The sequence below is a fragment of the Cetorhinus maximus genome, chromosome 2, assembly GCF_964194155.1.
Source record: "Cetorhinus maximus chromosome 2, sCetMax3.hap1.1, whole genome shotgun sequence".
NCBI classification, from domain to species: Eukaryota; Metazoa; Chordata; class Chondrichthyes; order Lamniformes; family Cetorhinidae; genus Cetorhinus; species Cetorhinus maximus.
The window spans coordinates 157,396,421-157,540,599 of NC_135880.1; the positions used below are offsets into that span (position 1 = coordinate 157,396,421).

Below are 144,179 nucleotides of genomic sequence, written 5' to 3' on the forward strand. Positions count from 1 at the left end.
TAATGTAAATTATGCAATATATGAGGTAAAACATTCTTGATATTAGAGTGCAGAACTCCAGCGCGCTTCTTGGGAGGGGGCCCAATTTGGGACAGAACCCAAATCTGCCAGGTCTCCTCCTCAATTAAATTGTCCCCACCTACTCTGGCCCAACCACCAATGGGCACTTCTTAAGCAGGCTACTGTAATGTCAAAGAGTGACTTGGAGTTCTACCCAGTGCTCACGATGAATTCCACCCAGCAATAACCTGATAAGCCCTGCAAATCACAAATGCTCAGTAGTGGGCCTAGCAAAGTACACATCAAAAACCAGACTGGAGGTAATTGGTAAAGTTAGCCCCCCACCCCCATTTCTTAAGGGGATTCACTATAATTGGCTAAGCCCATTGAAGCCTCAGCTGCCCCTTGTTGGGGCAGCAGCATTACTTTTAATTTTGTCTCCTCAGCAGGGCAGGTCAGATACATTGACTCTTCTATCACAGGCAGCCAGTCTGAATATATTAATGACCTTTCAAGAACATTTGGGATAGAGTAAGCGACACAGTGAAATGGTGGGTGGAAGTCTTGCTTCACCACCTTCATGCCCCCTACTTCTCATTGTAGTTTCTCCTGCTCTGAATAACCAATGGCACTATCATTTATTTTGGGGCATTTCATCACACCAGGTCACGTAGTTAAACCACTGCTCACTGAAGTAAATCATTTCTTAGCAATTTGTGTGTAATATTGGTATCGTGGTTTGGGTTTCAAAAAGGGAAAACATCACAAAATGTCACAGCTAACAGTTAATAAAAATGAGTTGGATATATTTGATGCATTTCACCTCTTGTTTTTAATTTTTTTCTCTCCTTTTCTCTTGAAGGTGCTAATAATCCACAGACAATAAGTGCTGATCATCTTCCACCTTTTCAAATCATCAATGACTGAAACAATGCATACATTTTAAAGAAGGAAGGCCTAAGTTTACTTTAGTTACTTGGAACATCAGGTAATTAATGAGTTTTTACTGTTTCCTTGATTAATAAAAAATGTGCTGACCTCCAAATGTGGAAAGAGTCAAACACTTGATCAAATGCAAAATTTAGTATATTTCAGCATCTTCATGCCTTTCTCAATTACAATTTAGGATGAAATAAAATATATAGTCTGCTGATCTAATTACAAAGACTGTTTTACAATTAATGAATAAAAGATTCACAAACTTGCAAAATCAGCACCAATTCCTAAGCAAAAAATATTTACATTTTCAGTTCTCTGGTTGCAAGGTTGCATATTGTCAAGACACTAAACAATGTATTATTTCCTAAACAGTAGTGAATCTGTATGTATTGGTATATTTCCAACTTATATTTTTATACTTTGCAAGTAGGCAAATATGAAGAACACAGAATCCCTTCCTTGGACCATGGAAGATGACATGCTTATCTCCTGCATATACTCTTGGCCCAATATACAATACAATGGATTGCAAAAAGCAAACATCAGGTTCATTAAAGGCCTGTTATTGTGTAAAAAAACAGTGGCAATATAGGTCCCCGGTGATAATAGATTTAGTAGCTGTTGGTAAACCCAACCATCATAATTACCATTCCATTCTTTGGTGATAATAGATGGCACGCTAGAGATTTTCAGTGCAACACCATATAATAATTTATTTTAGAATTAGTAAATGCGTTTTCAAACTATCGCTTTGTACAACATTAAGCACTGAAAAGGGAGTCAATAGGATATTCAGTGAAAACGTTCATCCTGCATTTAACTTGACATTTGCAGTAAATGTGTATTATCTGCAGGTGACATGGAAATGTTCATATTTCAGACATGGGACAGTAGCGGACTTCACTTTCTAGTGAACTTCCATGATGTAATACATGATCACCAGTGAAGACAAAAATTGATGAATAATTGTAACTTTGAATGATAGGTGACTGCCACTTGTGTTGCAGTTATTGTGTCCATTAAAGGCATATCATAACTTTAAAACATTAACTATACTCAGTGTGGAATCATCTGAAATTTACTTTTCTTTTTAAAACAGACGCTGACCGGCTGCACAGATGGCCACTAAGAGTCATTGGATTTGGTCTGTGAACTAAAAAAACTGACACACTGTCTCAAAAAGACACATTCCAGGTGAGAGCTGTCAATGTCCTCCTCCTGAAGTCGTCCAAAATGGTATTTCTGACTTGAATGGGTCGTTCTGAAACTAAGGGCAGGATTTTTAGGATGGTGGAGTTTCCCTTCCTGCTATGCAAAGAGCTGGCAGTGAATACATCCCTGCCAATACTGGCTGCCTCACAACCAGTTAACATCAGGCAATCTCATTGGCCAGCAGCTTTCTAGTCTAGCAGCATCAAAATTTGCAGTGGACAGTACTGGGACAGCAAACAGTCTCCAGAGTCTAATCCCCGAGAGTCCAGGACCAGTTAAGTGTGGAGATCTTAGCGTGGGAAGGAGATGTAAAGCCTGGGCTGCGGAGGAAGTGGGAAGAGGGCATTTGCTAGGGTGTTGCTGGAGAGGCCAGGAGGGAGGGAGCACGTGCAAAGGCCAGATCTTGTTGGGGGAGGTGGCGGGGGAGCACCCGATGTTGAAAGGAGACTGTTGATGGAGGCACCCCTTCCTCCCTGATGCCTGAGCAAAGTCATTTTTCGGGCCCTCCCTACGCCCCTGAACTCCTCTTACCAGCCTGAAAATTGAAGCTGGGCCGGAAACATCATTTATGTGGTCATTAATTGGCCACTTGAGAGCCTCAACTGCAGCAAAGGCAGGCTGGCTGGTCTCAGCCTTGCCCTACCCACCATAAAATTGCAGAGAGGTTGGGACAGGCATGTGACTGGGTGGGAAGGCCACAAGGAATTTATGGAACCCCCCCTGCCTGCAAACCCACTGGTGGGGCAACATAACATTCTGCCCAAAGAATGTGATTGTCCCAAACCCCCAGTGTAAATGGCTGTAAATAATAAATCAGGTTGTGGCTAATCAACGTAAGCCTAACACCTATCATCATATTTGGAAAGGAGCTGTGAGAAACCACATGGTAAGGCAGTAATGTTAAGCACTGTTTGCAAAAAGACACAACAACACAACTGTAGAAACAGTAGCAGCAGATAGGGCAGCAACAGTTATGCTTTAAGAACTGAGACTGTAACATTGTAAAGTTTCCAAGCCTGTTCCTTTTCAAGTCCACCAATGTGGCAAACTGACCTCCTGGCAACAAGACTACAAGTAACTAACTTCGTGACCTGCAGAAGGCCCATTTCTTCAAAAGATTCCTGCAACAACTCTGGTATTCGACTTCAACTATTGAATACATCTAACTACACTTCAGGAGTGAAAAACCTCTTCTTCATCCAGCCTGCTCTGAGTGTTTACCAAGACGAGCCAATCACGTGAATTACAAATTATTCTTTTGCTCATAACTTGTAAAACTGCACTATTCTCTTCAACTGTATTTTCCTCAAGTACGTGTATGTTGTGTGAGTGGCGCGTAAGTGACGTAGTGCTAGATTTTGGAAGTGAACGCGTAAATAAAGAATCATCTTTATTTAAACTCACAAACAGCTTGCTGATGGTTATTCAGATTGTCCACACACTAAAGGTTGAGAAGCACACACATTTTCCTTTTCATAAACATACTCTGATTATGGACTGTAAGGGAATGGAGGAAGGGTTTTAGTTCTCTCTCATCTTTCTCCGCAACATAGTTCAGAGCTAAAGGAAGAAGACCTGCATTTATTCAGCATCATTCATGACCCCATGATGTCACAAAGTTATTTGCAGCTCATAAATTAGTTTTCAAATGCAATGACTATTGTAATGTAGTGAACATGGAAGCCAATCGATGCACAACAAGGCCCCACAAACAGTGATGAGAGAATGATTTAATCTTCAGCTGTAAGTTTTTTGGTGGCATAAATATTGATTAGCACGCCATCAATAACTTTGCAGCTCTTCTTTGAATAATACCAGGGGATCTTTTACATCTGCCTGACAGGATTAAAGTTTCATCTAAAAGGTGGCAGCTGCAGTACTTCTCCAGCACTGCACTGAAGCCCCAGCCCAGATTATGTGCTCAAGGTGCTGGGATAGGCCGTGAAAGCATGATCAACCGACTCAAATGTAAAGGTGACATCTGCTAAATTTGAACACCATTGTGCTGAATGTGCTAACTTAGCTGAGGTAACAGTTGGGATTCTGCAGTTGTCTCAACATGCATCAAAAACAAGGAGGAAGCTTTGTAGTGTCAAGAATTTCAGAACATCTGTGATAACTTTTGCAAATACCAATGCTCGCTCAATGAGTGGTGGATCTGTCTGTTCTGAGATTGGATCCTTCTGTCTTGGACTCTAGGGGCAGAAATTTTCGCTTGGTGGATGTGCTCGACCCACTCAGCCAAGCGTGCCGACGTCAACATGCAGTCACGGGATAGTTCAGTTGGCAGGCACGGGCCGGAGTCAGCAGCGCGGCTCCTGACAATTAAAAGGTCTGTTAAGGCCATTAAGTAATCAATTAAGCTAAATTTTTCGCTGCCCGTCCAACCTAACGGTTGGTGGGCAAGCGAAAAGGCCAAGTGGCCATTGCAATTTTTGGAAACCTCATCCATGGGCAGGATGAGGTTTCTAAAAGCAAATAAAAATAAAATAAAAATTTTACAATTGAATTAATAACATATCCCTGTTCATGTGACAGACCATAAGGGGACATGTTTGATACATTTTTATTTTCTTTATTATTAGTTGTTATAGCTCTTCATTTCCCTGAGGCAGCTCTGTGCCTCAGGGAGATTATGAAGCACTCACTCGTGTGCATGGGTGAAGTCCACACTCGGCCCACTCGCCCTCCTCCCCCACACAAGTAGTGCTCAGTGCTACCGCTCGTGTTTCATACTGGGCAGGCCTTAATTGGCCTGCCAGCGTGCAATCGCGGTGCGGTGCCAATCACGAGCGGTGGGTGGCTTCCTGACCGGTCCCGCCAAGCCTGCCCACCAAGGGCAAAATTCTGACCTAGGTGTGGGACTTGGTTATTAGACAGTCAACATGCTCTGGAATCTGCTTAATGCTTGTTTAATAGTACTACTTCTAAACAGGTTACAGTGTAGACACGTAACTCTTAGGCATGATTCCAGTCTCTCTTTTGAGAGTCTAACATGACTGAGTAGTGTCAGAAGCACATCATTATCTACAGCATACATTAGCATATCCCATCTGTTAACCCTTTATACTACACCTCCCCAGAAGTTTGCTGTCCTACTTTTTAACAATAACATGAAACAATCTCTTAACTATTTACATTGCATTTCTGCAATTCCAGTTTTTACAACTACTGATTCTACAGAATTCCAACTCCTACTCTTCCCCTGCCCAATGCAGAGTGCAGGAGGGTCCAACCTCTCTCGGTACTCTCAGCCTGGAGGGAAACTGGCTTGGAGACATGAGAGCTTTCTTCTGCATCTGGTAGGACATCAGCATCTGCAGAATACGACAACACTTTAGCATTATTGCTGTCAGCATTGCTGGGAAACTGAGTGTAGGTTTCAGGATGACTGATTGCAAGGCCAACAAAGACTTTTCAATGAAGGGCTGATGGAAAAGAGAAGACTGAAGAGAATCGCCCTTTGGACACTTTGGGACTAGATGAGAAAAACTTAGGTTATTCTGAGGACCTTGTTGCTCCCTCGAAGGACTCTGGGAAGAAGTTTCAGAAGAGGAATGATCTTCACCTCCCAAGAAGACTGTCACAGCTCTATCATCCACTGCAGCATCAAAGGCTAAAAAGGCACTGAAGATCTGAGATTTCCATGAACCTAGACGATGAACGAAAAAGCAGCCAACTTCCTGTAAGGCTGTCAAGAAAAGAAAAGATGATTTCCCAATTATTTTTGGGACGACTATGTACTTTCTGTAGGCAGTGGTAAGGGAGACACACTTCGCTCTGTATGAGGTTGCTCCACTATGAGCAATGGGAAGAATTGATGACAATATGGAGACAAGACATCCTCATCTTTTGTAATGAGACAAATTTCTTGTAGACAATCAACTCAGGGACAAGATTGCTGTACAGGATCTGCAACTTCAGATGTGGTAAAGATTCTGTCACAGCTTCTGTGCTGACCTCCAGCTCTGAAGAGAAGACATCCAGCGGAGAGTGAAGTATGGATGTTAGTTGACATTCACCCAGGGCAGGTATCAGCTCTTGAGAAGTGTAATCTTCTATGGACTCTAACTTGGCAAAGCATCCTCTGTAGAAGACTTTTCATGGACTATAGGAGATAATGTAGGCAATACATCAGTGGATTCATTGGAATTAAGATTTGAATGCTGCTCAGCCATTAGAAGCAAAGCTGATTCCTCTAAAATGACAACAGAGAGATCATAAGGTGCATCTAACAATGGGAAAGACACATCATCCTCTAAAACATCAAACTCCAAGAGATCACTCAGTACTGCAAGGGATCATTCCTCATCACTGTCTAGGAAGAGCCAGCTCAGGTCCAGCAGGTCGTCATGGGGACAGTCACCATCTGCTGCAGTGCCTTCTGTTTCCTCCACCTCTAGTCTTGCTTTGTGAAGAACTGAGAGATTCATAACTTCCTTCTCAGCCCTGGGTCTAGTGGATGGTGTGTCTATGAAAGAAAGGAGCTTGCTGCTGAGTGTATAAACTTCCTTAGCTTCTGAGGGCTGAATTTCCACTGCTTCTAAATAAAAGGTTGAAGATTGTTGCATGAAAGGCAGTGCCCAGAATTTTCTGGCCTCGTTGGCGTCGGGTGTCATGGCGGGCAGAGGGAGGCAATATGGTGAGAAGGCCAAAAATCAGTTTCACACCGTGAAACCAGTTTGCGATCGTCCGCTCCACCTGTCAATGGCGGGCCGCGTTTCCTGCCGCTGCACGTCATTAACCTAATTTCAATACTTTAGCATTTCATTATAAGCCCTGCTCACCGGAATCATCCCCCCCACGCTGGATCATCCAGGCACATTAACGTGCAATCACGCTGACGTGTTTCACAACCATACATAGCAATGTGCACCTGGCGAGCTGCACTTTGCTCTGGACTTCGAGGAATAAGCATTATTTGCTTTTTCCAGCATTCCTAGGAGTATGCTTACCTTGTTTCAGGCAGCACTAGCAGTCATCAGCACCAGGCTTCACTGGCAGCACCACATCACTTTTAAGGGGACTCACGGGCAAGACTCTACCTGCCAGACCAGCTGTAAGGCTTTTCAATGGCTGCAGGGCTGGGGCTTGCATGGGGAACAGGAAGAAGTGGTGTCAGGCAGGGGAAGAAGCTGCAGGACGAAGGCTGTACTGGGGAAGAGGGGTATCCCAGGGTGTGTGTATGAGGGTGGTGGGGGTGTGGGGGGGTGGGCACATGTTGATCTGTGCAAGTGGCTTCAAGGTGGTGAGAGCTGAGGAGGCAGTCTCCAGAGGAGATGAGGCCAGATGGAGATGTGAGGGTGTGTGTGAGAGAGTGAGTGGTGATGTCCCTTGAGCTGGCAGTGAGTGAGATGCCAGTGAATGTGAGTGTGAGTTTAGAGTGATAAGATGGCTGCCTTACCCTGGCGGCACAGATGAGATCATTCATCCGTTTTCTGCATTTGATGGCCAACCTCTTGTGTGCAGCATTGGCACTGACCACCTTTGCCACCACCTCCCAAGCCGGAGTGGTGGGTCTGACGGGCCTTCTGCAGCCAGAGCGGGAGTAGAGGACATTGCGGGGGGGCCCTCCACTGTGTCCAGAAGGCGTCCCAGGGATGTGTCACTGAATCAGAGGGCTGCAGTCTTCTTGGCTTTTGGGGACGTCTTTACCGTAGCAATCTTGGGCTGTAAGCAGTTTAAATGTGGCGCCCTGCATGAGGAAATGGCAAGGTAACAGCATGGTGGGCAAATCAGAAGCTACCTGTCAGTGCGTATTTCCTGTGCCTGCATAATTAATGAGGTGGGAATGGGACGATATGGCTCGAAAACCAGCTATTGCGGCCAGCAGGTAAAACAACTTTTTTCCCGCCCGCTACCGCACTTTGTGCAAATCTGGGACAATTCTGCCAAATGTGTCATTCAAATGATAAGCATTATTTGTTTTTTCTAGGATCCCTAGGAGAATGCTAACATCGTCAATCAATAAGGACGGACATTGATTGTAAAGGACATAGAGAGAATCATGGACCTGTCACCCCGCGTCGTTAAGAGGAGCAATAATCCTGCCTTTGATTGGAAAGCCTATGCCACCTGGACCTTATAACTTGATGCCTGATGGATAAAGGGTCAGTCACGGTCACATCTGCTAAAATGTTAAAAGCCGCTTCAGTATTAACTTTAATAGAAGAATTGAAGCCTTGAACTTGAGCTGGAACTGACCGGTAGACTGGATTAATATTATCGACTTCCCCAAGGAACTCTGTAGGGTCATTCTTTAACTGGACTTCCATTTCTTGGGAGATATGTGTTTGGTAAGTACTTGCTGGTCTATGGCTTTGATTAAAATTGCTGGATTTGTAGAAATGTTTGAAATGACCAGTTTTTCCATACTACAAGCATCCCGCGCCTCCTGCTGGGCAGTCTTGGCATCTATTCTGGGTTTTTGCACCACAATGCAAGCATTTCAAAATGGCTGCCGGCTTGGAATTTCCCACACTATCAGTTTGTTTGGCGGGTTTCTGTATGGGTGGGGCAGCTGCCCATGGGCCTAACCAATATATGGAGTCATGTGAAGCCTCAGATTCGCCACAAATTTTATCTCAGTTCATCGCTCAGGGTTGAGGCCGCATCCCGTGCTGAACTGCCTGCTCAATAACGGGGTTCTGTGGCAGATTTAAAAAGGTATCAATGGCTTTAATAATGGAGTCAAAATGCCTCAGAAGAATATTTCTGGTATTACACTTGCTGCATAAAGAAAGGAACTAACTTGGAACTTTGTCTCTTTTTCATGAACTGCTCAGTAATGGAGAAAATGGCGTTTCCATAACTCGCACTGCTGGCCTCTCTGCAGGCCCTCAAAGCAGTGAAATGGGTAGGATAAGGGCAGGGACTGCACACTAGGCTTGGTCATTGTTACCTCTCTCCAGAGTGCCCCATTTTACCACCAAAATTTCTTGAGCTGCTTTCAAAGGTTTCTTCACTCGGTGGTTCCTTTGATACCACTTAGTAAAATAGTACTTAAGACTTGAGCTCCAGAACTTACCGCACTCCTAGCCAAGCTGTTCCAGTACAGCTACAACACAGACATCTACCTGGAAATGTGGAAAATTGTCCGGGTATGTCCTGTATACAAAAAGCAGGACAAATCCAATCCATCAAGGCAGCATTTGACCGAGTGCGGCATCAAGGAGCACCAGCAAAACTGGAGTCAATGGGAAGCAGGGGGAAACCATTCCCCCGGTTTGAGTCATACCCAGCACAAAGGAAGATAGCTGTGGTTGTTGGAAGTCAATCATCTCAGTTCCAGTACATCACTGCAGGAGTTCCTCAGGGTAATGTCCTAAGCCTAACCATCTTCAGTTGCTTCATCAATGACCTTCCTTCCATCATAAGGTCAGAAGTGGGGATGTTCGCTGATGATTGCACAATGTTCAGCACCATTCGTGATTCCTCAGATACTGAAGCAGTCCATGTCCAACTGCAGCAAGACCTGGACAATATCCAGGCTTGGTCTGACAAGTGGCAAGCAACATTCACAAGTGCCAGATAATGAGCATCTCCAACAAGGGAGAATCTAGCTATTGTCCCCTGACATTCAATGGCATTACTGTGGCCAAATTCTCCACTATCAACATCTTGGGGGTTACCATTGACCAGAAACTGAACTGGACTAGCCATATAAATACTGTGGCTACAAGAGCAGGTCAGAGGCTAGGAATTCTGTAGCGAGTAATTCACCTCCTGTCTCCCCAAAGCCTGTCCACCATCTACAAGGCACAAGTTAGGAGTGTGATGGAATACACTCCACTTGCCTGGAAGAGTGCAGCTCCCACAACACTCAAGAAACTTGGACAAAGCAGCCTGCTTGATTGGCACTCCATCCACAAACATTCACTCCCTGCACCACTGATGCACAGTAGCAGCAGTGTGTACTATCTATAAGATGCACTGCAGGAGCTCACCAAGGCACCTTAGACAGCACCTTCCAAACCCACAGCCGCTATCATCTAGAAGAACAAGGGCAGCAGACACATGGGAACACCACTGCCTGGAAGTTCCCCTCCAAGCCACTCACCACCCTGACTTGAAAATATATCGTCGTTCCTTCACTGTCACTTGGTCAAAATCCTGGAACTCCCTCCCTAACAGCACTGTGGGTGTACCTAAACCACAGGGACTGCAGCGGTTCAAGAAGGCAGGCTCACCACCACCTTCTCAAGGACAATTAGGGATGGGCAATAAATACTGGCCTAGCCAGCGATGTCCACATCTCGTAAATGAATAATGGAACAATAATAAATAAAGAGCAGCGGCAGATCTGGCCCAAGGTCTGAAGTGAGAGCAAAAGTGGAGAAAGACCTGTGGGAGGATAAAGAGTGGTGGCAGATCATATCTAAGAGCAGCAGGGAGAGCGAGAGCTGAGTTAGACTGACGAGGGGAGAACGAGCTGGGGGTTTTGGAATGGATCAGACACATTCAAAAAGAAAAGAAAAAATCCCAGTGTGACATCACATGAAAACGGATGAGTTGATCGGTCGGTGAGTATTTCATTTTTTATCTCTTCTTTTCTTTCTCTAAACCAGGGCATTCGTTTAAACTAGGGGCAGGAAATTGAAAATTTCAATTGGGGTAAATAAGATAGTAAGTGAATTAAGAATACAGTCTAAGCACAGAGGAGGTCTAAAGGTGTTAATTAGAATTAACAGTTTGAAGAAGGTGTTAACTCAGTTATAAAAGAGGAAATAGAGATTTTTAGATAATGAATGGGCAACTATTGCTTGCAATTCCTGCTCCATGCAGGAACTTCAGGACTCTTCATGTGTCCCCAGCTGCTTAACATTGAGCTCAGACTTTCCAAGCTTGAGGGGCAGTTGCAGTCGCTGTAGAGCATCTGGGAGTTACCTGGATTGTATGTTCCAGGAGGACAGGCAGAGAGAGTTGATTTTTTTATGAAGTAACAGAGAAGGTTGATGAAGGGAATGTGGTAGATGTTGTCTTTATGGCTTTGAAGAAAACATTTGACAAGGTACTACATAAAAGGCTGGTTAACAAAATTAAGGCTCATGAAATAGGAGAACCAATGCCAGCTTAGATGAAATTTGACTTGACAGAAAACAGTGAGTTGTGGTAAGTGGTGATTGTTAATCAGTCTGAAAGGTGATAGCCAGTGGTGTTCCCCAAGGTTTAGTGATAGGACCACAAATTTTTTGACAGGTCAGGCGGCATCTGTGGAGAGGGAAACAGAGTTAACATTTTAGGTCAAGATGACCTTTCAGCAGAACTAGGGGAGCCAGCATGGGTTTGTATAAGGCGGGTCATGTCTAGCAATCCTCAACTGATTTTTTGAAGAGGCAGCTAATGTAGTGCAGAAGGGAATTTTTATGGGTGTTATTTAAATAGAATTCCAGAAGGCTAAGCCCCCCATAAAGGACTGTTAGCTAAAGTTGAAGTCCATGGATTATTGACCTGCTTAGCAAATTGGCTGAGTGGCAGGTGCAGAGAGTGGGAAAAATGGGCAGATACAGTAATTGGCAGGATATCCTGCCAGTGGTGTTCTGCAAGGACCTGTGATGGGCCTCAAATATTCACCCCATTTATTAACAACTGAGGTGATGGCACAGAAAGCCACATATCCAAATTTGCTGATATCATAAATATAGGTAGCATTGTAAACACTGTAGATGGAAGCATAAAATTACAAAGAGATATTGGTAGGATAAGTGAGTGGGGGAAACTGGCAAATGGATTTCAATGTAGGCAAATATGAAGTCATCCACTTAGGATAAAAACAATAGAATAGGGTACTTCCTACATAAGTAAAAGCTAGAAATGGAGGTCCAAAAGGACTTGGAGATCAAGATAATAGGTCACCTGGAATTTGATGCCACCCCCGCAAACCAACCCCCGCCCCCCCCCCACACCCCCCCGCCTCCCCCCACCAACCCCATGGGAGTAGACAGTCAGGTGGAAGGGCCCTCTGGTGACGTCTAGAGGGGTCATCAGGGGGTGAGGTGCCAGTCATCTACCCATTTTCACAAGGTGGGTGTTGGGAAACAAGAAACTTAAGTGGTCAATTAATGGCTACCTAAGGGCCTTTTCCCTTCTCCTTCCACCGCTGGTATTTTACCAGTGGCGGGAGGTCCTGTGCCATGTGGGGAGGTCACCAGGTAAACCCTGGTGGTCTGGGTGTGGGCTGGGTTGGAGGCCCTTATATTTCAACCCTTGTGCCCAACAGAGGACCCCCAATAGTGATCACCGCCCACACTTGTTCCTCCCCTGCTGCCCTTTCACTCGTGGCCCCCACAGTCCTCTTGATGGGGTTTGGCTGGCTGGCCCTGGTGAAGCCGCCTCTCTTACTTTGCAGTCCAGCCTCCATGCTGCTCCTCATGAGGGACTAACTGCAGTCCCAACAGTGGCCAATGCTACAGGTGGTGCTGCTGAAACTGGGGAACTGCTGACCATCTGATTGGCTGGTAACTCTCAGAGGCGGGGCATCCTCTCAGATGGGGATGGAAGCCATGACCTGAGCCAATTAAAGCCAACAGCCGTAAAATCGGGGTGTGACTTCCCGGCCCCGTGGAGGTGGGCTCACTCCCTACATTTAAGCAGGGGCGGGTGGGACCGCAGTTTCCAAAAAAATTTTTGGCCTTCATTAAAATACAAGTACAGAACATAATCAAAAAGGCCAATGGAATGCTGGCCTTTATATCTAATGAACCATAATAGAAAGGGGCCGAAATCAGCCTTTAGCTCTACAAAGTCCAGGTAAGAGCACACCTGGAGTATTGTGAGCATTTCTGGGCACCGGACCTTGGGAGGATGCATTAGCTTTGGAAAAAGTGCAGCGTACATTTATTAGAACGATACCTGGATTGCAAGGGTTAAATTATGAATATGACTAGGGTTGTCTTCCCCATAATTTAGAAGAATAAGGGGTGACTTGATCAACATTTTCCAGATATTAAGGGGAACAGGTGGAATGGATTGAGAGAAACTATTCCTTTTGGTTGGAGAGTGTAAGACTAGAGGGCATAGTCAAAAAAAGCACAGCCAAATCATTCAGGAGTGAATTCAGAAAACATTTCTACATACACAGGGCGTTAGAAGGTTGAAAATCTCTTCCACAAACAGCTAGACAATGCTAGAGGAATTGATATTTTTAAATCTGAGATTGGGAGATTTTTGTTAATCAAAGATAATAAGGGACATGGGGCAAACAGAGTTAGGTTGCAGATCTCTTTGAATGGGAACAGTGGAACAGACTTGAAGGACTAAAGGCCCTACTCGTATTAGTACAGGCTGGATTTTACAGTTCCCTGACAGGCGTGGTTTTGGCGGTGGGCACATGAAATATAAAGGGTGGCTCGCCCACCGCCTTCCCATTCCTCATAAAACAGGCAGCCCGCTCGCCATTTAAAAAACAAAGCAGTACACTCCAAACCCAGTAAAATTTAGCCCTTTGTTCCTAGTATGGAGATCCTACATATCACCAGAAATCCTATGTGCATGAGAAAATGCCACTTAATTTTTTTTTCTGAATAGGTAAAATGTCTCCTTTCTCATGTTGGTTAACATAGGAAACATAGGAACTTGGAAGCATCAGTAGGCCATTCAGCCCTTGAGTCTGTTCCACCATTCAACTAGATCATGGCTGATCATCTAGCTCAATGCTATTTTCCCGCACTATCCTTATATCCCTTGATGTCCTTAGTATCTAGAAATGTATCAATCTCTTATACATACTCAATGACTGAGATTGCACAGCCTCAGGGGTAGAGAATTCCAAAGGTTCATCATCCTCTGATTGAAGAAATTCCTGCTTATCTCAGTCTAAGTAGCTTGGCCCTTATTATGAGACTGTGTCCTGTGGTTCTAGATTCCCCAGCCTTGGAGAAACACCCTTACTGCTTCCACCCTGTCATGCCCTGCAAGAATTTTGTAAGCTTCAATGAGATCACCTCTTATTCTTCTAAACTCTAGAGAATACAGACCTAGTCTCCTCAATCTCCCCTCATAAGACAGTCCTGTCATCCCAGGAATGAGTCTGGTGAGCCATAGCTGCACACTCTCTATGGCAAGTATATCCTTTCTTAAGTAAGGAGACCAAAACTGTATTCCAGGTGTGGTCTCACCAAGATTCTATACAATTGAAGCAAGACATCTTTACTCCTGTACTCAAATCCTCTTGTGATGAAGGCCAACATACCATTTGCCTTCCTAATTGCTTGCTGCACCTACATGTTAGCTTTCAGTGACTTCTGAACAAGGACGTCCAGGTCCCTTTGGACATCGACACTTCCAATCCCTCACCTTTTACGAAGTACTCTGCACCTCCATTCCTTCTACAAAAGTGGACATCCTCACATTATATTCCCTCTGCCATGTTCTTGCCTGCTCACTAAGCCTGTCCAAATCTCCTTAAAGCCTCTTTCATCTAGTTTTGTGTCATCCACAAACTTGGAAATATTACATTTAGTCCACATATCCAAGTTATTGATATAGATTGTGAACCGCTGGGGTCCAAGTATTGATTCTTGTGGTATACCACTTGTCACAGTCTGCCAACCTGAGAATGACCTATTTATTCCTACTCCCTGTTTTCTGTCCATTAAGCAATCGTCAATCCATGCCAGAATATTACCCCCATGCCATGTGCTCTAATCTTGTTTACTAACCTCACATGTGGGACCTTATCAAAAGCCTTTTACCCAAATACACCACATCCACTAGTCCTCCCTTATCTATACTGCTAGTAACACCCTCAAAAAACTCCAACAGGTTTGTTAAACATGATTTCCCTTTCATAAATCCATGTTGACCCTGCTCAATCAGATTTATTTTCTAATTGTTCAGTTACCGCATCATTTATAGTAAATTCTAGCATTTTCCCTACTACTGACATCAGGCTACCAGGTCTGTAGTTGCTCATTTTCTCTCTCCCTTCCTTCTTAAACAGTGGGGTTACGTTTGCTACCTCCCAATCTGGAGGTACCTTTCGCGAATCTATAGAATCTTGCAAAATGACCACCAGTGCATCCACTATCTCTATAGCAACCCCTTTCAACACTCCAGGATGTAGATCATGGGGTCCCAGGGATTTATCAACTGTCAGTCCCTTTAATTTCTCCAATGCTACTTTTTTACGAATGCCAATTTCCTTCAGTTCCTCATTCTCACCAGTTCCTTGGTTCATTATTATTTCTGGGGGATTTCTTGTATCTTCCTCCGTGAAGACAGACACAAAGTAATTACTTAGCTTCTTGCCATTTCCCTATTCCTCACTATAAATTCTTCTTTCTCTGCCTTCAATGGACCCACATTTGTCTTTGCTAATCTTTTCCTCTTTGCATACCTTTTACAGTTGGTTTTTATGTTTCTCGCTAGATTACATTCAAATTCTATCCTCCATTTTTTAAATCAGTTTCTTGGTCCTCCTTTGCTGAATTCGAAAATGCTCCCAATCCTCAGTCTTGGCAACTTTATAAGCCTCTGGTTTGGATCAATCTTCTGTCAGCACAAGCAAGCTCTTAAATTCAGAAGTACAGTCCAGAAGGAAAGTATAGTTTCTCTTAGGCCAAATTAAGAGAGCAAGGATTATCTGCATAGATATCATTTGTTTGTTTACTGATACACCGATACAGTTGTGATGTTTCAAATCTTTCTAGCCCACCTTTAAATCTTCAGAATACCCTGGAAAATAGTGATGGCTACACAAGGACAAACAGGAATGTTTGGCCAAGGGATGGATCAGGATCCAAGGAATTCTGGTGATGAAATGAGAGTATCATGCATTCTGGATGTTGTAAAGGGAGGAGATAGAGCACTTTATGGAACAACAACAGTCCTTGCGATGAGCCCTCAAGTTGTGTTGCATCCAGCTTTAGACGACCCAGAATTATTTTATTCTTACGGCTGGCAGAAAGAAGAACCCTTTTAGTCCTTTTACTGAATTGGAATTTAAAATTAAAACTCTTTTGAACCTCTCCTTTTTATAAAAATGATACTTGATTTGCTTCATTAGTCATTTAGCGCCGTTGCAGCTGGAGTATTTTTGTACTAAACTGTGTGCAAAGTTAAAATGAATGTAACTACCTCCTTAATAATAAAACCGCGTTCAAATTCAGCTTCTGCTCGTGTGGCAGTAACCAGTTTCTTAGCCAATTCCACCATCTAGTGGCAAACCTGCCCACTTGTTTTCTAGTATTCACTTGAACTTAAGCCATTTTAATGGCCCTGGGAAGCCTGTGGGGACATGATACTGGTAGTTACACCAAGGGCTTTCTTGCCATGAAACTGCTGTGGACGTTTGTGGGGTGTGGGGAGGAGTCTCCAGGGAGTAAGCCATCCGTCATGTGCACCCTTTTCTGAGGCACCCCACCCAACTGAAAGTCCTGGAGAGCACAGCACGTTCCACTGCTGCAGTAGTAATTGGGATGGTTGGTGCTGAATATAAAAAAAGTTATCATCCAAAACATAATCCTAAATCGAATAAGCAGTAAGGTATTAGTGATGATTTATGCTCTCAGAAAGCTTTGGCTAGCTAATCATTAATATTGGCCTTAAAGTAAAATCATTGGATTCTAGGGAAACCAGTAGCGCTGGATAGAAAATTGGAAATGAAGGGTGAACATTTCAGGCAACAAAAGATTATGATCAATGTAGGCTCATTGGAAAAAGAAAACACAAAATAAAGAGTTGATCAAAAGCCCTTTGGAATACAGAATATAGTAAAATCATTGTAACTAGGTAATTTCCCTTGAAAAGGTAAAGACTTGAGCTGAGGTGATTTGATGCATTAGGCATTTAAACTAAGGGCAGGATTTTCCCCTCCATCCACTAAGGGTGGCAATGAGTGTGAAAAACAGTGTTTTACACACAGGCCACAATGGGTGGGTTTTCACACCATATCGTCCACTTCCTGCCTCGTTAATTATGTGTGCATGGGAAATATGCCAGATCACGGACGGGCAGCCTCTGATTCGCCTGCCCCGCCATCATCGACCCCTCACTCCGGGCACCATATTTAAACAGCACCCGTGTACAGCTTTTTCAATGCCTGCAGCCCAGGACTGCCGCAGGAGAGAGAGAGAGATGGCCTCAAAGGGGGACAAGACAGCTGTGCTTTAATTCAGTAATGCTTCCCTGGAACACCTGCTGGACACCGTCGAGGCCCCCTGGGATAACCTCTACCCCCGTGATGGTTGGAGGAGGTCCACCAATCTCACCACTCTGTCTTGGGAGGCGGTGTCAGTGGTGGTCAGTGCCAACACAGCACAGAAGAGGTCAGCCACCCAATACAGAAAGGGGGTGAATGGTTTCATCCATGATGCCAGGGTAAGTCAATCAGTTCATCACTCTTGACTCACACACTCACCCAGCTCATCAGGCATTCACTGGTATCTCACATGCTGCCAGATCAAGGTACATCACCACTCCCTCTCACACACACCTTCACATAGCCATCTGACCTCATACCCTCTGCAGTTCACGTTGGCATCCCATGTATGGTTGCACTCACCACCCACACATGCCAGGCATCCTTATCACCGCCCTGGCATATGTCCTGCTCACACCATCCATCTGTCTTTATGGAGGACAAGCTCACACACAATGAAAGGAGGTGGAGTGGCCAAAATCAAGGCCCTCACTCCCTACGAGAATCGAGCCATCAAGCTGGCTAGAGAGGGCGTGGGCTGTGCAATGGTGAGGTTGGCGGCACACACCCAAGTGAGAGCCATGCATCAGCTCAACCCTCAGAGAATCATAATATGAGTGCATTGTCCGGTTTTAGAGTCACCTTCCCTGCATTAATTACCTCTTCTTTCTTTCATAGGCACCTCTGGAAAGCGCCAAAGGGCCTCCACAAGCCAGGCCCTCTGCTTCAGCTCCAACAATACCTCCAGAGGGAAATCACAATAGAAGACCCATTACAGCGCTCACCCACACCCTCCAGCATCACAGAGACACATGCCTCAGTGGGACCGAGTTCTAAAGCAGCCTTGGGGGTCACAATCTGGTGAACACAGCACACAATCTGACAGGCAGAGGCAGGGACATCCGAGGTCACCGGCACTCGGAGGATTGTTGGAGGCCAGGAATCTGTGGAGTCCTAGTCAGTTGACGAGTCTCCGGACTTGGCCCTAAATCAGTTGCCAGAGATGCAGTGACAATCACGGAAATATCGGGAAGGGATGTCAGCTGCACTCCTCAGATTGCAACAGGTGATGGAGGAGCCCATTCGCGTTCAGTCTCAGGCGATAGCGCCGACATGCTAATTCTCCAAGGTCACACTGGCAGGATGGCAGACGCCATGGAGACCTTGGTCCAGCACATCGGCCCTGCACTGCTGCAGGGGCAGTGCTCCATCATCATAGCCATTGGTGGCTTCGATCAGTGGCCATGCGAGGGTGGGGTGGGGGGCACCTAGATCTCACTCCAGCTGCCCCTTCTCCTCAAGGAGTCAGCCAGGGGCCCTTGGGCGCCCATAGGGAGGAGGACCAGCAACAGAGGCCATTCACCCAGGTGACTCTGGGACTGTCCAGCTGATCCCAATCCACTCTTCCTGTGACCCCATCACCTCCAGCTCCACAGGCCGAGGAGGGTGCACTTGCCCCACAGCAGGACCCCTAAAGCTGGCCAGGGCCCCCCCAGATTTTCACCCTGCAGAGGGTGCCCACCAAGGTCATCACAGACAACATGGCACAGCAGTCAGCAGGCTGCCTCCACCTCCACTGTGGATGTCGGGGAAGTACCCAGGCATAGCGGTAAGGTTAGGAAAGTTAATAAGATTTAGGAGCACAGCAGTGGCTCGGGTGTTCACAACATGTATATAATGTACACAAATGTAAATAGAATCGTACCCTTTTCACATCTCCTCTTGTATATGCCTCCATTTTACGATGAACTGTGTTGCTGTCAATCAGGTGTGATACCATGGTCCCTCCCTCCCTCCCACTTATCGCAGATGGCGCTATCATGGGTCTCACGTCTATATGGTGTGCTGTGTAGTGCCCCTTTTGCACATCATTCCCGATATCAGTGTGTTTGTGGAAGGAACCTCGTTCACATATTTTGCAGGGCCATGTCATGTTTATTCTTGGCTGTGTAAGATTGAGGCAGAGATATTCTCCTTACTTGCCTGCATCCTTCAAAGGTAAAGGTGTAGTGTGCAAGGTGACATAGAGAAGGGTCATGTATCGCATAACTCCATGTGCTCCCTGTTTCTCGGCAGGGTTTTCATGCTATGAGCCCATACTCAGAGCCCCTGCCTACCAACCGCATTTCCAACTTTCCGAGTGTACATCTGCCAGACTCACCAATAAGTGGGAGCACCTTGCTACCTCGAGGTGCTGAAGCTCTGCCCCTCTCAGCCACATTATTGCCCTGGCGCTGGAACCTACAACCTTGAACATTTCTCAACCTGTAATTGTCTGGATTGCAGGCACTGGGCTGTTGACACAAGGTTGGGGATACAGCGCTGTGCATCCCATCACCTGAGCACTTGCCGAGACCTGTGATGCTAATTGTAAACAGTGATATTTAGCAGTCAACAGAGCCTTTGAGCATGCTCTGGAAGCGCACACTGTAGCTTTAGATAATGTTGAAGGGAGCGATGGGATAGGGTCAAGGATGCACTGAAGATGAAGTCTGCTCTTTATTAGCAATGACTCATGACCTTGAGGGCCTCATGGTGTCTGGGCATTTTGGAGTTCACGAGGGCCAGGGCTGGCTATGAGGGCACAATGTGTGGCTTAAAGAGGAAGCATTTTAATTTCTGACACGTAAGCGGTTGAATGTCGTCACCCTCAGCTGGTCCACATGGATAGTAAGGTGAGGATAAAAACAGGCCAGCATCCCTAACTGAGAGTTCTGGATGTTAATGTGATAGAGAAGAAGCTGACACTGGGGATTGAATCGTCTCTGAATAGATGCACACTTGCAGAACATCCTTGGCTGACTTGCCCAAGTGTCACCTAACGGTTTCACCATCGAGGATACACAGAATGTGTCGTGCCATTGCTGAAGATAGATCTCCTTGAAGAGCTTTGTCACATTGAAGACATACAGCTACAAGCCCACTGAGGATAGTGAAATAGCTTCTGACTCTTGTAGGCTGCCGTTGCAACTGGGATGCTGGAGAGACGTTTGCAGAGGCAGCACCTACTGATGTCTGATGCCGGGACTCCCTCCTCCAATTAGCACCTCATCTCAGCAAGGACACATGCTCCTGAGGTTTCATCATCATTCAAAGGATCAGGACAATGTGAGCCTGATATGTAACTATTCAATCTCAGATTGAAGTGCATGGTTGAAATGAGGGAATTAGCAATACTGGTGTTAATGTTGGTCCATGATGGAGGACACTTGTCCATGTGGGTACTCACTGCAACTCATCATCCTCCTCGTGGAATCTGGCAGCTATGAGGGCTTCAAGTGCATGCCTGCCTCATCCGGCCTGTGCCACAGCATCTTCCCCCGCGGTCTTGGCTTCCTCAACTCAACACCCTGAGCCCCTTTGATATCCTCCTCATTGGAAGAGACATGCAATTCCTCCATGTTGGTATCTGGCACACCCTCCCCGCTTTGTAGTGCCAGGTTGTACGGCGCACAGCAAGTTAAGATGATCCATGAGACCCTCTGGGGAGTGTGTAACTGGAGTGGTCCACCAGATCTGTCCAGGCATCGGAATCACATCTTTAAGATTTATATGGTGTGCTCTACCAATATTCGGGTAGTGGCATGAGCTTTGTTGTACCTTCTCTCTGAAGATTTCTATGGCCACTGCAAGGACACCATCAGCGACATCCTTTGCAGGTACTCTTTGTCACCGAGGAGCCAGCCCTGGGTTCTGTGTGGTCCCTCGAAGATATCCAAGATTTGCAACCTACTCAAAATGTATGAGCCATGGACACTTCCTGGGTATCTGGCGCAAACCTGCATGTTAAGTTTCTTGTGGTCACAGACCAATTATACATTGAGCGAGCGGTAGCCTTTCTGTTTTATGCATTGCAGTGCCTATTGCCAGGGAGCTTTTATAGCCACATGAGTGCAGTCGATGGCACCCTGCTCCTGTGGGAATCCGGAAATCTCAGCAAAGCCCAGTGCTCTGGCATCCCAGCTTGCTTGATCTCTGTCAAAGTTGATGTAATTGTGGGCCTTGGCAAAATGGGCGTCTATTGCCTCATGTATATATTCGTGCATGGACGCCTGAGAGATCCCACAGAGGTCCCCATTGGAGTCCTTGAAGGAGCCGCTGGTGTAGACATTCAGAGCGGCCGTTACTTTCCAAGCCACTGGCAATGGATGCCCTCCCTGTCCCTGTGGCGCCAATTCCTGGGGAAAGTGGCAAATGTGAGTCACCAGATCCCTGGACATGCGGAAGAGTTGGCGACACTGTCTCTCACTCATCTGCAGATAAGACATGCGAGTTCTGTACGCCCTTAATCTTGTGAGTCACTTACACACAATGTTTCTGTGAGCCTCATCCTCTACATCGGAGGAGGCCCTGCTGCACCTTGGTCTTCAGGGTTTTGTTCCTCCCTTTATGAGCCAGGTGCCTCCATTACAATCGTCTCCTTCCCTGCCTATATGCGATGATGCAGCAGCAATAAATCCAGGCTCCATCTTCCTGATGGTCTCCTCTCTGCAGTATCAATGAGAAACAGACATGAGTCAGCATCAGCCTGCAAAGGCCCTATATATTAATGACTTGTCAGTGAATGTGGGTTCAATGGTTTTGTCCCAGTATCAGCAACTATTCACCCTGAATTCCTGGACAGTGCAGGGTGTGTTTCAAGGTGCTCCTTCCCCACCACCCCACCCTTTACATGACTGACTGCTATGAGATTGCTTTGGCCAGGCACTGGTTTGCTTTCAGTCCAGATGCCGGAGTCCTCATTCACTGCACTCGAGCACTACGCTCTTTGGACTAAGCATGAGGGAAAATGTTCGGTTTGAACATTAAATTATTTGAGGGGGTCCTGAGGCTGCTGTTTTGTGAACCTGCCAGTGCCTTGCTTTTAACATGTCTCTGAAGCTTGTCGAGTCACCCAATTGCTCTGGAGTTCATTATCGCTCCAGGAAATTTCTTTGCTGTGCTGGGTTAATACAAGGAGATTAATTAATGCCACTTTGCGGGATTAGTCTCACATGAATGCGCATCGTTGCTTCACTTTCCTGATTCCCTGCATTGTCATTGAAAGGCTCCGAACATATCTCAGCTGTGCCTCTCTCCTCATTTCAGAATGCACAGTTCAGTTGGATGCCCCTTTAATCGGCTCCCCAGTGCATGTACCTGCCCTCCAATCCATCCGCAGAGCCCTCACGAGCACCTCTTCATTTTAATTCTGTAGTGCCATCACTGCAGGATTGAAGATGGTGGTGCTGAGTTTTCACTGCCAGACCAGCTTGGACCCTGCCTGTGAGAGTATGGAAACCCCTTCCATTATCCCGGAGGAGCTTAATGTTCAGGTTTCCCTTCCTCCAAGACCCCTCAATCATCCCTCTGTATCCCTTGATCCCATTTTGATTGTCATGTATATCTATTTGTTAGCCCCTGAACATTTTGAGGTGAATGTGCCTATGCCTTGTGTGGACCTCTCCCTTCTCCATCTTGAGGCCATTTGCACAGTTAAACATATATCCCACCAACATCTTTGGATACCCCTAAATCTTTTCCCCATCTGTCGCTTGACGATGCCCCCCCCTGACCGAGTGTGCCATCTATGGCCCAGTATAATGCCAGAGACCTACGGACTGAGGTGCATGATGTTACGACAATGCCCTGTGCACAACATGTTGGACATGACTGAGACTGGACTGACATGCCCACCGCCTCCCTGCACTGGGACAAGGATAGTCTTTACAAGCTCAACATGTAAACTGAAGTATTTCTTCACTCAGCGATCCTCCCATCCTGGACCCAAGTGGCTTATGTCATTCTGTAACATACTCTCTCCCCATCCTGACACTGAGGACACTAACCTCCCTGCCCCCTCCCCGGTCATGTGTCTTAGTGCAACCTTCCCAACTCTTACCCCCCACCCCCTGTGGAGACCTTACCCTGCAGCCCTTTCCTATGCCTCAGACCAGTTTCCCTCCTTCCCCAATGGATCCCTAACCTTGCAGCCCATTAAAAGACACCCCTACCTTACTCTGATTGCCTGGTAGGTAGAGACTTGCCTGTAACAACCCCCCTGAAAGTAATGTGGTGCTGCCTGCAAAGCCTGGTGCAAGTGCTGCTCGATGCAAGGTAGGCGAACGAACCTCAAGCCATGAGCGAAGTGCAGATCGCTTATATACTGTTGTGAAATGCGTCATTCTAATGCCCTGATGATCCAACTTGGGGGTATGATTCCTGCGAGCTGTCCTTATAATGTGATGCAAATATATTGAAATGACATGCTGACGTGCCACATTGGGCAATGCAGCCCGCTATTGTAGGCTACAGCACACAATTGCAAACTAGTTTTATGACAACGTAAAACCGATTTTTTGGCTTTTGGTGATATTTTCCACTTCGACCTCCCATGATGCCTGTCACAGGAGGGAGCAGAAAATCCTGGCCAAAACAAAAAATGCTAAGAAAACTGGGCTGATTTAGAAAAAAAAAATGGTTGTCTTTTAGGTTACCTGAAACTTACGTTCTGAAATTCAGTTATAAAGGTAAAGCTGATGAAAAGCAGAACTAAGAAGGGAGTCACATGGAGCATTCATACCTAAAAGGGAATTATGTTGTGGAAGAGGTTACTGTACAATGATAGGGAAGCAGACAATTTATCTGGATTTCTGGACGGAAGGGAAGGGAATCAATGCTTATAGTGAGAAGGCAATGAGGTGTGACTATCTCTGAAGGAGTTAAAGACTTGTTTGACCTAGTAACTTGCCCTGTTTCCAAGTGTTGTTTTGCATGATGATTACACAACAGCACTGGTCACCATGAGATTATTAATACAAGTTTATTGAAGTTACAATTTTTTGAAGATACAGTTTAGCAGAACAGTTAACTTTGTGGTCTACAAAATATCACCAATACGTCTAAATTTTAAACCCCACTGAAAGCCCTAACTACCATTAATAAGCCATAAGCAACCATTTTCATTGTAGGTGGCTTAGTTCATCTATTGCTACAGCAGGCCTGGAGTTTAGAAGTTCTACAGTTTACTTCACATTGATCTTTGAACTGAACACAGTTACAGGATGTCAGTCTTTTTTCTTGAAACAGATCGGTACGGTATGAAAGCACAAAAAACGTCAGATAGCAGAAGGTGGGGCTCTTTGGGGTACTGTTGATCCATCATAATCTGAGTACTGTTGATATGGAGTCTGTAAGAGAGGTTGATTCAGCTCACTTGCAGCGAGTCGTCTTCTTTTGTTGCGTAATGCTAATGCAGAGACAGTGAAAACAATAGCAACCAACACTAGAGCAGCCACAATCCCCACCGCTATTATCTCCAACAACGAGAGTGGCTGATCTGTAGAGGATAGGTAAAGGTAAAGTTAAAAATATTTCATCCAGTCCAAATTGAACAGATATTCAGCAGGATGTATACATATCCATGATGATGCACAATCTCTCTCCTCCTCTCTCTCCCGGTATTGTAATTTGACATGCTAAAATATATACTAAAAGTTACATCAGCTGGTAGTTTTGATCATTTAACAAGCTCTGATGGGTGTCTCACAGAAAAGTAATGCTTAGTCTGGAATTCAAAAGCTTTTTACTGAGAATAGAAACTGTTTAATACAGGTCTGTTCAACACTGGTCATCAACCTTGAAGATAAAAATCTTACAAAATTGACACTGGGGAGTAAAAAAGTAGTCGTTTTCCAAACAAACAAACAAAACAAGAATGTTTAGTAGTCAGAATCAATGTTGAACATTTGCACAATTAGTTGGGGATGGGAACAAGTTGCCTGGTCATTAGAAATGATATGCAGTACAGCTGATGTGAATAAAAGGCTGATGACTAACTGAAAGCAACTACATACAGAAAATGGATTAGAAAAGTAATTCTGGACATGTACTGTAAATACGCTTTGTCTTTGAATAAGGAGCATGGTTCCTCATTATCCCCATTTTCTGTGCACTGATCTGGTGGTCATCTTAAAACAGTGGTACCAATTATGGAATTCCATGAACCTATATTAGTTGTATTGTGGCTTTGGTACATTTTTTGTTTCTACAGCAAACTAATATAGAGGCATTAAACTGTTAAGTGTTGGAACTGTGAAGTGAATAGTGGCTTTTAAGAGACAAAATCTTCAAGTGTGCTTATCCAGGCAAAGGCAACGTACCTTCAGTTCCTTTTTTTAAAATTAGCTTAGGCCTGGATAAAAGCTGCACAAATTAGACATTTAAAAAAAAAACATGCTCAAGATTGTTTATCCTTAGTAAGTAGATCCTTTGATAGTTGCATAGTGAACTTACTTGGCCATTGAACATCATAAGTGTAGCCAAGATTTTCAGCTGCTGTCACAAACATTTCTGCATTGGTAACAGGAGGCCAAAAAGGTACCATACTGTACTCTCGATTATGTCCTATGGGAGCATTTTCAAACGGAAAGACAGATAAATCTGGAAAAAAAACGAGGAGGAATAGAAGCGATTTTTATCAACAGGGTGGCATAAACTAGGTAGAGTGGACAGCACAATTTTATTATATTACCAAAAAATAACTAAATAGTACAGATGCTGGAATTCAAACAAAAAGTTTTTGCAAACACCCAAAAAGTGAAGAAAGGAACAAGATGTTTTGGGGTGTGAACTCTTCCTCATTAATGGAAGATTTGAATATTGCTGAAAAAAAAGAGACATGCTGTCAAAGCTTTTCCTCTTGCAGTCACCAGGACAGAGTCACAAGAATACCAATTGTAAAGGGAACAACAATTTATGCTGCATGAGCAGAGAATGCTGATTGGTCGGCAAGCAGATTCTGATTGGTAGAGGTGTTGCCATGGAGAATGCACCAGGGAGCAGTTAACTGTCAAGCTTTTGTTTCAATTCAAACCAGACAGATCGACTGATTGTTCAAGACATTGCCCAAGGGAATGAACCCAGTTTGGCTCACTTACAAGTGTTAGAAGCTGCATATATTCACACACAGAGCCCTGTCCTTTTCAGAGAGGAGTATGTCCATGCATTGCGCTAAACAACACTAAACAAAAGCTTGGGGGGGCGGGGGGGGGGGGGGCAGTGGTCATTCCCCAGGGCAATGATTAAATGGAAGATTATTATAGAGGAACAACATTTAAAAAGGAACTGGACAAAGAGAAGGAAAACACAATGTAACCAGAGGAAAATAAATAAAATGACATGCAGAATGCTTGAGCGGAGGAAAACAGGGCATGACTGAAGGAAAGGCTGTTGTTTTCTGGTTAAGCAAGGCATGAAAATGAACCAGTCTGCATACTGAGGACACCCTCCATCATATTGTGTGGCACTATCACCATGGGACAGAATTGCAGATGGGCAATCTCACAGGGTATCCATGAGATGCTGTAACCATCAGCAGCAGCAGAATTGTATTCAATCACAATGTAAAATGTCATGGTCCGGCATATCCCTCACTCTACCATTACCAGCAAGTTAGGGGAGCAACTTTGGTTCAATGAGGAGTGTAGGAGAGCATGCCAGGAACAGCACTAAGGGCACCTATAACAAATGATGCCAACCCAGTGAAGCAACACAGGACTACATGCTTGATAAACAGAGGGAACAGCATGCTATAGACAGATCTAAGTGATCCCACAACCAATGGATCACATCAAAGCTCTGCAGTCCTGACACATTTATGAATGGTGGTAGACAATTATAAATCTCTAGTTAGGCTACAAGTAGAGTGTTGCATACAGTTCTGGTCATCACACTTTAAGGTCCTTGAGGGTGAGGATGAGGTTTACTAGAATGGATCAAAGGATGAGGAAACTTAACACAAGGTTACATTGGAAAAGCTGGAATTATTCTCCTTGGGGCAAAGGAGGTTGAGGGGAAATTTTATAGAGATGTACAAGAGTATGACAAGTTTGGATAAAGAAAACCCTTTCCCATTAGCTGACATTACAAGGGCTAGGAGTCAACAATTTATGGTTTTGGGAAAGAGATATGGGGGGGATGTGAGGAAGAACACAGCAAGTGGTAATGACCTAGAAATTGCTGCACAGGATTGGTGGAAGCAGAGCTGAAAAATGATTTCAAAAGGAAATTGGATGGGCAATTGAAGGAAATAAACTTGTTGGGCTACAGGGATAGAGCGGGGCAATGGGACTGACTGCATTGCTCTAGAGAGACCTGGCATAGACGTGATGGTCCAAATGGCTTCCTGCTGTGCTGTAATGCCCCTATGACTGTAACCAACTTAAGGAAGAGGTTTCAAAAATATTCCCATCCTCAGTGATGGTGGAGTCCAAAACCTCAATGAAAAGACAAGGTTGAAGCTTTTGCAACCATCTTCAGCAAGAAGGGCTGAGTTGATGACACATCTTAGCCTCTTCCTGGGGTCCTTAGCATCACAGATGCCAGTCTTCAGCTAATTCTATCCATTTGATGTGACAACAAGAAACAGCTCAAGGCACTGGATATAGCAAAGGCTACGAGCCCTTACAACGTATAGGAAATAGAAGGATAGAACAGATGAATCCAAGGCTGGAGGGATAGCACAGGAAGGAGGGCTTTAGATTTCTGGGACACTAGGTTGGGTTTTGGGGGAGATGGAACCTGTACAGGTTAGATGGATTCCATCTTAACAGAGTTGGGACCAATGTCCTTGCTCGTGCTAGTGGAGAAGGTTTAAACATCTGGCAGGTGGATGAGAATAAGGAGGAAACACTAGAGAGGAAAATCAAGGTGCACAAAAAAATTAGGAGAGACAGAGAGCAAGAGTAACTAATAATAAGGAACAAGGTGGGGTCAGTGAAAGGAAATGCAATGAGACCTCAACTTGGTTTATTATACATGAATGCAAACGCACAGTGTGTTTAATAAGGTTGGTAAGTTTCAGGTGCAGGTAGCCACATGGGAATATGATGTGAAACTGAGAACTGGCTCCAAAAAGGACAAGACTGGGTAGTAAATATTTCTGGCCACAAGGTGTTCATGAAAGATAGGGAAAGGAAGAAAGTAATGTGGGTGGCAGTGTTGATTAAGGATATCATTACAGTGCTAGAGAAACAGAATGTCCCAGAGGGTCAAGGACAAAATCTATTTGCTTAAAGCTAAGAAACAATAGAGGTGTCATTACACTACCAGGTGTATTCTATAGGATATCAACTATTAGGAAAGACATAGAGGGACAAATTTGCAAGAAAATTACAGAGAGGTGCAAAAACTAGAGTAGTTATAATGGAGGTTTCAATTATCCTAATATAGATTGGAATAGTAATAGTGTAACGGGTAGAGACAGAAAAGAGTTTCTGGGATGTGTTTGGGAGAATTCTCTACAGTAATATGCTTCAAGTCCAATGAGGAAGGATGCATTGTTGGACCTAATTCTGATGAATGAGGTGGGGCAAGTGGGTCAAGTGTTGTTGCGGGGGGAGGGTGGTGGTGAATTTAGGGGACAGTGATCATAGTACGGTTTACTATGAAAAAGAACAGAGAGCAATCCAGAGTAAAAGTAATTAACCAGCAGGGGGTGGGGGAGGGATACAATTTAAATGGGGTGAGAACACATCTGGCTCTGGTAATGGAATAAAAGATTGGCAGGCAAAACTGCAACTGTAACTTAGAGAGGAGATAGCTCAGGTAAATTGAGGTAGATTTGCACGAGGGGGAAAGCTGGGACAAATAAAGCCAGAACTCTCTGGATGAAGTAAGATGAATCAGAAAAATTGTGCATATAACAGATGTCATATTGATAACGTAAATGAGAACTAGGCTGAATATAGAAAGTACAGAAGAGAAGTCAAAAAAAGTAATAAGTGCAGCAAAGAGAAAGTATGAGGAGAGAGTGGCAGCTAACATAATATGGAAATCCAAGTCTTCTGTAGGCATGGAAGCAACAAAAGGGTGGTAAAAGGAGGAGCAGGGCCATTTAGGGACCAAAAAGGGGATTTACACATAGAGGCAGAGGGTATGGATGAGGTGCTAAAGGAGTACTTTGCATCTGTCTTTACCAAGGAAGAAGCTACCTTGTAGTGAAAGAGGAGGTAGTTGAGATGCTGCATGGGCTAAAAATTGATAAGAAAGGAGATACTAGAAAGGCTGGCTGTACGTAAAGTTCATAAGTCAGCAGGACTGGACCTGATGTATCCAGGGATACTGAGGGATGTGAAGACATTGGAGAGGGCGCACAAAAGATTTACGAGAATGGTTCCAGGGATGAGAAACTTCAGTCACAAGGATAGATTATATGGATAGATCAACCTGACCTGGAACTGTATCATCATTCTGTCGCTGTTGCTGAGTCAAAATCCTGGAACACCCTCCTTAACAGTACTATAGGTGTGCTTACACCATGTGGGCTGCATCAGTTCAAGAAGGCGGCTCACCACCACTTTCTCAAAGGTAATTAGGGATGGGCAATAAATGCTGACCTTGCCAGTGTTGCTCACATCTTATAAATGAATGTAAAAAAACTGCTGACCAGCATACAAACTATCACAAAATGTTAACATTGCAATTCCATGGATATCAGGTATATGTTGAAATATATGCTCATAATTAGATCTAAGACCTACTTGAAATTTGCACAGAAAGATTTAATAAAGTACAGCAACAGTAATTGAAATTAGATTGTGTTACATTACCTGCCTTACTCCTCTTCAACCACTCATCAAATATCGCATCAGTAAATGTGTGCAATAAAACAAAGATAGGGTCATTTGGGGACAAGTGGGTTTGTCCGCCAGTGCCGTTCAGAAATAAATGTGCCAGATTATGCAAACTGCGAACTGTTGGATCATACCTTCCTGAAGGATCATTATAACCTAAAAGACAGACCACAAACAATTCATAGCACAAGAGACCTGGTATTTGAGTATGCTATTTAATCTCTTGAGCCTATTCCCCTATTCATTGACAGCATGGCTGAACAGTGACCTAACTCTATTTACGCACCTTCACCCCATATCCTTTCATACCTTGAAGGAACCAAAATCTATCGATCTCAGATTTACAATTTACCATTTATCTGCAGCATTTTTTAGTTGTGGAAGAGAGTTACAAACATCTACCAGCCTTTACGTGTAGAACTGCTTCTTAATTTCACTCATGAAAGACCTGGCTCTAACTTTTAGACTATGGCTGGAATATTCTGGCCTTGTTGGCATTGGGCTTTATGCTGGGCGATATGGTGAGAAGGCCAAAAATCGGTTTTACACCGTTGTGAAACCAGTTTGCGATTGTCCGCTCTACCCATCAATGGCGGGCCATGATTCCCACCACTGCATATCGGGAATGTAATTTCAATACCTTAGCATCTAATTATAAGCAATACTCGCTGGAATCATCCCCCCATATCAACTTTACTGCCCACAGACTTCAGAATGATATGCTTCACGACTGCCTTCAGAAGGCATGCCCCTGGCGAGCTGAGCTCGAAGGTGAGTAGTGAACACAACCTTGTACAACACTTGTGAGCATCGCCCATAGAACATCAAGGAAGAGGCACTGCCCATTTGTGGGGGAGGAGGGCGCACAGGCAGTTCGCTTTTGCCTGGCTGGCTTACAGTGTGGTGCCAGGCAAGGTCTCCAGTGTGGGTCAGGCTGGGGGTTGGGGGGCAAGGCCGCACAGACTGAAAGAAATACACAAGCACATGCCAGGGGGTTGGGGGAGGGGGGGGGGGGGGATGTTGCTGGGAGGTGAGGGAAAGTGACTTGAGAGAAGTGGCCACCACTTGGAAAGGCTTGTCAGAAGTGAGCATTCTTCCACAGCTGAGGCCGTTCAGCTACAGTTCCATTGACATGCTTGGAATCGGGCCTCTGAAGATTTTATGGCCATTCAAGCAACACAAAAATAGAAGTCCCACCAAATGCTCCAGAACCTCACTCCCCTTCGGGCGCAGACTGCAAATTACTGTGCTTTTTTGGGCGCAGCCGAGTAATTGGCCAACAGGGCAAGATGTGCTAAAGTTGGCCATGGTACAGTCACTGGTGGAGGTGCTCAGAGCCCCTTGCAATGTCTTTATTAAGGTTTGGACCAGTATCCCACATGGTTCAAGCTAACAGTGCAGCCTTGCAGTGCGGCTTAGGGGAATGCCTGTGTCTGAGCTGAGAGCACAGCATGCAGTCCAGTGGCCAAAACTGCCACCAATCAGTCAGGTGGAGTAGGGTGGAGGTGGGGTGGGCGGGGTGGGTTTCGGTCAGCCAATGAGCACACTACACACTGGCCATCCAAGTGGTATCTGGCACTCTCCTGTATGCGTGAAGGGACTTATAGACTTAACCAAGAGAGACTCTTAGGTCACATTTGCCAACCCATGTGTCCCTCTCTTTGGTCCTGCAGGAGCAGAACATCATGGAGCCTGGTGATTTAGTGGTATGCACCGTAGGAGGAGGAGGAAGAAGAAGGAGAAGAAGGAGTAGGAGTAGGAGAAGGAGAAGGAGAATAATAATAATGTGGAGGTGACGCTCGGCAGAGGGAGGAGCATCTCCCTCAGATGAAAGGGCGGCAGGGCCTGCTGCGCACGGGGCCGAAGATCCAGGGAGCTGTTGCTCTTAGGTGCCTAGCTAGAACCAGGGTCTACAGATAGTGCTTGTCATTCCTACAGATGACTAAGAATCAGTGTTGCTGAAGACTGTGCATGTCTAGGGCACTGGTCAGACACATATGCCACTTGCTGAAGGATTTGGCATCACTGGGACACGGAGGGCATCCACTGCCAGTGGCTGGGTAAGTGACTGCAGCGCTCCATTTTTATGCTAGTGGCTCCTTTCAAGGCTCCAGAGGTGACCTGTGCAGGATCTCACAAGCCTCCACACACAAGTGCATCCAGGAAATCACAGACACCATCTTCGCAAAGGTACAGAACAGGATGCAAGAGCGCTGGGATTTGCGCAGATCTCAGGTTTTCCACAGGTGCAGGGTGTGATCAGCTGCACTCATGTGGCACTTAGATCTCCGTGGCAACAAGAAATCAACCACGTCAACTGTAAGGATTTCCACTCGCTGAATGTTCAGCTGGTGTGTGACCACCACAGACGCATCCTGCAGGTCTGCGTATGATTCTCAGGGAGTATCCATGACTCCTACACCCTTAGCAGGTCTCAGACCCTGACATCTTCCAAGGTTCAGAGAGGCTGCAGGGTTGGACCCTCAGGGACAAGGGCTACCCACAGAGGACGTGGCTGTTGACGCCCGTGCAGCGGCCTCAGACTGCAGCAGAGCGATGGTGTAACGAGGCTCATGCCGCGACCCAGACTTTGGTGGAGCAAATGATAGGCATTTTGAAAATGAGGTTCCAGTGCCTTTGCAGGTGTGGTGGAGCACTGAAATACGTTCCACTGAGGGTGCTGCACATCATCACTTGCTGCATGCCAATGGGGGCGGGGCAAAACCTAGTTGAGGAGGAGATGGAAGAGCTGCACGTCACCTTCGATGAGGAGGATGCCGAAGGGGATGACGGTGATCAGGTCCTCGAAAGTGAGGGTGCTGGTAATGAGGCTATCGCACAGACCAGGTGAGGCAGGAGCACTCTGGAGGCCCTCATAGCCACAAGATTCATGGAGGATGATAATAAGATGCAGTGAGGACAGTCCTGACATCCTCACCTTACATCTGTGACCATTCTGTGTGGATGATGGCAAGGCACGTACTCTGAGTGCTCAGCCTCATGTCATGGAGACTCAGCGACGGCCGTAATAGTTGCTAGATTCTAGGATGATGATGACAACATGCAGTGAGGACACTCCATAGATGTCCTCTGTGAATGTCTGACTCCCGTCTGGCTGAGGGCAGCTCGTTTGCACTTTATGATCAGGGACACAGCCCTGAGCACACAGAGAGAATGACGGAACTCTGTGATGCCTCCCCACGACATTCTGGTAGCAATGACAAGCACCATCGAGGTGAGGGATCATTAATGTGTCCAGGGTATATGAAGCCAGACCATCTCTTTGGTCTGAAGGTTACACACTGCACAGGGAAGGGGCCCTGGACTGAGAAACCTGCCCTTATCTTGTGCAGGAACCAAGGTTTCACATCTGAGTGACATGAACACTGCTCATCATAACAAGGAGCCATAGGCAAGGAGACACTCTTGGGAGTTTATTTACAATAGTGAACATTATGTACAAGTGATTAATACCCAGATCCAGGCTGGGCCCCGGCCTGCTTTCGGGGTCCTGCTATGTGGCACTGGCACCCTCCTCGGCCTGTGGAGCTAGAGGTGACGGGGTCATGGGAAGAGGGCCTTTGGTTGGGCCGGACACACCCGGAGTCACCTGGGTGGATAGCCCCAGCATATGTGCCTGCTGATTCTCTTCCATATGGTGCCCGAGGGCCCCTGGGTGACTGCTTGAGGAGAAGGGGAAGCTGGAGTGGGATCGAGCTGTTACGCTCCTCCTGCATTGACACCGTTGGAGACCAACTATGGCGTCAGTGATGGGGTTCAGCCCATGCAGCAGTGCAGTACTGATGTCCTGGACCAAGATCTCCAAGGAAGCTGCCATCCTACCAGTGTTGACCTCGGTGCTTTGGCATGCTCCTCAGACTGAAGATGGACAGACTCCTCCTTTGTGCCTTGCAATCTGAGGAGAGCAGTGATCATCCTTTCCTGATGTTCCCAAGCTTGCCTTTGCAGCTCCAGCAACTGAGGTATGACCGAGTCCAGAGGCTCCTCATCTGATTTGAACTCAGCAGGTTTCTGACCTCCAGCAGTCCTCTGAGTGTCGGATACCTGGGAAGTCCATGCCTGCTTTGGATCAGACAGTGCGATATGCTCAACAGATTGTGACCCCATGGCTACTCTAGAACTAGGTCCCACCGAGGTGTGTATCTCTGTGTAGGTGAGTGCTGGGACGGGACTTCGATTATGGTGTCATCAGATTCTTCTTCTGAGGTGTCTTCGGGGCTCAAGTCGAGGACCTGGCTTGTGGACCTTCTCGGCTGCTTCCCAGATGTGGCTGTGAAAGCAAGGAGAGATAATTAGTGCACGGCAGAGGACTGCGGAATAGGTGAACTCACTCACAGCATGGTTGTCTGGTGGATGTTGCACTGCTGGATCCTCACTTGGTTGAGCACCGCCCACCTCGCCATCAGCACAGGAGTGGTCCAGATTGTCACCGGCCAGCTGGATGGCTCTATTTTCAAAGTCTGTGAGGACCTTGTTATCAGGCATTTCTCCACCGGTCTGCAACCTCTCCTTTTCATTGTGTGCTAGCTTGTCCTGCATGAATACAGATGGAGAGAATGTGGGCAGGGTGCCTGCCAGGCCTGGTGAGAAGGATACCTGGCACGTGTGGGTGGTGAGTGGTGCCATGGACTGGATGAGGATATGATCTGCAGGGCAGATGAAGGTGTGTGCAAAGAGTGAATTGTGATGTCTCTTGAACTGGTAGTGAGAGAGGTTCCTGTGTATGTATGATGGGTTTGAGAGTGTGTGAGTTGAGAGTGATGAGAAGAGTGATTTACCTTGCCAGAGCAGAGGAGATCATTCATCCTCTTTCGATACTGGGTGGCTGTCCTCTTTTGCAGAGCTTTAGTGCTGGATTGGTGACCTTGCTTGCTGGTCTTTGCCCAGAGCGGGGGTGGAGGACTTCACGGCAGCTCTCCACAGCGTCCAGTAGGGATGCTCGAGGGAGGCGTCCCTAACTTTGGGAGCAGCATGTTTTGTCCCTTGAGCAACCATGATTTTCCAGCAGCTTCCAATCCCTTCGAGAGAGCCAGCCCTCTGCAGGGGCACCATTTAAATATGGCGCTCCAATTACTGAAGGCCTGAAGTGACCATGGGGCGAGAAAATCAGAGGCCGCCCCACCAGAAATCCGGTGTGTTTCCCGAGAATGTATTATTAATGAGGTGGACGTACCGGGAAAGGGATGATATGGCGCGAAAACCCACCACTGCGGACGGCAGGTAAAGCATCTTTTTTCACAAATCTGGGATGATTCTGCCCTTTGGCCCAGATCCTACACTGCCCAATCAACAGAAATAGCTTCTCTATCTGTCCTATCTGTTCCTCCTAATACCCTGAAAATTTAAATTACCCATTAAGCTTTCATCCCTTTGCCACAGTTTGGGCCATTCACTTAATCAATCAATATTCCATTGTAATTTGCATCTTTTCATCTACGCTGCTTTCAGTGCTTTGTTATCTTCCAAATTTGGATATGTGTCTTTCCATCTCAATTTCTCATTATTAATAGAGTGAATAGTTTAGGCCCCAAAACAGGTCCTTACAGAACACCATTAGTCGCATTCTGCTAATTAGAGTGACAACCATTATCCCTATTGTCTGTCTCTTTTTGATCAGCCGATTTCCTAACAAGGCAAATAAGTTGCCTTCAATTCCATGGGCTTCAGCTTTAGCTAACAGTCTCTCAGGAAAGACTTTAGCAAATGTTTTCAGCAAGTCCATTAAATAACATCCATATACATTTCCCTGTACACTACTTTAGTCACATCTTCAAAAACTTCAATCATGCTCCATAATGTCCTGGTGTCTCTCCATTAGCTTTCTTAAATAGTGGAAGGGCATGCCAATGTTTCATTCTAAGGTACAGTTTCCGAATTAAGAGAATTTAGGAAAATTATAATTTGGGTATCTGTAATATTTTCACCTAGTTTCTTTAAAACCCTGAAATGGAAACCATCTGGCCCTGAGGAGTTGTCACTCTTTAGTGCCAATATTGTCTTCACGACCATTATTTTCATTGAATTAATTTTGGTGAGTCCCTGTGCCTGATTCATTATTAGATTCCTTGGGATCTTTGCATGCTGAGTTCTTCCTCTAAGTAAAGTGATGCAAAATAATTATTCAACATATCCACCATTTCCATATTTTCGTTCACAATATCACAATTATCAGTTTAAGGGGCCCACATTGTCCCTGATCACCATTCTTTCCCTAATATAATTGCAAAATATTTATGTATTGATTTTGATATTCCTTGCAAGTTTTTTTTTTCAATATACTCCCCTTTTTTAGCTCTTATTATCTGTATTGCCATCTGTTGTTGTTTTCTGCATCTTTCCCATTTGCTATCTGTGCTATTTTTTGCATTTTTGTATGTTCTGTTTTATGTTGTTTCTTACCTCTTTAGTTGTCCATGGCCTTTATTTTTGGAAAATAGAGCTTTTGCATCTTTGCGGTATAAACTGGTTCACCTTATATTCTTTTTTAAACACCTCTCTCTGGCCCTCTGTCAGTTTGCCCAATAACAGACTTGCTCAGTTTACTGTGGACAGCCTCTACCTCATCACACTGTCAAGTGAACTTTACCTAAACCTAGAGTCTTAGTAGCTATTTTGCGTTTCTCCCTTTCAAACACTACACTGATCTCACACTGTCAGGCTGTTAACTAAATTACCAAATAGGAAGATAAAGGCAAAATACTGTGGATTCTGGAAATCTGAAACAAAAACAAAAACTCAGCAGGTCTGACAGCATCTGTGGAGAGAAAGACAGAGTTAACGTTTCGAGTCCATATGACTCTTCTTCAGAACTAAAGAGAAATAAAAATGTGGTGAAATTTATACTGTTTAAGGGTGGGGGGCAGTGGTGGAGCAGGTGAAGCTGGATAGGAGGCCAGCGATAGGTGGAGGCAAAGGAGAGATTGCCAAAGATGTCATAAACAAAAGATCAAAGGGATGTTAATGGTAGTGGAACTGGCTAAAGGAGGTGCTGATGGTGACATTAACGGTAGAAAGCAGAATGTGATAATAGGTGGACAAGGGTAAGCACTCTGGAAAGAACAACATGAACAAGTGACAGATGGCCCTTGTGGGAGTGAGCAAGGGGGTGGGGATGGTGGTGAGAAAAAAGGTCGAAAATTGGCTAAAAGGGGGGATAAAACAATGAATAAAAATGAAAATAAAAAAATTAAAAAATAAAAATGAATATTGAAATAAGGGGATAAAAAAAAGGGGTGAGGATGGAGGAGAGAGTCCCACCCACGGTGTTTGACAGGGCCCTCAACCATGTCCAACCCATCCACCGCGCCTCTGCCCTTACACCTTTCTCTCCCCCTCTTCACCATGGATGTCCAATCTGTCTACACCTCTATCCTCCACCAGGATGGTCTGAGGACTCTCTGCTTCTTCCTTGAAGAGAGGCCCGAACAATCCCCATCTGCCAACACTCTCCTCCATCTGGCTGAACTTGTTCTCTCACTGAACAATTTCTCCTTAAACTTGTCTCACTTCATCCAAATAAAAGGTGTGGCTATGGGTACCCGCATGGGCCCCAGTTATGTCTGTTTCTTTATGGGGTATGTTGACATTCCTTGTTCCAGTCCTACTCAGGCCCCCTCCCACAACCCTTTTTTACAGTACATCAACGGCTGTTTTGGTGCCGCTTCATGCTCTCATCTGGACCTGGAAAAATTGATCAATTTTGCTTCCAATTTCCACCCCTCCATCACCTTCACATAGTCCATCTCTGACGCCCCCCTTCCCTTCCATGACCTCTCTGTCTGAATTTCTGGTCCACTAATATTCATTACGAGCCCACCGACTCCCAAAGCTACCTCGACGACAGCTCCTCACACCCTGCTTTCTGTAAGGACTCCATCCTATTCTCTTAGTTCCTTTGCCTCTGTCATATCTGTTCCGAGGACGCCACATTCCAAAACGGTGCTTGTGACATGTCTTCCTTCTTCCTTAACTGAGGTTTCCCACCCACAGCGGTTGACAGTGCCCTCAATTGTGTCCGACCCATCTCCCGCTGCCTCTTTTTATAATTATTGTTAGTACTTTTTTTTGTGATTGATGCCAAACTAATTAATAGTGTACTCATTGTTTATCGTTAGAAGATGTTAGTTAGTTTATAAATCTGATCATATCCTATTCATTTATGGTATTTGGCCCATCACTGTATTGTAAGCTGGAACTTGTGACAGATAAAAGGATATGACCCAATTGTTCCAATGTATTATCCACTGAGTTGCTGAACAATATGGATAGGTCAGGCCATTGACACTATCCCAGATCATTGCTAAAAACTCTTTGCCCTCACACCTTCCTCTCCCTCCCAGCACCATGATTGGGTCCCCTTTGTCCTCACTTTTCACCCCACCAGCCTCCGCATTCAAAGGATCATCCTGAGCCATTTCCGCCAACTCCAGTATGATGCCACTACCAAACACCTCCCCCCCCGACTGTCGGCATTCCGTAGAGGCTGTTCCCTCCGGCACACCCTGGTCTACTTCTCCATCACCCCCAACACCCCAATTCCCTCCAACGGCACCTTCCCATGCAATTGCAGAAGGTGAAACACCTGCTCCTTTACCTCCTCCCTCACCACCGTCCAAGGGCCCAAACACTCCTTTCAAGACTTGCACTTCCCTCAATTTAGTCGACTGCATCCGCTGCTTCCAACGCGGTCTTCTCTACATCGGAGAGACCAAACGCAGACTGGGTGACCGCTTTGCGGTGCATCTTCTGTCTGTCCACAAGCATGACCCAGACCTTCCTGTCACCTGCCATTTCAACACACCACCCTGCTCTCATGCCCTCATGTCGGTCCTTGGCCTGCTGTAATGTTTCAGTGAAGTTCAACGCAAACTGGAGAAACAGCACCTCATCTTCCGATTAGGCACTTTACAGCCTTCCAGGCTTAATATGGAGTTCAACAACTTCAGACCATGAACTCTCTCCTCCATCCTCACCCCTTTTTTATAACCTTTTTTCAATTTTTATTTTTTAATTTTTTCCACTTATTTTTATTATTGGTTTTATTTATTTTCAATTTTATTCATTGTTTTATTCCCACCTTTTACCCTATTTTCGATCTTTTTTACCCACCACTGTCCTCTCCCCCTACCCCATCGCACTAGGGCCATATGTCGCTTGCTCATGTTGTTCTTTGCAGAGTGCTTACCCTTGTCTGGCTATTATCACATTCTGCTTTCTATCCTTAATGTCATCATCGGCACCCCCTTTAGCCAGTACCACCACCATCAACAACCCTTTGACCTTTTGTTTATGACATCTTTGGAAATCTCTCCTTTGCCTCCATCCATCACTGGCATTCTATCCAGCTTCACCTGCTTCACCCTCCTTAAACAGTATAAATTTCACCACATTTTTACTTCTCTTTAGCTCCGAAAAGTCATAAGGACTCGAAACATTAACCCGTTCTTTCTCTGTACAGATGCTGTGAGTTTTTCCAACATTTTTTGTTTTTGTTACCTAATAGGAACAAAGGACTTAGAAGCAGGAGTAGGCCATTCAGCCCTTTGAGCCTGCTCCATCATTCAATAAGGCCATGGCTGACCTGGTTGTGGTCTCAACTCCACTTTGCTGTCTGTCCCCTATAACCTTGACTCCCTTGTATCAAGAATCGGTCTAACTCTGCCTTGACTATGATCCAGCTTCTATTGCTTTCTAAGGAAAATAATTCCACATACTAACGACAAGTTGAGAGAAAAAAAATCTCCTCATCTTAGTCTTAAATGGTAGACCTCTCCTCTTATTCTTAAACCGTGTCCCCTGGTCTTTCCCACAAGTGGAAACATCGTCCCATGTATAACCTATCAAATCAACTCAGGATCTTATATGTTTCAATAGGAACACTTCTCATTCTTCTAAACTCCAATGGGTATAGGCCCAACCTCTTCAATGTTTGCTCATAAAATAAGCCCCTTATGCCAGGAATGAGTCAAGAGAACCTTCTCTGAACTGCTTAGAATGCAATTATATATTTTTTCAAATAAGACCAAAACTGTACACAGTATTCCAGATGTAGTCTCACCAAGGCCCTGTATAGCTGCAGTAAAACTTCCCTATTTTTATATTCCATTCCCCTTGCAATAAATGCAACATTCCATTTGCCTATTAAATCTAAAATGGCACGACCATTTGTTGGTTCAAAGACATATTGCTGCAAGAATATATCCTGGGTGCACTCAAGAAATTCTTGACATTGGGATATGATTATCCCAATCAATATGAAGATTAAATCCCCTGTTAAAACCATTCTCCATTGCTACATACTTGTCCAATCTCCATATTTATACATTCTGTCACTTCACAGCTGCCACACAATGCCCACTACTCTTAAATCCTATTCTATTTCTTAACTCTACCAATACTCCACTGCCTGCTTACCTCTTGTTATATATTCTCTTAAATGAGGTCTATTGAAACATATAAAGATTCTTAGTGAGCTTGACAGGGTAGATACTGAGAGGCTATTTCCCCTTGTGGGAAAGTCTAGAGCCAGAGGACATGATCTCAGGGTGACAGATTGCCCATTTAAGACAGAGATGAAGAGGAATTTCTTCTCTCAGAGGGGTGTTAATCTGTGGAATTCTTTACGGCAGAGGGCTGTAGAGGCTGGGTCATTAAGTATATTCAAGGCTGAGATAGACAGGTTTTTAATCAGCAAGAGAAACAAGGGTTATGGGGAAAAGGCTGGAAAGTGGAGTTGAGGATTAGCAGATCAGCCATGATCTCATTGAATGGCAAAGCAGACTCGATGGGCTGAATGGCCTACTTCTGCTCCCACGTCTTATGGTCTTATACCTTGTCATATTTTCTCTTATCTTTGAAGTAATTTCATCCTTAATCACTGCGGTTACCCATCCCCCACCATCACCATTTTCCCCATTTTTCCTGTAGACCTTATTCTTTTTCTCGAGTTCTCTGCCCAAAGGGACAGCACCATGACCTCCACCACGGGAAGGGCAAGGAGGCAGGTCCCATATCCACCCCAGCCGAAATAGGGATCAAACCCTGTGCTGTTGGCACCAATCTGCTTCACACCGGCCATCCAGCCAACTCAGCCAACGGCTCCCCATGGAGTCTGGAGTTTCTGTGGCAGCGTACACTTTTCTATCAATTCTATGGGAGAGGCTCCAAATTTTTTCTTTCACATGGCTGACCAAGGAATCTCACTCTTGTAAATCCCTCCAACGTACACCAATGACAAGTTGATACTCAACCTGTTTGGTCAAGTTATGAAAGCACTTTGCTTGGTCGTCAAGTCCTGGAGTGGGACTTGAACCCAAAGTTCCTGGCCCAGAGGAAGGGACATTATCCATTGTGCCACGAGACCTCTAGTAGACCTTATAACCCTAGGATGTCGAGTTCCCAGTTCTGACCATGTTGAAGCAAGTCTCAGTAATGGTTACCATGTCATACCCGCCAAGCTGAATTTGCTAAAGCAGGCTTGTGGTGGGGTTGGGGTTGGGGTTGGGAGGGGGCACATCCCAATTTTTTTCTCATTCAAGGGACCAATGTGTAAATTTCAGAGAGGTAAGGTTTGGCACAACATTAAACATGAATTTCATAAAAAGAAAGCTGACGTATGCAAAGGAACAACTTTCTGAGCAAAAAAAATGTCAAAACAATAGATAATATTTTTTTTAAAAAAGAGCAATAATAAAGATGACCATTAGAGTGTGAAAGTGTGAGTGTCCAGTGAGTGAGAGTGGGTGAGAGTGTGTGATGTTGTGAGGGAGTGAGGGTGAATGAAAATCCTGAGACTGGGAGTAAGCCAGGCACACGCTCTCCCCTCCCTCTCAGCCCTCACACACACACCCCTCACACAATCGCTCACCCCTCTCTCACACACACTTAGAATTAACATTATAAGAATGGCCAGTCCTGTACTTAGATGGGAAATAACAGTAAACATTAGGTCAGTCAGGTATCTAGATTGGACGTTTACAGTAAATGGGATGTCAGTAATCCATATGATTCGGTATTCAATGCTTCAGTTTTGCTAAGGCAAACTGGATTGTGCTGTAACAGAATCTTAGTTAAGAATACATCTGTTGTATGGTTCAGTGACATCGTATGTAAAGCACCAACCCATCCACTCAGCCACACCCACTCATCCTCACTCACTAAATCAGTGGGGGAAGGGGTGCGATGAGAAGGGAAAAGAGACCTGGAGTGGGGTGGAAGCTGAAGGAAAGTGGGGCGGGAGCCAGGGGAAAGTGGGGTGAGAGTGGTGAGAAAGCGTGCCCCACAGTCACTTTCTCCATCTCTACATATTCGCAGCTGCCAGTGTTCACTGCTTCTCCAACATAGCCTGTTTCTCTCCTGTTTGGTGCTGATAGGCTCATCAGTGATTGGAGGAGCAGCCCCTTGCATAAATCAACAATTTCACTGACCGGTCTGACTGGCATTTTGATCAGTGGCTCCAGGGGCCACAGAGGGATTTTGTGTGCCACAGTGCGGGTGGGCAAGCCTGTGCTGAAGCAATTAATTTCATTTGTTCCTTCTGTCCATGTGTTTGTACAAACGACACTTATTTGGATACCTATCCTAACCTGTCCTTCGGCTCTAATGTTTCACTCAAGTTTCTTAGTTCTCTCTCTTGGTTTAATCAATTCAGGTCTTTTACTTTTCCCTTTATCTGCATTACTTAAGGTACTATTTCTGACTGTTACACTACTCACTTGCATTTTCTTTCTTTTAAAGCTATTATTTTCCATATATATTCTTTTCCACCTGAGCCCAGTTCAGGTGGAGCCGGCCCCAATAGTACAGTTCCTTTTTGTCCGAATACTGGTGCCAAAGTCAAATGAAATAGAGCCCCTCTTTCCACACAACTCTTTCAGCCACATGTTTACCTTCCTAATCTTATTCCTACACTAATGTACATGTTGTTCAGATAATAATCTGGAGATTATAATCCTCGAGATCCTGTTCAGGAGGTAGGATCGCAACATAGCAAATCTCCAAATTCCAGATTCCTGATTCCCACTGCTAAGATGAAAATCCAGCCCTGTTCTTTAGTCATCCAGAGTGCTCTAGCTTCAAATGCCTTTCCGTTTCGTGGGAATATATCTAATTGGCAGCCAAACTATTTCCTCCTTGAAGACCCTGCATCACTCATTTACACTTTTACCTGTCAATCTTCAACGCCAATTCATCTCACTGAAAGTAGCCTTCCTCAAGTTGAGCATTTTCATGTCTATTGTGCATTTCCATAACCACTCTGAATCTAATGATATAATGATCACTTTTTCCCAATTTCTTCACCACTAAAACACGCTATATTTCATGTCCCAGAATCAGATCTAGCACTGTTTCCTTTTTCATTGAGCTGGGAACATACTGATCAAGAACATTATCTTATACTCATTTCAGGAATTCTTCCCCTGCTTTGCATTCTTACTTTTCAGGTTTATTTTTATGATGGCTCAAGTTCCCCATTATCACTTGCCTATAGTTCTAGCATTTTGCGAGAATTTCCTAGCAAATGTGCTCCTCTATCTTATTCCTACTATCTAATGGTCTCTATTACACATCCTGCAGCAGTGTAACTGCTCTAATGTTCCATATTTCTAAACAAGTAGTTCCAGTCTTTTAACTTCCAAGCGCATCATCTCATTCTAGTGCTGTAACAGTTTGCACAATACCGCCACCCCTCCTTTTTTACTTCCCTATCTTTCCTAAATATTTTATAGCCTGGAATCCTTACTTCCCAATCATCTCCTTGTTTCAGCCAGATTTCTGTTCTTGCCAATATACCATAGTCCCATTTGGCATATTGTACCTGCAGTTCATCAACCTTATTTACCATGCTCTGTGCATTTATGTGCAAACACTCTGAACCTACCTTAGTCTAGCTCACATTCCCCCCATCCTAGCCCTCCTGTTTCTGATCTATTCTTTAAATCCTGTTTGTTCCTCCCAGTCCATTTTGTTCCTAGCTTCACCTCTCTTTTGATTCATCCTGATGTCCCTCCCTCTTCTAATTCATTTTCAACCCTTCTGCATAGCACTAGTTAACCTCCCCATGAGTACTTTGAACTCAGCCCTGTTGAGGGACAATCTGACCTATCCTTGAACTGATCCCAATGTCCCAGGAATCTTACCCATTCACCCTGCACCATTTCTCCAGACACACATTAATCTGCTTTAGCTTACTGTTCCTACACTAATTAGCATGTGAAACTACAGGTGATCCGGAGATTGTGGGCCAGAAATTTTTTCAATGGTGGGTGGGAGTCCTGCCCCCAATCCCAGTAGATCCTATCTTCGCCAGCAGGAGGAAGGGGGAGAAGCATGAATCACACACGCATGAAACATAAATCTGCTGGGCCATTTGATATTAGTGTCGACTTTTATCAGACCCCATTTTTTGTTGTTCCAAGGGCCTTAACCTGCTGTGTGGGAACACCAATTTTGCAAAGGAGGCTAAAAAGCTCGTGAAGTGCTGGTTTCATGGTCTGTTTAAGTGTCATGATCTGAAGGAATTTAAATTTTCAGCCCTTCAAAATTGAAGAAATGTCAGCAGTTTTCACTTAAGAGTTAAAAAAAAGACGCCAACTGCTTGATCGATGTTGTATTGATCAACAGGCCATCTGCTGTAGCATAGAAAAAACCCCATCAGCAATCTGTTTTTGCAACTTCAATAGACTCATTGGCTGGGATTTTCCGTGCCCACCGGCATTGGGCATGTTCAGTGCCGTGAGTGGACAATATGGCGCGATTGGTTTCACAAAGGCGTGAACCCAGTTTGCGATCATCCGCTCAGCCCGCCGATGGCGGGCCCTGTTTCCTGCCATTGGAAGTTAGGAACCTCATTGTACTACATCAGTATATCATTATAAGGCCAGCCCACCGGACTCATCTCCACCCCCCCCGCCGTCAGCTGGAACATTCGCCCAAGTTGGCGGGAAGACACACCAATGTGTTTCACAACAGCACATAAGTGACGTGCACCTGACGGGCTGCATTTCGCTCGGGACTTCAAGATTTGTTTGCCTACCTTGCTTTGGGCAGCACTTGCAGTCATCAGTGCCAGGCTTCACAGACAGCGCCACATCACTTTTAGAGGGGCTCACGGGTAGGTCTCTACCTACCAAGCCAGATAGCTGCAGGGCAAGATTATGCTTGGGGAAGGGGGAGAAGTGGCTTCAGGCTAGAGAGAGGCTGCAGGACTAGAGCTGTGCTGAGGAAGGAGGGTATCCCAGGGTGTGTGTGGGGGAACATGTGATCTGTGCAAGTGGCTTCAAGATAGTGAGGGCTGAGGAGGCAGTCTCAAGAGGGGTTGAAACCAAATGGACATGTGAGGGTATGTGTGTGAGAATGGATGGTGATGTCCCTTGAGCTGGCAGTGAGATGCCAGTGAATGCCAGCTCTGAAGAATCATACGGACTCGAAACATTAACTCTGTTTCTCTCTCCACAGATGCTGCTAGATCTGCTTAGTTGTTCCAGCATTTTCTGTTTTTGTGCCAGTGAATGTGTGAAGGGCTTGAATGTAAGAGTTTAGAGTGATGAGATGGCTCCTGGATGAGATCATTCATCCTCTATCTGCACTGGATGGCCAACCTCTTCTGTGCAGCATTGGCATTGATATGCTGGATTGGTGATGCTGCTGCCTGTACTATGGCCAGTGTGGGGGTGGAGGACATAACGGCAGGCCTCCACAGTGTCGAAAAGGCATTCCAGTGAAGGGTCATTAAACCTGGGGGCTGCAGTCTTTTTGCCTTTTGTCGATGTCTTCCCTGCAGTGGGCTGGAAGCACTGAGATGTGTACGCGTGGCTGGATTTTAAATATGGTGCCTGGCATGATGAAGCGGCAAGGTGATGGCATGGTGGGCAAATGAGAGCCTGCCCGCCGTGGAAATGGCATGTTTCCTGGGAATGCATAAGTAATGTGGCAGCTTTGGGATTTTATGGCTAAAAAAACCTGCCATCACAGCCAATGGGTAAAACATCATTTTACCCACGCACTACCGCACTTAGTGCAAATCTGGGATGATTCTGCCCATTGTTGTTTACATTTCCCAAGGTTTGTTATGATAGCTGAGCCTATTCTGAATGTGTGCATGAGTTGCAAAAGGCCCAGACCACTTATTTCAGCAGGGGGCTGTATAAATATTTTGACCGACAGTTTAAAGGGGTTATTAAAGGATTAGCTGTCTTTAATGTGGTTAGTGAAAGAGATGTTTGTTTATTTTTACAACAGATTGACCAACTTGAAGGGATTTATATTTTTGAATGGTTTCATGAATGAATTTTTTTTTTCACTGCCAGATGTGTGTATGTGCAAGTCAGATCTCTGTTAGAATTTTCTTTTTATCCCCACTTGGATCCTGAGGTCTTCCCATAGTGAATACTGGCTGAATGGCCAAGGAGGAAAAAAGGGGCATGGAGGGGGCATGGGGAATATGAAGGGACACAGTGAAGGCATGGGGGTAGGGAGGTGAGATGGGATAGGGGGTCTTACAGCCTTTAACAGAACTGGGCCAAAATACCATAGAACTGAGGTAGACCTTCTAACCAGTTCGCCTCTGCACTCATCCACCTCCATAGTTGCCTCTGAATTGCTTCCAGGGTTAGCAGGTCCGACTCTATCTCACCCCCACCTCCCCAGAACAAAAATAAGGTGGGTGGGGCTTTTTAAAGCAGACAGGTCTGCCAGGTTGGGAAATTTCCTGACTCAACCTTTCTGCCTCGTTAGCGAAAAATAACTTCCTCCCTAATTCCTGAAGCTCTGACTGCAGGACCTCAATCCATTTCATTTCTATGTCATTGCTTCCAACATAGGTTTTAACATCTACCTGCTCTCCTTCCCTCTGCAGAATGTTCACATGCAGTGACAGCCTTTACCCTGACACTACAGAGGCAACACACCCTGTGAGCCTCACATCAGTAGTTATAAACCCCCTTGAATCCCCTATGACTACAGCATTAATGCACCTTGGTGTGCCCACTTTTGCAGTCATTTGTCCCTTGGTGCAATGCTCTGGACCGCATGCCCTTGAGGTGTTGTCCTCACTGCAAACCAATTTCTGAGTGCCACATGCCTAGTAAATCCCTACACCTTCTGCCTCTTCCTATTCTGTCAGATGGCCACGCACTTACTCTCCTGTAGTTTCTGTGGCTGCGGGGTGACCACCTCCTGGAATGCATGATCAGTGAAATTTGCAGCCTTCTGAATGCCCTGTAAAGACACCAGCTGTTCATGTTCAGAAACTTTGAGCTTGAGTTCAAGGCACACCTGCACATATGGTTGTCCAGCACACACAAACATACTGAGGTTCTCTCACAGCTCGGTATGTGCAGGGACTGGGCCTCAGCTGTCCCAGCTTCTTACTTAAAATTGGGTTTTATTGTTTGAGATTGCTCCTGTAAAAGCCACAAATTAAGCTTAGAGTACTTCACCTTAAACATTTTACTAACGAATATCCAAACTCTCTTTAAATAAACTTGCCTTCCACTGTGTTGCGGAAACTGTCTGCTGAATTGGAGTAGAAGGGTGGCGTGTCATAAGCAGATACATCTAAACATTTTGCCACATCCTGGGCGTCAGGGAGACGCTGCACCATCGGTCTTGCAACATTCCCACCTGGATTCCGGCGGATAGGACCACCCTCAGTGTCTGGAAACATCAATAGTACGGAGAAGTTAGGGCAGGTTCCCACTCATTGCAGCAGGTAAGTATAATTTCCAAACAAAAGGAGGATTGTAAATCATGGGTTTGGCAGCTTGTCAAGATCTATACCAATACTTGCAGTTTACCCCATCCATTTTGATCAAATATTGCAAAGCATGGAGAGATCATTTAAAATAACAATTTTAATCTATATTTCACCTTTAGTGTAACAACATGTCCCAAGGCACTTAAGAGCAGAATCAACAAAAACATTTTTGACACTGAGCCACAGAAGGAGATAGCAGCACAAAAGGACCAAGAATTTGCTCAAAGAGGTAGATTTTAAGGTACACAATGGAAGAGGAGAAAAAGTGGTAAAGAGGCGTAGGATTTTTGGAAGGGGGAATTCTGGAACTTAAGGCCAAGGCAGCTGAAAGCTTGGCCGACAATGGTGGAATGACTGAATTGGAAACGTGCGTGAGGCCAGAATTAGAGGCCAGCAGAGATCTCAAATGCCTCTAGAGCTGGAGGAGGTTACAGAGATAGGGAGGGACAAGGCAATGGAGAAATTTGAAAACAAGGATGATGATTTTAAAATTGAGGCATTGTCAGACTAGGAGCCAAATCATAAATAAAATAAATTATAGATTAAAATGTGCAACATGTCTGGAAGGATGATGCAGGAGGAAGGCTTTAGGTTCTTGTGACATTAGGACCAGCTCTGCGGGAGATGGAACCTGTACAGACCGGACAGCTTGCATTCGAACAGAGATCCTTGCAGGGTGTTTTGCTAGTGCTGCTGGGCAGTTTAAACTAACTTGGCAGGGGTGTGGGAACCAGGAAATAATATCAGAGAGGAGTATCAAGGTGCACAGAACAGGACCTTTTCTTTTTACATTTTTGATACATCAAGATACTTTCTCCATTCGAAAAGTACCAAGTGCATGTGAAAATTATACAATGGTGGTCAATGCAAGGGTCAACTTGCATTTGTAGAACAGATCCATATGATGAATCACTGCATTAAAACACACTACCTGTTAGTGACGTTTGAAGGTGTCAGTACGTTTTACACTTTGTTCCCAACATCTCAGCAGGATTTCCATTTTCCTCACGAACTGAAACCTGGCATGCTTTTACTGCACATCCAAACCCCAGACCACCAGGTGAAAATGGTACACGGGAGAAAATCCAATTTTCGTCCCTGATTTAAAATGGGGAACCCAACCTCAGCAAGGGCGGGTATGTATTTTGCACACTGAGCATTCCTGACCTGAACAAAGGCTAGAGGAAAACTGCATGAGGTTGGTAATGCAGAGGAAAATCAAATTTCCTCCAAATATAATCAAGTGTGGCCATTTGTGTGCTGATACACGCCTCCGCACCAAAAGAAACATTCAGAACCAGGTGTTCAGGGAAGGAAAGAAAGGAGGAGGGATAGCAATGTTGATAGAATAGAAGATTACAGTGCTAGGGAGAGGGGATATCATAGTGGGGTCAAGGACAGAATCTATCTAGTTAGAGCTAAGAGACAATAGAGATATAATTACAATGCTCGGTGTTTTCTATAGGACACTAATAAATAGGAAAGACCCAGCGGAACAAAGTTGCAAGGAAATTACAGAGAGGTTCAAAAATTATAGTTATAATGAGGACACTAATTATCCTAATATCGACCGAGATAGTAATAGTGTGAAGGGCAGAGAGGGGGCAGAGCTTCCAAAGTGTGTTCAGGAAAATTATTTACATCAGTATGTTTCTGACAGGAGGTATTGCTGGGTCTGGTTCTGGGGAAACAGGTGTGTCAATTGTTAGTACGGGAACATCTACAGGACAGTGATTATAGTATCATAAGGTTTATATTGGCTATGGAAGAGGAAAAGAAGCAATCAAAAGTAAAATTAATATATTGGGAGTACGCCAACTTCCATGGGCTAAGAAAGGATCTGGTCCAGGCAAACTGGAATCAAAGTTTGGCAGGCAAAACTATAATACAAAAATGGGCTGTCTTTAAAGAGGAGATCGTTCAGGCACAGTCGAGGTATATTTCCATGAGGAGGAAAAATAGGACAAACAAAGTAGGATGCCCAAAGGTCCCTGAATGACAAAAGGGATAGAGAGTAAGATAGAGCAGAAATATGACAGATATCAGATGGATAATACAATTGATAACCAGGCTGAATATCGAAGGTTCAGAGGGGAGGTGAAAAAAACAGAAACAAAGGGAGGGTATACAAATAGATTGGCAGCTAACGTAAAAGGGGAACCTCAAAGTCTTCTATAGGCATATAAATAGTAAAAGGGGTGAGTGGGGCCAATTAGCAACCTAAAAGGGGATTTATGCATAGAGACAAATGGCATGGCTGAGATACTAAGTGAGCACTTTGCATCTTGTCTATACCAGGGAAGATGATGCTGCCCAAGTCATAGTGAAAGAGGAGGAAGCCAAGATACTGGATATGATATAAATTGATAAAAAAGTAGTATTAGATAGGTCAGGTCTACTTGAGAAGTCATGAGGACTGGATCTAATGCATCTGAGGATACTTAGGGAAGTGAGAATGGAAATAGCAGAGAGACTGATTCGGCCTCAGCTGGAGTATTATGTTCCATTCTGGGTACTGCACTTTAGGAAGCATGTGAAGTTTTTAAGAGATGGTGCAGAAAAGATTTATGAGAATGGTTCCAGGGATTAGGAATTTCAGTTGCGTGAATATATTCAAGGAGTTGGGGTTTTTCTCCGTAGATAAGGGAAGGTTGAAAGGACAGTTGATAGTGGTGTTCAAAATTGTGAGACGTCATGACAGAGAAGATAGAGAGAAACCGTGCCCATTGGTGGAAGAGTCAAGAACTAGAGGACATCAATTTAAGATTATTGGTATAAGCACCAATGGCCGTATAAAGAAAAGTTATTTTTTTAAAAATGCAGTAAATGGTTAGGATATGGAATGCACTGAGTGTGGTGCTAACAGATTCAATTGTGGCTTTCAAAAGAGAATTGGATAAGCACCTGAAGATTAAAGAAAAGAGCTACAGGAAACAGACAGGGGAGTGGGACTTGTTAAATTGTTCTCGCAGAGAGCTGGCACAGAGTCAATGAGCTGAATGGCCTCCTTTGATGCTGTAACCATTCTGTGATTCTAAGTGAAAGACATGAGGATAGATTTCTGGTCTCCAAAAATTCAAGTTGTAACTTAAATAGGTTGGAAAAGAAAATGGCCATCCAGTTTTTCCAGGTCCAATATTTATTTCATGGGTTCCCCTTAAAGAGGGCAAAGTCATCTAGGTTCTAATCAGACAAAGACATATTAACGTTTACTTTCATACAATTTTGCCTTCATTGTATTTTTAAAGCGGTTACCATTGCAAATAGTTCCCAGGGTATCATAGTCTTCCAAATTTTCACATAGGTTTCGCCACTGGGAAAAGATTGAGTTAGGACTTATGAGGATAGGGTCAAAATTGCTTCTGGCTCCCATCAGATCATCAGTGCAGATGTCACAGGTAATTCTTCCAGTGGCAAAATTCCAGTATGGGAGTGCAAAGGTGGGGTCCTGCAGCATTACCTATATTAAAAGAAAAACTGTTGTTATTTGGTAAACATGATATAGATGTTATTACAATCGCAGACCAGACCCTCAAATGTTATTATGGTCATAGACAAAGCCCCCAATTTCTGTTATGATCCAGTGAGGGACCAATACCTTTTGTTTTAAATTAGACAAAATTAGGAATCCTGGTTACTTACAGGGAGAATAAAGCCACATTTTCCTCCGTTTTAAATAGAAGAAATATTAATCATATGAATTTACAAAGCAGTCAATACTATCTATCTTATACTCTAACATGCAGAATTAACATGAGACAAACGTGGATTAACAGGCAAATTGTGTCAAATACACCACCAACTGCACATTAAATGGCAGACAACTAGAACAGGTTCCTGTTCAGAAATCTTCTCAGCAATCCACTCAGACGTCAATGAGTCACAAATCTTCAAAGTCTGTCTTCCTCACAAGGGATTTCAGCTCCTCTTTCAAGGATCCGGCCTCTGATTTCCCTCAACAGCAGCTCCTATTCAGCCTACAGGCCTTCCTGCATCTCCTTTCCCTGCAAGTAGCTGTCAGGCAACAGGATTCAAACTTAGAATGCACACCTAACTGCTCAATCTCTTCTCCTGAGATGATTGTGTCCCACTGCATTTACAAGGCTCCAGCCAAGCATCCAATCACCAGCACAATCCCAGCTTCCTATCTTTGATAAGAGCCCCATTGCTTTCCTTTGCCCCAACTGCGAGCTTCAAGGAGCTATCATATCGCCCTACCCAGGCTTCTTTAAGTCCCAGCATCTCAGAGCAAATGACCGCACTTCAGCTATATGAACCTAGTAACCTTCTGCTCCAGACTAATCTGGTGTCCTGTTAAATTTTACAATAGAATTTGTCCCTGTTCTGAGGCTGAGTCGAATGTATCAACCTTGGTGCATTCTGTGCCTTAAAGGTTAAAATTTCCAGTCACAAAAAGGTCACCCCCACAGGTGCTAACGTATTAGGGCTTCACACCAAAAAAACCAGACAAAAGGCCCTCACAATGTGTTCACCTAAACTTTGATCAGGTAATACAAGACTCATTTTGAAGTCCTTAAAGTTACCAGCAGGCAGTTTTAGTATAGGTTTGCCAGTGAGTTTACTTGTTCTTGGCTCAGTAAGTCCAATTTCTGCTGGACACCCATACAATTTATAATTGCCTATCTAATTATCTACCCGAGTCAATTAAGCCAAGACAGCACAAACAGTGGTCCAATTTGCACTTTCAATTTTGATTTCCTCCCAGCCCCAACATCTTCTTCCTTCCCAAAATACAGCTAGTCAATTCTGTGACCCGACCTCATTGATACAACATATACTATTTTATTTTTGTAACCATTTATTTGGACACAACTCAAATAGGGAAGGTGCTGTTAATTTTGTCCTGTATTATTGTTTCTAAAAAGTTTTCCTAACCCAGTGCTTTTATCAACCTCATGGGCAGTGAGTTCTAAGTCATTAAAACTCAATGCGTAAAAAGCCTTTCTTCACGTCCCCGCTGTATCTCTTGCCCAAAACCTAAATCCGTGTCCCCAAGTCCTTGTATCATCAACAAATGAGAACAGCTTTTCCTTGTCTACCTTATCTAAAACTGCATTCATCTTATCCACTGGTATCAAATCGCCCCTTTATCTCCTTTGCTTCAAGGAGAACAAGCCCAGATTTTCCAACCTAACCTTGTAGCTAAAATCTGCCATCCATGGGACCATTCTGGTAAATCTCTTTTGCACCCTCTCAAGGGTGAGGGTAGATCATATCCTTGCTAAAGTGTGGTGAAGAGAACTGCATGCAATACTCTAGTTATGGCCTCAAAGAACATTCCAAAGGTTCAGCACGACTTCTCTGCTTTCGTACTGAATATCTCCATTTATGAAGCTCAAGATAACTGCTTCTTCAATGTATCCTGTTACCTTAAGATCTATGTACGTGAATGCCCAGGTCTTTCTGTTCCTGCACACTTTAGAACTGTGCCATTAAGTCTATATTGACTCTCCCTATCCCTTCTGCCAAAATGCATCATCACACCCTTCTCTGTATTAAATTCCATTTACCATTCTTCTGCCCATTCTGCTAGCCTAAGTTTTGTAAGAGTTGATTGGTATCATCTTCACTGTCTGCCACACCTCCAAGTTTGGTATCATCAGTAAATTTTGAAATACTCTGTACTCTAATATCCAAGTGGCCTAAGTACTTAACCATCTGGAACAGTACTGGCTACCATTCTCTAGTCTGAAAAACAACCAGTTGCTGTTTTCTGTCCTTAAGCCATTTTTTAAAATCCAAGCTGATACTGACTTTCCTGTTCCACGATTTTCCTCTATTTTGATAACCAGCCTTTTGTGTGGTATTTTGTCAAATGCTTTTTTAAAATCCATATAGACAACATCTACCACATTCCCTTCAATCTTCTGTTACTTCCTCAAAAAATTCAATTAGATTAGTCAAGCATGATCTGCCTTTTACAAATCATTGCTGGCTTTCCTTAATAAACTAAAACCTCTACAAGTAAGTGCCTGTTAACTTTTACCCTGACTATTGTTTCTAAAACCTTATCCATTACTGATGTTAAACTGACCAGCCTGTAATGTTCTTACACCTTTTTGAATAAGGGTTTCACATTTGCAGCCCTCCAATTCTATGGTTTCTCCCCAGTATAGAGGGAAGATTGGGAGATTGTGGCAAGCCCTTCCACTATCTCCACTCTCACTTCCTTTAGCAACCTGTGGTGCAAGCCATTCAGACCAGGCAATTTATCCACTGTAAACATAGCTAGCCTTTCCCGACCCAAATCTCAGGAAGAGACTCCTCCAATGTTAAACCAATGAAGTTTCCTTCTTTGACGGCCTGTACACCTTTGCAAGATGGTTAAACATGAGTTACACTTTTCCCTTGAGCTGGACATGTTGTTGTGACCCGATGAGCATTTCCACAATTTGGGCAGAGTTTTGAAGGCACCTGACCGTGATGAGGCACATGTTGACGAGGTTTCTTTGTCCGTAACCTTTGCACTTAAGCTGGTTGGGTAAGCTGTGTCTGCAACCATGAGCATAATGATGCATTGCTGTGTAACCTCTTCGAATCTAACATGGCAGATTTGATTTGGACTTCCAAAGTTGTGACTTTTTCCAGGGTTAAATCATCATCCTCCATGAGGAGACATTAGCCAATTTGTGGAATTCAAGTTTTTTTCAATTAATTAGTCACAAATTAGTTAATTGGTTAGTGTGCCAAATTTACACATGGAAGCTAATTGCCACAATGCTGCCATGCATTGTTTAATGGGCTCACTATTTCCCTGGCATCTCTGGTGGAATGCATCTCATTTGATCATTACAATTTTCTTTGGCCCAAATTATTTTTTTTGAGAGTGGTTACCGCAGTATTGAACGTAGATGTATCTTCTGTGAGCTGCTCGAATACTCACTGGCCTTCTGCTCTAAGACAATGTATGAGTATTGCCTTCTTGTGGATCGTTGCCATATCTGAATTGTCCACCCCTGTAGTGAGTAAGTAGGTGTTGAACCCTGAAGACCATTGGTCCCACGGCATGGGAGGATCCTCCAGTGATGAAAGAAATAGTTCTGGAGCTGGTAAAGTTGAACTTTTCTCAACCTTCCTTGTTGCCAATTTTGTTATGTATTCACTAATTTGATGTATATTTTATATATCTGATTTACCTCAGAGCAATGCAGAGCTGACTCTAGTTCTAAATCTACAGCAGATTTATTTTCAGTGCTTCAAAAAAATCTCTTCAATTACAAGATATCTCCACACATGTCCAGAGCTCAGGTCTTTCCCTGGAAGATTCTGATAACTATATCTCTCAAAAGGCTCCACGCAGACTTCAGCAATCAAGCACAGTGAACATGTATCAGTGAACAAACTAACATAATCAAACACAGATCAACTGAACACTATAGCCCAAGGATCTAAGCTTGACCCTCTCCTATTTCCCATCAACATGCTGCTGCTCAGCAACATCATCTGAAGCACAGTTTTAATTTTCACATGTATGCTGATGAAACCCAGCTCTATCTCTCACCACCTCCCTCGACAACACCACTATTGCCAAATTGTCAGACATCTAGCACTGAATGAGCAGAAATTTCCTCCAATTCAATATTGGGAAGGCTGAAGCCTCTGTTTTCAGTTCCTGCTCCTAACTCCATTCCCTAGCTACCAAGACCATTCCTCTCCTTGCCAACGGTCTGAAACTAAACCAGTTTCTGGCAATCTTGGTGTCACACTTGACCCCCCCAGCTCCACCCCACCCCCCAAGTTGAGCTTCCAGCCATATTTTTGCACCATCGCTAAGGCCACCTATTTCCATCTGCATAACAATGCCCAAATTCACCTCTGTCTTAGCTCATTTGCTCCTGAAGCCATCATTCATGTCTTTGTTAGCTCTAGTTTGACTGTGTGAACACACTCCTGGATGGTCTCCCACATTCTACCCCCTGTAAACTTGAAGTCATCCAAAATTCTATGCCCATGTCTTAACTGGCACCAAGTCATGATCACCTATCAATCTTGTGCTCATTGATCTTCACTAGCTCCCAGTCAAGCAATGCTTTAATTTTAAAATTGTCAACCTTGCTTTCAAATCCGTCCATTTCCTCACCCTTCCCTCACTCTATACTCTCTGCCAACCCTACAACCCTCAGATATCTGCACGAATCTATTTTGGCCTCGAGTATCCCTGATGTTAATTGCCCCACCATTGATGCCTACGCTTTTGATTGCTAAGGACCTAAGCTCTGGAATTGCCTCTTACACCACTCTGCCTCTCATTTGTGCTTTCCTCAGTTTAAGACATTCCTTAAACCTTACCCCTTTGACCAAGCCTTTGGCATTTGTCCTAATAGTTCCTCATGTGGTTTGGTGTCAAATTTTGTTTACAATTCTCCCGTGAAACACCTTTGGATACTACAATTTTGTACAATTTGTTATTGTAAAGAAGCCAATAACTATGCCAATTCCATGATGGTTGATGGGGTTAGGGCATTGATCACTTCTCTGTGCCAATGCTTTATTATTTAAATGCACTGATCCCTGATCCAATGACAAAGTGGGCCCCCTCTAGAAGTTAACACACCTTTTAAAAAAGAACATAAAGCAGAACGCTAGTACTGAGAAACACATTTTTGCGTTTAGAAGGATTGAATCACACGCTCTTAACTTGCCACATGTGGAAAGACCAACTCCCCCATGCCATTCTGAAGTGGGTGAAGGGTGATGCCCTTACCTGCATGTCCCGTTCTAGCTGCAACAGGTGGTAGCGGTGCCAGGTGAGGAAAGCGGGCCCCTCATGAGAGAAGTCGATGCCACTGAAGGTCCGCCCTCCTCCCAGGTAGGTCTTACTCACCGAGTAGTAGTGAGTCCAGACGAACAGGTTGTAAATGGAGATGTTTTGGAACTGCGGGCTCTGGCCGTCGGGCCCGGTGATGTTGGAGAAGTGGCGAGTTGCCACCACCAGCTCGGGGTGAGGGGTGAGCTTGGCGAGGTGCAGAGCCTGGACCAGGCGCTGCCTCTCCCGGGGGCTCAGGCTGTGCACGTCCCGCCGCTGCACCAAGACCGGCTGCTGGCAGTCGGCCCCGCTCCAGCCGAAGCGGCAGCTGCCGCAGTTGTGGCCGTGGAAATTGGCGGCGCAGCGGCAGCTGCGGTTGAAGAAGCGGAGGGGCCAGCGCTCCCGGTCATCCAGGCCATCGTGCGGGTACTGCGGACCGTGCCGAGCCGGGTCAGCCCGAAGATCGGCGCAAGTGCCCCGGGCCAGGCTGGAGCCGCAGCGATCGGTGGGGTCGGCGGTGAGGGCAGGGCAGCACTCCCCACTCAGCAATACCTCCAACTGCACACACTCCCTGGGGAACTGGGCATGGATTGTCACTGTGCAGACCACACTGAGCAAATAGGTGAACAGCTCCACAGAAATCATCTTTTAAAAAAAAACCTTCTATTCTAACTTTTTAAACTTCACTAATCCTGGTTAACAAAGAGGATGAATAACGGTTCATTAATCGTCCCACAGAACTGGTAGCGCTTGCAGCTAATCCTTTCCAGAATCCTCTTAAATACCCAATTATCCCTATGGCAGAGTCTGGTGTTCATCTCGTGATAATTCTTTTTTTGAAAGTATATGTTCAGGTTAATGATGAAACAGAAAGTTGCTGAGTGATTTTTAAGCAATGCTGCTGTATAAAGCGTTCCATTGCCCTGCCAAGTAAGAAACAGCTGAAGTATGAATAAAGAAAGACACGAGTTTCATTCCTGTATATAAACTGCCATTGGCTCTCTGGGAACATCCACGAGTACTCTCTTCCTTAACCTTCATCAAACAAAGAGCGCTAAGAAAATAAGAAACAGAAAATGCTGCAAAAACTCAGCAGGTCTGACAACATCTGCAGAGAGAGAGAAACAGAGTTAACGTTTCGAGTCCGTGTGACCCTTTTTCAGAGCGCTAAGAAAATGTCTGAACTGAAATCTTGAAGTAACTATAAGTGAAGGATTGAGTCAATGAACCAGTTGCAGTGGCCAGTGATTGGGTGAAGACTTCGGGCAAACAAGTGGACATAGCTCTAAGATCACCTGGTGGGATATCTACACTTACCAAATGAGAAAGCAGCCAGGTAGTTCGCTCATTATTAAAAAGCCAAGTAGGTTTAGACATTGTGTGGATCCACCTTGCAGAAAAGGAAACCTAACAACCTTCTCTTGACATTCAATGGCATCACCATCGTCAAATGTCCCGCCATCTACATTCTAGGGGTCACCATTGACCAGAGACTCGACATAAATGCGATTGCTATTGGAACTGAACGTTTGATGCCTTGGTTAGTCAAAGTCAAGGTGTATCTGCCAATTTTTGTTCTCCATATTCACTTTCAGTAGGAGTCAGTAGATATTGAGCAGGAGTGGAAATCCTAGTCCTTTTCCTCCTGTGGAGATAAAACATATCAATTTAGCACCTGGGAAGTGTCAGCTGTGGCTCAGCTGGCAGCACTGTTGCCTTCGGGTCAGAAGGATTGTGAGTTTAAATTCCATTCCAGGACATGATCATTAAAAAAATCAAGGCTGACATTCCAATGCAATGCTGAAAGAATATGGTCTTAGAGGTATGGTCTTTTGGACGGGATGTTAATCTGAGGCCCTGTCTGCCCTCTCAGGTGAATGCAAAAGGTCCTAATGTTTTGAAGAAACCAGGGGAGTTATTCCTGGTCAGCTGGCCAATATTTATCCCTCAATCAACAGGTTGGGGTGTCCTGAGGTTGTGAAAGATGCTACATAAATGCAAGCTTCTCTGTTCAGGTATATGCATCACCAAACCTGGGCCCATTTCACACTACATTTTAGCAATCTTGGATGTTGTAATTGGAACTGTATACATCAAAAAAATTCTGACACTTCAGGATATATCTCCTGACATACCCACCCCTACCCAGTGCAACTCAATTTAAAACAACAACTTGGATTTATATAGCACCTCTAATATAGTAAAATGTCTCAAGCATTTCATAGGAGCATTTAACTACCAACACAAAAAAGATTGGGCATTGAAGTAGGTTTTAAGGAGCGTCTTAAAGGTGGGAAGGAGGCAGAAAGGTGTAGGGAGGGAATTCCAGAGCACTTAGGGCTAAGGCAGCTGATGCTACAATCTTCTTGGATCTGGTTCACCACAAATTTTAGGCATACATACTGCCTAACAAGGCTAAATTCTCATTTCTCACACTGAACCATGCATTTTACCTGAAGAAATTCTGAATTAGACTCTGTCTAAAATTGTAAGCTACTTAGCTCATTGTTAAACCATGGGCTGTGAGATTTTTTCTGTGACAGTTTGAAAAAAGTAAAATAAACAGCTTCGCTCAGAACTTACTTGAATGCAGTGAGCAGACCTTGCCCTACAGTGCAAAAACGTTTTATGCCACAAATTGCTGGGAGTGTCAATTAATAACAAGACAGATGAACAATGGGACCAACCTCCCACCTCCTTAACCAATGAAATATAAGGATAGGGAAAGAAACAAAGAACTGAACTGAGAAGGAAATGGAGTGAATGAGACATAATTAGATACAGAAAAAGAAATAGAGAAGGAAAAAGAAAGATTGGATTAAGAGAGGAAAAGGGGGTCAGAAAGGAAAAGAAGGCAAATATATTTCAATTTAAAACAAGCTCTCATTTTTTGTGAGCTAATGATGGATTGGTTGCCTGGTTGGAAAAAGATTTGCAAGAATGTGATTCTACCCTCACTTTAGAGATAACTCAGCGCTTAGCTGTAGCTGAGTGTTTGAAGCCACGATATGGGGAGCTGTGTACTTGTACATAAACACATACACTGCACTCAGTCACCCAACTTGTTGGTTCCTCAATATGTTGCATCATTTTCTTGTGCGAGCGAAAGATTATTTAGTCATTTGGTAGTACAGAACTTGAGTATTGCCGTCGAGGCTTTTTGTCTCACACTCATCAGGACACTTTGCAAGAAAAGCAATATAAAGGGAAAACAACAATTTATACTGTATGAGAAGAGGGCCCTGTGTATTAATGTATGCAGTTTCCAGTACAGGCAAATGTGCCACACTGCAAGCCTGACTGATAATCTTAAATTGGTTGTTAATGTAATTCTTAGAACATTGAGGATTATTTAGCAAGTGTTGTCCAATCATCCAATTGTTGTTTTCCCCTTATATTGGCATTCTTGCAAAGTCCCCTGATGAGTACAAGATGAAAAGCTTTGACATGTCTCTTTTTTCAGGAAGATTATTTGTTAAATGTAAAGATGGAATACACTTACCACTCAGCCAGACTTTTTACTTTCTTCTATCTATCAAGCGAGATCTGTACTACTGTAACTTCTAAATTCCATTCCATTGATATTAGCATTTTCACTATCATCATGAGGCTATGCCCCTTTATTTTTCAAAATATGGTTTTTCACCTTTCAACTAACAGGAAATTTTGCAATTTCAACTGAGACAGAGCAAGCTGATTTCAAAAAAAATGCAAGGCCACATTCCAAGGTGAAGGTGAAAAACAAACAAATCACCCCCTGGGGAGTGTGAAGAGAGAGACATTTCCTATAACCCTGAGACCCATCAAAACTCATAATTATCTTGGAGGAGACATTAAAAATGCAAAGTACTGGATGTTGAAACAATGACTACCACAGACATATACACACCAAACCTCTTCGAAATACACAATGGGTAAAGTATGTTAAGGCAAGGCTGCCCAGCCGCTAGAGAGAGTTTTTAAGTGACACAGGCAATGTCAAGAAAGTCTTCAGCAGAGAAAACAGGCTGAAGGCTGCTCTCCCTCCCTCTCTCTCTTTTGGAATAAGTGTGTCACCTAGTTTGAGAAGCCAACTCTACCAGAAACCTACAGCGAACCAAGATATTGTAATATTTGCAATATCATCTACATCCAAGAAGCCAGCTAACCTTATCGGCCACAATGTTTAAAATCTATGCCTCAAGGACAATGAAAGGACATTTAACCATATATTCTTTTACCTTTGTTTGGACTCTAACTCCCCTTATTTCTGATATGTGTGTGTGTGTGTGTGTGTGTGTGTGCCCGAATGGCTGCATGAGGACCGAATGCTTGACATCACATTTTTATTATGTTTCTCTGGTTTAGTGATAAATAAATTTGCTCTTTCTTTGACTCAAGAAAACCTTGTTTGATTGGCTCCTTGTTGCTCACATCTTAAATTGTTAAATACATTTAGATTCGGAAAAGGCATATCCTCATGTAAAAGAAACTTAAACCTTTGTTGTGACCAAATGAGGAGGTTGAATAGAGGGGAGCCAGTTCACCCCTTCTCACCTGGTCGTAACAGTATGTACATTGGCTGTTACAACTAGCAAACAAAAATTAAGAATTTAAATTGTCCACAGAAACCGCTGCTGTCAGAGTGTTGCTGAAAAAAGACATTTTGTCGAAGCTTTTCGTTTTGCACTCATCAGGATAATCGCAATGTCCCTTTATCTGTGACCGGTTCTGCACAACATGAATTGGCCAAATGCTTGGGCGCATTGTTACCACCGCTTTTGAACAAGTTTTTTCAGATACAAGCTGAAGGATTCTTTCACACTTGTGAAGACCATACAGAACTTGCATATCAATAGCAATGCTGTGTCCATGTGCTCATTTGACATTGTTAGCTTATTCACCAATGTTCCACCAAAGGAAGCCATAGATATTTGTGCTGCAGCACTATATCATGGCAATTTAGACCCGTCATCATAGCATGAATAAGTATTCATTGAGCTTATGAACACAGCAACTCACACAGTTGAGTTCAGCTTCAATGGCACCATGTATGCTCAAATAGATGGTGTTGCCATAGGATCCCCTCTAGGTCCAACTCTTGCAAACATCTTTGTTGGGTTCCATGAGAAATGTGTCTTCGATGGAATGACACCTAACCTCCTACCACTTGCATATTTCCAATATGCGGATGATATGCTTGCCATATTTAAATCCGTAGCAGCATGTAATAATTTCCTTGCATGTCTTAATGGACACCATCCTGCACTCAAATTCTCCTTTGAAATGGAGCAGTCAAATGAACTCCCTTTCCTTGATGTACTAGTTGAGAAATCTGCAAGGGGGTTCTCTATGGCTGCCTACAGCAAGCCTACTTTCACTGGCCAATACACATGTTGGGATTCTTGTAATCCCTTGCGCTATAAGATTGGTCTTATCCGCAACCTTGTAAATGGGGCTCGAGCCATTTGCTCACCATGCTGAAATAGGGTGCATCAAAGACATCCTGCGAGATAATGGCTACCATGATCAGTTGATTTCATGCTCTATATTGTGCAAACTTATGAATGGGCCTAAGGCCATCAACCTTCAGCCCCGAAAAGTGCCCAGTCTACCACAGGTTACCCTGGAAGGGCAGGGTATCTCAAAAGTTTGAGCAACAGGTGAAGCCAGCAGTTTCATGCTACTACTATGCAGTGGTATTTGCCACGAGCAGGATGCTACCATCAAGCCAAAAAGACGTTATGCCTATCTCACTAATGAGTAATGTGGTATATGAATATTAGTGCCAGTGTGATGTTAGGTATTTAGGCCATATATCCCAAAGAATATCATTTCAAACAGCATGTCTCTTCTGCTGTTTGCAATGGGCAGGGTACAGACCGTACCCAACCAGCCCATGCTTGCAAAACTCAAAACACAGTGTCCAGCATTAGATGTGATTCCGTAATTGGAAAACATTTGCTAAAAAATCCTCATTATGCTAAAAATTATGCTGACAACCAACTTAAAATTGTCAGTTGGGCTCACAGTGTGGCGCATTTGTGTGTACTGGAAGCTATGTATATTAATACACAGGGCCCTGTTCTTTGCAGACTGAAAGAACATGTACACACATTGCACCTGTTTCAGCTAAACTAAGCTAACTAAAATAAGTGATAGCTATTTGCTGCTTAATTCCTCAGGACAATGCCTTAACCAATCAGAGTCAAGCTACCTGGTTTAAATTACAAACAACGTTTGGCAGTTAACTGTCAGTCACCATTAACTGGTGCGTTCTCCATCGCAAAGCCACTACCAATCAAAGTCCACTTGCCAATTAATCAGCACTCTCTTCTCATACAGTATAAAGTTGTTACTTCCCCTGAAATTGGTATCTTGCGCTTGTCCTGATGAGTGCAAGACAAAAAGCTTCAACAAAACGTCTTTTTTCAGCAATATTCAAGTTCTGTGCTGCCAAATGACTATTTATAAACAATTACAAAATAGGACCAATTAATTTTTCAGCACAGAGAAACCATTTTATCCATCACACATTCCCTGATTGCAGAAAAGAGCTGCCTCATTCCCCTTCCTTTCCCCATACCTTCCACTTTTTTTTTTCAAGTTATTATCCACTTTCCTTTCAAAAAATATTATCTCAGATTTTGCTGGAGGAGGGCCCCATTAGTTCGACTTTTTCCCTTATCCTTCAACTGGAAAAATGTTTCACTGCACATTGCTGGAATTATAAGCTGGAAGTACAAGGCATCTGGGACCAACAGTCTAGCTCCTTAAACAATGAGACTTAAGGTTAGAGAAAGAAACAGGAATGATGGAGAAGGAAATAACATGAATGATAGTCAAATCAGGTAGAGGGAAGGAAAGATTGGATTAAGAGAGGAAAGAAGACAAAGTCTTGAATTTTCAACTCGGCGGGCAGGCGCAATCGGCGGGCCTGGGAGCGGTCAGAAAACGCACTGCCAACCGCAATTGGCCCCTGACAGCGATTTCATGCTGGCTTGTCAATTAATGGCCAGCCAGCATGAAATACGCGCTGAAAACCTCAGCTTTGCCAGGATGAGGGTGAGAGGAGGGCCACGATGATGCTTCTGCGGGTGCGGGTGAACGCTGGCTGAATATGCAGGGCTTGGCTATAATCACACTACATTTACCTTCCCCATCCACAACCTGCTGTATATCAGCAACAAATCTGCTTCTCTCATGTTCCTTTTGGGCTGTAACTTAAAACCTGATGATCTTAATCCTGAACTTTATGTTTTTAATTTTTTAAAGAAAATCATGCTTTACTTTCTGATAATTCTAAGTTCTGCATGATCAAGAATGAACATCAAGCTGCCTGTTAGTAAAAAGGGACAACTGATCATTTATGACATACTACTTACTGGAGTGCAAACATGTGAACCTGTGCGTCGGAGAAGAACTGAAAGCCCAAGGTTACGAGGAGGACGAGCAGATCATGACTGAAATAGCTGATGAAATGACGTACTTTCCCGAGAATGAAAAGATCTGTTCAGACAAAGGCTGAAAAACAGTGGCCACCAAGTTGGACTTTTACTTGTAATGCGCGTGTGTGTTTTTTAAATTGGAAAATACTTTGCCTTTCTACACTGGACATATTTTTATATATATAAAAGAGAACTGCCTCAGGGAACTGCAGACCCGAAAACTATGAAATGAAGTTTTGAAAATCAGGAAAAAAATGTCCAAGCATCATAATGAGGCACCTGAACATATAGCTGATAAAAGTGCTGTCCATAGGTTTTTATTTTTACTTTATTTAATAATGGAAACCTCATCCCACCCTTGGATAAGGCTTCATGAAAAATGCAAAATCCACTTGGTCAATTCGCCCGTCCGCCAACCGTAAGGTTGGACGGACCATGAAAGATTTGAGTCAGTTGTGTTGTTAATGGGTTTAATTGTCTTCTTAATTGTCGCGGGTGCACTTCCGATTTTTGTGCGCGCCCGCCGAGCAAAATATCACGTGAACATGGGATGACGTCAGGACACTCGCCCAATGTCTTCTCGCGTGATTTTACACCCAATTGGTTCCGGCTGCGCCCGCCCGTGGGATGTAAAATCCTGCCCAAAATTAAAGTAAGGCGAAGACTAAAAATGTACAGTCTTAGTTTTTAAAAAATCGTTAAAACAATTTGCTACCCGTAGGATTGAGATTCCAAGTTTTCAGTTGTTCCTTTCCTAGACTGGAGAGACTGAATGTCATTGCAGGAACACAAGTCTTGTGATAAAAAATATGGCAAAGTACTAGACCTAACTTCGTGTGATGAGTTTAATTAGAACAATGCAGAGCATCATTAAACACAATGTTATTTTAGTAATACATTGTGGTTCATTGTGTATTCTGCTGGGATCAACTGGAATGCCATACTGTATCCACTGTAGCTACAGCAAGTCATGGTATTGTTTGTGATCTATCACAGAAATGTTTGGCTCATTCCAACACACAGATCTACTGCTTTAAAAGGTACAATTTAACAATCAAATTTTTCATAGCTGCAAAAGTAAAAATAAATTATTTTATTTTTCTACTGGCACAGGAATGTTGAAACATACTCCTAGACTTACAGAAAACTAACATAATGACCCTAACGGGACTTTTTTTTGGGGTCAGATTTGCTGCCATCAGTAAACTTGACTTTTAATATTGTGGAAATCAAACTCATACAATAGGATTAACTTGGTCAAGTTTAGCACAATAGTGGTATTGTATGGTGCCATTTCTAGCTATAGCTTTGCATTCACCAATTTACAGCTGCAGCTGAACTGTCCAGTTTTTAGCTGATTCTGGCATTCAACCTCATGTTATCATAAACATAATATAAACATAATATCCAAATTTGTCCATAACTGATTTTCTTTTCAAAATCCCCATTTACTCTGTGCCAGAGTGTATTTCAACAATAATTACCAGTTCTCACATTAAAGAATTTTTTTAAAAATTCCACCTTTGACTAGATTGAGTCTTTGAGTAAATTATCTGATCAAATTGTTCCACATACTTCTATATCCTATGATGTGGAGACAGTAAAATTAAGGTTTTTCAATTCATGTTCATAATTTGAAAAATAAACTTGAGAACTTAACCCCTAACTTCACCTCTATGACATTCGTTGTCTAGCTTTGTGCTTTCCAAACAGTGGCATCATTACACATTACAGAGTTTGTTTTACTTTCTTTTAAAATATTTCCACCAATGAGTCATGACATTCTTAAAGTTCAGCTTAATTGACCAACATAACTAAAAACAAAAAATACTGGAAAAACTCAGTAGGCCTGGCAGCATCTGTGGAGAGAGAAATAGAGTTAACACTTCAAGTCCATATGACCCTTCTTCAGAGCTAAAGAGAAGTAGAAATGTGATGGATTTTATACTGTTTAAGAGAGGGTGGAGCAGGTGGAGCAAGATAGGTCAGGTGTATGTGGGGACTAAGGAGAGATTGGATATCATGGACACAAGACAAAGGGAGTGTTAAAGATAGTGTTAAAGACTAAAGAAGGAGCTGATAGTGGCATAGAGGTAAGAGCAGAATGTGTTAATAGCAGAACAAGGGTCAGTGCTCAGTGAAAGCCCAACATAGAAACCAGTGACAGATGGCCCTGTAGGGGTGGGGCGCAGTGGTTGTAGGGGGTCTGTTGTGGAAAAAGGATAAAGATAAAGTGACAGGATGGCCTGGGTCATACTTGCAGACTGAGCGAAGGTGTCTTTGACTCGACCACTCATGTGAAGATAATCAAGGCTCATTAACCTGTCCTGATATTCCCTTGTGTGGCACGGTGTCAATTTTGTTGATAATGGTCCTGTGAAGTGCCTTGAGACATTTTACCAAGTTAAAGGTGCTATATACATGTTGTTGTCCATTAAAGGATCTTCCAGAATGCCTAGATGCTCTTTTATAAGTTTGGTATTAATATCAGTGAGCTCTGATCTGAATTACAGAATAGCTTTAAATCAGAAAGCCATATGGCAAGGTTGCATTGTGTCACCATGTTCCTTTTAAACTCTATAGTTAAAGGATCATGCAAGTTACTACTTGGATGGATAAAACAGGAGGATGGGTAAAATTGGAAAATGAAAAAGTTGATCATCAGTACTGAAGCAGAAACCCAGCAACAACACCTCATACTTGTATTGCATTTTTAACATAGTGAAATACCCCAAGGTGCTTCACGGGAACATTATCAAATAAAATTTGACGTTAAGCCTCATAAGGATATGTTAGGGCAGTTTGATCAGATAGTTAGGTTTTAAAGAGCCTTTTTTAAAGGAGGAAGGAGATTTGGAGAGGAGGAGAGATTTAGGGAAGGAATTCAAAAGCTTAGGCCCCAGGTAACTGAGGGCACAGCACTAATTGTGAAATAATTAAAGTCAGCTATGCTGAAGAGGCCCATATTGGACAACCACAGATATCAAGTAGGGCTGCAGAACATGTGGCGATCACAGGGATGGGAAGAAGTGAAACCATGGAGGATTAGTAAACAAGGGTGAGAATTTTAAAGTTGAGGTGTTGTTTAACTGTGAGCCAGTGTAGACCAGTGAGCACAGGGCTGATGTGTGAAGTGGGCTTGGTATAAATTAGGACTCAGGAAACAACGTTCTGGATGATCTCAAGATTATGGAGGGATGGACTTTGGGAGGCAGACCAGGAATGCACTGGAATAGTCAAGTTTAGAGGTAACAATGGGATAGGTGAAACTTTCAGCAGCAGATGAATGGAGACAGGGATGAAGTGGGCAATGTTAGAGAGATGGAAAAAGGTGTTCTTAGTGAAGGTGCAGGTATGTAGTGGGAAGCTCATCTCGGAGTAAGATATGACACTGAGGTTGCAAACAGCCTGGTTCAGACTGAAACAGTTGCCAACGAGAGGGTTGTTGTTGGTAGCTAGGGGACAAAGTTTGTGGCAGTGTCCAAAACAATAGTCTGTCCGATATTAAGTTGGAGAAAAGTTCTTCCCGTCCAATTCTGAATCTCAGGGAAGCAGGTAATTCAGAGACAGTGGAGAAGTTGAGAGAGGTGGTGGTGAGGTAGAGCTGGGTGTTCCCAGCATACATGTGTTTTTGGATGATGTTGCTGAGGAGCAGCATGTAGATGAGAAATAGGAGGGGGCCAAGAATCGATCCTTGAGGGACGCCAATGACAATGGTGCAAGAGAGGGAAGAGAAGCCATTGCAGGTAATTCTCTGCCTACAACTGGAGAGATAAGAATGGAAGCAGGCGAGTGCAGTCCCACTCAGCTGCACATTGTGGGGAGATTTTGGGGGAGGATGGTGTGGTCAATTATGTCAAAGGCTGCAGACAGGTCAGAAAGGACCAGTGATAGTTTACCTTTGCCACAGCCACATAGGATTGTGACTTTGGGGCAGAAACATGATTGGAGAAATTCAAACATGGAGTTCTGGGAAAGATGGGAATGGATTTGGGAGGTGACAACACATTCGGATACTTTGGAGAGGAAAGGGAGGTTGCAGATGAGGTGGGGGTAGTTTGTAAGAATGGTGGGGTCAAGGGTTGGTTTTTGAAGAGATGGTAGATAACAACAGATTCGAACAATAAGGGAACTGTACCTGAGGAGCGAGAACTGTTCACGATATTGGGGTCAGGAAAAGAAGTTAAATGGCCAGCAGTTTAGTGGGAATCAGATTGAGGGAGCTGGAGGCTGGTTTCATGGATAAAATGAGTTCTGAGAGGGCATGAAGGAAGAAGGAGAGAAACTAAAGAATGATGCAAGATCAGGGTTAGGGGAAGGAGAAGCCTTAGAGAAAATTTGGCCAGGGAGGTTCAGGGATGGGAGGAAAATGCCAGTTTCAGCTGAGTCTCAATGTTAGTGACTAAGAAATCTATGAGCTCCTTGCATTTGCTGTTGGAGGTGAGGGTAGAGGATGCAGAACGGAGGGGTTTAAGAAGATTGGGCTGAGATTAATGGTGGCGTTGGTGGGCATAAAGGCAGGTCGGAAAGCTGGGGGCAACACCGCTGCAACCATTTTTGGAAGCCTTGACATAATTATATGGCCAACAGGCAGTTAATCGCCTGCAGTCAGGCATTTTGTCCCTTTAAGGGTGAATATTCTGCCTTCAAGAGTTGCCGGCCAGCAGAAGGGCTAGCATCTCTTCAGACCTAGCAGCACCACTGGGGACTGCTGGTACTGCAGCTTGCCTGCAGTAGCCACTATGCAGGAGGCCTCAGGGCCTAGGTCAGGCTCGCTGGGGACAGTGAGGCAAACCCCAGCAAGGCGGAAGTGGGAGGGGTGCAGTCATTGCTAAGGCAGGTGGGATGTTTCAGTAGGGGTGGCCTTTTCCAATGGGCATGCCCTCCTTGGGCCACAGGGAGATTGATCAGGAATGTCCTCCCTTGAGCCCACAAGGAGGCCACTAGCTTTTACTGGACAGACTCCCCACGTGGCGTAAAGCCCTCCCATTCCTCTGCAAAGGTAGAATACCAGCGGCAATAGGATAAGGCCCTTAAGTGGCCATTAATTGGCTACTTAAGGGCCTCACCTGACCTTGGGGAGGGAAGGTCATCCTCAACCTATCTCGATCCTAACTGAATCGCAGGGAGTCAGGAAGGCGATGGGCACTCCTCCCCCACAACTTCCCTTCCAGTTCTGTGGCCTTCAGGCCACTCCCAAGGATTGGTTTAAATTCCACCCATACTTTGCAGTGGAGAAATGAAGCCAGGATTATCTTTGCATTCCAGGATGATTCTCGGAGAAAATGTTATATTGTAAAGTTTCCCTTCTTAATCAAGGTTACATAAATGTTATGTAATATTAAGGTTTACAGTACCTTCCCATCTTCTCCATTCTCAGTTGCTGGTTGGTGGATCATTCTTTAACTTGCTTAATGATGAAAAGGGAAGCCATTAATTGATTGGGAACCAACAGTTGATGTGCAAGGGATGGTTGGCTGTTTGCAGAACTGTTTTGATTTGGTGGCATTAGGGAGTGGGGAAGAATGATGTTGCATATGATCCTTATATTGGTCCACAGGTACAATCAAAGTGAACCCTGGATTAATAAGGGAATCCCTGGCATAGTGGCTAGCAATGTGAGCAGCTGGTGCTGCATTGTCCTCATTGCCTTCCTCCTCTGCCGCGGAATCATCCACAGACCAACTGTGCTCTGTGTTTATTCATTCTGCTGGTCCAAATCATGCCTCTGTGCAATGTTGCACAGCAAACTATGACCATTCTAGACACTCTAGCTGGTGCTTACTGAAGGATATCTTCAGGTTTGTCATCTCCAGCATGCTTAACAAGGCTTGTTTGATCACACATCTGTTAGTCATTTTAGAACTTTTGGGCTCCATTGTTTAGGTTTCTAATGGATCAGCCAGGTTTTCTCCTGGCAGCCACTTCTTAAGTCTGTTTGTAAGGTCCAAAGAGGTTCAGGAGCTTGGACTGTTGCAATATGAAAGCATCATGGAGCTTCTCTGGAATCTTGCACACACCTGCAGAATTTATTTTTTGGGGTTGTGGAGTGGAAGTCTTTGCAGTTCATGAATAATCCTGACTGATCTGCGGTTGTCTGGATTGCCACTTGTGTATAGTCGATGACTGTGCAAAGCCAGCCTGAGCCACAAATGCTGAACACCCACTTATTTTGACTGGCATCTTCACAGGAAATGTTAAAATTACTGCCAGTCCTGGAAAACAAACCATCAGTCATCTGTCTTAAATATTTGTGCTGCTTTGTGTGCATTAGAGTACTTAAGTTGGAGTTTGGTGAGTGAGTGAGTTCAGTGAAGAGGGAAGGAGGTGATTCTTTCATTTTCAACCTTTCCTCAGCCTCCAGTTACTTTTCTACAGGCGAAGCCCACAATGCAACAAGAATTCAGAGAGATAAAGCCCATAATGCAGAGGAGAGAGAGCTGGGAGTCTACAGATTAAGGGCGGAATCATCTGTGTCCACTTTGGACCTTACAAACAGACTTAAGAAGTGGCTGCCAGGAGAAAACCTGGCTGATTACACCCACCCGAAACCTAAACAATGAAGCCTAAAATGCATGCAGCAAGACTAACAGATGTGTGATCAAACAAGCCTTGTTAAGCATGCTGGAGATGACAAGCCTGAAGATATCCTTCAGTAAGCATTAGCTAGGGAGTCTAGAATGGTCAGGCGTGCTTGGTGACGTGAGCGGACAATATGGCGAGAAGGCCAGAAATCAGTTTCACGATATCTTAATTTACGATTGTCCACTCAGCCCATCAATGGTGGGCCTCATTTCCTGGTATCGGACATTGGGAACATCATTGTAATACATCTGCCTATCATTATTAGGCCAGTTCGCCGGAATCAAGCCCACCCCCCCCACAACTGGATGATTTCAAAATTTTCAATGATATGAAGATTGGAAATGTTATTAACTGTGATAGGGATAGCCTTGAACTTCTAAAGGACATAGACATACTGATGGATTGGACAGACAAGTGGCAGATCAAGTTCAATGCAGAGAAGTGTGAAGTGATTCATCTTAGCAGGAAGAATATGGTGAGACAATATAAAATAAAGAGAGAGCCTCTAAAGGAGGTACAGGAACAGAGGGACCTCGGTGTTTTTGTACATAGGTAATTGAAGATGGCAGGGCATGTTGAGAGAGCAGTTAGTAAAGCATATAGTATCTTAGACTTTATTAATAGGGACATTGAGTACAGGAGTAAGGAGGTCATGTTGAACTTGAATAAGACACTAGTTAGGCCTTACCTGGAGTGCAGCGTCCAGTTCTGGGCACCATACTTGAGGAAGGATGTGAAGGCATTGGAGAGAGTACAGAGGAGATTCATAAGAATGATTCCAGGGTTAAAGAACCATAGTTATGAAGGTAGATTGGAGAGGTTGGGACTGTTTTCCTTGGAGAAAAGAAGGCTAAGAGGAGATTTGATTAAGGTATTCAAGATCTTGAGGGGTATGGGCGAGGTAAATAGTGAGAAACTGTTCCCACTCAAGAGAACATCAAGAACTAGAGGGCACAGATACAAAATAATTGGCAAAAGGAGTAAAAGTGATGTGAGGAAAAGTTTTTTCGCCCTGAGGGTGGCTGGATACTGCAACAAATTTCCTGAGAGGGTGGTGCAGGCAGGTTTGATTGAGGTATTAAAAACAGGAGTTGGATTGCTATCTGAAAGGAAAGAATGAGCAGGGTTACGGGGATAAGGCAGGGGAGTGGGATTAGATAGAATGCTCTTTCAGAGAGCCAGTGCAGACTCAATGGGCCTTATGGCCTCCTTCTGTACTGTAAAGATTCTGTGATTTGTGGGCCACTGACTGCATGATCCTGGATAAGATTTGAGGTCTAGAAGGATCCAGGAAAAAGTATTGAGGGTAGGGATCAATTTGACACCCACTAGTAACGTGTGACCACCAGATCCAGGAGACAGCAGGTTTTCTAGAGGGCTGCAGATCTTTGCTGCCACCTGACATGACAACCTGAGTGTCCTGAAGCGTTGCTGTCCTGGCATGTCAAGGAAACTCAGCCTCTTGTCCTACACTCTGTGTTGCAGGTTGTGCCCCCTGCTGGCTGCCCCTCTCAGCTTCTCACACCTCCCTATTGTCCACTGCTGGTAGTGCTGCTTTGGTCATAATGCTGCATGTCTGAGGTCCAATCTAAGCAAGCCAAGGCACCACCCATTGATTCAGAAAACCTCCGACGTGCAAAATGTACACTCTTAACAAAAGTACTGTGTACAAATACCTTCCCACTAGTAGGTTAGAAAGCACATAGTACTGAGTATGCCTTGCAGTATTTCTATGAGTTTTAATTAGCCTCCTCAGTTGTCATTGTGTGCTCTGCACAAGTGAAACTTCAACTGAGGGGCACCATAGACCTTACAATAGACCTCTTGTGTTCTTAACAATTTACATAATAGACTAATTTTGAAGTTCCAAAAAGAAAAGTTTATTGGATCAATGTAAAGCTCCGTGTTTCATAACAAACACCTGCTGGAGGGTGCACGATCCATAAATTTACAGTTTAAACTAATTCAGGTTTGTAGTGGAGCATACTGCAAGTGAGGAAGGAAGATGATATTCCATAAAGCTGGAGTTTAGGCTGTGAAAGTTTTGCCTTCATAATCTGTGTCCAGATCAGATGGGTCTTGGGATTGCTCAACCATTGCTTCCTTTTCCACTTCAGAAAAGCATTGAGTCTCAGAAGTCTCCAGAGGAATTTTTGCACTAAAATTTAAATAACTAAATTTAGTTGCACAAGAACTGATGAAATGCATATATTGAGTGTTTATTAAATCAAAGCACATATAAAAATAAACCTGAATTTAGCCTTATACGAGAAATGTTGCTGAAAAGTATTGAAATATTAATTTAAAAGCCATTATTTAATTTTTTGAACTAGCTGTTTCTTCCCAGTTAAAGGGAAGCATAGTATCATTATCAGCAGGACAAGCCTGGAATCTTACTTCTGAAGATCCTATCATCAGAAGGACAGACTGGCATCGGATGTAGATGGAGCCAGACATAATAACTGCAATGACTCACAAGTGCGCTGAATGAGGATATTCAACCTTTTGCCCACCCCCTCATGAAGTAGCCTTTCCATCCCCATCCGACCCCAACCATCCTGCACTTCTGCATTACCACAAGAGTGCTTAATTGCAGCAAGATATTTTACATAGGCAGTTTACATTATAAATGTGCACGTGAGAACTTATAATGGGAATATAAAACTAAGGACACATTGTAAGTCTTTAAAATGGAGACTGAGTTTCATCTGTATGACTTGTCCAATAAGTGCCATTCTTTTATCCCTGCCTCACCTGCAAGCCACACTGCCTTGTGTGCAATAGCACAGGAGTGAACGAGTATGTTAAAAATCTCACATCTGAGTGTACTTTCTGTATACAGATCTTTACTTTTTGTTGTCTAATTTTTGCTTTAAATTTTTCCTATTGTAGGTTCCTATGTATACATTTGCGATGAAAACTGCCTATATAAACTGTCACACTGTAACTGCACCTTTCCACCAATGATGGCAGCAATCAATGCTTCATCTCTAATTCTCAGCTTCTATTGCAGAGAAATTCCTATGCTCCCATCAACTCTAGTTCTTTGTTCCCCAACTCAATGTAAGTTATGCTATTAAATTATCAATAAATACTATCATATATAATTTCAGTTTGCAATGTATTATTTTCCAATGGGCAGTGAATTATTTCTTTGCATCCAGGTCCAATTATTTTAGCCCCCCCTCCCCCCGCACAATCGCCTGGCTCCCCACAAGCCATTTTCCCCCTTCCAACCCTGCCATAGTTTAATGTTTTGCTAGGTCTTTACTCCCTGGCCAGAATTTGATGTCTCGCAGGTGGGCGCGCACCCGACCTGAACGGGCGTAAAAACGTGTGGAGATGACATCGGGCGAGTGTCCTGACTTGCGTGATATTTCACTCGGCAGGCATGTGCAAAAGTCAGAAGAGCACCCGCCAACAATTAAGCAGACAATTAAACTCATTAGCCGCCCAGTTGTAAGTGATTTTTCATGGCCCGTCCAACCTTACGGTTGGTGGATGGGACAATTGGCCAGGTGGCCTTTACAATTTTGATCAAACCAAGGGCAGGATGAAATCTCCATTAGGATTTAAAATATAAAGAAATATCTGGGGACATTTTTTTAATGAGGTATGCTTTCAGGTGCTTGATTGTGCTGCATGGACGCTTTTTGCAGCATTTTTGTGCTTTCTTTTATTATTTGGAGGTCTGCAGCTCCCTGAGGCATCTGTCTGCCTTCAGGGAGCTCAGTGGAAGTGCTCACCAGCACCTGCGGTAACCCGCCCTTGTCCCACCACCACTGGCAGTGCTGAGCCTTTCTCAGGGCATGTTTCACGCTGGCTGGCCATTAGTTGGCCAGCCAGCGTGAAATCACAGTTGACGGCTGATCACGGTTGGGGGATTGTTTTCCGTCTGCTCCTGGGCCCACCGATTGTGCACGCCTGCCGAGGGAAATATTCAGGGCCCTGCATGTAGTGCCACAGGAAACTAATCATTTTACATTAAACATCTTGTCAATTCATGCATTTCTGTCCACAGACCCACTTCATACTGTTATGATTTTTGGCCACCCCTTTTATGTTAATACTTGGTATTGAAAATGACTGATCAGGGGAGTTTTTCCATTCGCCTAACACATTTATCCATCAAACAACATTACTTGAAAAAATGACCTGGTAAACCTGGCCATTTATTTCACTGCTATTTGTAGGACTTTACTGTGTGCAAATTGGTGGCCATATTCCCCTAATTTACAATAATGACTGCACTTCAAAAGTACCTAGAAAGCTGTTTCCTGAGGTTGTAAAAGAGGCTATATAAATGCAAGTTCTTAATCAGCTATGATGGGAATTCCTAATACAAAACAGAGCCATGTGACATTATAGTTGAAAACTCTGTCAACTAAGTATGATTGCTCCATTATTTCCTACACAACTGTATCCTCTCTCACTCCATGAGCAATGTCACGGAGAAACTACTAGTGTTACAGTTATGAGGTCTATATTATTGTTATGATTTGGGAATGTACCTTTAATTTAAAGTAAAATGAAGGGGGTCATGTGATCTGTTCTGAAGTCTGCCTGACAGCAAGCCTGGGTGGTTTGATTGTTGGAGATTAAAGGGGGCCCAAATACTGGGAAGAAGGTGCAAGCTCTTTACACTTAGAGACAATGGCATCAGCCTGTGTGCTGGCAGTGGTTAAACTTGAGTCTCCAATGTCCTAGAAAAGTGTTGACAATGTTGGGTTGTAAACAGTTGTACTTTAAATTGTCCATTTAATTCCATGATAGAATAGAGTTTAAAGAATAGCTAATCAGCATTTCTACCTGAATTCAAAGCCCATGAGATTCATGTTGCCATGGAGAAGCTTTGAAAGGAGAAGGGTTTCTAAGAAATCTCTGAAAATTCACAGACAAAATTAATCTGTCAGGGTCCAGGAGAGAGAAGCTAGAGGCCAAATGCCTTTATGGTTTACCATGCAGAAATTCCAGTAGGAGCTCGCATTCAGATTGGAAAGACCAAATTTGTGAGGAGTTAAAACGGGGCTGGAAGATTTGCCTAGCTTTAGCTAGACGGAGAGATCTCCAGGAAAACTCACCCCGTGAATGACAGCTCTGGAGTTAAAGTTTTCCAGCCGGGAAAAGAAAAGATCAGAAATAAACACTTGGAGCTAAGAATCAGTTCGGACTGATTTTGGGAGAATTGAATGTCTACTTAAAGAGCAATGTAATATATATAGTAGGGGTTTTATCATTTGCTTTAAAAGTTCTGTTCCGTAGTTTATAGCATAAGTTGCTGAAAAAAAGTGTTTCGTCAATAGTGCTTTTGGTCTGTTTGTTACAGTAAACATCTTTAAAATATGAAATCTTGTCATGTTAACCTTTCAGCTATTAACTGGAAGTTTGAATTCCTATTTTTAAAAGGTTATTGGTCTCTATGGGGATCGTAACACTAAGAGTAATAGTATAGCCAAAACACAGAAGATGAAGATGACCTGAATAACTACACAATCAACCAGATATGTATAATTTTATGTTATGTAATTCATGCTATTCTTATTCACCTTTTGCTCACCATTACATGATCAAAGTACAGCAATATAGTGCTGGTAGACTTACTGTGAGACTGTTGTGTTGTTTACTGTCACTGTATTCTCATTGGATTCAGCATTAATTGTTTCACCAGCCTCGCTGTCTTCACAGCTTTTAGCTGGTATTGTTTTTCTATTGGGGAAAAATAAGAGGTAAATGCAATGGCTATTTTTTTCTGAAACTCTCACTTTTAGTATTGTACACAACATTTACAAAATTAAAAATAAAAGTTTAAGGGAAACACACACCTCCAAAAGGAAATAGCTTCAAAAATAGCTTCACTCATTTTAAATAAGGGGAGCCGATTTTTCTCCCAAACTGAAAGAGAGGCATAACCAAGGGCTGAATTTTTCCTGCTCTGCGCCGCCATTTTACGCAGGCGGGCTAATTAAGACCCGCCCAGCGTAATACACGAGCGTTGTGCTGAGCCGTTACCCGTACAGGCGGAGTGAGGGGGGAGAGTCGGGTCCAGCACTCTTTCGCGCATGCATGGAACTGCCTCAGGGAGATTGAAGCGCTTTTGGAAAATCTAAAATGAATTTCATAAAAAGTTAATGAAATATGTCCCCTCATGTGACTTTGGGACATGTTTTTATTTTTCACAAAAACTTTTCATTTAATTCGTAAAATCCGCTCGTGGATGAGGTTTCCTAAAAAACGTAAAGGCCGTTTGGCCTTTTCGTCTGCCCGCCAACCATAAGGTTGGACGGGCAGTGTAAACGTGAAATTAATTACTTCGTTAATGGCCTTAATAGGCCTGTCAATTATTGGCTCCGGTGCACACCCGTCGACTGAAACATCACGAGACAGCTCGATGACGTCGGGATGCACGCCCAACATCATCGCGTGTCATTTTACACTCTGGCGTGTCAGGCCCATCCCCACACGCTGACTGAAACTACCTGGCCCAAGTTTCCAAACCCACTGCAGTGCAAGTCCATGCAAAAAACACTCTATACTTGCATTGATACATTTGTTGCAAAATGCAGCAAAAAATGCTGCAAAGCTTTTTCAAAGATCTGCGCAGCAACCAAGAACTCAGAAAAAAAAACAGAGGGAAGTCAACTGTACCCCAGCAAGTGTAGCCTGAGTAAAAGAAGGTTACTGCCTTAAAGCGACAACACATTTAAAGCTGGAAATACAAGAAGAAAAAAATCACTATGGGTAGCAAGTCAGATGTTCCTGTTGGGGATTTGAAATAAACCGGCACCAGAACAGAGCAACAGTTCCAGCGAGATTCAGGGATTTTAAAAAAATAATGGATGCGAGGGCAGAGCGAGAGTTCCAGGGAGAGTCAGGGCTTTAAAAAAAGAAGGCATGAAAAAAGAGTTCCAGTGAGATTCTGGGGTTTGAAAATAACCGGTGTGAGGACTGAGTGTGAGACAATTAACATTTTATTGTGTTTACTTAAATTCCAATTTCGGTGCAGTAAGTAAATAATTTGAGGCATGGCAGGGCTGCTCATACCCATCGAGTGCACATCCTGTACCATGTGGGAACTCCAGGATGCTAACCATGTCCTGGACAACTACATGTGCAGAAAATGCCACCAAATGGAAAAACCCGAGCGCCATATCTTGGAACAGCTGGTCACTGAGGAGCATTCGCGAGGATGAGAGCTACGTGGATAGCATATTTCAGAAGGTAGCCATCCTGCAGCTTATGAAGGAGCAGGCAGAGAGGGACTGGGTGGCCATCAGACAAACAAGAAAGGCAAAGCAGGTAATGGCAAAGCAGACCCCTGAGGACATCCCACTTTCTAACAGCTACTCAGTTCTTGTGTACCAATGGGGGAGAGGATTCCTCTGTAGAGAGCAGCAAGAGTCATGACCAGAGTACCATGTGTGGCTCAGTTCTGCAGGGAGGGAGGAGAAAAGAGAGGAGAGCAATAGTGGTGGGGGATTCAATAGCTAGGGAAAGAGACAGGCGCTTCTGTTGTTGCAGACATGATTCCAGGATGGCACGTTGGCTCCATGGTGCAAGGACTATGGATGTTACAAAGTGGCTTCAGAGCATTCTAGAGGGTGAGGGTGCACAGCCAGAGGTCGTGGTTCATATTGGTACCAACGATATAGGTAGAAAAAGGGATGATGTCGTACAGGCTGAGTTCAGAGAGTTAAGAAAGAGATTAGCAAGCAGGACCTCAAAGATAGTAATCTCTAGATTACTTCCAAGGCCACATGCTAGTGAGTATGGAAATAGGAGAATGTACCAGATGAATGCATGGCTGGAGAGATTGTGCAGGAGGGCTTCAGATTTAGAGTCATAGAGGTCTACAGCCCAGAAAAAGGCCCTTCACCCCATCGAGTCTGCGTCAGTCAAACAAAGTGCCTAACTATTCTAATCCCATTTTCCAGCACTAAGCCCATAGCCTTGTATGCCATACCATTGCAAGGGCACATCCAAATACTTCTTAAATGTTATGAGGGTATCTGCCTCTACCACCCTTTCAGGCAGTGATTTCTGGGATTTTGGGACTGGTTCTGGGGAAGGTGGGATCTGTACAAGCCGGTCATTCTACACCTGAAAAGGGTTGGGACGAATGTCCTTGTAGGGAGATTTGCTAGTGTTGCTGGTGAGGTTTTAAACTATATTGGCAGGGGAATGGGAACCTGAAGGCAGATTCAGATAGGACAAATTCAGAGCAGGGAGCAGGCGACAGAAAATTAGCAGATGACTGAAAGACAGAAGAAGCAAAGGTTAAACACAGGAATTTAGCAATGTTGAAAGGTATTTATTTGAATGCAAGGAGTATAGCAAACAGAGCTGAGGGCACAGATAGATACATGGCAGCATGATATCTTTGCTATAGTGGAGACTTGTCTTAAAGAGGGGCAAAAATGGCAACTCAACATCCCTAGATATAGGGTTTTCAGGCAGGATAGAGAGGGTGCTAAATAAGGCTAAATAAGTAGAATTATTGGTTAAAGAATCAATTACAGCTGTGAGGAGGGATAATATACTAAATTAATCATCAAATGAGGCCCTTATGGATTGAGCTGAAGAATGAAAAGGGGGCAACCACACTACTAGGAGTGTACTATAGGTCCCCAAATAGTGAGAGGGAGATAGACAAGCAAACATATAGGCACATTTCTGAGTGCAAAAACAATAGGGCAGTTGGCGACTTCAACTACCCTAATATCATCTGGGATATGAACAGTTTAGTAGGCACAGAGGGCACAAAATTCTTGACAGCATTCAAGAGAACTTTTTTAGCCAGCACGTAACAAGCCCAAAGAGAGGGAGTACAATTCTAGATTTAGTATTAGGAAATGAAGCTGAATAAGTGGATGAAATAGCAGTGGTGGACCATTTTGGAGATAGTGACCATAATATAGTTAGATTTAATATAATTATGGAAAAGGATAAAGATAGAACAAGAGTAAAAGTTCTAAATTGGGGAAAGACAAATGTTACGAAGCTGAGAGGTGATGTGGCGAAAGTGGACTGGTTACAGCTACTTGAAGGGAAATCAGTGACAGACCATTGGGAGGCATTCAAAAGCGAGACTCTACGGGCACAGTGTAGACATGTCCCCACAACGATAAAGGGTGGTACTGCCAAATCTAGAGCCCCCTGATTATCTAGAAGCATACAAGGTAAGATAAAGCAGAAAAAGCTTATGACAGTCACAAAAACTTAATACTGTAGAAAGTCTAGAGGAATATAGAAAGTACAGAGCTGAAGTAAAAAAGGTAATTAGGAAAGCAAAGAGAGGATATGAAAAAATATTGGCAGGTAAAATTAAAGAAAACCCAAAGATATTTTACCAGTACAGTAAGGGCAAGAGAATAACTAAGGAAAGGGACCAATCAGAGATGTGCAGGGTAACTTGTGCTCTGATGCTGAAGACGTGGGCAGGGTTCTCAATGGGTAATTTGTTTCTGTCTTCACTAAGGAGAGGGAGAAAGCAGATATCCTAGTTAAAGAGAAGGAGTGTGAAATATTACAAACAATAAGCATAGTGAGAGGGGATTTACTGGAGGGACTGACATCCTTGGAGGTGGTTAAGTCACCAGAGTCAGTTGGATTGTAACCCAAGCTGTTAAACGAAGCCAGGGAGGAAATAGTGGATGTTCTGAGGATCATTTTTCAATCCTCAATAGATTTAGGTAAGGTACCGTAGGATTGGAGGTCAGCATGCATTGTACAATTATTTAAAAAGGGTGCGAGTGATAGACAAAATAATTATAGCCCGATCAGATCCTGTTGTGGGCAACTTATTAGAATCAACTCTGAGAGACAGGATAAACTGTCGCTTAGAAAGGAACAGTTTAATCAGGGATAGTCAGCATGGTTTTGTTAGGGGAAAGTCGTCTCTTATTAATTTAATTGAATCTTTTGAGAAACTAACAAGGAGGTTTGATGAAAGTAGTGCAGTGGATGTTGTCTACATGGATTTTAATGAGGCATTTGACAAGATCCCACATGGTAGACCGATCAGAAAAGTAAAAGCCCATGGGATACAGGGAAATGTGGTGAGTTGGATTCAAAATTGGCACAGAGACAGGAAACAAAGGGTAATAGTTGATGGATGTTTTTGCGAATGGAAAATGGTTTCCAATAGTGTTCCACAATGCTCAGTTTCGAATCCCTTGCTGTATGTTTGTTGTATATATTAATGATTTGGACTTAAATGTGGGAGGCATGATTATGGAATTTGCAGATGACACAAAAATTGGCCGTGTAGTTGATCGTGAAAAGGATAGCTGTTGTTCTCCAGAATAATATCAATGGTTTGGCTGAGTGGGCAGAAAAGTGGCAGGTGGAATTCAAGCCAAATAAGTGTGAGGCTATGCATTTGGGGAGGGCAAACAAAGCACAGGAATACTCGATAAATGGGAAGTTATTGAGAGGGGTTGAGGAAGTGAGAGACCTTGGAGTGCATGTCCACAGGTCCTTGAAACTGGTAGGACAGGTGGACAAAGTGGCCAACGAAGCATATGGAATGCTTTCCTTTATTGGATGAGATATCAAATACAAAAGCAGGGTTGCAATGGTGGAACTGTATAAAATGCTGGTTAGGCCGCAGCTGGAATTCTGTGTGCAGCTCTGGTCACCACATTACAGGAAGGACACAATTATTCTGGAGAGAGTGCAGAGGAGATTTACAAGAATGTTGCCAGGGCTTGAAAATTGCAGCTATGAGGAAAGATTTGATAGGCTGGGGTTGTTTTCCTTGGAATTGAGGAGGCTGAGGGGTGACCTGATTGAGGTGTACAAAATTATGAGGGGCTTTGATAGAACAGACAGAGATGCCCAGTTTCCCCTAGCAGAGAAGTCTATTACCAGGGGACACAGATTTCAGGTGACTAGTATTAGGATTAGAGGAGACATGAGGGAAAACGTCTTCACCCAGAGGGTGGTGGGTGTTTGGAATTCACTGCCTGGTCTGGTGATGGAGGCAGAAACCCTCAACCCATTTAAAAGGCACCTGGATCTGCACCTAAAATGCTGTAACCTGCAAGGGTATGGACCAGGTGCTGGAAGATGGGATTAAAATGGGCAGCTAGTTTTTTTTTCAGCCAGCGTAGATACAATGGGCTGAATGGCCTCTATCTGTGCTGTAATTTTTCTATGGTTTTAATGTGGCTCAGTTCAAGAAGGTCACAAGTTCAAACCCTGATCCCTGATCTCTGTCAGAGAGCAAGGGGGCACTATAATTTGTGCTAGTGTTCTTGAATTTCAATTAGAAAACATCAGCCATTGCCACCATCCCTGATCACTACCCAGTGATAAAGTATGCATAAATGGATATTAGATTAATTGAGTTTGGATGTAACACTGCCTCTTCCTGTGCACCTGAAAGCTGAAAAGCCTGCTGACACTCAGTATTGAAGTATATAAATAAAAGTGGTGAATTGATCAAAGTACAAGAGAGCTAGTGGCATGTGTGGAATTGTAACTTAGGCTCAGATTTTTATCTCCAGGTCGGGTGCACAGATTTGGGAGATTTCCTGGCTCTGTGAACCCAACCATTAAAAATGTCTGCCCGCAGGTTGGATTATCAGTTGGAGGTGAGGGCGGGCTGAAATAGGAGTGGGGACATGCCACCCCAAAATGAGTGCAGAGGTGGGCTGCCGGAAGACCTGCCTCTGTGCACTGGCACTGTGTTTAAATAAATAAAAGAAAATATTTAAACAAGAAACATCCCTCCAGCCCTCACTCTCTCCTCAACCCCGCGCACATTCCGTATGTCCCATCCATGCCAACCTGTGCCAGCCCATGCCCCCATCCAATGCCATGACCCCTCATACCCATGCCAACCCATGCGCCGCTACCCATCACCATAACTCCTCATACCGGCATGCCAATCCGTCCCCCTCTACCCACCTCTCATTACCCCTCAAACCCCCTATGCCAACCCATGCTCCCTACTCTCCACCCTATGCTATTACTGTCTCCATGCCAACTCATCTAGTATCCTTGGACACTTCCTTGACAGCTTTGACACTTCCTTGGTAGCTGTATAGTTCCTTGAAAACTGGACAGTTCTTTTGACAGCTTGACAATTCCAATGAGTTTGTGCATAAAAAGTGCATAATCGTGTTCAATTTTAACAATCCCAAATGTGCCATACCTCTTCCAAAGGGCGCCTTGCCTCTCCCAAAGGTGTCCTGGGATCCTATCCAAAGGGGTACCTTACCTCCTCAAAGGGGTACCCTGTCTATCTCAACAAATTCATCAGGTTCAGATTTCCTCTTACATGTGCTAATCTGCACATCCTCGTCTTACAAAATCCCACTTCGGTGGAGGCAGCAGGTGTTTTAAATGGCCAGCTGCCTCCGCAAATTGAGCCTGTGTGAACCCCACCCGACTCCATGCAGAGTTGGGAAATGCAGCATTCGGGGGTGGGACTTAGAATTTTCCGCCATTTCTGGGATTTTTGCCATGAAGGAAAGCCTCTCAGTTATGGCGAAAATCTGGGTCCTAGTTGAATTCAGTACTTGTATGAAAGGAAAAGAGAAGTATAAGATTGTGAGAAATAAAAGTTATAAAGAAATTAGACTATATTGTTCCCTGTTAAAATCATTATGGAGGTAATACAACCATTATTTTTTTACTGCATTTTGTTCATCTCAAATTATAATAAGGACATTACATCATGCTGCAATGTTATATGCACTTTGCTGTTCCTCATTCAAATTGCTGAGTATCTGTAGATCTTTTTATGATATCCTGCTTTTCCAAACAACTTGGTCCCACAAAAAAGCACTAACATTCTTTTAACAACGTGTTCCTGAAAATGGGAGAGATGTTTAAAGGGTGGCTGAGCAGTAGCGCTTTACACTATTGCCTAAAGTCAAAGTTACCTCCAGTATCTGCATAATAATATCATAGCAAAAATAAAATGCTGTGTTAGATATACGTATCTTATATCTTTTAATAGAATGCCATAACTCAGCTGTAAGACTGATTCCATTTGCTTTATTGAAAGTGGAAAGGACTACTGGAGACACTGTTTCATTGGTACAGACTTGTTTGATCAAAAATTAGCCAGGACAAAAACTTTCCCAGTCAAGAACAGTGTATTCAAATTCCACTGAACATCTAAGGTCTCTGCACTTCAAAGAACCTTTAGCAGCTTTGTTGCAAGCTGGATTTATGCAATTTTCAGTTGTTTTCGGCTTAATTGTTATGATATTGCATCTTTATCTCAACAAAACTTTGAGAGCCTTTAGTATTGTCATGTGATAATAAATATGACTATCACAAGGTATAGTTCAATAATATTTTGGCATGTCATGCTTGCCATAAAGCTTCGTCTTTTACTTCACATGAATTGTACTTGATTCAAAGCAATCCATTGTATAAATATCAGGCCTGGTAGTTTTTTATCTATGGTTTCAAGGTCTTTACAAAATTGTCTGCATATAACTCTGAATGGCTGCTTATATAAAATAATAGACTATTTCATCTCAGGAGTTTGACCAAAGGAGCTGGGAGCTGTTTTGATGTAATTCGAGGCAAAGTTGCATTAAGCGATTATTTGCGCTGTATTATACCCATCTGCAACCTTGGCTTTTTGAATCATGTAATTCTAAGTAAACTTAACCAGTAGTTTTAGCCTTCATACTGTAGAGGTGAAATTTGTCTTTGGCAAAAGCCCATGCGTGATACATAGCACTGACTTTGCCTACTGATTTGCTATTGCCACTTTGCACCTTCGCTGAAGATCTTCCCCCTTCCCGTAAGTCTCCTAATGGATATTTCCCATGTTCTGAGTTAATAGTGGGAATCCTACATATGTTTGACTGCAATGTTTTACTGCTAAATAGGATAATTGTTAGTCCTGGGTTAAGCTAACTCGTGGTTGGAGAGAATGAAAGACCAAGGTTTCAGGTCAGTAATTTCTGTCCTGTTTGCATGAAGAAATGGGACTGGAAAAGGAAAGCATAAGGAGAAATTCTATTCTCTGAAAGTCTAAAGTTCATTTCAACTACAGCCATTAAGAAATATGTTTTTATCTATTCCTCCAAAAACCTATGCTGTCTTGGATTTTTTTTTGCTTTTACTCACTGCATTTCAGCATTTCAATAAATGAGAAACACCAGAGGGATGATCTTGACTGCCCCACCCCCCAGCCTCCACCCTACCACCCGCCCCCCCCCACCCGCCCGCATCCACGGGGTCTGCTGCAAAGTAGGGGTTAAATTTGCTTCTGTAACCACCCTGGATTCTCCCTTTTCTGTCCCAGGCCCCTAGCAGTTTAATTGACCTGTTTGTGGCCGCTTGTCTGATAAGCAGGCTCCTAATTAATGCACCAATTAGTGCACCAATGTCATTCCTGCCCAAAATGCATTTTAACTTGAAATCACAGAGGCTTCGCCCATTCTTGGACCCATTGGAGAAACCGAGGGGATTGGTGTACGAGGGGATTGGTGTACAAGGGGATTGTTGTACGTGAGACCCTGAAGAAGTATCAAAGAAGATTAGCTCTCAGCTGCAGCTCATTGGATCACAGGACCTTCTGTGGTCTGACTTGCCGGGAGTGTTTCTTGCTTCCAGATTGTGTCTTCTATGTGTCTGATGCTTTAGGGAGCCATTCTTGCTTCTTTCTTCTGGATGGAGTAAGATTTAGAAGAGGAAGAGGAGTAGCAGCCTCAGCAACCATCAGAATCATTACTTCGTGTATCTCTGGCTCCCTCAGATCTGGAGCAAAGTATTAAGGAGGCCATACGCAGAATGCAGGGTCCACAGGCAAAATGTACCAAGACCTAACTGTGCAGGAGGAAACTATATTTCTCAGAGGCTATTGTAGACCTCTGCAATCTCCTTCAGCATGGTCAACTGTTTGCTGGTCCATGACACTCCAAATGCTAGAAATCTAAAATAAGATTGGAAAATGCTGGTAATGGTTAGCAGCTAGGTCTGGCATAACATGACAGTGGCCCTCAAAGTTACTACAGGCCTGAATGTTTACCACTGACTTAATTTGGTTTGCAACAAAACACATCCACCACACCTGACAGGCTGCAGTTCACAGCTGTGTTAAGCAGGGGTGGGGGGTGATGGCGGGGGGTGTGGTGGTGGTTTTGAGTGAGAGATGAGTGTGCAGCCATGCTGACATCCTGAGCAAGGTGGAAAACCAGTGTGTAGGAGGAAGGCCAACAACTTCCCTGACAGCCAACAGGTTTTCAAAGTTGTTGAGTGAAAAGGCCTTTCATCAGAACTGGTCTAGTGGTCATGACCTGAAACGTTAACTCGTTTCTCTCTCCACTCATCCTGCCAGACTTGCTGCATATTCCCAGCACTATCTGTGTTTATTTCAGATTTCCAGCATTTGCAGTATTTTCCTTTTCTATAATTTACCACATTGTGTCTTTTTCCTGTTAAAACAATAGAAATCACATTCACCGTTTTGTAACCTTTTGGCACTGAAAACTTTCATCCGTTATATTCCACTTGGTTATAAATTCCACTTCAGTCTTGTGTTTTATAAATCTGAAAAATGCGCCTATTTATTGATGACATTTTTATTATTGGCTAATATCTCATTCAGATGCATCTTTTGTAAGTTTAATTGCTTGCTTGAGAATATAATTGATCTATCCAATGGCGGAATCTGTTGTGAAAATAAAACGCTCTTGGGGATAGGCTGGGAGGCAGAAAGCTTGGCAAAATGGCACGGGAAGGCCCTAGACACGTCATCTTCCTGTGATCATGTCATATTGTTAGTGGTAGGAGAGGTGGAAGGTGGTTGGCATGCCCAGAACTCAATTGAGCCACTTAAATGGACAATGAAGGGTCTCTCCCCTCCTCCATTGGCATTTTTACCAGTGGTTGGGGGCCCTCCGCCATGTGGGAAAATCACTGGGAAAACCCTGGCAGCCTCCTAGTGGACACCAAGGAGGGCCACACCCACAACCCCCACCTTTTTGGGCACTCTTGGCCCATGGAGAGGTCCCTCAGTGCTAACGGCTGCATTTGTGGCAATAGCAGCCCCAGAGCTCACTTACCTGACTTTGAAGGCACACAGCCATTGATGTATCCTCTTCCCACAGGTACAGCCCAACAATGGCCACCAGTCCTGTGGCACTGATGAGCTGCCAGTCTTCTGATTGAGCTGGCAGCTCTTGGGGCCAGACCACCATCCTTAATAGAGGCAGCCCTGCCTGCAACCGACATTGTGTGTCCCCAAGCCCTGTGCCTGCCAAAGTGGGGTCATCTACCACTGTCAGCCTTGGTGTCTAGATCCCCGCCACCGACATAAAATCCAGCCTTGAAAAGTGCTGCTTGCTCAAAATATTGAACAAAATATGGAGCAAGGATGAGCGGGACACTGTTAACATGTCCTGTTCATCCTTACTCCACCTTTTGTCAATATTTTGCCTGCAATATAAAACACACAAAAATCCATTTTTATATTCATTTTTAAATGTGCTATCCCGTGTTTGCTTAATTTTCTCTCTCCAAATATCCTCAATTTCATAATTTGTCTTGACTGAGAAACCAGATTAATTGGTTACCAAATCTAATTTGATGCAGTGTTTCATCTCTGCGAACAGGAAATGTATCAATTGAAAGATTAAGTGGACGACGTGCATTTTCAATGGAAAACTTCACCTACATGATACACCCCAGGAGAGTACTGGCCAAACTCATTGTATTTGGGTATTATATTGCTACATTATTCAAAAAGAGTTAGGAACTATATTCTTAAGTGAATATATATACATATATGCAGAATGCCATGTTGTTCAATACTGCATTGGTCGGCACACTGAAAAGCAACAATGTATCATTCCATAGCAAATGGTGAGATTTGAGATATACAATCAATGTCAGCTCCTATATCTGTGTAAAATAGTGTGATTATCTCCAACTTATAGGAATCATGACTAGGGTTTCAAATGACCTCTTGAATGAAGTAAATAATGAAAAATCAACCAAAAAAAAACTTAAGTCCTTACCTGCCTTTCTTTTTGCATTTGGTGCAGTAAATGGCAAGAGCAAGTGCCTCCACAGCCAAAAATACAGGGACAACAGCTGAAATCAAACCAAACTTCCACGCCTTAAGACCAAAAACAGAGACTTCTGATGGATTAATACCTGCGCAGACAAGATAACAATGTTGTCTGAAGATTAGAATTTATTTGTGTGTCTTTTTATTGGTATGCAATTTGAATTGTAAACTTCAAATTATTTGGGTTTCTACCAATATGGAATCTACTTTTGGATGGTGAGCAAACTGGAAAAATCTGCTGGATGGATCCGTGAGATATCTGTATCCGACAATTTTTGGCCACTTGTGCATTCTAATTTACATCATTGGGAGCCATGTCTTCAGCAGCCAAGACCCCAAAGACTGTAACTCCCTCTCTACCCTTCCCCATATTTTTACCTCTCTATCCTTTAAGTAGCTCCCTCAAATTTATCTCTGATCAACTTTTTGATTACCTATCCTGTTATCTTTTTGCATGGCTTGGTGCCAATTTTTATCGGATCACTCGTTTGTGAAGTGCCTTGGGATGTCTTCACCAGGTTTAAGATGGTATATAAATGGGAATTGTTTTTCAAGGATTAAATTGTATTAGGTCCATATTCTAAAGCTAAACCTTGTCTGCTTGTCCTTGTATAGGAGTTACTCAATTACTTTTCTTTATGAATGTAAATTAGAAAGAATGCACTTGCACTCAAAGCATCTTTCATGATATTTGGACATTCCAAAGCACTTCACAACCAAAGAGTAATTGTAAAGTGTAGTCACAGTTGTGCAGAAATGCTGCAGCCAATTTGTGCAAAGCAAGGTCCAGAAAAAGCAATGAGATAAATGATCAAACTGTTTTTGTTGATGTTGGTTGAAGGATAAATACTGACAAAGATGTTGTGTTATTATAATGATATAATACTTAATCACTCACATGGGACTGGGTAAACATGTTGTGGGTTCACGTATTGAGACTAGGCACGTGAGAACAGTTATAAGTAGGTATGAAACTTGAAAACATCAGAGCTGTGTGTATGAACTCTGCTCAAGCAAAAGTGAAACTAAAAGTGGATCACATGATGCATTTCCCTTCTAGTGATATCATGCTGCTACCCTTAAAGGTGTATTACAACACCCTGCTTTCTTTTTAAATATGCTTTTCCCACTTCCAAAGAAGTATAACTATTTATGACAAGTGTTCATGTTTAGTTACCATTACATAAGCATATCGAACAGCCGAATCTATGAGTCTCTAAAGCATAGAGATAATCTGTTGGTACACCTAAATCTAGTAGTGGTGGGCTTATCTGGAGCTGTCTTTAATTCCTCACAGCGATCTGTGAGATTGTTATTCTTGGATGTTGTTCCTGGTTTTATTTGGGATGTTGTCCAAAATGCAATAGAGCTTTGTAGTGGTTGAGGATCTGGAATGGATTAGATTTGTCCTCTGTGACGCCTCATCATTGTGCCTTTGTATGCATTGACTTCGTAGGATCTTGGTTCCGAACAAATTCTTGTCTGTTGGTCCCTGGATATGAACTTGAACTCTAAACTTGGCAATTCTGTACCTATTTTTATCTTGCACATTGGTCATCTTCTCTTACAGTTTGAAACATTTCTCTCTAGTTTCTGAGAGAGTAAAAGGGTAGGTAAATTGGTATACACTGGTCTGCCAAACATGAGCTCTGCCGGTGATACAATAGTTGCACTTAAAGGTGTCGCTCTTGCTTGGTCTGTCAGAACTAGGGATTTCACCATGTGAATCATTTGTGCAACTAGGCCATTAGATAGAAGGTAATGAGAAGAGGTAGTATGATTGATATTCCGCTTCTCACACATACCCTGAAATGGCTTACCAATAAAATGCGGACCGTTATCCATAATGATTTCTCTAGGCTCACCACATAAGTGGAAAATAGCACTTAGAGTGTGCACAACAGGTGTATTTGATGTATTGTGCAATTGTCGAATAATAGGGTGCTTGGTAAATTAGTCAATGATGACATGAGATCAGTGCCATGGATATGGAAGAGGTTGGATGAGATTTTGGACCAAGAATGGTAGGAACTTCACGTGGAATCAATGGTGCTTTGTGCTGAATTGGCATGTCCCCTTGACATGCCCCACACTTCTCGATGACAACTTCAATGTCATTGTTTATACCTGGCTAATAGGCTGCCTCTCTTGTTCTCATCGAATCTATGCCCATGTGTGAGTGAAGAAGTTGTTGAAGAACATCAGGTCACAAATTTTCCAGTATGATGACACGCCTACTTTTAAAAATGACTCCCCGGGGGCTGTCTAACTCGTCCTGATGAGGCCAAAATGGTCTCAATCGTACGTGGACATGCTGAATTGAATCAGGTCATTATCTGATGATGGTTTTCCACAGTTTCTGTAGTGTAGAATCTTTGGCCATTTCTTCTTATAGCTGCTGGCATTTGCGCTGTGCGAAATGTACCAGCTCAATTTGGAGAACATCTTCAAGTTCAGTGTCAATGAAGTCAACATGTAGGTCTAAGGATACACCTTCTGTTTACTCTGGGTTAGGCAATCTGCTAAGTGTATCCAATGTGGCATGTACCTAATCTCAGTCGTAACCTTGAATCATTATCAAGAGATGTTGCAATCTTGGCGGTGCACTAGTCAATGGTTTTCACCAAATCATCTCCAGTGGCTTGTCTGAACCACAAATCTTTTGTCAAATAGCTAGGCATGTAAACACATGGGGCAGGATTTCCCAGTCAGCGAGCGGGGGGCGGGACCCGCTTGTTGACACGTAAAATGACGTGCGATGATGTCGGGCAGAACTCCTGACGTCACCCCGCATCATTTCCATTTTCAAGTCGGTGAGAGTGCAGCCGAATCAGCTGTGTGCCCGCCAACCTGTCAATGGCCAATTGAGGCCATTTAAAAAGTAATTGCACTAGTTAAAGGACCTGCCCGTCCAACTTTAAGGTTGGCGGGCAGGCCGGGAGCCCTGGTGGGCTTCAGAAAAAGCATGAAACCTCACCCACAGGCGGGATGAGGTTTCATGTAGGTTTTTAAAAATTCAATAAAAGTTTAATTAAAAGCAATGGACATGTCCGCTCATGTGATTGGTGGCCTTTGTGCCATAGGAAAGGCACATCCTTTCTCAACAATTCCCTCAGTGATGAAGATTTTTAAGTGAAATTGGGAATGTATGGAGACAAGAAATTAAAGAGACCTCGACATCTTTGAAAATCATCCCTATCTTGAGGAATTGGCATAGCTTTAATATCCTCTATTTTACTTGGATCGAGACATATGTCAATATGGACAATCTGGAATAAATAGAACTGAAGAAAATGATCTGCTGCATGTTGATGTCACATTTCAGACTGCTGAACACCAATCCTTCATTACGTACCGCTTGCATCAATAAGTGCAGATTATGGTCATGTTCTTGCTTTGTTCTCCTCACAACAGCATCCTGGCATAGTGCATGTGATGTGGTCCATGTGAGCTCGAAAGGGATCCTGGTGAACAGATAGCCCAAATGGAAGTCATTTTAAACAATATTGCCCAAATGGGCGATGTAGTAAGCCCCTGTGACTTCTCTGTATGATGTACTGACTAATAACAATGCTTGGCATCAAGCTTCAAGAAGAAAACCCGCAAATGTCAGATTTAACTTTTCTGCTGTGGCTATTTTGTAAAGAACATTTCAAAGCTGCATTTAAACATCGTGGATTGAGGCACACTCTCAATGGTTCATCCTTCTATATGACAGTGATTGAGCTGCACCAATCTGTGTGCTCATGTACTTCTAATGATTCCATATTTCTCCATTTTGTCTAGTTTGTCTTGTAAGTGGACGCTACATACACATGGTATTTCAACTGATGGACTTGCATCCTCCTGCAAGTGTAATGTTGCAGCTCCCTCGAAACTGCCAATTTTGTTGAAAAATTCTGGATACTTTGACGTTACCTTATGAACTGAGGCTAGAAGAGTAGTTTCTGAGTTGATCTGATGTGTTATGGCTGACTGATTCCATGGATTGTGACTAGTGTGAGGTCACGACTTTCCGGTAGACCTGCAATGGTCCTTTAAGTTTCCACAATATAGAACATCGGTGATACCCAGGAGGATTGCTGGTACTTGCAATCCGGGACTATGGATCCTGTATATGGAATTAGTGAACTGTTGTACACTGAATGTTTCGCAGTAATAGGTTTGGCCATGGTGTTCCACGTCTGTGGATACATTTCTTTTGGGATTCGCAGAGGTAATATGTTGGCATTTGCATCTGTGTCAATCTTAGCCAGTAACGAATAGTTACCAACTTTCTTAGGACAGATAATTTAAATCTTGGCAAACACTTCAGACGGTGTGACAGCATCTATGTTTTCCATCAGATAGATGGTGTGAAACATGCGTTCACCACTTTTCATCTGTAGTGCACTTCATTGCCATTTTTTGGTTTGTCAATCACCTTGTGTATTTCCTGATGGGATACTGGATGGCCATTCTTTTTGCTTGAATGTACCCATTGTGTACGGCCTGTTTGGATCAGTGCATGGCTCTTTGTAGCTGCATCAGCCTTTGCTCTAAATTATTGCCACTGCCAACGGCTCTTTCTTCCTTACAGACTTGATGAAAAGCTGGGCATTCCCTAAAGGCATGCAGAAGTCTGCACCTTCCACATGTCTTGCTAGGTTTGGGTATTCTAGTGAGTCAGCAATTGGGGTTGTATTTAGGACTTGTGATTTTTTTCGACCTGCGAGGATTGCTTTGTACATATGTTCATCCTTGGGTAGGTCCTTGATGCTATATGTTTTGGGGTTGTCTAGCAGATCTTTCTGGAACGCCTCCATTGGAGTGGTTGCGGTGACCAACTCAGTAATTCTGTCTGCTAGCTTTACGTTTGAAAAAATCACAGTTCATACCATTTTCTCTGCATCTGCTGACAAAGTGGTCTATTGATTCCGTAGGCTGTCGTCGAAGTGACATGAACTTTAATCGATGAATATGGAAGTTTAACCTGATTCTAACCCAGTCTTCTGATGTAGTCTATATCTTTTGCAGATCCTTTAGCTCTTCTTCTGTCATTCCTGACGTGTTCAGCTTATGTAGTCCTTCATTCCCAATTGCTAGGTGAATTATTATGGCTTGCTTGTCTGGTTCAGGGACACCTGAATCGAGAAACCATAGCTCTGTGCACTGTTTAAACATTTTCAATTTGTATAGTGGGCCAGCCACATCCCAATTCAAACTGGGGAATTTTGTGGACATTCTGACAATATCCCTTTGACTCTCTTTCTTCTGGGATGAAAAACACTGTCACCGATTTAGCATGTTTTTCCGAAGCTCCGCCCACAAAGACGAGTCGTGGTGGGAATGCAACATGGCATAATGGCGTCTTTGCTTTTTATTCATTTTATTGTTCAGCAACTCCCGAGGCTAGCCCTTATAATCACTAAGATAAAAGCAAAAAACTGTGGATGCTGGAAATCCAAAACAAAAATAAAAGTACCTGGAAAAACTCAGCAGGTCTGGCAGCTTCTGTGGAGAGGAACACAGTTAACATTTCGAGTCTGTATGACTCTTCAACAGGACTAAGGAAAAATAGAAAAGAGGTGAAATATAAGCTGGTTTAAGTGGGGGGTGGGAAAGGTAGAGCTGGATAGAGGGCCAGTGATAGGTGGAGATAGCCAAAAGATGTCATAGACAAAAGGGCAAAGAGGTGTTGAAGGTGGTGATATTATCTATGGAATGTGCTAATTAAGGGTAGAAAGCAGGACAAGCAAGGTACAGATAGCCCTAGTGGGGGTGGGGTGGGGTGAAGGGAAGGGATCGAAATAGGCTAAAAGGTAGAGATAAAACAATGGATGGAAATACATTTAAAAATAATGGAAATAGGTGTGAAAAGAAAAATCTATATAAATTATTGGAAAACATTTTACAGCCTTCTAGACTGAATATTGAGTTCAACAATTTTAGATCATGAACTCTCTCCTCCATCCCCATCCATTTTCCAATCCCCCCCTTTTCCAATAATTTATATAGATTTTTATTTTCCCACCAATTCCATTATTTTTAAATGTATTTCCATCCATTGTTTTTCTCTACCTTTTAGCCTATTTCGATCCCTTCCCTTCACCCCACCCCACCCCCACTAGGGCTATCTGTACCTTGCTTGTCCTGCTTTCTACCCTTAATTAGCACATTCCTTAGATAATATCACCACCTTCAATACCTCTTTGACCTTTTGTCTATGACATCTTCTGGTTATCTCCACCTATCACTGGCCCTCTATCCAGCTCTACTTGTCCCACCCCCCACTTAAACCAGCTTATATTTCACCTCTCTTCTATTTTTACTTAGTTCTGTTGAAGAGCCATACAGACTCGAAACGTTAACTGTGTTCCTCTCCGCAGATGCTGCCAGACCTGCTTAGTTTTGCCAGGTATTTTTATCCTTATAACCACAACCTTGTCTGGCCTGATTTTTATGGCTTTTTTTGTTTTTTTATTGTTTGACTCTCCCTTGCTAGCTATCCATCCAGCCCACACACTGGTCACTGGTCTTTACCAACTGAGCTAACCCAGTGCTTATCCTCCCGACACACTGTCCCACTCACTGAACTGCCAGGCTGTGAGCTGCAATCTCATCACCATCCGCTTACAATCTCTTTATTTGAACATTATCTCGGTGCTGTGTCTTCAAAGCTTGTCTGCAGATTCATCCACTGTGTTTTCAGCAATCTCTGATGCTGTGACTTTGTTGCAGTCTCATCAAAACGGCAAGGGTCATCTCATGCCATGTAATAAAACTGGAGTCAATGAGAATCACAAGGAAAACTCTCCACCAGTTGGAGTCATACCCACCCAGCACAAAAGAAGATGGTTTTGGTTGTTGATGGTCATTTCCAGGACATTAATGAAGAGTTCCTTAGGGTAGTGTCCTAGGCCCAACCATCTTCAGCTGCTTCATCAATGACCTTCTTTCCATCATAAGGTCAGCAGTGGGGATGTTCATTGATGATTGCACAATGTTCAGCACCATTCACGACTTTTCAGACACTAAAGCAGTCCATGTCCAAATGCAGCAAGGCTTGGACAATATACAGGCTTAGGCTGACAACTGGCAAGTAACATTTTTAACACACAAGTGTCAGGCAATGACCATCTCCAACAAGAGAGAATCTAACCATCACCCCTTGACATTCAATGGCATTACCATCGCTGAATCCCCCAGCATCAACATCCTGGGGGGCTACCATTACCAGAAACTGAGCTGGACTAGCCATATAAATGTTGTCGTTACAAGAGCAGGTCAGAGGCTAGGAATCCTATGGCGAGTAACTCACCTCCTGACTCCCCAAAGCTTGTCCACCATCTACAAAACACAAGTCAGGAGTGTAATGGAATACTCTCCACTTGCCTGGATGAGTGCAGCTCCAACAACACTCAAGAAGCTTGACACCATCCAGGACAAAGCAGCCCGCTTGATTGGCACCCCATCCACAAACATTCACTCCCTCCACAGTGTGTACCATCTACAAGATGCACTGCAGGAATCCATCAAGATTCCTTAGACAGCAACTTTCAAACCCATGACTGCTACCATCTAGAAGGAAAAGGGCAGCAGATAGATGGGAACACCACCACCTGGAGGTTCCCCTCCAAGTCACTCACCATTCTGACTTGGAAATATATCGCCGTTCCTTCGCTGTCATTGGATCAAAATCCTGGAACTCCCTCCCTAATAGCACTGTGGGTGTACCTACACCATATGGACTGCAGGGGTTCAAGAAGGCAGCTGACCACCACCTTCTCAAGGGCAATTAGGGATGGGGAAAAAATTCTGGCCTAACCAACAATGCCCACATCCCATGAATGAATAAAAAACAAGCAAGATCTAAGGCTGTCCACCATGTCGTATCTGTATTTAATCTTGCTGCCCCCCCATCCTTCACCACTGCTAATCACCATGTTGTGTTATTATAATGCTATAATACCTAATTGCTCATAAGGGATTCAGTTCACACGTTGTTGGTTCATTTATTGAGACTAGGCGCTTGAGAACAGTTACATATAGGTATGAAGCTTGAAGACATCCGAGCTGCTGTGTGTGCTCGCCTTAAGCAAATATGAAATTAAAACTGAATCACATGACAGACTTTCCTTCTAGTGCTGTCATGCTGCTATCCCTTAAAGGCATATTGCAACACAAGACACTGGGAGAACTCCCCTTCTGTTCATTGAAGACCATGAGATCTTTTACATTTACACAAAAGGACAGATGGGGCCTTCGTTTATCATTTCAACCAAATGATGCACCTCTTGCAGCAGTGCTCCCTCAGTACTGTACTTCAATTAATGGATAATTTAATATCAGTTGATGGAAGACTTGTGGGGTGTTTTGTAATTCGAAACAATATGAAGAGCAGCTCCCTGCAATTAATGTTATGTCTCCATCACTCCTGTCCTCCTACTTTACCCTTCAGAACTGCTGGCTACAATTAACTTGAAGCTGAGGCTTTCTGGAAAACTCCCCATTATGATCTGCACTGATGACAGCTTGAATATAAGTAATGGCCAGGTTTAGTTTTGGAGGAGGATCTAACAGTATCTGTGACTTTCAATGCATGTCATTGGCGAGGCAGACAGCAAAATGCAGTTTTCACAAATCTAACAGCACAACGGACAACAGCTTTTGGATTTTTTATTTACCTGCCCCTCATCTGAAGATGTACCATTTATGCATAAATAACAGCATGCGTCGGACTTAGTATAAGAGTATAATCACAGAGTAGGTGTAGAGTTTATAAATTAAAATTGATAGTTTAAACAGGATATTAACTAGGTTGTTAAAAAAGGAAATAGATGGGTTTTTTTTACATTATGGATGGGCATCTGAGACCTGGTGCTTGCAATTCCTGTGCCTTGTGGGAGTTTCAGGGCACTTCACGTGTCTTGGGGGACCATGTGAGTAGAAAATGTCTCCATTTAGGAGATTCCATAGCCAGGGGGACAGGCAGGCACTCCTATAACCATCATTGTGAGTCCTGCAGAATGTGTTCTCTCCCTAGTGCCAACGTAAAGGACATCATGGAGAGGGTTCAGAATATTCTGCAGGAGTAAGGGAGTGAGCCAAAAATTGTGGTACATGTTGGTACCAATGACATAGAGAAGGAAGGTATTGAAGCCCCATGGTCAAGTTTTCTGGAGTTAGAGAGCAAGTTAAAAAGAAGGATCTCGGAGGTAGTAATCCCTGGATTACTCCCAGTAGCAAGCATTAGCAAGAGTAGAAATAGGAAAATAGGGAGACATGGTCCAGGAGGGAGGGCTTCAGATTATTTGGACAATGGCCTTTGTTCTGGGGCAGGAGACACCTATTCACACAGAATGGGTTGCACCTCAATTGGATTGAGACCAATATCCTCAATGGGAGGTTCCCTAGTGTGAATGGGGAGAATTTAAACTAAATTGGCAAAGGGATGGGCACCAACGTATGGAAGTGAAAAGTAGGAATATAAAGTGAGGGTGTTGGACAGTACTAGAGCACGGGGTAGTTAGATAGAAGTGGACTAAGAAGGACTGCTGGGATTGCAAAGACAGGATTACTATGCATATTTGTAAACGCAATAAGTGTGGTAAGAATGGTGAGCTACAAGCACAAATAGTCATGTGATAATATGATGTAGCAACAATAATGGAAACGTGGCTTAAAAATGGTGAGGATTGAATGTTAAATAAACAAGGATATGAAGTGTTCAGAGAAGATAGGGAAGGAAGAAAGGAAGGTGGGATGGCAGTATTGAATAGGGAAGACATTGTAGTGTAGACATTGTAGGGAAAAGGGGTTCTCCTTGAGGAAGCAAGGACAGAATCCATTTGGTTGGAGCTGAGAAGCAAACAGGGTACGATCACATTATGGGGGGGATTTTATTAGCCTCCAAATAGAGGTAGAGGAACAAATATGCAGGGAAATCACAAAGAAGTGCAAGAACTATAGAGTGTTGATAGTGGGAGACTTTAATAATGTTCGAGTCAAGGATAAGGAGAGAGGAATTTCTGAAATGTATTCAGGAGAACTTCTCGACTCAACCAGGAAGGATGCATTGTTGGATATGGTGGTTGGAAATGAGTTGGGCCAAGTGGTCCAAGTGTCTGTGGGGGAACACTTGGGTAAGAGTGATCATTGCATCATATGGTTTAGATTAGTAATAGAGAAATGTGCAGAATGATATAAAGTCAGTCTAGATTGGGAGAGGGCTAATTTCCATGTGATAAGAAGGGATCTAGCCAGGGTAAAATGGAACCAAAGACTGACAGGAAAAACTGTAAATGCACAATGGTTGATCTTCAAGGAAGAGATTCTTCAGGTACAAGGTAAGTACATTCCAACAAGGGCAGAAGGTAGGGAAACCAAGATAGGACTGCTTGGATGATGAAGGAGATAGAGATTATGATGAAACGCAGAAGGAGGGTGTATGATGCATGCCAGGTAAATTCTTCATATGAAAATCAGGTAAAATACAATAGGTTGAGAGGGGAGAGGAAAAGGAAAATAAAACTTGCAAGGAGAGAATATGAGAATAGAATAACAGTCAACTTAAAAGGAAACCTAAAAATCTTTTACCAGCTTGTAAATAGTAGAGGGTAGTTAAGAGGTGGAGTGGGTTCTATTAGGGACAAAGAGGGTGATGAATGCTTAAAGACATGGGACAAGGCTAGAATACTTAATGAGTACTTTGTATCCATGTTCACTAAGGAAGAGGATGCTGAGAAAATACTGGTAGAAGGGGAGATGGTAAATGCAACGGACAGGGTGAAAATTGAGAGAGAGGAAGTACTGGAAAGTCTGGTGATGTTTAGGGTAGATAAGATGCCTGATCCAGATGGCTTGCATCCCAGATTGCTAAGGGAAGTGGGGATGGAGATAGCAGAAGGGCTTGCGTTAATCTTTCAATCTTCCCTAGATGCAGGCAAGGTGCCAAAGGATTGGAGAGTTGCAATTCAAGAAAGGATATAACATCAGTCGTAGCAACTACAGGCTAGTTAGTTTAATATTAGTGGTCAGTAAGATCTTAGAAACAATAATCAGCAAAAAAAAATCAACAGGCACTTTGAGAGGTTTGAGTTTATTAAGGATAGCCAACAGATTTGTAAAAGGCAGATGTTCCTTGAATAATCTAATTGATTTTTCGATGCAGTAACAGAGAAAGTTAATGAAGGGAATGTGGTAGATGTTGTCTATATGAATTTTAAGAAAGTGTTCAACAAGTACCACATAAAACGCTGGGTAACAAAATTAAGGAGGGTCACTGTCCAATTGGATACAAAAGTTACTTTAGGACAGAAAACAGCCGGTTTGAATGAGGTAGCCAAGGAAAAATTGTTCCCATTAATTGATAGTACAAGGACTAGGGATCACAGATTTAAGGTTTTGGGCAAGAGATGTGGGGGAAATGCGATGAGGAATTGTTTACGCAGTAGTAATCATCTGGAACTCACTGGCCATGAGGGTATGGAAGCGGAAACAATCAATAGTTTCAAAAGGAAACTGGGTGGACACTTGAAGAAAATAAACCTGCAATGTTACGAAGAGCGGAGGAGTGGGACTGACTGGATTGCTCTGCAGAGATCTGGCATGGACTTGATAGGTGCCATAAGTGACTCTGTGACACCATTAGCCCCATACTTATTCTAACAGCAAAACTACAGCATTCCCCCTCAATGATGTTATTGATTTGGAAAAACGTATGATGGATATGGATAGCTCCATAGCTCCATAGTTCCATAGATAGCTGCAGGCAATATAACACACCAGAAGGTGAAAAGGCAGTTGTGTTACATTGTTAATTGTACATATTCTCTTTCATAATGTGATGAATGAATCTATTGTTTTGACATAAAGTTTGATATACAAAAGTTCAAAATTGGATATAATAAAATTTAAAGTGTGCCACTTAGCTTTTCAGAAGAGTCACCGCCAAGGCCTGAATTTTTCATTCGTCGGGCATGCATGATCTGTGGGCCTGGAAGCGGATGGGAACTCCAGCTGCGATCGGCCCTCAACAGCGATTTCATGCTGGCTGGCTAATTAATGGCCAGCCAGCATGAAACACGCACTGAGAAATGCTCAGCATTTCCGGAGTGGGGGCGGAAAGAGGATGGGTGCCGACCTAACTGAGGGTGTGGGTGAGTGCTTCTCATGAGCTCCCTGAAGGCAGACAGCTGCCCCAAGGAGCTGCAGGCCTGCACAGAATAAAGGAAATGTTAAAAATGCTGAAAAATATGACCATGCAGCACAATCAAGCACCTGAAAGCATACATCATAAAAAAAAATTCCCCGGATTTCTCTTTCTATTTTATTTCCCCATGGAGATTTCATCCCACCCCGGATCGAGGTTTGAGCAAAAATGTGAATGCCGCCTGGGAGAATGGCCCATTCGTCAACCGTAAATGTGGATGGGCCATGTAAAATTGCTGTTAATTGCATCGTTTATGGTCTTAATTGCCGCCTAATTGTCTCTGGGCATGTTTCCGACTGGAAGGGATCTGCTATTGGAAATGCATTCCAACAACTTAGTTCTTCTGAAAGTGTGGGAGAAAGGTGGGGACCTGAAACATTCTGGGTATATGAAGACCACAACACTTTGGTTAAGACAAGTACTTGTAACGTAAACTGAAAAAAAGAAATGCACACAATTTGATCCTTACACTGTTGTTGTGCCAAGAATTATAAGGAAATTTATACCTGCAAAATAGATACAAACTAAGGGAAGGTGTGAATATTTACTCTAACATTCTCTCTTGCCATCAGAGTTGAGCCAGACTGAGAAGCAGGAGCTTTGCATAAAATTGCTATTATAAGTGTTGTAAGTCAAATTATTTTCTGGCTTTTTATGCTCAAAAGAAAAAGTCATCACATGCAAAAGATAATTATAGCCCTATGTTAAATAACTAGTGCACTAATGAAACAAAAGCTCTCAGTCTGTATAAATACCAGAATTTCACATTTATTTAGGTCAAGCTAATTCAAAGTGAATATTTTCCCTGCAGGACTTGTGGAATCATCTGGACATCTGACTTGATTACACAGCAGTCTTTGTGATTCATCAAGTTTGGCATTCCAGAAACTCAGTTAGTCAGAATCCTGTATTTTAACGACAAGATTCTTTCTTGTTGGCTGAACTTTCATCTGAAAGCTAGGAGACTTGTAGGGTTGGGGAAAGGGCTACTTTAAAACAAAGTTTTAGCCATTTTCTAATTGTAGTTTTGGGCCGATATCCTTCAAAATTTTATTTTGTTTTAATTGAACATGTACCTTAAACCCTTAAATCCTGGAACACGTATCTGGTTATGTGGACTGCAGCAGTTCAAGAAGGCTCCTTGAGGACAGTTAGGGATGGGCAATAAATGATGATCTAACAAATGACGCCCGCATCCCATGAATGAATAAATAAAAATTCCGAGATAGTATCCTGCTAAAATAAATTATTTGCATTCATATAAACCCATTATCAACTTGGCTGTTTCTCTCTTTGCAATTCCTTGCAGTTGAAGTCAAAAGCTGGAGAAAATTGCTGGCAAATGAAGTTGCTGCAGACTTTTAAATTACAACTGTTCCATCCACCTCCATTCAAATACAGTATGAGAATCGGGTGGGTGGGGGAGTTTGGCAAACCCTCCTGAAATTAGCATCATGCATCCTGAATTCTTTGGCCACACCTTGACATCCCTGGTTAGTTGAATGTTTCTGGTCAGTTGCCCACTGAAGCTAGCAGGAAGCAACAACTGACCAGTGGGTTGGAGCAGAATGTTGGGCAGAAAGCAGAAAGGGTTAAATGATGAGGTTGCACAGACTAAACTTGTATTCCCTCAAATGTAGAAGATTAAGGGGTAAAGTTGTTGTGACATTGATAATGATTGAAAGAGTTGCTAGGGTAGATGGAGAGAAAGGGCAGAACTTTACAGCCCCTTTTCGGTGGGGACGGGGCCGTAAAATGCAGCGGGACATTATAAATCCCATTGATGACAGCGGGAACATAAAATCCCGCTGCCAAAAAATTCTGCCCAAACTCTTTCCTCTGCTGGAGTCCAGAACAAGGGGCATAACTTTAAGTTAGAGCTGGGCCATTCCGGAATAATGACAGAAAGCACATTATCACTGCTGGAAATCTGGAACTCTATCTCCCAAAAAGCTGTTGGAGCTAGGTCAATTGTAAATTTCAAAACTGAGATTGATTGGATTAGGGGACTGTTTTGAATGGGTTGGAGGTGGGGCTGGAGGAGTGAAGGGAGGAGTGCAAAATCAGAATGGAAGACTTTGAACCAGAAGTCTGACATCCACACACCATTTTACTGATGGTGGCTGACGTGGAGGGTGGACTTCACACATTGATCTGGCAGGAAATAATTAAGGCAAGGCTCTGAAGCCCCATGGTTCCTGTGTAGCATTAGTAAAAATATTTAAAAAAACACTGTAAAATTGCTGCCAATTAGTCAGCTAATTGCTTCGTAGAATTCTGGCCACAGAATGATAACAGTACAGAAGGAAGTCATTAAACCTATCGAGTCCATACCAACTCACTCTCTGGAGCAATCCAATCAGTCCCATTCCACCCCCCACCCTCCTCCCCGGCCTCCCCCTGACCATCCCTGGAGCACTGTCAGCTTATTTCCGTCAAGTGTCCATCCAATTTCCTTTCGAAATTATTGATCATCTCCTCTTCCACTAACCTCTTTGGCAGTGAGTTCCAGGGCATTACCACTCACTCCGTAAAAAAGTTCTTCCTCACATCCCCCCCGCATCTCTTGCCCCCAACATCATGGTGAACAGAAATCCAAAGTAATTTGTGATTAATGTTCAGTTGCAAGTGCATTTTAGTTTTTTCCCAGTAAGGAAATAATGATTTTAATAGACAATGTCACAGCCGTTCCTTGGCATTTTTCTCTCAGAAGAGCACATTAGCAGAGTAGGAAAAGATTTTATGCTATTTTTCTCCTTATTTAGTTGTATTGCCTATCTTCTCTGTATATACACATTCAAAACTAATCTTTACAGAATGTCAGTGAACTCTAGAATTACAATTAGCTCTGTTTAGTAGCTTCCTTTTTACTAGAGTATTTGTGTCATTCATAAGTGATAACTACGTACATGTATTACCCAGACTGGTACCATTAATAGCAGACGTCAGTGTTGGCATTGTTCCATTTGTATGTTCCACAGAATTGCTAAGTGTTGGACCAGTAGTCACTAGTTGAGAGGCCAAGAGTTCATCTTCTGATGCAAGAATCTCACTCGGGTTGCTAGGTTCCTTGTTGACTTCACCAAGTGCTGTGTTGGTCCCTTCAGTTAACCTCAGAATCTTAGGAACTTTTGACTGTGATAGCAAGTAGGTATGAAGTGGAGTCTGGGTGATAGCTGAGAGAACAGAGAGAAACTTAGCAACTGGGTGAAAATTAAAGCTACTTTCTCAAGAGCACCTGAAGATTTTAACAGCTTTCTAATAACATTCACATATAATGTACATGAAGTGCGGGGAACTCTTGCAGAAATGGTGCTTAAATAAGATCAACTGAAAATAAATACTATGAAATGCTCTTCTTTCAGAATGCAATAACAGGAAGTCAGCATAATATTCCCAATAAGGTCACAGCACTGTATTCAGTTTATGTTAGGCATTTAAACATTAGAGCACAGAGCTGCAGAGTTAGAGCTTTATTTTTTAATACAATTAACAAGTTTAGTAATATGTAATATTACCAGGTCTCCCAAGGCATGCTCATATTACATCTGAGATCGTCTTGGGGCTTAATGTGGCCGGATGGAATTTAACATGGAGGTGTATGAGGTGATGCATTTTGGCAGCAGGGATAGAGAGAGGCAATATGGCACAGCTCTAATGAGTGTGTAGGGACAGAGGGAGCTGGGAGTTTGTGTGAATAGATCTTTGAAGGTAGCAGGATATACTGAGAGTTTTTAGCAAAACATATGAGATCTTAGGCCTAGTAAATAGAGCGATTGAGTACAAAAGCAGGGAAGTTATGTGGAACTATTATGAAGCTCTGATTAGGCTCCAACTAGCGTATTCCATCTAGTTTTGTTCACCACACTTCTGGAAGAATGTGAGGGCCTTTGAGAAGATGCAAAGGAAAGTTACCATAATGATTCCAAGGATGAGTGATTTTAACCACAAGGCTGGGTTGGAAAAACTGGTATTGTTCTCTTCGGAACAAATCTGAGGAGAGATTTGATAGAGGTGTACAAGATTATGACAGGCTTAGGTAAGATAGGTAAAACTGTTCCCTTTCATTGATTGCGCAAGGGCTAGGTGACACAGATTTAAGTTATTAGATAAGATATGAAGGGGGGAATGTTGGAAGAACTATTTTATGAAGCGTGTATTGATGACCTGGAACTTACTGCCTATGAGGTTGGTGAAAGTTGTGATGATCAATGATTTTAAAAGGGAATTGGATGGGAACTTCAGGAAAATAAATTTTCAAGTTTATGACAGTAGAAGGGCGGAATTGAATGGATTGGATTGCTCTACAGAGAGCTGGCATGGACCCAATGGGCCAAAAGGCCTCTTTCTGTTGTGCATTGATTCTTTACCCGGGATTTTCCAGTCCCTTCAATGGTGGGAATCGACGTTATTGGGACCAGAAAATTTGGAGTGCAGCCAAAGGTCCTTTGGCCTTGGGCTGGAATTTCTGGCCCGGACTGGAAAATCCCACCCTATGAAATGTTCTGACTGACATGTTACGGAAAGTAAGTGTGACATTTTCAGCAGTAAATATTTTTATCAAATTATAGATATGGGGAAGGGTGAAATAAGGCATGAGCAGGGATACAGAATAGAGAAATCATGTTATATTCCCAACCTGATGTTCAATATCATTGACTCCAACAAAACTGACTTTTGGATAAGTTCTATGACACCTATTTTGAGCACCAAACCCCATCCACACCCAATTTCAGCTCCACATTCTTTTATCCTCACCAAATTCATTTTTTTGTCAATGTTTTCAATTTTCTTGCATTTTTGAAAGCGCTGAGTTACTTTGGGTTACAGTGCCACAGACATCATACACGATAGCCCCAATTTTAATATGGAGGGCAGGTATAATGTGAGCCCTGAAGCAGGCGTAAAACCTGGGGGAGTTTGAAGCCTGGCTTACCTTAATGGCCTGACCTCATTTGTACAATTTTTCACCCACTGCTGCCTAAATCCAGGCAGGTCTACTTCCTGCTGGTGGGCAGCCAGCAACCCAAGTGATCTGCCTCCAGCGTTCAAATAAGTGGTGCAGGGCTCTTGACAGAATTGGATTGTGGGAGCTGCAAAATATGGGGTGGGATGGAATGGCCAACAAGGACACCAGAAAAAAAAAATCAAGACTTATCAAACAAAGTGCCTTCTGTTCCATGATCCACCTACCAACAGGTCTGACCCACCAACAGGAAATAGATTTGCCTGGGTTTAGGCAGGATTGAGAGAAAATTTATGTACATGAGGCCAGGCAACTCCCCCGCTCAGGCCTCCAGCTAAAATTGCAGTTCGGAATCTCACTGGTTGGGTGGAGGGAATACTGTTGTCTGCCCACATCGCAAAGAGATAGGGACAAGAGCTATGTGTGATTTTAACACCACCCTAAAGTATAGCCTTGAAATTTCTAGCGCCTGCCACAAACCAACACAAGTGACAAACCATAGAGAAGGGGAATACTGTGTGACCACCAACGAGCCTCAATACCAGTACGGTAACATCCAATGTCCAGTGGTCAACCCAAGTTTCTGGTTCCACTCCAGGCCCCAACAGCAATTGGACGTTCAGCAAAACCCACATCTGGCCCTCTCATAAGGAGTGGGTGAATATAACCGATGATTTAAAGGAGGACTTACTGAGCTACCTGCTTCCCAAGGGAAAGTGAATCCCGAAGCTGCTGGAATATCTACTGGAGTTGCGGAAAGAGACCCAGGCAGCAATGAAGCCGTATCACAGGATCCAACCGGAAGTCAAGCAACTGGAAAAAGGTGTGAAAACCTAATTGGAGGACGTACCATTGTGGCAGGCAATTTTGGACTGGGTATTAGGGTGGATATTCATCCTTAGATCAGAATTACCTTTCATATACTGATAGTGGTACAACTGCTAATTGTTATCGGACTTATGATTGAATGTACTACCCAGTGCTGGTAATGCTGGAACTGAGCCATTGCTAAAATAGTGACCAAATCACTGTGAATGCTTGGGAAAGAACAGAGTAGACTAGAAAATGTAGTTTAGAAAATATGACCGCCTGCCTGACCAGCAGTGATGGGATGAGGAGCACAGGATAGTTTAGCATTAGTTGACCATCTTGGGGGTTTGTAGCCAGGGGCCAAAAGGGGTGGCTGAAGAGGCATATCAGGATGCATCATGGGATGACCCAGACTTGGCCAAGTTGTGGATATAAGTTTTAAAAGTGTTTACAGTTTAAAAAAAACTAGAATGAATATGACCTTCTAGCCAGGTCAGGAAGTTGATGAATGGTCTATAAGTTATACTGTAATAAACTGATAACTTGACCTCAGGGTCAAGATATGCAGAATGCTAGGCACAGCAGTGAAATGTCAGGACAGATAAGCAACATACATATTTTATAACATTGTTTATGCTAACGGTCAGGTCATTCTGTGATTGTTTTACACATTCCTGCAGAACTGCGCAGGTGGTAAACAGGTCATTCCATGTTTATGTTGTAACTCACTTGTAATTAAGGATGCAACAATTAGACATAAAAGATAAGAACATTGTGAGTTAATGATGAGTTACCCAAAAGATGGAATAAAAAACCGACAGAAACTATGTAACTTTGAATTGCCTTTTGAAGCATTCTGAAACAGCATATCCCATGTGTGTACACTTGTACTAAATAAATAACTACCGCTGAATCTACCCACAGTTGACAGTGTCGAGTGTCTTTTAGATACTCCACAACAGTATATATAAGCTTTTATTCAATGACACAGATTACAAATAAGCACCTCCAGGAGCTCAAGAGAATGCCGGTTAATGCCGACCATCTGTACACAATTAAATACTCAATTACTATACAATTAACAGGTGTGAATCATGAACAATATGAATTTGAGAAGGTGTTGGGGAAATAGGTGAGAAACGGGAGAAAGGTGTGGGTTCAGCACAATGCCATTCTGAAGAATAAAGCACAGTTTTAATTTTTAATCTCACAGAAGTACAAACCTTGCTTAGTTTTGTTGGCAAATGTTGTTGCATTCTCTGAAAGACCTAAACTGACATTACGCACATTCATCTGGGAAGATTCAGGTTTGTGTTTTGTGAATAAAGTCTGCACTGTTGAGAGAGCAGTTGTTTCTCCAAATGTGGTCAATTGAGATGGATTATTGTCTACAAAGAGAGGAATTTAGTGATCAGGAATGTACTAAATCTCATTAAACATCAAATGATACAGAAGATTTACTGTCAACTCAGTACAAGTATAGATTGAACAAAAAAGGTGAACCAGGAGGGATTCTCAGTTTAATAAAGATGCATTAGAATACATTCACACACCAGGAATGATTCTGTGATCCTGCCCCCCGAGCAGGGCTTTTCTCATAAGTTTAGCCGGTTAGGTAATTGAGGTTAAATTGTTATGGTACTATCTCCAATCTGCGTGCTCATTGAAAATGGCTTATCCAATGGGATCAAGAGATCACTTCAGATTTTTTATGGTACGTCTTTTAAATAACTACCATAACATTCATATACGCGTTCATAAAAGAGAAAGAAAGTACAAGCTTGCATTTATAGAGCAGTTTTGTACATTTTTCAGAAGCATCTCAGAGGACATAAAGGGACAAGGCCAAAGGGGAGAAATAGGGAAACAAAAGATGGGTCTAATGGAGTTGTAAATGGGAAAAGCATATACAACAGCTACTGTCTGAAAATGAGAACAATTGTTATGATCTGAGATTGCTGAACTGAATACTAAATCCAGAAGGCCGTGAAGTACTTAATCGAAGGTTGAAGTGCTGTTCTTCGAGCTTCCACTAAGCTTCATTAGAACGTTATTGAAGGCCAAGCAGAGTGGGAATGGAATGAGGAATTAAAATGGCAAGCAAGCGGAAACTCAGGGCCGCACGTACAGACTGAATACAGGTTCAGCAAAGTAATCACTCAATCTGCAATTAGTCTCCACAATGCAGAGGATACCACATTGTGAGCAGTGATTACAGTATATCAAATTAAAGGAAGTATAAGTAAATCACTGTTACATCTGGAAGGAGTATTTGAGGCTCGGATAACTAAAAGGAACCAGGTAAAAGGGCAGGTGTTGCATCTCTGCATTTGCATGTAAAGGTGCTATGGAAAGGGGAAGGTTTTTGGGCTGGCTGAGGAGTGGACCAGGGTGTCACAGAGTTGATTGTCCATTCAGAAACCTGAAAGGAAAGGGGAGGGGAAGATGTGTGTAGTTTTGGCATCATGGTGGAGGTGACAGAAATGGTGGAGGATGAATGTGGAGGTTGGTAGGGCCAAAAGTGAAGACAAGAGGAACCCTATCATGGTTCCAGAAGAGAGAGGGAGGGGTTAAAGCTAAAGTGCAGGATATGGACAGACATGGTCAAGGGTCCTGTCAAACACAGCGAAGAGGAATCCTTAGCTGAGGATAAAGGAAAACATATCGGACGCACTATTGTGGAACGTGGCGTCACCAGAATAGATGTATCAGAGTTGGAGGAACTGGAAAAATAGAATAGAGTCCTTACTGGTATCAGGTTGGGAGGAAGTGCAGTCAAGGTAATTGTAGGAGTCAGTGTGCTTACGGTAGATAGTTGTTGACAGTATATCCCCAGAGATGGAGCTAGAGAAGTCAAACAAGGGAAGGATGGAGCCAGAAATGGATGGGATCTGACCGGGCCTCCATTTAAGGAAGAAGCAGAAGGTTCTGAGGTTCTCTTGGTGGGGCTGCAGCTGTAGAAGGATTAGACATCCACAGACAAAAAAATGGTTCGGGACGGGAAACTGGAAACTACTAAAGTGGCGGCAGACATGGAAAGATTCGCTGATGCAAGTGGGAACAGACTGGACAAGGGGAGAAAAAATAGCGTTGAGGATGAGCTATGAAGAAATAAGTTGATAGTGTGTTCACTGGATTAGAATTTGAACCCACCTTCTGACCTGGAGTATATCAACTGAACGAATCTGATAGTATAGATAGTAGTAAAACAACTAAAATTAACAATAAGTAAATAATGTCCTGGTTATGTTTATATCCAATAAAAAATTTTAGTACTTAACAAACAATGCCAAACATGGCAAATATGATTACTTTATTTCCACTTCCTGCTTCTTCTTTGGCTCAGGGATCTTTGGCTCAGTTGCTTTTGCATCTGGCATTAGAGTGAGTTGTCAGATAAAGGTTATGTCTGAATGTCAGTAGAGACTGGGTCTGCCTGGTTTGGAGGGCAAGACACAAAACTCACTTGGTCACCTTGACTGAAGATACATTATAGCTTAAAAGATAAATTACTATGACTTTAAATTGGATGCCCCTTTGAATACTCATCAATGAAATAATTTGTTTGCACACACAAAAAAATTCATAACAAAAGCAAGTGATCTGTTGCAGCAAGTATCTTGCTATCACTCAGATCCACTGGGTTCCCCTCAGATTTTTATGCAGAATTGTGGTACTTACATAGCAAAGCACATTATACATGACATTTCATGGGATGTTGTTCGGTGAAAACAATTTCAGATTGATAAGGTCCTGATCAGAAAATCTCATTTTGCATAGCATCAGAGACCAAAACAGGTATTTTGTGAGCAGAAATAGAACAAGTCATTGAAATTAGACCAATGTTTATAACAAACCTTTAAAGGAAGTGCTACATAAGTATTAACATTTCTAATTGACACTGTTACTGAATAAGGATTTCATGGTCTCAGTACAGATTTTCAAACTGACTCTCATAAAACAACAATTATTTTGCTTTTATTTAGTGCCTTTAATAAAGTGATACAAAAACATTCACAGTTCATTTCCTACCATATATTCACCTAAGTCAACATACTGAATGGTGACTTGTATCCGATTGAGACATTGGTGCTCTATATAATTAAATAGTTGTACCCGAAACAAAGAAATGAATTAAAAATAAACTCACCCCGAGATTCACAGAATGCTAACACAAAAGCCACAACCAATCCTTTTGGAACAGTAGATGCTTCCATATTGATTGAATTTGATTTTAACCAAAAGAAAGTTTGATGTTCCTGAGGCTGTTTCGAAAGTCTTTGTAATTCTGTGGCCACTACACACCCAGAATATCTGCTTATGAGAAACTTTTACAAGGATGGGATATTACTCCAAGCTCACACTTTTTCGCAATGTGACATCAGGGCGGTTGGACTCCCCTCCAAATACTAACTTCAGTTTCACATCATAGATGTCACACATTGTTTCAAAATAGCTTAGAACTTTATCATCCTGCAGCTGGGGTCAGTGTAATCTGCAGTGAGGTGGCTGGCATGTAACATGAATGTTCAAAACCTGCATTTTGTTCCAACAAATTTCATCAAGTTACAAACATATTGAAAAGCCACATCTGTAACATATTTACATTTATAGAGTACTTCTCATATTGAAGTGCATGAAATGCCTTATGTGAAGTGCGATAAATATTGTTAGGAATAGGTGCTTGTAAGATATTGCTCCATTAGAATATACACAGCCAAGAGCCCCTACAAATTCTACAAGTTAATTGTGATTGAAGAATCACGATGGATAGAGTAATCCTAGTGTTTTAAATCTGAAACTTGGCTGGAAAAGACGGTTGTGTAATGACTTTGTGAAACTGAATGTGGTATCAAAATTCGATGCTTACCAACAATGTTGCAGCTGGATGAGTTGATTGAGAGGTTGTGGTAAATCAATCATTTTACCACCTTTGATTTGACCAAGGGATATTGGCAGATCCTTTAACAGAGTCTGTAAAATAGAAAATGACTTTCACACCTCCCAAAGAACTCTACCAGTACACCATCATGTTATTTGGATTGCATGGAGCAACAATCTTCTTCTGAAGACTCATGGACTCATATTGAGCCCTCACACTTGGTGTGTAGCAGCATACTTGAACGACACCATCATCTATAGTGTCATGACCACAGATCCTATCCCCGAATTAATTATGGACATATTGAACTTTTAAGTAAGACATGTATTTTTTAAATAAAGGACATACAAGCAAAAGCTGGTTGAGACTGTAAAGTAACCACTTGCTGGAAAATTCCTATGTGTGGATTACTTGACCAACTATTTGAGAGAGAATAGAATGTCGCACATAAAAGGTACTTCAGACAGAGGCACTTCAAGGAAAAGATACAATGCATATTGAAATGTAATCTCTGATGGTTGCAGAGATAATGGAACATGATTACCAACTCAGCTGAAACCACCTCCTATAATAAAAGCAAAATACTGCAGATGCTGGAAATCTGAAACTAAAACAGAAAATGCTGGAAAAACTCAGCAGGTCTAACGGCATCTATGGAGAGAAAAAACAGAGTTAACATTTCGAGTCCATATGACTCTTCTTCAGAGCTAAAGAGAACTAAAAATGTGATGAAATTTATACTGTTTCAGGGGGGTGGAGCAGGTGAAGCTGGATAGAAGGTCAGCGATAGGTGGGGACTAAGGAGAGATTGTCAAAGATATCATGAACATCTTGACCAGACACCATGAATGGTTCATGACATCTTTGGCATTCTATTCAGCTTCACCTGCTCCACCCCAATTAAACAGTATAAATTTACTCACATTTTTACTTCTCTTTAGCTCTGAAGAAGAGTCATACAGACTTGAAATGTTAACTCTGTTTGTTCTCTTCACAGATCCTATTAGAACTGCTGGGCTTTTCCAGCATTTTCTGTTTTTGTTCCGAAACCACCTCCTGTTGAGTTATAACTCAGGCTGTGAACATGAACTGAGTTGAAAAGAAAACAGATCTGGGTGAAAGGCATGCTTGTTTTCCCCTTCCAGGAATACACAAGGGAAGGGATCTTAAAATGCCAACTATAACTCTAGTTTTGTGTGCTAGCCTGGTGTTCTGTTCTGATGTGTGTGTACTGTGAAGGTCACAGCTGAAGAACACCAACTGGCCATCCCTGCACTTGCAGGTAAAAAGGTCCCAAGTTACAAGTCAGCAAAGCCACAGTCAAAAAGGAAACAGGACAACTCCTTTCAGCTAGCCTGCAGAACCAAGAATCTCCAAACCAACTACTCAATTGCCAAAGTCAGTGATACCGGAATCACCCCAAGTTCACAGCTGCAACATTTCACCATCTGCTCCTCACGGACAAGTCAAAAGACTGATTCATATATCTTTTTTAACTTTAATTTCTGGACCCACTTCCCATTTCTAATCTATGTGTATATGTGTTGCATTTTTATTATTTTTTCTTGCGTTTAGTAACTAATAAACTCACTCTATTTTTGACTCAAGACAGCCATGGATAAGTTGGCTCCTTTTAAGACATAAATACATTTGGACTGGGAAAAGGTATTCATGAGGGAAGGGATCCTTTTTAAGCTAACCTTGTTGCAACCAACCGAGGGAGGATTGAATAAAAAATGGGAGCCAGTTCTTCCTCCTCACCTGGGAGCATCACAATTCGGTGTGCCTCATCCGGGATCATAACAAATTGGGGGAACCTCACCCGGCGACTGGTTGTAACAATAGCAAACATTAGGATTCACACCTACACTAAGTAGGAGCTATATTAAATAGCCTAAGGATATTTTGGCTCATGGCAAATCCAGAGAGCACCATATTTGGTTGTCACAGACCACCTACTCCGGGCCCGTTGTAGGGGGCGAGATGATAAACAAAGTGGAAGCTACACAAGGCTGGCCTTGGCTGGGGAGCAAGAAGCACGTCAAGACTTTTTTAGCTATCAACAGATATTGTTAATAATTTATTCTGAGCTTTGCTCTCCAAGCTGCCACCCCCCACCCCTCCACACCTTACCAAACTGACTAAAGAAATCACACCACAGAAAATGGAACCCTGAGGCAGAGACTGCTTTCAGGGACCTGAGCCAAGTGCTGTGTAATAATCCTGTGCTTATGGTCCCGGTTTTAAGCCAAAAATTTATTTTGCAAACCAATGCCTCAGAAGTGGGTTTGGAAGCTGCATTCTTCCAAATGGTTGAGGACGAAGAATGCTTCATACTTTACCCAAGCAGAAAACGAGTTCCTAAGGAGCAGTGGTATGCTTCATTAGATAAAAAGTGCCTAGCAATTAAGTGAAATAACGCACTGCTAACAAAGGAAGAAATGACCATTTTACCCAGTGTTTTATTCACTCCAACCCTATTGTTTTGAGATACAGAAATTTCCCACTTAACGTTGTAGTTCCATTCCTGAAAAATGCAGTTTTAAAAGAAACCACATTAAGCGAATCAGGTTTTCCAATTACAACATTAACTCCCTGAGGAGCTTCCTGATGTGCCCTTGGTGCCTGCTGTTATAATATGCCTTTAAGAGGTATCAAGGCATCACTAGAAGGGAAATGTGTCATGTGATCCAAATTTAGTTTCACTTTTGCTTCGAGCAGAGCACATGCAAACAGCGCTGATGTCTTCAAGGTTTATACCTATGTATAATTGTTCTCATGTGCCTAGTCTTAATAAATGAACCCACAACATGTTTATCAAATCCCTTATGAATGATCGGTGCCTTGTGTCTTAAGCCCAAGGATTATATCACTGTAATAACATGCCAAGTTGATCAGTGATGGTAAGACAGGCAGCAGCAATATTAAGTACAGGCATGACATGGCGAACAGCTACATGGCATGAGAAAACCCTTGACATTTTGGTCAGATCACGACAAAGTTGCATTGTCAAAGAGTGTTTAAAACGCTGGTGGTGACTGTGAAGAAAAGTTTTGAAGACACAGTGCCAAGCTAGCACTAAGTAAAGGGCTGGTAAACAGACTGATCCCTCGTGGTGAGATTGCAGCCTGTCAGTTCCAAAAGTGAGACAACGTGTCAAGAAGACCAGCACCGGGTTAGCTCAGTCGGGAAAGGCAAGTTACCAGGGTGTGGGCTGATCGATAGTGAGCAGGGGCAATCCAAACAAACAAAAATAACAACCATCATAAAAATCAGGCCAGTGAAGGTTGCGATTATAATGGACAGCTTCAGGGGTTGCTAAACAGTAAATTGAATAAAATACAAAGGTGTCATTATTCCATGCTGTGTTCCCACCACAACTCATTTTCATGGGCAGAGCTTTGGAAAAGTGTGTGAAAGTGGCTACCAGCGACACTCATTGCAGGTACTACAGAAGAAGGAAGGTCAAAGGTCAGATGTTCACAAAATTCGCCAGTTTGAATTGGGATGAAGCTGACCTACTATCGAGTTCAAAGTGCCTAAACAGCATACAGAGCTATGGTTTCTTGATTCAGGTGTGTCTCAACCAGACAAGCAAGCCATGAAAATTCACCTAGTAATTGGGAATGATGGTCTACACAGGGTGAACACATCAGGATTAACAGAGGTAGAGCTAAAGGATCCCTAAAAGATATGAACTAAATTGGAAGACCGGTTCAGAATCAGGTTAAACTTCCGTATTCATTGACTAGAGTTCATGTCATTTCGACAAGAGTCTACAGAACGCATAGACCACTTCATCAGCAGGTGCTGAGAACAGGGTACGGAAATGATTTTTCAAACACAGAGTTAGCAGACAGAATTGTTGAGTTGGAGATCGCATCCACTCTCATGGAAGCGTTAAAGAAAGATCTGTTAGTCAAGCCCAAAATATATAGCATCAAAGAGCTACTCAAGGATGAACAAAAGTATGAAACAATCCTCACAAGTCAGCAAAGCTTACAGGTCCTAAGTACAACCCCAATTGTTAACACACTCACTAGAACACCCAAACCTAGCAACATATTTGGAAGGTGTGGTCTTCTGCATGCACCAAAGAAATGCCCAGATCTTCATCAATTATACTAGGCATGTGGCAGAAAGGGCCATTGGCGGCAGCGGTGCACCAGAGCAAAGGCTGCTGCAGCTACGAATAGCCATGCGCTGACCCAAACAGACCATGTACAACAAGTACATTCAGGTGATGGTATTCCATCAGAAAAATATACATGAGGTGTGTCATGAAGCTATTAATGCATATAATATTTTGGAAAATATTTTTCTTTTAAAATAGAGGTTTGGTCTGCGGGTATGTCTTAACTGGATTAAAGCCAGCTAGTCTGGGTGCTTTGATATGTGTTTGTTTGAGATGTAAACAGAGAGGTGGAGTGCATTTGCATTTTTTTGAATAGAGCATTCAAGGAGTGGGGTGAAAACTTGACACTTTTCTAACAGCTACCAAGCAATATCTTTATATTACTTATAGCACCGGTATTATGAAAGGGGTTTCATTGTTAAATGGTGAAGCTCAAAAAGGTTGTTGATACAATGAGAATTAACAATTAAATGGGGCTGGTAGGTATAACTTCAGTAGTTTTTGGGTTTGCAGAGCAGAGGCAATGTATGATCATAAGGTAGCTGCAAGCCTCCAACTGGCTCCACAGTTGAAATAACCTTATTTTGAATTCGTAAGGTGAAAATGCTTTGGTTAAGTATATGGGTTATTGTTGCCTTAATAGAGATTAGTTTGGGAATTTGTTAAAAGTTATGATAGTAGTAATTTGTAGCCACGTGTATATATTTTAACCTGTGTAAATTAATAAAATGTTTCATTTAGTTTATTGTAAAACCTCTAGAACTAATGGTCTAATTCCTGAGTTTAGGGTCGCATCTCAAACATAACACTTAATGTTATTAATTGTGACAGTTGTTTAAAGTTTCCTTCTGAGATTTTAAAATAATTCTGCTTTATCAACTGCATCGGTCATAACAAAGTGATTGGCAAACCAGAAAATTACTATGATGTGTATGATGAGACGAAGAACACATGTTTCATACTGTCAATCTCATGGAAAACATAGATGTCATCAAACTGCCCAAAGTGTTTGCCAAGATTAAAATTATCTGCCCTAAGAAAGTTGGCAACTACTCGTTATTGGTCGAGGTTGACACAGGGGGAACGTAATACAACGTAATACCTCTGTGAATTCTAGAGGACATGTATCCACAGATGTGGCAGGCCATAGCAAAACCTATTGCTGTTAAACTTTCAATGTACAATGGTTCATTTATTCCATGTGTATGATCCATAGTTCTGGAGTGCAAGTACAATCGATTTTCCTGGGTGTTACAGATGTTCTACATTGTGGAAACTAAAGGCCCAGCAATTCCAGATTGACTGGAAAGTTGTGACCTCATGCTGGTAATAATCCATGGGATCAGTCAGAATCACAAGGCAGATTAACCTCAGAAACTACACCTATCACCTCAGTTCAAGACCTAACATCAAAATATGCAGAATGTTTCAACAAAATTTGCAGCTTCAAAGAAGATATAATATCATTACTTCAGGGGAATGCAAGTCCGTCAATTGATCTACCACATAAGCGCAACATCCACTTACAATACAAATTAAAGGTCGATCTGGACAAAATGAAGAAAGGTGCATCATTATATGAGTACAAGAGCACACAGATTGGTACAGCTCAATCATGTGTCATAAAGAAGGATGGATTGATGAGAGTAACCCTCGATCCATGATGTTCATAAGCAGCTTTCAAATGTTGTCCTTACAAAATACTCACATTAGAAGAGTTAAATCCAAGATTTGCAGCCAAAAGTCTTCTTGAAGCTTGATGCCAAGCATGGTTAGTGGGAAGTATATCTCACAGAGAAGTCCCAAGAGATTATTTCCTTTCATACCTCGTTCAGATGATACTGTTTTCAATGACTTCTTTTCAGGCTTTCTGTTATCCAGGATCTCTTTCAAGCTCACATGGACTGCATTACATTCACTGTACCAGGATGCATCTGTATCACAGGTGATATAGCTGTTGCGAGGAGGACAAAGCAAGAACATGACCATAATCTGCACTTATTGATGGAAGCGGTACGTAATGAAGGATTGGTGTTCAGCAGTCTGAAATATGACATCAACATGCAGCAGATCAATTTCTTCAGTTCTATTTATTCCAGTGCTGGCATATGTCCTGATTCAAGTTAAATAGAGGATATTAAAGCCATGCTAAATCCTCAAAATAGGGACGTAAAGATATCTCGGTCTCTTTAATTTCTTGTCTCCATACATTCTCAATTTCACTCAAAAATCTTCATCACTAATGGAATTATTGAGAAAGGATGTGCCTTTCCTGTGGCATGAAGACCACCAAAATATCTTTGAAGCACTGAAACAGTCATTATCAGAAGCATCAACATTGCAATTTTATGATTCTAGGGAGATAACTACCCTGGAGATAGGTGACTCATAGAAAGGCCTGGAAGCATGCATGCTACAAAAAAGCAAACTGATTTCCTTTGCTTCAAAATCTCTGTCCATAACACGATCCAACTACTCCAATATTAAGCAGGAAAATTAGCTTTTGGGCTTGGAATCATGCGTTTTCATACCTATCTATTTGGCAAAATATTTGTGGTAGAGACTGACCACAAACTGCTGGAGATTATTTGGTAAAAACCATTGACCAGTGAATCACCAAGGTTGCAACACCTCTTGATAAAGATTCAAGCTTACAACTGTAAGATTAGGTACAAGCCAGATAGCTTGATGATCACATTGAATACCCTTCCCTAACCCAGCAAAAACAGAAGATATATCCTTAGATCTACATATTGACTTCATTGACATTGAACTTGAAGATGTTCTCCAAATTGACCTGGTACATTTCGCGCAACACAAATGCCAGCAGCTACAAGAAGAAATGGCTAAAGATTCTATAGAAACTATGGAAAACCATCATAAAATAATGGCCTGATTCAATTCAGCATGTCCACAAATGTGTGAGGCCCTTTTGGTCTTATAGGGATGAGCTGGGTATTTCCCAGGGAGGCATTTTTAAAGGTGGGTAGGTCATCATGCCAGAATTTTTGCGACCTGATATTCTTCAACAACTTCATCACTCATACATGGGCACTGATCGGACAACAATACTCACAAAAGAGACAATCTATTGGCCAGGTATGAACAATGACATTGAAGTCATCGTCAAGAAATGCAAGGCATGTCAAGAGCATATGCCAAATCAGTACAAAGCACCACTGATTACACATAAAGTTCCTACCCAGCCTTGGTCCAAAATTGCACCTGAGCTCTTTTATGTCCACGGCACTGACTTCATCATCACCTTCGACTACTTTGTCAAGCATCGGTTAGTTGGCAATTGTACAATATGCCAAGCACAACTCTTAAGTACCATTTTATGTTTATTTGAGGCATCTAGGGAGATCATTACGGATAATGGTCTGCAATTTATTGGTAAGCCATTTCAGGATATGCTTGAGAAGTGGAATATCAATCATATTACTTCTTCTCCTCATTATCTAATCAAATGGCCTAGTTGAACGGATGATTCACATGGTAAAATCCCTAATTCTCAAATGTAGACAGACAAAATAAGATCTAAACATTGCAATGTTACATCTGAGAGCGACACTTTTAGATGCAACTATTCCATCATCAGCAGAATTCATGTTTGGCAGACCAGTGAGTACCAACTTACCTACTCTTACCCATTTTACTCTCTCAGAAAATAGAGATCCACTTTTAAAATTACAAGAGAAGATGACCATCATGCATGATAAAAATGCAGGTACAAAATTGCCAAGTTTTCAGTTTGGGACAACAAGTTCACATCCAGGATCCCACAGAAGGTTTGTGGCAATCAACCCAGGTACAGGATTTGTTCAGAACCAAGGTCCTACAAAGTAATTTCACACAAAGGTGCAATGGTGAGGCATAGCCAAGGACAAATCAGATCCATTCCAGCTGCACAACCACCATACAGCCTTATTGCATGTAGGAAAAGATCCCAAATGCAACCAGGAACAACATCTAAGAATGACAATCTCACAGATCACTGTGCACAATTAAAGAAACCTCCAGACAAGGTTACCATTATAAGATCTGGATATACCAGCAGATTACCTTTATACTTTAGAGACTCATAGATTAACCAGCTTTATACAAAAGCAAGCAAGTTATGGTGAACCTTTATAAGACATTGGTTCAGCCTCAGCTGGGGTGATGTGCCCAGTTCTGGACGCCACACTTTAGGAAGGAAATGAAGACGTTGGAGAGAGTGCCAAATAGATTTATGAGGATGGTCCCGGGGATGAGAGACTTCAGTTGTATGGCCAAGCTGGGACAATTGTCCTTAGGGGAGAGAAAGTTGAGAGGGAATTTGATAGGCGTGTTCAAACACATGAGGGGCCTAGAGGCAACTTGAAGAAAAACCTTTTTATGCAGCAAGTGGTCAGGATCTGGAATGTGCTGCCTGAGAATGTGGTGGAGGCAGATTCAATCATGGCTTTCAAAAGGGAATTGGATAATTATCTGCAAAGAAAAGATTTGTAGGGCTATGGGGAAAAACAGTGCAATGGAACTAGCTGAGTTGCTCTTGAGAGCTGGCATGGACATGAATTTTTGAAACAGAGAAGGGGGCTTGAATGGCCTCTTTCTCTGTTTTAACCATTTTATGATTCAATGATTTATTGCCAGGGTTGAATAGGATAAATTCTTCTTGTAATTTGTTTGCAGGATATCTTTGGATAATAAAAGAATAAGCATGTTATCATCATATGGCTTAGGTTTTAATCCGCAAATCATGTTTACTGAAAGAAACAATATACAGCAGCAAATGATCAATACAGCAAATTCTACTAGATTACTAAATCTAATTTACAACTCCTTGGTATGTCAGAAATATCCAATGATTAGCTTCATCTCTTTTTTGATCAAGTTTAGTAGTTTCCATCTCCTGGATTACAGTACATAGAATATACAGAAACATTCATTCAGCCCAACCATGTTAGCATTAATGCTCCACTTGAGCCTCCTCCCACCTCCTCATCTAACTCTATCAGATAACCATCTACTCCCTTCTCCCTCATATGTTTGTCTGGCCTCCCCTTAAATGCAGCTATACAATTTTCCTTAAGCATTTCCTGTGATAGCGAGTTCCGCATTCTCACCAGAAGTTTCCTCCCAAATTCCGTACATGATTTTTTTGGTCACTATCGTAATTTGACGACCTCTAGTTATGCTGTTCCCCACAAGTGGAAACATTCTGTCTATATCCACTCTATCAAAAACCTTTCTTAGTTTTAAAGTCCTCTATCCAGTTACCCCTCAGCCTTCTTATTTCAAGAGAAAAACGGCCCAGCCTCTCCTGGTAGGTATACCCGCACATTTCTGCATGACTTTACAATTGTTACACAATAGGATATCAAAAATTTTATTATCTAGCCCCAGTGTTACACATCCTTTAGGGTAACCTTAATGGCAGCAGAGAAACAATAACACAGAATTGTCCTATTTGCATAGTTATGATGGTGGGATTCACAGATTTCAATTAAGCAGGCTTTGCCTAGACAGCAGTAGTAAAATTAAAGTTACTGCAAAAACTCCATGAATAAATATTACAAAAATGAACATGTTTTATGATTTTAATATGACAGATCACCCTTATCCATGATCTCATCTTCCGATGCTGTGCATCAAAGAAAGTGCTTACTGAACACAGTTCCATGTACACAGGGACACAGCTGTGAACGCAGTCCCATGTATAAAGATGCACAGCTGTTGAACACAGTTCCATGTACAAAGGGACACAACTGTTGAACACAGTCCCATATACAAAGGCACACAGCTGTCCAACACAATGTACAAAGGGACATGACTGTTGAGCACATTCCCATGTACAATGATATGAAACTGTTCAACATAATTCCATGATCTGATAGCCTCCATTGGAAAGAAGGCCCTTTAAGTTCTTACTCCACATATAACTCAGGAGGGTTACTAACAGTGTGGCCTTTGTTTTACAGTAGTTCATTCACATCAAACCTCATTGCTTAGCATCCCACTCTGTGATTCTTTCTCAACTCCTCCTCCCCTCACCTGCTTCAGATGATGATTGCTTGGTGCAGTTGAATCTGTACTATATAGTTTTCATATAAGCCTTTAATTAGGCCAAAATATAATGGATTTCAATAGGTGACTACAGTTAGCTGTATTCTTAAGAGTCCAGATGGGGAAGAAAGACAACGTTGTCTGGAGATAACTATTAATTTTAACACAACAACCTGCCTTATTGTTTGCTCAAAAAACAAGGCAGATCAATTTTTTTTAGTTAGCTGATAACGTTTCATCAGAAGGAGTTCTGAGGAAAGAGCTATTAACCTGAAACATTAACTCTGTTTCATCCTTCACAGATGCTGCTAGACTTGCTGAGTATTTCCAAGTATTTTCACATTTTCTGTTTTTCTTTCAGATTTCCGGCATTAATGGCATTTTGGATCTTGTGTTGGTTAGCTAGTAGCTGCTTGAAATGATATTGGATGTACATTTTTAGTAGTGGGAGAAGAGTGGCGGCAGAAGACCAGGAGTAAAGCAACAGTCCCTAGCAATCAGGTTAAGTTACAAGGTCGGGATTTCATTAAGGTCTCATGCTTGGGAGTGGGGGAGCAGAGGGGAGAGATGGGAGGACCGGAGCCTGGGGCAAGGGAAGCCAAAACTTTCTTTGGTCACTGGACACATCAGTCATGCCTGCACCTCGATTGGACTTATCATCGCTGCCAGAATGCCAGGAGCCAACGGCACAGAGTTCCGTCGTTCTCAGTGTGCTCCCAGCACCTTTGAGGTGTGGTTGGGCACCCATCTCATCAGCACCTGTGTCCAGTGACAGTGTGGTCCTGAAGGGTTCAGCTCACGAAGTATAGCACAGGATCAGGAGAAGTTAAAGTTTCCCCGCTGCATCTACATGATATGACCCTGTTCACAGAGCACAAGTGAGGTGCCATCAGCCAGATAGGGTCAGGCATTCAAAAAGGCTATGTGAGGATCTATGAAGTGTCCCCACTGCATGTCGACATCATCCTCCTGGAATGTAGGGACTATGGGAAACCACTGTGTCTCCATGGCAGGGGCATTATCACAGAGGGTATGTGCACTTCCATCAGCCAGTCTGGAGTCAAACGATCACAGTAATGTGAGGATCTAAGGAGCGTCCTCACTGTTATCATCGTCTTCCACTAAACTAGCGGCTATGAGGGCCTCCAGAGCATGCCTGCCTCGTCTGGATAACATGATGGCCTCATGACTGTCATCCTTGCCTTCGAGGACCTAATCACCCTCATCCCCACCGATGTCCTCCTCATTGGAGGAGACATGCAGCTCCTCCATCTCCTCCTCAGGCAGCTCATCCCCTCATTGCAGTGCCAGGTTGTGTAGAGCGCAGCAGGCGATGATGATGCGTGACACCCTCTGCGGACTATATTGCAGGGCTCTACCAAACTAGCCCAAGCACCGGAACCTCATTTTCAACGTCCCCATGGTTTGCTCCACCAAGCTGCGAGTTGCAGTACGAGCCTCATTATAGCATCGCTCTGCTGCAGTCTGAGGCTGCCACACGGGTGTCATCAGCCACGTGTAGCCCTTGTCTCCAAGGAGCAATCCCTGCAGCTTCTGTGGACCCTGGAAGATGTCAGGAATCTGAGACCCGACTGAGAATGTAGGAGTCATGGACAGTCCCTGGGAATCGTGCGCAGTCCTACAGGATGCGTTTGCTGTGGTTGCAGACCAGCCGAATATTCAGCAAGTGGAACCTCTTGCAGTTCACGTAGTGTGCTGCTTGTTGCCATGGAGATCTAAGGGCCATGTGAGTGCAGTTGATGGCACCCTGCACCTGTGGAAAACCAGAGATCTGCATAAATCCCAACGCTCTTGCTTCCTGGCTTACCTGATCCCAGGTGAAATGCACAAAGTTGTGTGCCTTCACGAATATGGAGTCCATGACCTCTTGGATGCACTTGTGCATGAAGGCTTGTGAGGTCCTGCAGAGGTCGCCTGTGGGGCCCTGGAGGGAGCCACTGGCATAAAAATTGAACGCCGTGGCCACTTTCACGGCTACTGGCAGTGGATGCCGTTCAAGTCCCCATCGTGCCAAATCCAGCAGTAGCTGGCAGATGTGAACGACCAGCTCCTTGGACATGCGCAGTCTTCGGCGACACTGGTTCTCGGTCATCTTCAGGAGTGACAAGCACCGTATTTGACCCTGGGTCTAGCAAGGCACTGACCCGCGACAGCTCACTGTGGCTCTTCAGTGGCATGCACAGGAGCCCCAGCTGCCCCTTATTCTTAAGGGCACTGCTCCTTCCTCTGCCCAGCCAGGCACCTCCATCACTCTCTTCTTCGTCTCTGCTCCCTATTGGCCATGAGGCATACAGCTAAGTCACCAGGGTCCATGCTCCTGATGTACTCATCCTGCAGGATGAAAGAGAGAGACGGTTGGGTTAACATTGGTCTCCTAAGGACCTCTCATGGTCATGTGTGTGGCTCTGGCTCCATCTCAAGGCCCTTTAACACATGCCACCACTTGGATGGCCAGGATTAGTGCGCTGCATGGTTGCCCAAAACCCCACCCATGTCCGCCCCACTCCAACTGACCGATTGGCGGTAGCTTTACCCATTGTACTGCATGCTGTGCTTTCAGCTCAGGCACAGGCATTCTCCTAAACTGCACTGCAAGGCTGCACTGTTAGCTTGAACCATGGGGGAGGCTGGTCCAAAACAGGATGATGACATTGCAAGGGTCTGTGAGCACCTCCATCAGTGACTGCTCCATGGCAGCTTTCGCAAGGAGATTGTACAATGTGCCCAGTCGTCCAACTGTTCTGCAGCCTCCAAAAATGCTCGTTAATTTGCAGTCTGTGCCCGAGGGGTGAAAAGCTCATGAGCATTTGGTGGCAATTTCATGCCTCTGCGCTGCTTGAGTGGGCAAATAAGTTAGAGGCCCAACTCCAAGCATGTCAATATAGCTGCGCCTGAACTATCTCAGCTGTGTAAGAATGCTCACTTTATACAAAGTGTCCCCAGTGCGTGGCTGCTTCCTTTCACCCTGCCTGCCGCATGTGCTTGTGCACTACCATCAGATTGTGCTGCCTTCCCCCCACCCCCTTCACCCCAACTGCACTGCAGCCCTTGGTCCAGCACCACATGGTCGGCCAGCCCTGAAAAAGTGACTTGCCTGTGCCCTGAATGCACGGTGCCTCTTCCTTGAAGTCGAACGGGCGACCCTCGCAAGCACTGCTCAACATTAGTGTGCACTCACTTCTGAGTTCCCCTCAAAGTCAGCTCGCCAGGTGCATGCCTTTTAAATGCAGTTGTGAATCACATCATTCTGAAGCCATGTCAACATGGGAGATCAATTCGACATGGGGGGATAATTCCGGTGGGCAGGCAAGATGATGAGCTGCAAATGCATTGAAATTACATTCTCGACATTAGACCATGAGAGAGGCGGCCCACATTTGATGGACGGAGTGGACAATGGCTAATGAGGGGCAAATTGGTTGAGGTGGATTGGGAAAATGCACTAAAATGTATATTGGTACACAGGCAATGGATAGTCTTTAAAGAATTATTTCATACTTTACAGGAATGAAACAATCCTTCAAGGCACAAAAACCCAAAAAGAAAAGTCAGTCAACCGTGGCTAACAAAGGAAGTTAAGATAAAAGCAAAAAACTGCGGATGCTGGAAATCCAAAACAAAAACAAAATTACCTGGAAAAACTCAGCAGGTCTGGCAGCATCTATGGAGAGGAGCACAGTTAACATTTCGAGCCCGTATGACCCTTCAACGGAACTAAGGTAAAATAGAAAAGAGGTGAAATATAAGCTGGTTTAAGGAGGGGGTGGGACAAGAAGAGCTGGATAGAGGGCCAGTGATAGGTGGAGATAACCAAAAGATGTCACAGACAAAAGAACAAAGAGGTGTTGAAGTTGGTGATATTATCTAAGGAATGTGCTAATTAATGGTAGAAAGCAGGACAAGCAAGGTACAGATAGCCCTGGTGGGGGTGGGGTGGGGTGAAGGAATCGAAAAAGGCTAAAAGGTAGAGATAAAAAATGGATGGAAATACATTTAAAAATAATGGAAATAGGTGTGAAAAGAAAAATCTATATAAATTATTGGAAAAAACAAAAAGGAGGGGGAAAATCGGAAAGGGGGTGGGGATGGAGGAGAAAGTTCATGATCTAAAATTGTTGAACTCCATATTCAGTCCGGAGGGCTGTAAAGTGCCTAGTTGGAAGATGAGGTGCTGTTCCTCCAGTTTGCGTTGAGCTTCACTGGAACAATGCAGCAAGCCAAGGACAGACATGTGGGCATGAGAGCAGGGTGGAGTGTTGAAATGCCAAGCGACAGGGAGGTCTGGGTAATGCTTACGGACAGACCGAAGGTGTTCTGCAAAGCGGTCACCCAGTCTGCGTTTGGTCTCTCCAATGTAGAGGAAACCGCATTGGGAGCAACAAATGCAGTAGACTAAGTTGAGGGAAGTGCAAGTGAAATGCTGCTTCACTTGAAAGGAATGTTTGGGCTCGTGGATGGTGAGGAGAGGGGAAGTAAAGGGGCAGGTGTTGCACCTTCTGCGGTTGCATGGGAAGGTGCTGTGGGAGGGGGTTCAGGTGTAGGGGGTGATGGAGGAGTGGACCAGGGTGTCCCGGAGGGAACGATTCCTGCGGAATGCCACCAGGGGTGGTGAAGGGAAGATGTGTTTGGTGTTGGCATCATGCTGGAGTTGGCAGAAATGGTGGAGGATGATCCTTTGAATGCGGAAGCTGGTGGGGTGATAAATGAGGGCAAGGGGGACCCAATCATGTTTCTGGGAGGGAGAAGAAGGTGTGAGGGCGGATGCGCGGGAGATGGGCTGGACACGGTTGAGGGCCCTGTCAACCACTGTGGGTGGAAAACCTCGGTTAAGGAAGAAGGAGGACATGTCAGAGGAACTGTTTTTGAAAGTGGCATCATCAGAACAGATGCGATGGAGGCGAAGGAACTGAGAGAATGGGATGGAGTCCTTACAGGAAGCGGGGTGTGAGGAGCTGTAGTCTAGGTAGCTGTGGGAGTCGGTAGGCTTGTAATGGATATTGGTGGACAGTCTATCACCAGAAATTGAGACAGAGAGGTCAAGGAAGGGAAGGGAAGTGTCAGAGATGGACCACGTGAAAATGATGGAGGGGTGGAAATTGGAAGCAAAATTAATAAATTTTTCCAGGTCCAGACGAGAGTATGAAGCAGCACTGAAGTAATCATCGATGTACCGAAGAAAGAGTTGTGGGAGGGGGCCGGAGTAGGACTGGAACAAGGAATGTTCCACATACCCCATAAAGAGACAGGCATAGCTGGGGCCCATGCAGGTACCCATAGCCACACCTTTTATTTGGTGGAAGTGAGAGGAGTTTAAGGAGAAATTGTTCAGTGTGAGAACAAGTTCAGCCAGACGGAGGAGAGTAGTGGTGGATGGAAGTTAAGGGTTGTAGATGATTAAAAGATAAGGCCTTGAAAGTTGCCAAAAATAGTGAACCTGAAGATTGGGAGCATTTTAGAAAACAGCAAAGGAGGACCTATAGACTGATAAAGAAAGGGAGAATAGAATATGAATGTAAATTAGCAAAAAACATAAAAACGGACTGGAAAAGCTTCTATAGGTATGTAAGAGGAAATGTTTGGCTAAGACAAATGTGGGTCCATTCCAGGCAGAGTTAGAAAGTTTATAATGGGGAATAGAAAAATAGCAGAGAAGCTAAATGATTACTTTGTGTTGTTTTCACAGAGGAAGATATAAGAAATCTCCTAGAATTAGAGATCTAACGGACTAGGGGGAATGAGGAATTGAAGGAAATTAATATTAGTAAGAAGGTTAAATTAATGAGACTGAATTTGATAAGTCCCTGGGATCTGATATTCTACATCCCAGAGTGTTGAAGGAGGTTGCTATGGAGATAGTGAATGCATTGGTGATCATCTTCCAAAATTCTATAGATTCTGGAATAAATCCTGCAGATTGGAAGGTAGCAAATGCCATTCCACAGTTTAATAAGGTGGGGAGGGGGGAGAGAGAAAATAGAGAACTGTAGACCTGTTAGCCTTACATCAGTAGTAGGCAAAATACTAAAATCTGTACCAGAGGAGGTGATAAATGGACTCTTGGATGGCGAGGACTTGGTAAGACCTAGGGAAGGCCTTAGGAGTCACGAGAGGGCGATTGGAGTCTTGGAGGAGAGGCTGTGGGGGGCGGAGGTCTGGAGATCACCGGGCCTTAAGAGGAAGGTGCCCTCAGTCAGAAGGGGGCTTCTGATGGAGGCACCACCGCACCCCCAGCCAGCCTGAGATCTAATTTTGATTCTTTCCAGCCTTCCCCCACAGAGGTTCAATGATCCTGCCAGCCTAAGAATTGAGGTTGGGCGGGAAACAGCCCTTAAATGGCCATTAATTGCCCATTTAAGCACCTCAATTGGGGCAAGTGTGGGCTTCCCATCTGAGGCCTTGTCCGCCCCAGCGTAAAATTGCTGTGTGGTCAGGGCAGGCGGGAACCCGGAGGGAATCCCATCCCTGCAATTTCACGCTCCCCCCTGCCCCCACCTAAAACCTGGGAAAGCATAATATTCAGGCCTTTGATAATAACGAACTGATGGATATAGTCAACATGGATTTCTGAATGGGAAATCATGTTTGACAAGTCTGTTGGAGTTTTTTGAGGTTGCTACTCACAGAATTGCTAAAGGGGAGTCGGTGGATGTAATATACATGGATTTTCAGGAGACTTTTGATATAGTTCCCCACAGGAGGCTGGTTAGCAAATTTAAAGCACATGGGATAGGAGGTAATATACTGGCATGGATTAAGGATTGGTTAACAGGCAGAAAACAGAGAGTAGACTTAAATGGGCCATTCTTGCATTGGCAGGCTGTGCCTAGTGGGGTACTGATGGGATCAGTACTCGGACCCTGGCTGTTCACAATATATATCAATGATTTGGATTTGGAGGCCAAATGTAGTATTTCCAAGTTCGCAGGTGACACAAAGCTAGGCGAGAACGTGTGTTGTGAGGAAGGTTCAAAGCGACTTCAAGGAGATTTGGACAGGTTTAGTGGACAGGATTTTCCCCTCGTCGGGCGGGCATGGCGGGCAGGCCCGGGAACGGCCACAAGACGGACCGCCGCCCGCGATCGGGCTCGGACCGCGTTTTCATGCTGGCTGGCCAATTAACGGCCAGTCAGAGTGGAACGCACACTAAAAGCCTCAGTGCAGTTGGGGTGGGGCAGTAGGAACACGAGCGCTGAAGTCTGTGCATGCGCAGGGGAGCGCGCACTGAAAGTTCCCTGAAGGCACAGAGCTGCCTCAGGGAGCTGAAGAATTTTAAAATGAAAAATAAACATTTTACAAATGATATACACATGTGACTCAGTCACATGAAGGGGGACATGTAAAAAATGATGTTAAAATTTTTTAATTTTTTTTTTTTAGTAACCAATCGTAACCTCATCCGACCTGTGGATGAGATTTCGTAAAAAATGCAAAGGCTGCCTTGGCCTATTCGCCTGCCCACCAACTGAACGGTTGAGCAGACAGCGAAAAATACAAATTAACTATTTACTTAAGGGCCATAATAGTCCTCTTAATTGTCGGTAGGCATGCTGCTGCCTCTCACGCACACCCACTGACCGAAAGATCGCGAGAGTGCGCAATGATGTCGGGACGCACACTGGGCCTTTATTCTCTAGAGTTTTGAAGAATGAGAGGTGATCTCATTGAAACCCACAAAATGCTTAAAGGAATAGACAGGGTAGATGCAGGTAAGATGTTTCCTCTGGTTGGGGAGTCTAAAATCAGGGGACACAATTTCAAATTAAGGGGGTAGCCACTTAGGACCAAGATGAGAATTTTTTTTTACTCAGAGGTTTGTGAATCTTTGGAATTCTCTACCCCAGAGGGCCGTGGAAGCTCAGTGATTGGGCGGAATTTTCCCAGAATTGCACTAAGTGCGGTAGCGGGCGGGTAAAATGGAGTCTTACCCTTCCATGAAAATGGCGGGTTTTCACGCTGTATCTTCCCAAGCCCGCCTCATTATTTATGCATTCCCGGGAAACATGTCGTTTCCATGGGAGACAGGCTCTCATTCGCCCGCTCGCCATCACCCCGCTGTTGCATCACACCGGCCTCTATCTTTAAAAGGCAGATGCCAGCACAGCGCTCATCACCACCAGCTCACCACCACTGCCTGGCAGGCATGGCCAGCAAAGGCAAAAAGACTGCAGCCCCCCCGCTTCAACGACGGGTCCCTAGAGCGACTGCTGGATGCTATGGAGGCTCGCCGGGATGTGCTCTACACAAACTCTGGCCACAGGATGGGTAGCAATGTCACTAACCTGGCTTGGGAGGCAGTGGCAGCGGTGGTCGGTGTGAACGCCCTGCAGAGGAGGACAGACATCCTAAGCTGCAAAAGGATGAATGATCTCCCCCGTTCCACCAGGGTAAGTCATGCATTTCATCACTCCCAAGTCACACACTCACAAACCCATCACACATCCACATGGCACTCACTCACTGCCAGTGCAAGGGACATCACCAATCACTCTCTCACACATACTGTCATTGTCCTCCATGGGACCACTCACCATCCACACAGGCCAGGCAGGCTTATCATCTGGCCCGCCAGGTGTCCTGATACACTCTCCCCATCTCTATCCATGCAGGACAAACTGGCTCACAACAGGTGGGAAAGGTCGCAGACAGGAGGAGGGATGCTGGAAACCAAAGTTCTGACAGAATTCGAAAACAGGACCATCCAGCTGGCTGGCAATGACCGGGATCGGTCCTGTGCTGATGGTGAGGTCGGCGCTGCTCTGCCAAGTGAGGATCCAGCAGTGCAACATCCATCAGACAACCATGCCGTGAACGATGTGTCGTCTTTCACAGGCCACTGCCATGCACTGATTATCTCCCCTGCTTTCACAAGCACATCTGCCAAACAGCTGACTGACTCCATGACCCAGGGCCTCCAATCAAGCTCCGAAGAAACCCCTGAAGAGGTATCTGAAGGCACCCTCCCTGAAGTCCCATCACAGCACTCACCCACACCCTCAACCAGCACAGAGACACATAACTCAGTGGGACCTAGCTTTAGAGTAGTCTCAGGATCACAATCTGGTGAGCACATCACACTATCTGATCCACAGCAGGTGGGAGCAGGGACTTCCCAGGTCCCTGGCACTCGGAGGATTGCTGGAGGCCAGAACATTGCTGAGTCCGAGTCAGATGATGAACCTCTGGACTCGGTTATGTCACAGCTGCTGGAGCTGCAATGGAAGGCTAGGGACCATCAGGAAGGGATGTCCACTGCATTTCTCAGATGGCAAGGCATAATGGAGGAGTCCATCCATCTTCAGGCTGAGGTGATAGTGCCGGCATTGCAATGCACCGAGGTCAACAATGGTAGGATGGCAGCCGCCATGGAGACCTTGGTCCAGGATGTCGCTCCTGCACTGCTGTGCGGGCTTAACTCCATCGCTGATGCCATAATTGGCCTCCAACAGTGTGTACGCGAGAGGGGTGCTGGGTAGCTTGATCTCACTCCAGCTATCCCTTCTGCTCATGGAGTCAGCCAGGGGCCCTTGGGCAACGAAAGGGAGGAGGGTCAGCAGGTGCACGCTGCGGGGCCATCCACCCTTGTGACTCCGGGAGTAACGGCCCATCGGAATCCCCTCTTCCTGTGACCTCTTCCGATCCAGCTTCACAGACCGAGGAGGTTCCAGTGCCACATAGCAGGACCCCGAAAGCAGGCCGGGGCCCTCCATAGGATGCCTGCCAAAATCATCACAGATAGGGCGTCACAGTCAGCAGGCTGCCTCCACCTCCGCTGTAGATGTCCAGGAAGCACCAAGATGTAGTGGCAGATTTAGGAAAATTAGGTAAATGTAACTCTTTAGAGTCAAACAATTAAACTAAATTAACAAAACGAGGGATAATGTAAACACAGCCCCTAAATTAGGATAGCTGTAAAACCAAAGACATAGCTTAAAGAAAACTTATAAACATCAAACCAAAATGTGATTAAGTTGCACAGCCTGGCCACAGGTGTTGATCACTTGTACATACTGTTCACTATTGTCAATAAACTCCTAAGAATGTCACCCTGCTTTGGCTCCTTGTTCTGGTGAGCAGTGTTCTTGTCACTCAGATGTGAAATCTTTCTGCACAAGATAAAAGGCAGGTGTCTCAGTCCAGGGCCTCTTCCTTGTGCTCTGTGCAGCCTTCAGACCACAGTGATGGTCCAGCCTCACACTCCCTGGAAACATTATTGATGCCTGCACCTCTGAAGTGCTTGTCATTGCTGCCAGAATGTAGTGGGCAGGCGCCACAGAGTTCTCTCATGCTCTCTGTGTGCTCTCAGCACCGTTAAAGTAGGGCTGACCCCATCACACCAGCATCTGCAACCAGTGATGCTGCGCACCAGCTCCTGAAGGGCTGAGGTGCTGAAGGCGGACACAGCATCAGATGCGTCTAAAGTTTCATGGCTACGTCTCTGAGATGGCCCTGATCATGGAGCGCAAGCGAGCTGTCCTCGGCCAGACAGGGGTCAGACATTCTCAGAGGCTATGCGAAGATCTCTGGTGTGTCCTCACTGCATGTTGTCATCATCCTCCTGGAATCTAGCAACTATTAGGGTCTCCATTGCATCTCCATGACAGGAGTATTATCACAGAGGGTATTGCCGCTGCAATAAGCTGGACTGAAGTGAAACATTCAAAATTGCTATGTGAGGATCTACGGGGACACCTCACTGCATGTTGTCATCATCCTCCACAAATCTGGCAGCTATGAGGGCCTCCCGAGCATGCCTGCCTCATCTAGCCAGTGCGAGAGCTTCATTCTCATCGTCGTCACCACCGAGGAGCCCCTCACCTTCATCCCTTTTGGAGTCCTCCTTATTGGAGGGGACTTGCAGCTCCTCCATCTCCTCCTCAGCCAGCTCCTCTCCCTGTTGCAGCACCAGGTTGTAAAGGGCGCAGCAGACGACAACGATGCGTGACACCCTCTGCGGACTGTATTGCAGGGCTCCACCAGACCGGTCCAGGCACCAGAATGGCACCTTCAGCATCCCGATGGTCTGCTCCACCAAGTTGTGAGCTGCTGCATGAGCCTTATTATAGCCATACTCTGCTGCCATCTGAGGCCGCTGCATGGGTGTCATCAGCCACAGCCTCTGTGGGTAGACCTTGACCCCAAGGAGCCAACCCTGCAGCCTCTGTGGAGCCTGGAAGATGGCAGGAATCTGCGAGCGACTCAGGATGTAGGCATCGTGCACATTCCCTGGAAACAGTGCACATACCTGCAGTATGCATTTCAGCTGCACGTTCAGTGAGTGGAAGTCCTTGCGGTTGATGAAGTCCACTGAGTGTAGCAATGGAGACCTGAGTGCCACATGAGTGCAGTCAATTACACCCTGTGCCTGTGGGAATCCTGAGATCAGGGCGAATCCAAAGGCCCTTGCATCCTAGCTGTCCTGGTCCCGGGCATAAAGCACAAAGTTGTGTGCCATGGAGAAGATGGCATCCGTGACCTCATGGATGCATTTTTGGGGTGGATTGTGAAATCCCACAGAAGTCCCCCTTGGAGCTCTGAAAGGAGCCACTGACATAGAAATTGAGCACCGCAGTCACTTTCACAGCCACTGGCAGTGGATGCCCTCCATGTCCCCTTAGCGCTAAGTCCTGCAGTAAGTGGCACATGTGAGCCACCAGGTCCCTAGACATGCGCAATTGTCAGCGACACTGGTTCTCAGTCATCTGCAGCAATGGCAGGCGGCGTCTATAGGCCCTGGGTGTCGCTAGGCGCTGACCAGCCACGGCTCGCTGTCGCTCCTGGGCAGCGTGTGCAGGAACCCCTGCTGCCCCTTCTTTATGAGGTTGCTGCTCCTGCCTTTGCACCTCCAGGTGCTTCAATCGCTCTCTCCTCCATCTTCTATGGTCTCTAGGATCCAGCTAGGTCACCAGGATCCATGATCCTGATGTGGTCCTCCTGCAGCATGAAGAGAGAGAGACGTGGTTATCATGGCTGTACTTAGCATCTTTCCTGGCCCTGTGTGACCACCCCTTAATGCTTCCCGGAGAGTGCTGGTCACCCCTCGGATGGCCAGAGATGAGTGTGCTGCATGGCTGCCCTGTCAGCCTGCGACATGGGGGAGACTGCTCCTAACGGGATGCTGAGATTGTAAGAGGCTTTGAGCACCTCCAGCAGTGACTGCTCCATGGCCAATGTTGGTGAGGAGATTGTACAACTTTGTACAATCGCTCAGCAGTCTAATAAAGTGATAGCAGACTCGAAGTCTGTGCCAGGGGTGTTGAGAGGTGGGTGGGGTGGGGGGGGGAGCTGGGGTGGGGACGTGTAAGGTATGGAGTGCTTGGTGGCCCTTTGGTGCCTTCACGTTGCTTGCATGGGCAGGCAAGATAGGAGCCTGATCCCAATCATATCACTGTGGCTGTGCCTGATCTGTCTCAGTTGCAGAGGCATGGTCAGTTTATACAAGTGTCCCTAATCCGTGGCAATTTCCCTCGCTTACCCTGCCCCCCACCTTGATTGCTCGGGCATGGGATGCAGCTTTAGGGCAGCACTTGAACCACACCACCACCCCCCCCATCTCAGCAGCCGCCTCCGAGGCTGGCCAGCACTTGCCCCTGGACACCCCATCACCCCCTCTCAGCAGCCGCCTCCAGGGCCGGGCATCAGTTGTCCCCAGCCCCTGGCGCCCCTGAGGCCTGTAAACAATGGGTGAGCTGTAGAGAACACTGCTGCTCACTCACCTCAGCTCCCCCAAAACGAAGGCTGCCAAGTGCACATCGCCTGCGTGCTGTTGTGATATCCTCATTGACGCAGTCAGGCCCACAGCCCCCTGATGCAGATCGAAGGTGGCCATTTGGGCAGCCAAGTGCCAAGATGGGCTGTTTAAAAAGCCTGACTCGGTTCTCTGGGACTTTCTCTGAGTCTAAATCTTTCTTGACCATTAAGCTCTCTAGACCTCACCTCTCACACCCCCTCATCCACTCCCCATACCCATACCTGCCAACACATGCTCGCCACCAAACCCTAATGGCCTCTCATACCCTCCATTCCAACCCATGCCCCCAACCAACCCATGCCCCTTATAACCCCTAAGCCAACTTAATACCAACTCATGCCTCTCAACACCCTCATTGCCTCTTATAGCCCCTATGTCAACTGAATGTCAACCCATGACCCCCCCATCTACCCCCATGGTCCCTTATAGCCCCTGTGCCAACTTACCCAATAGCTGCCATGGGCAGACCTCAGGAGCCATGCTGAGGTGAAATGAAATGAAGTTCTAAATGTCCAATACAGACTTCACTGTATAAAAAGAACAGTCCCATTCATGAAAGCCCATTCAATACATTTAAATCCCAGCTATGGGGGATGGTGGTGGCATAGTGGTATTATCACTGAACTTGTAACCCAGAGACCCAGGTAATGCTCTGGGGACCTAGGTTTGAATTCCACTGTGGCAGATCGTGGAATTTGAATTCAATAAAAATCAGGAATTAAAAGTCTAATGACAACCATGAAGCCATTGTCAATTGCCATAAAAACCCATCTGGTTCACTAGGTGACAGTAATAGTGAAGATGGCTTCTCAAGTGCATCAGAACTACCATGAGGACTGTGAGGATGCTATTAACAAGCAGATCAACCTGGAGCTCTATTCCTCCTATGTTTACCTCTCAATGTCCTCTTACTTTGACCGGGATGATGTTGCCCTGCATCACTTTGCTGAGTCCTTCAAGGAGCAGTCACATGAGGAATGGGAACACGCTGAGAAGCTGATGAAATTCCAGAATAAACGTGGAGGTAGGATCATCCTGAAAGACATCAAGAAACCAGGGCAAGATGAGTGGAGCAATGGTCTGGAGGCAATGCAGAGAACTCTGCAGATGGAGAAGAATGTGAACCAGAGTCTGCTGGACCTGCACAAATTCTCCTCTGGGAACACTGACTCTCATCTTTGTGACTTCCTCGAGACTCACAACTTGAATGAGCAAATGAAGATGATCAAAAAGCTTGGAGATCACATCACCAACCTGAAGAGACTGGGAGCCCCTGAAAATGTCACGGGAGAGTACCTGTTCGACAAGCTCACCCTGGGGGAGAGTGACTGAACTGAATTTACTGTGGGGATCAAGTTTGCATTTAGTACCATATTTGTATAATTGACCTTTGGACCTAACAGCTTGTGAAACTGTACAAAGAGCTATTGAGACTTGGGCTCGCTTGTGAAATGTACTAATAAATAAACTCTTCAATATGGAAAGAAAAAATACCCTTTTGGGAAGGAAAGCTGGCCTACATGTGACTCCAGACACACAGCAACGTGGTTGACTCCTGACTGAACTCTGAAATGGTCTAGCAAGCTATTCAGTTGTATCCAACAGCTGTGAAGTCAAAAAAGAATTAAACTGGACAGACCACTCGGCTTCAACTTGGGCACCAGAACTGACAATGGCAAAATCCCCCTGACTAACATTTGGGGGCATGCCCAAAAATTGGGAGAGTTGTCTCACAGACTAATCAAGCGACAGCCTGACATAGTCATAGTCACGGAATCATACCTTACAGATAATGAGATGAATTTTCCGTGCCCGCTGGTGTCAGGCATGTTCAGTGGTGTGAACAGACAATATGGTGAGAAGGCCAAAAATCGGTTTTAACACCAGTTTGCGATTGTCTGCTCAGCCCATTGATGGGCTGCGTTTCCCGCCATCGGACGTCAGAAACCTCATTGTAACACACCTGCGTACAATTATAAGGCCAGCCTGCCGGAATCATCACCCCACCCAACTCCCGCTGGATCGTCCACCATGTCGCCATGTTGCACACCGACGCGTTTCCCAATAGCATATATAAGGCGTGCACTTGGCAGGCTGCACTTTGAGGGGAACTGGGACTTGTGTTCATAGTAACATTGCGCAGTGCTCACAGGGTCGCCTATTAGACTTCAAGGTTGAGGGGACTTGGCGGAGCAAAGCGCAAGGGCTGCCCTGCAGTTGTGGCAACTTGGTGGGGGGGCGGCGGCAAAGGCTACCCTGTGGTTGAGGTGACTTGTGGGGGGGTGTGTCATAAGGGCTGCCCTGTGGTTGAGGTGACTTGGGGGTGTGGGGGGTATGAGGTGCGCAAAGGCTGCCCAGCAGTTGAGGTGACTTGTGGGGGGGGTCACAAGGGCTGCCCTGCAGGTGAGGCTAATTTGGCAGGGCGGGGGTTAAAGGCTACCCAGCGATTGAAGGTAGTGCACAAGCACGTGAGGGGGTGGTGGGGAGGGAAGCAGTCACACATTAGGGAAATCTTGTATGAAGTGACCATCCCTCTGCAGCCGAGACAGTTCAGACGCAGCCACATTGACATGCACAAAGTCGGGCCTCCAGCTTATCTGCTCCACTCAAACAACGCAGAGGCATGAAAGTGCCAATAGGTGCTCCAGAGCTTTGCACCCCTTGGGCACAGACTGCAAACTATTGAGTGCGTTAGTGGACTGAGAACAGTTGGGCATGTTGTTCAATCTCCGTGCTAAAGCTGGCTGTGCAGCAGTCACTGGTGGAGACGCTCACAACCGCTTGCAATGTCAGCATCCAGATTTGGACCAGTCTCCCCCATGGTTCAAGCTAACAGTGCAGCCTTGCAGTGCGGGTTAGGAGAATGCCTGTGCCTGAGCTGAGAGCACAGCATGCAGTCCAGAGGGCAAAGCTGCTGCCAATCGGTCAGGTGGAGTGGGGCGGAGGAGAGTGGAGTTTCAGGCAACCATGCAGTGCACCAAACTCTGGCCATCCAAGTGATGGCCAACACGCTCCGGGATGCTTTAAGGGGCCTTCAGACTGAACCAAAAGAGGTTCCTGAACACTCAAGCTAACTCACATGTCTCTCCCTTTCATCCTGCAGGAGTAGTACATCAGAAGCATCGAGCCTGGTAACCTAGCAGTATGCCTCATGGCATACAGAGAGCGAAGACGATGGAGAAGAGTGCGATGGAGGCGCCTGGCTGTGCAGAGGGAGGAGCAGCACCCTCAGGAAGAAGGGGGGTCTGGGTCTCCCGCACATGCTGCCAAAGAGCCACAGTGAGCTGTTGCTGGTCGGTGCCTAAATAGACATGGGGTCTTTAGACGCAGCCTTTCATTCCTGCAGATGACCGAGAACCGGGAACTGGTTGGTTACATCTGCCAGCTACTGCAGGATTTGGTGCCATAGGGTTATGGAGGGCATCTGCTGCCAGTGGTCGTGAAAGTGACAGCAACGCTCAATTTTTATGCCAATGGCTCGTTTCAGAGCTCCACTGCTGATCCCTGTATGATATCACAAGCCTCCACCCACAAATGCATCCATGAAGTCACCAATGCCACCTTCGCGAGGACACACAAGTTTGTGCATTTTGCCCGGGACCAGGACAGCCAGGATGCAAGAGAAATTGGATTTGTTTAGACCTCAGGTTTCCCACAGGTGCAGGGTGCCATTGACTGCACTCACGTGGCGCTCAGATCTCCATCGCAACACACGGTCAACCATGTCAACCGCAAGGGATTCCACTCGCTGAATGTGCAGCTGGCGTGTGACCACCACAAACACATCCTGCAGGTCTGTGCATGGTTTCCAGGGAGTGTCCATGACTCCAACACTCTCAGTCGGTCACAGATCCCTGACATCTTCCACAGTCCATAGAGATTGCAGGGATAGCTGCTCGGGGACAAGCGCTACCCACAGAGGACGTGGCTAATGACGCCCCCTCAGTGGCCTCAGACTACAGCAGAGCGATGGTATAATGAGGCTCATTCTGCAGCTCGCAACTTGGTGGAGCAAACCATTGGGATGCTGAAAATAAGACCATAAGACCATAAGACATAGGAGCAGAAATTAGGCCATTCGGCCCATCGAGTCTGCTCCGCCATTCAATCATGGTTGATAAGTTTCTCAACTCCATTCTCCCGCCTTCTCCCCGTAACCTTTGATCCCCTTACCAATCAAGAACCTATCTATCTCGGTCTTAAATACACTCAATGACCTGGCCTCCACAGCCTTCTGTGGCCATGAAGTCCATAGATTCACCACTCTCTGGCTAAATGAGGTTTTGGTGCCTGGACTGGTCTGATGGGGCCCTGCTATATAGTCCACAGAGGGTGTCACACATCGTCGTTGTCTTCTGCGCCCTTTACAACTTGGCGCTGCAACGGGGAGAGGAGCTGGCTGAGGAGGAGATGGAGGAGCTGGAGGTCTCAGATGAGGAGGACACCAATGGAATGAAGGTGAGGAGATCCATGAAGGCGGCGATAACGGGGATGAGGCCCTCGCACTGGCCAGACGAGGCAGGCACACTCAGGAGGCCCTCATAGCTGCTAGGTTTGTGAAGGATGATGATGACATGCAGTGAGGAGACACCACAGATCCTCACATTGCATCTGTGAACGTTTAATTCCAGTCTGGCCTTTGGCAGCGCACATACCTTCTGTGAGAATGCTCCTGTCAAGGAGACGCAGCAGAGGCCCTAAGAGTCACTCGACTGCAGAAGGATGATGACAACATGCAGTGGGGACAATCCATATATCTTCACATAGCCTCTGAGAATGTCAGCCTCCTGTCTGTCTGAGGGCAGCTCACTTGCGCTCTGTGATCAGGGTCATTCATAGAGATGCAGCCGTGAAAATTTAGAAGCACCTGATTCTTTGTCCGCCTTCAGCACCTGAGCCCTTCAGGGGCACAGTGACACTGGTCACAGATGCTGAAGAGATGGGGCAAAAACAGAAATTGCTGGAAAAACTCAGCAGGTCTTATAGCATCTGTGGAGAGAAAGAGTTAACGTTTCGAGTCCAGGTGACTCTTCTTAAGAACTGTTTTTGATTTTTGTTTTTGTTTCAGATTTCCAGCATCTGCAGTAGTTTGCTTTTATCTGAAGAGATGAGGGCCAGCCCCACCTTAAAGATGCTGAGAGCACACAGAGAGAATGAGAGAACTTAGTGACACCTGCCCATGACATTCTGGCAGCAATGACAAGCACCATTGAGATGCAGGCATCAGTAATGTGTCCAGGGAGTGAGTCCAGACCATCACTTTGGTCTGAAGACTGCACAAAGCACAGGGAAGAGGCCCTGGCCGGAGACACCCGCCTTTATCACGAGCAGAAATGTTTCACATAGGAAGGTTACGGCATAGAAAGAGGCCATTCAGTCCATAATGTCTGTGCTGGCCAGAAAAAGATGAAAAAGAAACTAGCTGCTCATTTTACTCCTACTTTCCAGCACATGGTCTATGGCCTTGCAGGTTACAGCACTTCAGATGCAGATCCAAGTACCTTTTAAATGAGTTGAGCATTTCAGCCTCAACCCAGTGATTTAGGCAGTGAATTCCTGACGTGCACCACCCTCTGGGTGAAAAAAAGTTTTCTCATGTCCCCTCTATTCCTTCTACCAATCACCTTAAATCTATACCCCCTCATAATTGATCCCTCAGCTAGGGGAAACAAGTCTTTTCTGTCTGCCCTGTCTAGGCTCCTCATAATTTTGTACACCTCAATTAGATCACCCCTCAGCTTCCTCTGTTCTAAGGAAAACAACCCAGCCTATCCAATCTTTCTTCATAGCTAAAATTTTCAAGCCATGGCAACACTCTTGTAAATCTTCTCTGTACTCTCTCCAGAGCAATTATGTCCTTCCTGTAATGTGGTGACCAGAACTGTGCACAAAATTTCAGTTGTGGCCTAACCAGCGTTTTATACAGTTCCATCATTACATCCCTGTTTTTACATTCTATGCCTCATCCAATAAAGGAAAGCATTCCATATGCTTTCTTTACCACCTTATCCGCCTGTTCTGCCACCTTCAGGGACCTGTGGACATGCACTCCAAAATCTCTCACTTCCTCAACCCCTCTCAATATCTTCCCATTTATTGAGTATTCCCGTCCTTTGTTTGCCCTCCCCAAATGCATTACCTCACACTTCTCCGGATTGAATTCCATTCGCCACTTATCTGCCCACTCAACCAAGCCATTGATATAATTCTGGAGACAACAGCTATCCTCTTCACTATAAACTATATAACCAATTTTTGTATCATCTGAAAATTTCCCAATCATGCCTCCCACATTTATTAATATCATTAATATATACAATAATTATTATCATTAATATATACAATAAAGAGCAAGGGCACCAACACTGAGCCCTGTGGAACACCACTGGATACCGTTTTCCATTTGCAAAAACATCCATCAACCATTACCCTTTGTTTCCTGTCTCTGTGCCAATTTTGAATCCAAATCACCACATTTCCCTGTATCCCATGGGCTTTTACTTTTCTGATCGGTCTGCCATGTGGGATCTTGTCAAATGCCCTACTAAAATCCATGTAGACAACATCCACTGCACTACTCTCATTAATCCTCCTTGTTAGTTTCTCAAAAGATTCAATTAAATTAATAAGAAACAAATTTCCCCTAACAAAACCATGCTGACTATCCCCGATTAAACTGTTCCTTTCTAAGCGACAGTTTATCCTGTCTCTCAGAGTTGATTCTAATAATTTGCCCACCACTAAAGTCAGACTGACCAGTCTATAATTTTCTGGCCTATCCCTCGTACCCTTTTTAAATAATGGTACAACGTTCACAGACTTCCAATCCTTTGGTACCTTGCCTGTATCTATTGAGGATTAGAAAAAGATCCTCAGAGCATCTGCTATTTTCTCCCTGGCCTCCTTTAACAGCCTGGAATTCAATCCATCCGGCCCTGGTGACTTATCCACCTTCAAGGATGTCAGTCGCTCCAGTTCTTCCCCTCTCACTACGCTATTATGTCTAATATATCACACTTCTCCTCATTAACTAGAATGTCTGCACCATCCCTTTCCTTAGAAGACAGACACAAAGTACTCATTGAGTACCACGCTCACACTTCTGCATCAACCCATAAGTTACCATGTACATCTCTGATAGGCCCTACCTTTTCCTTGGTTATTCTCTTGCTCTTAATGTACTGGGAAAACATTTTTGGGTTTTCTTTGATTTTACCTGCCAATATTTTTTCATATTCCCCCTCCGATATTTTTTCATATTCTCCTTTTGCTTTCCTAATTTCCATTTTTACTTCACCCCTGTACTTTCTATAGTCCTCTTAGCTTTCTACAGTATTAAGTATTTTGTGACTGTCATAAGCTTTCTTTTTCTGCCTTATCTTAGCCTGTATGCTTCTGGATAACAAAGGGGCTCTAAATTTGGCAGTACCACCCTTTTTTTGTGGGGACATGTCAACACTGTGCCCGTAGAATCTCACTTTTGACTGCCTCCCACTGATTTGACACTGTTTTCCCTTCTAATAGCTGTATCCAGTCCACTCTCGCCAGCTCACCTCTCAGCTTTGTAAAATTTGTTTTCCCCCAATTTAGAACTGTCACTCCTGTTCTATCTTTGTCCTTTTCCATAATGATGCTAAATCTAACAGTATTATGGTCACTATTTCCAAAATGGCCCCCCATTGCTACTTCATCCACTTTCCCAGCTTTATTTCCTAAGGCTAAATCTAGAATTGCATCCCCTCTTGTTGGGCTTGTTATGTGCCAGCTAAAAAAGTTCTCTTGAATGCAGTTCAAGAATTTTGCGTCCACTGTGACCTTCATACTGTTCGTATCACAATTTTGATATGAGGGTAATTGAATCCCCAACGATTACTGCCTATTGTTTTTGTACTCAGAAATCTATCTACATTTTTGCTCTTCTCACTCCCTTCCACTACTTGGGGGTCTATTGTACACTCCTAGCAGTGTGGCTGCTTCTTTTTTATTTCTGAGCTCAACGATATGGCCTCATTTGATGCTTCATTTAGTGTATCATCCATCCTCACAGCTGTAATTGATTCTTTCACTAATAATGCTAAACCCTCACCATTTTTATCCCCCTCCCGATACTGTCTGAAAACTCTATATCCAGGGATGTTGAGCTGCCATTTTTGCCCCTCCTTAAGCCACATTTCCATTATAGTGATGATATTATGCTGCCATGTATCTATCTGTGCTCTCAGCTCATCAGCTTTATTTGCTATGCTCCTTGCATTTACATATATACCATTTAACGCTGTGCTGTACACTTCTTAGCCTGTGCTGCTTCTGCTTCAGAGTGACTCACTAATTCTCCATCTCCCATTCCCTGCTCTGACTTTGCCTTCAGATTCCCATCCCAATCCTGTTCAGGTGTAGGCAGTCCAGCTTTTACAGGTCCCACCTTCCCCAGAATCAGTCCCAATGCCCCAGAAATCTGATGTCCTCCCTCCTACATCAGCTTTGCAGCCATGTGTTTATTCTTAATTCTCCTATTTCTATACTTATTTGCACGTGGGACTGGGAGTAATCCTGAGATTACTGCTTTAGAGGTACTGCTTTTCCATCTCCTTCCTAGTTCCCAAAAGTCTGCTTTCAGAACCTCATCCCCTTTCCTAGCTAAGTCATTGGTACCAACATGGACCACAACCCCTGGCTGATCACCCTCCCCAGAAGATTGTCCTGTAGCCGCTCCATGACATCCTTGACCCTGGCACCAGGGAGGCAACATACCATCCTGGAGTCATGTCTACAGCCACAGAACCACCTGCCTGTTCCCCTAACTAATGAATCCCCTATCACTATAGCTCTTTCTTCTTCCTCCCCCCACCCCAGTATAGCTGAGCCACTCGTGGTGCCACAAATGTGGCTCTGTATAAAAATAGGGAAGTGTTGCTGCAACTGTACAAGGCATTGGTAAGACCTCACCTGGAGTACTGTGCACAGTTTTGGTCCCCTTACTTGAGGAAGGATGTAGTTGCACTGGAGGCAGTTCAGAGGAGGTTAGAACCATAGAGCCACAGAAAAGTTACAGCACAGAAGGAGGCCATTCAGCCCACCTTGTCCATGCCAGCCTGAGGACACCCAGGTGCCCTTTCTAATCCCACCTTCCTGCACCCGGCCCATAGCCCTGCAGCTTACAGCACTTATGGTGCAGATCCAGGTACTTTTGAAAAGAGTTTAGAGTTTCTGCCTCTGCCATTAACTAGGGCAGCGAATTCCAGACACCCAATACCCTCTACGTAAAAAAGTTCTTCCTCATGTCCCCCCCTACACCTTCTGCCACTTATCTTGAATCTATGTCCCCTGGTTCTAGAATTCTCCATCAAGGGAAACAACTTTATCCGGTCCACTGTATCTATTCCCCTCATAATTCTGTACACCTCAATCAAGTCACCTCTCAGCCTTCTTTGTTCTAAGGAAAATAACCCCAACCTATCCAATCTCTGCTCGTAGCTATACTTTTCTAACCCGGGCAACATTCTTTTAAACCTCCCCTGCACTCTCTCCAGAGCTATTACATCTTTCCTGTAATGTGGTAACCAGAACTGCACACAATACTCCAGCTGCTGTTTTATACAATGTTTATACAGTGTTTTATACAATTCCAACATTATATCCTTACTTTTATATTCTATACCTCTGCCAGTGAAGGAGAGCATTCCATATGCCTTCTTTACAACTTTGTCTACTTGAACTGCTGCCTTCAGGGACCTGTGTATTTGTACGCCAAGATCTCTCACTTCATCTACCCCTATTAGTATATTCCCATTTATTGTGTAATCCCTGTAACTGTTTGACCTCCCTAAATTTATGACCTCACACTTCTTTATGTTAAAATCCATCTGCCACTTTACCGTCCTCTCCACCAACCCATCTATATCGTTTTGGAGATTATGGCTAACCTCTACATTATCCACTACTCGGCCAATCTTCGTCTCATCTGCAAATTTCCCAATCGTGCCCCCCACGTTCATGTCCAAATCGTTAATATATAACACAAACAGCAAGGGTCCCAACACCGAGCCCTGTGGAACACCACTTGAGCCAATTTTCCATTTGCAAGGGCATCCATCGACCATTACCCTTTGTTTCCTGTTACAAAGCCAACCTTTTATCCAGTTTGCCACATTATCCTGAATCCCATGGGCTTTTACTTTCCTGACCAATCTGCCATGTGGGACCTTGTCAAATGCCTTGCTAAAATATATGTACACAACATTCACTGCGCTACCTTCATCAACCCTTCTTGTCACTTCCTCAAAGAATTCAATCAAATTTGTGAGGCAAGACCTTCCTTTAACAAATCCATGCTGACCATCCCTGACTAGTCCTTGCCTTTCCACAAGACAGTTAATCCTATCTCTCAGGATTGATTCTGCTAATTTGCTTACCACTGATGTGAGACTAACTGGTCTATAATTGTTTGGCATTTCCTTTGATCTCTTTTTAAACAATGGAACTACGTTTGCATTTCTCTAGTCCTCCGGTACCCCCCCTGTATCTAGTGAAGATTGGAAAATCATCCTCAGAGGACCTGCTATCTCCTCCCTGACTTCCTTCAGCAGCCTCAGAAACAATCCATCTGGCCCTGGTGACTTATCAGCTTTCAAGGATTTCAACCCTTCGAGTACTTCCTCTCTCTTTATGACTATCCCGTCCAATTTCTCGCAGTGTTCATCATGGACTACTATATCTACATCCTGCCTTTCCTTTGTAAACATGGAGACAAAATATTCATTCAAAACCCTTCCCATAGCCTCTGCATCTATACACAAGTTTCCATCTTCATCTCTGATAAGTCCCACTTTTTCCTCAACTAACCTTTTAGCATTAATGTATTGATAAAACA

General features: G+C 43.9%; 2 protein-coding genes and 1 pseudogene across 3 annotated transcripts; 1 reads left to right on the forward strand and 2 right to left on the reverse strand.

Annotated features, from left to right (window-relative positions):
* Positions 1–24,076: 24,076 nt before the first annotated feature.
* tyrp1a (tyrosinase-related protein 1a) lies at positions 24,077–57,207 on the reverse strand. The gene is made up of 6 exons (XM_078570548.1): positions 56,406–57,207; positions 50,936–51,140; positions 47,413–47,580; positions 29,881–30,060; positions 25,565–25,711; positions 24,077–24,608 (listed from the first exon to the last, which is right to left on the reverse strand). Exons 1-6 carry the CDS (start codon positions 57,090–57,092, stop codon positions 24,388–24,390), a joined length of 1,608 nt encoding a protein of 535 aa, XP_078426674.1. The 5' UTR covers positions 57,093–57,207; the 3' UTR covers positions 24,077–24,387.
* Positions 57,208–57,801: 594 nt separating this feature from the next.
* Positions 57,802–109,891, reverse strand: LOC144699183 (uncharacterized). 2 transcript variants are annotated; one of them, XM_078570551.1, is made up of 5 exons: positions 109,623–109,891; positions 102,606–102,872; positions 87,451–87,589; positions 76,061–76,165; positions 57,802–58,092 (listed from the first exon to the last, which is right to left on the reverse strand). In XM_078570551.1, the coding sequence occupies exons 1-5, from the start codon at positions 109,687–109,689 to the stop codon at positions 57,999–58,001; spliced, it is 672 nt and encodes a 223-aa protein (XP_078426677.1). In that variant the 5' UTR covers positions 109,690–109,891; the 3' UTR covers positions 57,802–57,998. The 2 variants fall into 2 exon arrangements, with proteins under 2 accessions (XP_078426677.1, XP_078426676.1); XM_078570550.1 differs by lacking the exon at positions 57,802–58,092 and adding an exon at positions 72,387–72,617.
* Positions 109,892–134,110: 24,219 nt separating this feature from the next.
* Positions 134,111–134,641, forward strand: LOC144690707 (ferritin heavy chain A pseudogene; annotated as a pseudogene).
* The last annotated feature ends 9,538 nt before the right edge of the window (positions 134,642–144,179 follow it).

Bases quoted from the DNA above. Each gene is read 5' to 3' on its own strand.
- LOC144699183 (XM_078570550.1), bottom strand. From the start codon at position 109,689: ATGGAAGCATCTACTGTTCCAAAAGGATTGGTTGTGGCTTTTGTGTTA. The intron at 76,166-87,450 runs GTAAGGACTTAA...TTTCCCCAATAG, and splicing joins AAATGCAAAAAGAAAGGCAG to AAAAACAATACCAGCTAAAA. The intron at 72,618-76,060 runs GTAAGTCTACCA...TTTAAATTTTAG, and splicing joins AACAACACAACAGTCTCACA to TGCAAAAATTCCTCTGGAGA.
- tyrp1a (XM_078570548.1), bottom strand. From the start codon at position 57,092: ATGATTTCTGTGGAGCTGTTCACCTATTTGCTCAGTGTGGTCTGCACA. The intron at 51,141-56,405 runs GTAAGGGCATCA...CTTTTAATATAG, and splicing joins AGCTAGAACGGGACATGCAG to GTAATGCTGCAGGACCCCAC. The intron at 24,609-25,564 runs GTAAGTTCACTA...TATCCTCTACAG, and splicing joins TTATGATGTTCAATGGCCAA to ATCAGCCACTCTCGTTGTTG.